This window comes from Chelonia mydas, chromosome 20 (assembly GCF_015237465.2).
Source record: "Chelonia mydas isolate rCheMyd1 chromosome 20, rCheMyd1.pri.v2, whole genome shotgun sequence".
Classification (NCBI taxonomy): domain Eukaryota; kingdom Metazoa; phylum Chordata; order Testudines; family Cheloniidae; genus Chelonia; species Chelonia mydas.
Genome location: NC_051260.2, coordinates 17,810,874 through 17,948,401, shown reverse-complemented (window position 1 = coordinate 17,948,401; position 137,528 = coordinate 17,810,874). Strand labels below are relative to the sequence as shown.

Below are 137,528 nucleotides of genomic sequence, written 5' to 3'. Positions count from 1 at the left end.
TCGGCGCTCCAGGCCCTGCTTGCAGCCTGGAGGAGGGTCTCGGGGATTGGGGGATGTCCCCGGGGCAGCCTGGGGCTGAGCTCACGATTCCTCCTCTGCCTCTGTTCCAGCAACAAGATGCCAGAGAACATCATGAAGGCAGCAGCCAGCCTGAAAACCATCACCCTGGTGCCAGCCCTAGGTGAATGCTGGGGGGGGCGGGGGGGCGGCCCCTCAAGGTCAACACGCTGGCCTCCCAGAGTGGCCCAGGCTGGGGGTGTTCACGAGAGCCCTGGCCTGCGGGACGCGGTGCCTTCCCTCCCTGCTGCATACTGCCCTGTAAGGGGAGTTCGTACTCCTGGCCCTCACCTCGTCCCCCGCCTGCAGCACCGCAAGCACCAGCCCTCCATGACTCTCATCCCAGCGTGGGTGGGGGGAGAATCCCCTCACCCACTGAGATGCAGCTGGCTCTGGGCTGGGGCGTGGAGGCTGTTTATAGAGGGATCCCTGGCTTGGTGTTGAGATGCAGCTGGCTCTGGGGTGGGGAGTGGGGACCGTATGTCAGCACACAACAGTGTGCACAGCCAGAGAGGGGAGGAAGTCCGCAGGGGTCAGGAACCATCGCAGGAGCTGCCATGTGGGCAGGGGGTGCTGGGCTACGCTGCACCGCACAGAGTCTGGCTGGGCTGGGCACGCCTTGACCCCGCCCTGGGTCTCTCGCAGGTCTCAATGTGCACAGTATGCTCAAGCACGAGACGCTGGTGCTCACGCTGGACACGCTCGCCTTCCTGGAGGAGAAGCTGCTGTGGCATGACGCCCGCTACACCGCCCTGTACCCCTTCCGGCTGCCCTACAGCGACTTCCCCTAGCCCCGAGGGACGGCGCCCGCCGCAGGGAGGCCTCTTGGGCGGCTAGCTCGTTGAGTGAGTTGGCCCCACTGAGCGCATGCGGAAAGGGGACTGGCACCGAGGCAGCTTCCCGCTGCCCTCCCACAATGCACCTGGGGGCCGCAAAGTGGCTTGGAAGTGACTATTCTCTGCCCGGTGGACAGGAGAGAGGCTGGGCCGTGCCCTTGGGGGGCCGGCGGGGGCTGCCTTCTCCTGCTTGCCGGGAGCATGACTGTTAAACAGCCCATCTGCCGATGCACGGCCATTAAAGAGCTGCCGCTCTTGCACTGCCTGGTGCTGGCTCGTCCTGCCTTCTGTGGGGCTGGGGCGCCAGGGCGCCCGAGCTCAGCGTTCCGGGCAGGGGCTGCCGGGCCGGGGGGTGTTTCCCTTTTGCCCGAAGGGTTTACCCTAAACTGGGGGAGGGGAGGAAGCAAGCAGGAGCGCAGTCCCCGGGGGGGCCTCGCCCTGCATGTGGCACGTGGCCACGCAACCCGTGTGCTGTGCTGGGGCTGCAGGCCAGGAGCAGCCAGCGCGGGAGCGAGGACTGGTCTGGCCCTTGGGGCTGCCGCGGATGGAGCTGGGTTTGTCCAGGTGTGACGGTGTCCCCGGGGTGCAGCCTGGACTGTGGGAGTGTTGAGCCCAGAGAGACTCTGCTGTGTGACTGCTGATTGAGCAGCCTGGGGTCTCCCCTCTTACCCTGTGATGCTGCTGTCAAGTTACCAGCCTCCGACAGGCACTGCATTTACACAGCCATCCACAAGCAGGGACACGCCCAGCTGCGGTACACGAACGATCTCCCAGTCACTTGAACCAACAACAGCGAGGCTCCAGCCAATTCCTCCCCAGCCGTGCACCCCAGAGCTGTTCTGTCTTGCCCTGGTCAGAAGCCTGGCCAGCGTAAGTTCATTACCCAGTCCACCCCTCCCTCGATGTGGCGAGGACGCGCACCAGCCTTTGTAAACTGAGCTGAGATTTCCCAAGCTCTTCAACCAAAACACCCTGTTGTAGGTAAAATATAAAGCAGATTTATTAACTGCACAGAGAGAGATTCAAGTGATTACAAGTACCAAGCGTAGAGATCAGAGTGGGTTACTTAAGAAACAAAAATAAATTTGCAGTCCAAGTTCTGCAAGCTAAGCAGGAGATGACTCAAGCCATGTCTCACCCTGACCGATGGTACAAACAGGTCACAGATCCTCAATACACAGGCTGGGACCATCCTCCCCCAGTTCGGTCTTTGCCTCCTGCCATGTTTCCAGGTGTTGGGTTGTGAGGGGAGTGAGGCCAAGTGATGGCATCACTTCCCTCCAGCATGCTGGGAAGGTCTATGCAGTGAGGTGGGGGTCGGTCAGTCCCCATTGGTCTCTAGGACGGTGGATTCCTTCCTTGATGGGTGTTGATGAGCCATTAACTGCTGTCTGGCTGCTCCCTGGTACCTGAAAGGCTGGCTGTGGGTGTTCCCAGCCTCACAGGGGATTTCAGTAACACACACAGCAGTGCGTCAGACCCTCGCGTGCAGTGACAACACGTACAATCCAACAGGTTATTCATGTTCAATGACACCTCACCAGGCGTGCTTAGTACACCACAGATCCTCATTACAAGACTGGGGGATATGTGGGGTCCAGGACGCTACTCTGAGGTGCCGTGTCACACCAGGTACTGGGGGTGCTGGGAAAGGCCATGTCTGTCACGGGTGGGGGGGCTCAGGCCAGGGCAGCTTGAACCCCAGGCATAAGGGCTGGCCCCCCCGGGCATGCGAAGGGTGAGTGCTGAGTCTCAGGACCCACCCCCCCCGCATCACTGCTGGCTGAGCCTGGTCTGTCTGCACAGATCCCTGCCCCACATGTCCCCCAGCCCCTAGGCTTCCCTCCTCTGTGGTGCTACCCACGCCAGGCAGGCGGGAGCCCTGCCCACCAGGCCCCCCAGGCGAAGCGCACAGCAGGGGTGGGGTTAATGATCCCCTGCACCGTGAGGCCAAAGGGCAGACCTGTTTCAGGCGCAGGAGGCATGGTGTGTGGGAGACAGACGGAGCATCACATGTGCAACCAGGGTGGGCTGGGCAAGCTTTCCACGCAGGGCAGGAGGGCAGCGCCTGCCCGGGGCAGGGTGCAGGCTGGGCTGAGTCATGCCACCTAGAGCTGCAGCCACAGTCACTCCCAAGGGCTAGTTCCTCTTGAGTGGGCCTGGTTCCTCATCCGCGGGAGTTGAAGTTTCTAAGAATTCATGCTCTGGAACCCTTCTGTAAAATACTAATAATGAACAGCAGCAGGTCAGTGCTTAGGAGACCCTGCAATAACCAACTGGTGGGTGAGGAGACCCTACAATCACAAACCCGCCTGTGTAGCATTCACAAGAGGCCCTACAATAACACCCTGCTGCCTGCAGCCTATCCTCTCTGAGACCCTACAATAATAAACCAGCATGCCGCCTCCAGACCTGCTCGTGTAACACGCTGGCACATCATCCCCCACAAGTGAGATGAGATCTCTCAGGGGTCCAGGCCTGCAGTCACGCCCTGCTGCCAGCTGGGACTGGTCACGGGGCCTGCTCCCACTTCTCACACATGCTCTGGCAGTGAAGGAGGCCAGGGCTGCTGGTTTCTGTTCCTGGTTGTGCTGTGTCATGCTGACTACTGCTGGAGCCTGGGCAGGCTTGTGGGTACATCCACGCTCCCTCCAACCCCACCGCCCCTTGCTCAGCTCCAGGGCATCGCCCGCCTCTTCCCCCCCCAGCAGCCGCTCCTGGAGCTTCAGGGAGACCAGTGCGCTGAGCGGAAAGTGCTGGGTCCTTCCTCTGCTGTGTGTCTGCTGACTGCAGCTTCCTGCCTGGGTCTGAGCACACGGCTCATGGGAGGCCTTTGGTGCCAGAGTCTGCTTGTGCTTCCCTCGTCTGTGCAGTTACCCCGGATCCTGCCTGGGGCAAGGGGGCAGGAACAGGCCCTGGGTCTGTTTTCTTTGGCCCAGAACCGCAATTTCCTGGTGGCTTCTGTGCAGTTTTAAAAAACGTCACGTTCGATGCCATCGTCCTGTCCCCTTCCAGCCTCTGCGTACCAGGGAGGAAACCCGGCGTTCACCACGCAAGGCTGCCTTGTTAAATTACTGTTAGGAGTATTACGATAGCACCCCCAGCCCCTGGCCGAGATCAGGGCCCCGTCATGCTGGGCGCTGCCCCGACCCCAGCCAAGATCAGGGCCCCGTGGTGCCAGGCGCTGCCCCAACTGAGATCAGGGCCCCATCATGCCGGGCGCTGCACAGACCAAGATCGGGGCCCCGTTGTGCCGGGCACTGCCCAGACCAGCTTCTCAACTGATTTACCATTGTGGGCTGCATCCACACAATATCCTGCCTGTATGGCCCTGAGGATGTCACGTCGGCTGCAGCTGTGTGCTGATTGGGCCACCAGCGGCCCATGGGTTGAGAAGCAGGGGCCCGGAGAGACCGTCCCAGCCCCGGAGAGCTCATGGCAGGACAAGGCAGGGCCATTCTCCCCATGTTACAGATGGGGAACTAGAGCCCAGAGAGATTGAAAGGGCTGGCTTTTCCCATGGGCTGAGCCCCCACGCCTCCCCATTGCCCATTGACAATCCGGCTCCAGGGGTTGTGGCAGGACAAGGCACCGGGTTCCTGGAGTTGCAGCCCATCTCCCTGAGCACAAGGCCAGAACATTTTAACCTCGGGCAGGATGATCTTCCAGCACCTTCCTTCTGGAAGTCTCAGGCCCCAGGCAGCTGGGCTGGGAACTCCAGAAAGCCAGGTTGGTCGCAGCAGGTCTGGAGTGTCCACGCAGGGCCCAGGCCCTCCCTTCTGCTGCTTTCGGTGCCTGTTTGAAGACTGGTTTTTTCCCCAGAGGAAAGGCAGCCACAGAGAGCAACAGGCCCAGATAACCACAGCCAGTGCCGTGCACACGACACAGGGCCATGCCGCGGTGGGGGTGCAGAACACAGAGGGGCAGGTCAGAGTTAAACAGCTGGATGTCACTCCGTCTCTCCCCAGAACTGCCTGTCTCCATACAAGAAAAGGAGGACTTGTGGCACCTTAGAAACTAACAAATTTATTTGAGCATAAGCTTTCGTGAACTACAGCTCACTTCATCGGATGCTGTAGCTCACGAAAGCTTCTGCTCAAATAAATTGATTAGTCTCTAAGGTGCCACAAGTCCTCCTTTTCTTTTTGCAAATACCGACTAACAGGGCTGCTACTCTGAAACCTATCTCCATACAGACTATACAATCCCCCCCCCCCCGCCCCCTATACAGACACCTCTGATTCATCATCCGGGCACCTGGCTTCTTACACTGGTGCCCATCACCATTGCAGCTGGGTTTCCGAGGCCGTGTGTAGGGCTGTGTGAACAGACTGCAGGCAACAAGTGACCTGGCCAAGGCCAGACTGGAACCCCTCCCCTTGCTCTCAAGGGTGCAACTGGCCTCCTTTGACAGACCCTTGTGTCTACCTAACGGTGTTAGCCAAGATTTTCACACATCTGGGCCATGTGATGCTATCAACATGTTTGTTCTTGCAGAAGCTGCTGTGGCAGTGTGTGATAAGAAGCAGCTTCTGCAACCACCTTTATTGGTGGTTTTAGAAAAAGAACTCAAAGCTCCGCAAACTCAGGGGAGGGGCTGACCGGGTCCTTTCCCTCACCGGGGAAATGCAGCCACCTCTGGGGTGGAGCACGACAGCTGCACAACAAGACTGCCCCACGGTTTGGGACAGGAAGTGAAGTAGAAGCCTGTATGCAGCTGAAGCCACAGAGAGGGAGCTGAGTTAGAGCCAGGACATCTGCCCAGGTGGAAAGGTCTCGGATACTTCACTGCCTTTAAGGCGTCAGGACATGGATCAGCCACCCCTGTCTACCCTCCTACTGCTTCTCACCCCACGGGGAAGGGGGCAGCATCTGGCTCCCCCAGGGATGCGCCACAGGGGTGGGGAGGTCGCGTCCCCTTGAGAGGCCGGAGGCATCGGCACCATGGGGATTGAGTTGCAGTTTGGGGAGACTGGGGCTGATGCTGCTTGGGCAGCATAAAAGGGGTGGAAATGCCCCCTACGAGTCACCTCCCAGCCCAGTGTGGAGTGGACATACAGGCCTGCACCCAGCTCCTGGTGCAGGAGGCAGAGCGGGTGCACGGCCAGCACGCACGGTGCCCAGTCTCTGCTCCCCCGGGGCCCGGTGGGAAGCAGAGGGTCAGAGCAGCATTGAGTCTGCGGGGTGGGGAGTGCCAAGGTGGCTTGAACCCATCTTGTGCCAGCCCCAAGGAGCAGCATCACTGGGACCAGCCTGCCCGTGGGCCTCGAGGGATTGCCCCTAGCAGCTGGGCTGGTCGCTCGCAGAGAGCAGGGAGAGCACGCCAGGACGTGGGGCCCACCGCGGAGCAGGAAGGGGTGGGGCCTGCCCTGCGGGTGGACTCTGCGCACAGGCCTGCTCCGCTCCAGACGCACGGTTCTCCTGGGGCACAATGACAGGTCACTGCCTCTGTCTTGGCCTGACACCACTGGCTCTGCTTTGCTGCCTGCCGCTGGGTAAGCTGCGTGTTCTCCGGGTCCGGGGGCAGGGGGCTGGCCGGGAGCTCAGGCCGCAAGGCTGGTGAATTTGAAGATGAGCGGTCGAGAGTGGGTTCAACCTTCTCTTCCCAACTTGCCCGCCGTGTCGCGGTGCCACACGCCAGAGCCGCTGACCCTGCCTGGCAGGTGCCACCTTGTGCCTTGAGCTCGGGAGCCGGGACGGGGTAATTTGGAGAGGGGCACCGGGACCTGGGCTGGAACTGCAATGTTGTCCCAGCTCGCACTGTGCACAGGCGGGGTGAGGCGAGCCCTGACGGGTGCCTCCCACAGAGCAGGGGCTCCGAAGGGCTGGACCGAGCGCCCCACGGGCTGCGGCTGATGCTGCAGGGGAGGGAGCGTCAGGGCCGGCCGGCTTTGAAACACAAACCTGAGAGTAGCAGAGATGCTCCCAGGCTGGCAAAAGCGTTGGGCAGAATGGCTCTGTGCTGGCTGCGGGCCCCTCCCAAGCACTAGTGATGGCTGGAGATTGTGATTCTCTGCACTGGGGAGACTGATGGAGCATATTCCGGTAGCACCCACCAGCCCTGGCTGGAATCGGGGCCCTGTGGTGCCGGGCACAGCGCAGAAGCCCTGTGAGAACCAGTCCAACTGCAACAAGCTCCCAGAGACTGAAGGAGGAAAACAACCCCATAGAGGGGAAATTACTTCTCCTAGGTCAGGCTTAAGGCAGGAAACAGAACCTCCTGCTCAGCACTCTGCCAGCTGGCATGCTGCCCCATGGGCTTCCAGCCCCCGTTCCTAACCCGGGCCCGGGGGAGGCTAACGAGTTAATATTTTCAGACCCGTGGGTAAGACCCAGATCTGACTGGTGGGTTACAGCCGAGCCACAGCCCTTAGCTTTGACTCGTTATTTGTAATGATTTTATTCTTGGTTTCTTTGTAACGTCACCACCAACCCCCAATTTACAAAGAAAGGCTGAGCCGTCCCTGGGATGCGACTGGCAATTTTCTGCTGGGTCTTGCGTCACGCTGAGTGAATCAAGTTTAAACAGCTTGGGGGAGGGTCCATTGGCGTGGAAATGCCAAGTCTGCATATTGGTGTGGGATGTCTGTAGCATCTCTCGCTGGGCGACAGGGGCAGTGTAGACCTCAGAAGTGAGCTGAGCATCAAAGGACAATTTTAAACTATGTGCCAGACAAAAAGGGACTTTGAGGATAAGAAAAATTCAGTGGGTTTCCCACAAAACACCTGGGGATGGGTGGGAAGCAAATTCCCACCTGCAGACCCAACTTTCAGAGGCTACGTTCTGAGCAAAGAACCACTGTCCGGCTGATTAGCTGTTCCCAGACTCTGAAGACCAAAGACCCGAGCGGTGTACAGGGGAGATTGACCTGTCACGCGGGTGCTTGTTGTTCTGAGTGCGGGGTGGGACTTGCAGGACTGCATGGGGTGGTCTCCGGGACGCTTGTGCCGGTCCTTTCGTTTCTCTGTGTCTTCTCTGTAGCGCTTTCACCTGCAGAATAGCAGCACTAGGAAGGGCCGGGGGAGTAGCTTGTATTTGGGGCCAAGACGCCTGTGACAGGTTCCCCCTGGGGTGCTACCTGGAACTGGGGTACCACTGAGCCCCCCTGACCCACCAGCCTGGCCTCCCTTTACACTGTACTGCTGTGACTAGCCTGCCAAGCCCTCTCCCAGGCTCCAGCCTGCACTTTACCAGCACACATACAAGTAGGGACACACCCAGCTGCAGTTACCCCAGAGTGTAAACCCAAAATTATATTGTCTTGCACTGCACAGAGAAATGTACAGTGCAAGCTCATGAAATTTGCCCCCTCCCTCAATGTGGAGAGGAAATACACAACAGCTTTCTGCCCTGAGTTATTACACCCACACACTGGTTTTAGACAAAACAAAAATAAGTTTATTCAATACAAAAGATAGATTTTAAGTGATTGTAAGTGAAAGCAAACAGAGCAAAACAAATTATCTAGTAAATAAATAAAACTGCAAACTGAACTTAACACACTCGATAGGATATTAATGAGCAAATTCTCACCCTGAGTGATAAACAGGCTGGTGGATTCTTAAGGCACAAGCTGCCTTGGCTTTCTCAGGTTTTCACACACAGGCTAGAAATCCCTTTAACCTGGGACCATCATTCCCCCCCGTTCAGTCTTTATTCATCAGGTGTTTCCAGGTGTGGTGTTGTAGGGAGAGTGAGGTCTCCCCATGATGTCATTTCCCCCTGTCACAGAGTCCCCAGGTGATGCTCTGGAACTGCTCCCTACGAAGCCAGGCATGACTCTGGGGAAGTCTCCTCTCTAGGAGCAGCCTGTCTGCGGGACACACAGCTCACCCGGCTTCCACCTTCCTGGGTCTGACCTCGGAGTATTCAGCCTCCTCTGCCCCTCTGTGCACTTCCCACATGGAGTCTGCCCAGGCGGGGTCCTGGGGAAGCCAGGGGGTCCTGCCCCCCAACTCCACAGTCAGACGGGACTCTCAGACAGCCAATAACACAGAGGTTTATTAGGCCACGGGAACATGGTCTAAAACAAAGCTTGTAGGTACAGAGAACAGGACCCCTCAGCTGGGTTAATTTGGGGGGGGGGCAGTGAGCCAGACAACCACGTCTGCCCTTCACTCCATGTCCCCAGCCAGCCCCCAACTGACTCCCCATCCAGCCCCCCCTCCTCTGGGCTTTGTCCCTTTCCCGGGCCAGGAGGTCACCTGGTTCCTTTGTTCTCCAACCCTTTAGCTCTCATCTTGCAGGGGGGAAGGGCCCAGGCCATCAGTGGCCAGGAAACAGGGTGTCGGCCATTCTCTGTGTCCAGACCCCTGCACACACCTGCCCTCTAGGGCTCTGCAGCGATCATACACCCTTATCCCACCCCCTAGATACTTAAGAACTGCATAGGGGAAACTGAGGCACCCCCACACTATTCAGATCTGATGCCCGAGGAGCCGGGACCCGAGTGCAGTGCCCTTGCTGGATCACGGGGGGGGGGCAAACACGGGTGAAGTTGCCCTGAACTGTGACCAACACTTTGCCAGGCATGTTGCCCCCTTGTGCATCTCTGAGGCGGGCTCCTGGGGATAAAACAGCCCAGGGCCCAGCTAATTAACGGCTGTATCACAAGGCGGGAGGATGGGGGTGAAGGCTGCCAAGGCCCCCCTAGATCTGGTGTTTCCTCATGCTCTGGGACTACATGCAGCTGTCACCCCACCCCCAAGCCCCAACCAGCCCTGCAGCTGGAGCCGCAGGCCGATACCCCAGAGGGAGGCCTGGGCTGTGGGGCCAGCTGCTGAGCCTGGGAGGTCCATGGGGGGAGCCTGGTCCGGCCCATGTGGTGCCCCCAGAGGGCTGCTGTGGCCACGTGGGCTGGGGGGAGCCTGCCTGATTCTTGCCCTGCTCCCCAGTGCACCTGGACCCATGCGGCCTGAGCATCGTGCCCAAGGAGCCGGCGGTGGCGTTCCGGAGCCACGTGGTTCTGAACTGCAGCAGCACCTGTTCCAGTCTCGCCCACCTGGGCTGGGAGACGTCGGTGCCGAAGGTGACAAACGAGGGACCCGGCTGGGCGTCTCTGCACATCTCCAGCCTCGCGGTGTGGGACCTGGAGCCCCAGTGCTACGTCACCTCCACGAACATCATCGAAAAAGCCAGGCTCCACGTGTACCGTACGCTGAGGGTTAACCGCGCGCTCACTCGCCCCCCCAGCGCCGCCCCTCCCCGGTGGGGTGTGCCCAGTGCTGCGGACGGGATACGGGGCATGGGGAGGGGAAGGACTTTTCCAAGGACTAGAAGTCAGTGCAAAGAGTAAAACCTAGGAGTCTGGATTCCCAGCACTCTGCTCCCAGCACCCTGCTCCCAGCACCGGCTCCTCCCACAGCTGGGAATGGAACCCAGGAGTCCTGCCTCCCAGCTCCCTCTGCTCTAACCACCAACCCCCACAGTCCCCTCCCACCCCTGGCAATGGAACCCAGGAGTCCTGCCTCCCAGCTCCCTCTGCTCTAACCACCAGCCCCCACGGTCCCCTCCCACCCCTGGGAATGGAACCCAGGAGTCCTGCCTCCCAGCTCCCTCTGCTCTAACCACCAGCCCCCACAGTCCCCTCCCACCCCTGGCAATGGAACCCAGGAGTCCTGCCTCCCAGCTCCCTCTGCTCTAACCACCAGCCCCCACAGTCCCCTCCCACCCCTAGGAATGGAACCCAGGAGTCCTGCCTCCCAGCTCTCTTTGCTCTAACCACCAGCCTGCACTGTCCCCTCCCAGCCTGGGAATGGAACCCAGGAGTCCTGGCTCCCCGGACACCGAGCACAGTCTTTGCGAGAAGGCAGAGCCCTGGCCTGTTATATGCAGGGAGAAGCTTCAGGAAGGTCAATTCCCCTCTGTTTCCCCCTCCCCCCTGCACAGGATTCTCACCCCCCGAGATCCACCTGGGAGCTGAGATGGTGGCTGGTCGCCAGGAGCGAATCACCTGCAACGTCTCCAGCCTTGTGTCCGGCTCCAGCCCCTCCGACATCAACGTCACCCTGAGCAGCGGGGGCAGCACCCTCAGCGAGAGCCGCGGCAGCCCGGCCGTGGGGTACAGCTTCGTGGCACAGCCCACGCAGCACGGGCAGGAAATCGTGTGCCAGGCCTGGCTCCGCGTGGGCCTCCAGGTGCTGAATGACAGCGCCAGGGCCACCCTGCAGGTCTGGGGTGAGGAGCTGTTTGGTTACTGCAAGTGGGGATCAGTGCGCTAAGTTCTTAGCCTGCAGCAGCTTCCTGACCATAAGAACTTCAGAGCGGCCAGACTGGGTCAGAGCCAAGGTCCCTCCAGCCCAGTGTCCTGTCTGCCGGCAGCGGCCAGTGCCACAGGCCCCAGAGGGCATGACGAGAACAGGGAATCGCCCAGTGATCCATCCCCTGTCGCCCATTCCCAGCTTCTGGCAAACAGAGGCTCGGGACACCGTCCCTGCCCATCCTGGCTAATAGCCTTTGATGGACCTAGCCTCCAGGAACTTATCTCATTCTTTTTTGAACCCTGTGATAGTCTTGGCCTTCACATCCTCCTCTGGCAAGGAGTTCCACAGGTTGACTGTGCGTTGTGTGAAGAAATACTTCCTTTTGTTTGTTTTAAACCTGCTGCCTATTCATTTCATTGGGTGACCCCTAGTTCTTGTGTTATGAAGAGTAAATAACACTCCCTTGTTTACTTTCTCCACACCAGGCATGAGTTTGTAGACCTCTGTCATATTCCTCCTTAGTCGTCTCTTTTCCAAGCTGAAAATTCCCAGTCTTATTAATCTCTCCTCATACAGAAGCCGTTCCATCCCCCGCATCATTTCTTTGTCCTTTTCTGAACCTTTTCCAATTCCACTAGCTCTCTTTTGCGATGGCGTGACCACGTCCGCACGCAGGATTCAAGGATGAATACTGGATTTGTACCATGGATTTCTATAGAGGCAATGTGACATTTTCTGTCTTATGATCTCTCCCTTTCTGAATGATTCCCCACATTCTGTTCGCTTTTTTGACAGCCGCTGCACATTGAGCGGATGTTTTCAGAGAACTCTCCACTGTCTCCCAGATCCCTCTCTTGAGTGGTAACAGCTAATTTAGACCCCATCATTTTAGAGGTATCGTTGGGATGATGTTTTCCAATGTGCATTACTGTGCACTTATCAACACTGAATTTTGTTGCCCAGTCACCCAGTTTTGCGAAATCCTTTTGTAGCTCTTCACTGTCTGCCTGGGACTTAACTCTCTTGAGTAGTTTTGTATCATCTGCAAATTTTGCCACCTGACTGTTTGCCCCTTTTTCCAGATCATTTGTTATTATGTTGAATAGAGCTGGGCCCAGTACAGACGCCTGGGGGACACCGCTATTTACCTCTCTCCATTCGGAAAACTGACCATTGATTCCTACCCGTTGTTTCCTGTCTTTTAACCAGTTACCGATCCATGAGAGAACCTTCCCTCTTATCCCATGACAGCTCACTTTGCTCATGAGCCTTTGTTGTGGGACCTTGTCAAAGGCTTTCTGAAAATCTAAGTACACTGTATCCACTGGATCCCCCCGTCCACATGCTTGTTGACCCCCTCGAAGAATTCTAGTAGATTGGTGAGGCGTGATTTCCCTTCACAAAAACCATGTTGACTCTTCCCCAACAAATTATGTTCATCTCTGTGTCTGACAATATTGTTCTTTATTATCATTTTAATCAGTTTGCCCGGTACTGAAGTCAGGCTTACCGGCCTGTAATTGCCAGGGTCTCCTCTGGAGCCCTTTTTAAAAATTGGCGTCACATTAGCTCCCCTCCAGTCATTCGGTACAAAAGCTGATTTAAATGATCGGTTACAGATCACAGTTAGTAGTTCTGCAATTTCATATTTGAGTTCCCTCAGAACTCTTGGGTGAATCCCATCTGGTCCTGGTGACTTTTTACTGTTTAATTTATCAGTTTGTTCCAAAACCTCCTCTAATGACACCTCAATCTGGGACAGTTCCTCAGATTTGTCACCTAAAAAGAATGGCTCAGGTTTGGGAATCTCTCTCACATCCTCGGCCGTGAAGACCGATGCAAAGAATTCATTTAGTTTCTTTGCAAGGACCTTATTGTCCTTGAGTGCTCCTTTAGCATCTCGATCATCCAGCGGACCCACTGGTTGTTTAGCAGCCTTCCTGCTTCTGATCTACTTAAAATATTTTTTGCTATTTCTTTTTGAGTCTTTCTGAGACCATGGAAATAAGAAACAAAATTACTTCCGACAGCCAGGGATAGAACCCAGGAATCCTGGCTCCCAAGATCTGCCTATAACTGCTAGACCCCCCTCCCTTTGCAGCAGCCCCAGCAGGGTTCCCTTTTCTGATCCCACCCCGAGCTGGGACTCTGACCCTGGAGCCCCGACTCCCAGCACTGCTCGCACAGTTGCGCCGGGACAGTGATACCCGTCGCCCCCTTGGCAGGGTGGCCAGGAGAAAACCGGGGCAAGCCTGATGGTGTGGGGCACATGGGTGAGAGGTGGGGATCAGCTCCTCCCCCCGGCCTACTCCCAACCGGCCCATCCTTGCTGACCCCTGCCCTCCCCTGCCCTTGCAGCCCTGCCCCACAGCGTGAAGGTCTCCGTGGAGCAGCTGGAGTTCGGCGTCGGTGCTAACTTCACGGTGCGGTGCAGCGCCGAGGGGAACCCCCTGCCCGAGCTGCTCTGGGAGCTGCCCTCCAACGCCAGCGTGGAGCTGTCTGACCGCGGCCGGACGGTGACGGTGCACTCGGCCCAGCTCGCCCACAGCGGGACCTACCAGTGCCTGGCACAGAACAGATACGGGACCAGCTCAGGGCACGTGAACATCAGCATAGGTGCGGGCAGTGGTGTCCTGTTGGCTTTCCCTGGCCATTCCTCCTTCCCGGCCGCGTGAAGGGCTGAGCAGGGGGTGCGGAATCTGCACCAGACCCCTGGGGGCCAGGGCGCCTTCCTTCCCCTCTGCGGACGGGCTCCATGCCAGCCCCCAGAGCCGGGCCCAAGGCTGGGAGCACTGTCCCAGCTTGGGACCCGGAGCCACGGGCTCCAGGCCTGCCTCGGTCACTGGCTCCCTCGTGATGTGTCTGTGGGTCCTGGCGGTGGCTATTCCTTGGGCCGGGGGGTGGTCTCTGTCTGGGGCAGGGTCCCCAGCCCTGCCGGCTTGGTCTGATCCCCTTCTTGTCAGGGCAGACAACAAGGACTGGCTGGGGGCCACCGAGACAGGGCTACCGTGTCCCGCAGTGCCCCAGGAGGGGCGGCTGAGGATGGCAGACAGGGAGGCTCCCAGGCCCTGTGTGTGCTGGGGGGCAGCTCAGGGGCACCCAGGCCCTGTGCGGGGGGAGGCAGCTCAGGGACACCTGTGCCCTGGGCGGGGGGCGGGGACAAAGGGGCACCCAGGCTCTGTGGGGCTGGGATAAGGGACACCCGGGCTCTGTGGGGGAGGGAGGGGGAGAGGGAGGCAAGCTGGGGCTCCCCCCTGACTCCTGTTTCTCCTGCCTACAGTTCAGCAAAGGCACGGGATCGTGACAGTCATAGCGGTGCTGGGGGTGATTTCGGTTCTCGCCGGCGCAGGCCTGATAGGGTGGCTTGTGAGAAGACGCTTCATGAAGTCGTAGCTGCGGCCCAGGGCAGCCGCGGTCCAGGGCTGCCCTCGCCAGCCCACGGTGGGGAGGGTGACTCAGGGCAGGGGGAAGCGCTGGGCAGTGATGGGCCTGAAGCTTTGGGTGAGGAGAAGGAGGAGCCCAGAGGTGTGTGAGCCTGTGACGAAGCGGGACTGTTCTTAATGTTTCCTCTGAATAGTGTGGGAGTGCCTCAGTTTCCCCTAGGCAGTTCTTAAGTATCTAGGGGGTTGGGATAAGGGTGTATGATCCTTGCAGAGCCCTAGAGGGCAGGTGTGTGCAGGGGTCTGGACACAGACAATGGCCGACACCCTGTTTCCTGGCCACTGATGGCCTGGGCCCTTCCCCCCTGCAAGGTGAGAGCTAAAGGGTTGGAGAACAAAGGAATCTGGTGCCCTCCTGGCCCGGGAAAGGGACAAAGCCCAGAGGAGGAGGGGCTGGAGGGAGTTTCAGTTTGGGGCTGGCTGGGACATGGAGTGAAGGGCAGATGGGGTTGTCTGGCTCACTGCCCCCCAAAATGGACCCGGCAGAGGGGGTCCTGTTCTCTGCGCCTACAAGCTCTGTGTTAGACCATGTTCCTGTCGTCTAATAAACCTTCTGTTTTCCTGGCTGGCTGAGAGTCCCGTCTGACTGCGGAGTTGGGGGGCAGGACCCTCTGGCTTCCCCAGGACCCCGCCTGGGCGGACTGGCTGTGGGAAGCGCACGGCGGGGCAGAGGAGGCTGAATACTCCGAGGTCAGACCCAGGAAGGTGGAGCCGGGGGAGCTGTGTGTCCTGCAGACAGGCTGCTCCCAGAGAGGAGACTTCCCCAGAGTCCTGACTGGCTTCATGGGAAGCAGTTCCAGAGCATCGCCCGGGGACGCCGTGACAGAGCCCGAAGCCCTCACCGCGGGGGACTGGTTCTGGGGGCCGGTGGGGTCACGGCCCTTTCCCTGATGTGCCCCGGCTGGTGGGCTGGGACCGAGCAGAGGAGCCAAGCCGGGCCGCAGCTCTCCAGGGTGTCTCGCTCCGGTGCCCGTGTGCGTGTGTGCACGCGTGCGTGTCTGGCACAACAGGGCGTGTGCGAATTTCAAAATTTCACCCATTCCAAAAATCTGATTTTTTTAATTTGAAATTGTTCCATTTCGAGCCCTGCTGAAGAAACACTTGGAAATTTCAGTTCTTTTCAGCTTTCCCCAGTTCCAGCATTTTTCCTGGGCCCTGGGGCCGTTACATTTACAGCGGGGCCAGTCCAGACGCCCAGGTCACACCATGCGCCCCCGTGGCTCACGTTGGTTCTTGGTTTTGTTGGGGTCAAATAAACCGGCTCTCTGGGCACCTTCTGTTCTGTGTGCGGCTCATGACCCCCGACCCTGGAGCAGTCCCCACGGGCGCCCATGGAGGCGTTAGCCCTTGGCAGGGTAAAGCACCAAGCCTGTCTCAGCTCCGGGCATTAGTCATTATTAATGACGCTTAGTATTGCTTACGGGCGTTCGAGGGGCCCTGCGGTGGGACATGGGCCCTTTCCCTTGTCGGTTGCTGGTTTGCAGCCAGCCCCAGCTCATTAGGGAGCTAACACGTCTGTGTCCCCTGCATGGAACGAGCCGGGGGGGTTGGGGTGGGCGCAGCTCAATTCTTAGCAGGGCAGGAACCTCCCAATGTTGGTGACCCTGAATCATTCAAAGTCTAGATTAAAACCAAACCCAGGCACCACGAGCCAAATCCAGCCTCAGGCCCCTGCACCTCTGTGACGAAGTGGGACTGTTCTTAATGTTTCCTCTGAATAGTGTGGGGGTGACTCAGTTCCCCTATGAAGTTCTTAAGTATCTAGGTGGTGGGAGAAGGGTGTATGATCATTGCAGAGCCCTAGAGGGCAGGTGTGTGCAGGGGTCTGGACACAGAGAATGGCCGACACCCTGTTTCCTGGCAACTGATGGCCTGAGCTCTTCCGCCCTGCAAGGTGAGAGCTAAAGGGTTGGAGAACAAAGGAATCTGGTGACCTCCTGGCCCGGGAAAGGAACAAAGCCCAGAGGAGGAGGGGCTGGAGGGACTTTCAGTTTGGGGCTGGCTGGGACATGGAGTGAAGGGCAGACGTGGTTGTCTGGCTCACTGCCCCCCAAAATGGACCCAGCTGAGGGGTCCTGTTCTCTGCACCTGCAAGCTCTGTTTTAGACCATGTTCCTGTCATCTAATAAACCTCTGTTTTACTGGCTGGCTGAGAGTCAAGTCTGACTGCAAAGTTGGGGTGCAGGACCCTCTGGCTTCCCCAGGAGCCCCGCCTGGGTGGACTCGCTGTGGGAAGCACACGGAGGGGCAGAGGATGCTGAATGCTCCGAGGTCAGACCCAGGAAGGTGGAAGCTGTGTGAGCTGTGTGTCCTGCAGACAGGCTGCTCACAGAAAGGCGACTGCCCCAGAGTCCTGACTGGCTTCATGGGGAGCAGTTCCAGAGCATCGCCCAGGGACTCCGTGACAACTGGTGGCAGTGGTGGGATGTACTGCACCCCGTGGATGGCACTTCCTGCAGTAAGTGACTGGGGAGCAGTAAAACGAAGGGGGATTGACGGGGACCAGGCGTGCTGAAGATTCAGAGAGAGACGGTTTCAGGGGGTGGTTAACTCCTGGAAGTGTGTGACCAGAGAGGAGGACTTTTGCAGTAACAGGGTCCCCCGGGGGATTGCAGCGAGCGGTCCCAGGGGCGGAGGAGTCTGCAGCTCGACCCTGGCAAAGAGGTGGTGACCTTGAGAAGGGCTGGCACACTAGGGGTTCTCCCTGGAAACCGTGGGGAGCTGAGAGCACACAGGCCTGTGAGTCCACAACAACTTGGGAAGAGCAGAGTGATGGCCTGTCACCGTCTCCTAAAGAAGGACATTGTCACCCTGTGCAGAAAGAGAGGGTTGAGCATTGGAAAGTTCACCAAAGCAGAGTTAATCGTGCAGCTGGAGGAGGATGACCGCTCTAAGGGACAGATTCCTGACCCAAATGGGGCTATAGCAGGATCTGGGAGCAGCTGGAGTGGGAGCCAGGCATCGCCAAGACTCCTGTCCCTGACTAGACGAGGGTCTTCACGATCGGGTTCCCCATCCGGGGATCGGAGACGGACGGGATTGGAGCTGAGTCCGAGAGAGCCAGAGGACTGTGAGAGACAGCGAGAGCCCGAGAAAGAGCTGCAGAAGCAGCAGCAGCATGAACTGGCGGTGGGGGAGCGGAGAGGCCTAGGGGACCTCCCAGGTGTGAGTGGGGATAGACCCCGGGGGGCCAGCTCCGCAGGGAACCTCGAGACTAAATTGCTGCCCCTGGTTAAGGAGGGGGGGGATGTGGATGCCCACCTCACTGCCTTTGAGCAGGCTAGAGATTTGAACCAGGGGGATCCTGCGGAAAAGCCCCGGTGTCTAGCTCCCTTGCTGGGTCCCAAGGCCGTAGACTCCGTCAGCCAGATGGGTGGGGAGGTGGACAGGCTCCCACTCCCGACCCCAACCTATATGTCTGTGTGGAGTTTCCTGGGGCCAGGCCCCTCGGACCCCCAGTGGGAGCGGAAGGTGATGGCCAGCTTGTCGGGGAGAAGACCCAATCCCAGTTTGACCCCCTGGGGTTTTGGGGTGGCCAAAGGGCACGGGTCGCAGAAACCTTCCCACATGCGGCCTGCGAGTGCTATCGACCACCCCCGACCTAAGGGAGGGCGTGAAACTGGAAGGGCCTGGTGTAACTCCTACCAAGGAATGGGAGAGATGCTGGGGCATCCATGGGAACGTTGGTGGCTTCGAACTTCCCCAGGTCACTGGCTAAAGTGACCCCGCTCAGTTCGATCTCGAAGGGGGGAGAGATGTGACGAAGTGGGACTGTTCTTAATGTTTCCTCTGAATAGTGTGGGGGTGACTCAGTTCCCCTATGAAGTTCTTAAGTATCTAGGTGGTGGGAGAAGGGTGTATGATCATTGCAGAGCCCTAGAGGGCAGGTGTGTGCAGGGGTCTGGACACAGAGAATGGCCGACACCCTGTTTCCTGGCAACTGATGGCCTGAGCTCTTCCGCCCTGCAAGGTGAGAGCTAAAGGGTTGGAGAACAAAAGAATCAGGTGACCTCCTGGCCCGGGAAAGGAACAAAGCCCAGAGGAGGAGGGGCTGGAGGGACTTTCAGTTTGGGGCTGGCTGGGACATGGAGTGAAGGGCAGACGTGGTTGTCTGGCTCACTGCCCCCCAAAATGGACCCAGCTGAGGGGTCCTGTTCTCTGCACCTGCAAGCTCTGTTTTAGACCATGTTCCTGTCGTCTAATAAACCTCTGTTTTACTGGCTGGCTGAGAGTCAAGTCTGACTGCGAAGTTGGGGTGCAGGACCCTCTGGCTTCCCCAGGAGCCCTGCCTGAGCGGACTCGCTGGGGGAAGCGCACGGAGGGGCAGAGGATGCTGAATGCTCCGAGGTCAGACCCAGGAAGGTGGAAGCTGGGTGAGCTGTGTGTCCTGAAGACAGGCTGCTCACAGAAAGGCGACTGCCCCAGAGTCCTGACTGGCTTCATGGGGAGCAGTTCCAGAGCATCGCCCGGGGACTCCGTGACAACCTCTGAGTAGCCGCTGCTGATTCTTCTGCTTTGGGCAGGGGTGGCACCGATTGGCACCGGTCTACGTGGCATACCCAGAAAGGACCTGCCCCTCTGACACCCGTGCACCTGGAGAGGGCAAAACCCTTCCCAGAACAGAACAGCGATGGGCTGGGAATCACGGGAAGGGACCTCGGGAAGTCCTCGAGCCCACGTTGGAGAGGGGGCAGGGCAGGGATCCCGTTCGGCATGGCAAGGGGGCTACAAGGCTTGCGCTGGAGGTGCAGATGAGTCAGTGTGACAGAGGGAGGGAGGGGAACAAGGTGTGAGCAGAAGGTCTCAGGCGGCTGTGCTGTATCCCTGCCCCACACGCCCAACCGAAGGGGACTTGCTCAGGGCTCGGAGTCGGGTGAAAATGACCCCGTCTGGGCCTGAGCCGGCCCTGCTGCTGGCCGCCGGCTGGTGAGTCTGACCGTTCCAGCCAGGCTGGGCGCAGGAGCCGTTTGCTTCTTTGCAGAACTCCAGAGTAGATCCAAGTCTCTTCCTAGCTGGCAGGATGAACCCAGGGAGGTGGGTAATGTACCGAATAACGCAGACTCACTAATAATAATTCCCTGACAGCAGCGGTGTCTGAGGATCTCAAAGCGCTGGGCAAACTATTGTACCATGAAAGTGATCATGAAATGGTGGCGTTCACGATTCTAAGGAATGGTAGGAGGGAGAACAGCACAATACAGACAATGGGTTTCAAGGAGTTGGACTTTACCAAACTCAGGGAGTTGGTGGGTCAGACCCCATGGGAAGCAAGTCTAAGGGGGAAAATACTGGAAGCCATTTGGCAGTTTTTCAAAGAGACATTATTAAGGGCACAAGAGGAAACTATCCCACTACATAGGAAAGACAGAAAGTCTGGCAAGAGACCACCCTGGCTTACCCAGGAGATCTTCAATGATCTGAAACTCAACAAGGAGTCCTACAAATAAGTGGAAACTTGGTCAAATGACAAAGGATGAATATAAACAAATAACACAAGTACGTAGGGACAAAATTAGAAAGGCCAAGGCACAAAACGAGATCAAACTAGGTAGGGACATAAAAGGAAACAAGAAAACATTCTACAACTACATTAGAAGCAAGAGGAAGACCAAGGACAGAGCAGGCCCGTTACTCAGTGAGAGGGGAAAGACAATAACAGAAAATGTGGAAATGGCAGAGGTGCTTCATGACTTCTTTGGTTTCAGTTTTCACCAAGAAGATTGGTGGCAACTGGACGTCTAACATAGTGAACGCCAGTGAAACTGAGGTAGGACCAGAGTCTAAAATAGGGAAAGAACAAGTCCATACTTACTTAGACAAGTTAGATGTCTTCAGATCACCAGGGCCTGATGAAATGCATCCTAGGTTGTTACAAGGAAGAGGGAGAAAAATTGTTCTTCTTAACCTCTGAGGATAGGATAAGAAGCAATGGGCTTAAATTGCAGCCAGGGAGGTTTAGGTTGGCCATTAGGAAAAACTTCCTGACTGTCAGGGTGGTGAAGCACTGGAATAAATTGCCCAGGGAGGTTGTGGAATCTCCATCATTGGGGGTTTCTAAGAGCAGGTTGGACAAACCCCTGTCAGGGCTGGTCTAGATAATCCTTAGTCCTGCCTTGAGTGCAGGGGACGGGACTGGATGCCTCTTGAGATCCCTTCCAGTTCTGTGATTCTATAGTAAACAGGTTTGCTTGGTCCGGCCTCAGCACAGAGGGCTGGACTCAACGGTCCTGCCAGCCCCCCGCCCCACCCCCTGTTTTGGGTTCTGGGATTAGTGACAAGCCCTGGCAGACTGGGTCCATCTTGTCCCAGGCACACACGTAGCTCCTCGTATTTCCATAGCACTGAACAGATCGTAGCTACACACATTTCTGTACAAGGCAGATCCATCGAGTGGCAGGAAGCCGTCGCGGGTGCAGAGGATACAGCCTTGGTCCAAGTTTCCACTCCCTGTAGTTCGTATGAACAGCAGAAAGCCAACCCAAAGGTTTGAAGCCGTAAACACAGTGGGGCAAAGCGTCTGCGAAGGCAGGATCTGCTCGGCACGCGCTGGCGAGCGTGCCAACAGGAGGGAGTTTGCATGGCAAGAGGGCACAGGAAGCAGGTTAGAGCAGGTGCTTCAAACTGTTCAGCATCTTGCGGATTTTCCTCCGGTTTGGGGAATCTCTCGGGTCGGGTCCAGGGAGGTTTCACTGAGGGTGAAAGGTTTTGTTTATAACTTCACACCGTGCTCCTCTCCCGCTGGCATGTACCAAGCCGGCAGGGCAGTTACACCCACATCCGGGAGGGGAAGCCTTGAAGTCGGCTGGCACAGAGCAGCAGGGTTCTGTGTCCAGCAGCATTTCCTGGAAAGAGCGGCCGCTCCCCCCATTAGCAGATATGCCCCAGCTTGGTTCTCTTCTCTTCTACACCAACATTCCACACAAAGATGGACTACAAGCCGTCAAGAACACTATCCCCGATAATGTCACGGCTAACCTGGTGGCTGAACTTTGTGACTTTGTCCTTACCCATAACTATTTTACATTTGGGGACAATGTATACCTTCAGATCAGCGGCACTGCTATGGGTACCCCCATGGCCCCACAGTATGCCAACATTTTTATGGCTGATTTAGAACAACGCTTCCTCAGCTCTCGTCCCCTAACGCCCCTACTTTACTTGCGCTATATTGATGACATCTTCATCATCTGGACCCATGGAAAAGAAGCCCTTGAGGAATTCCACCATGATTTCAACAATTTCCATCCCACCATCAACCTCAGCCTGGTCCAGTCCACACAAGAGATCCACTTCCTGGACACTACAGTACTAATAAACGATGGTCACATCAACACCACCCTATACCGGAAACCTACTGACCGCTATTCCTACCTACATGCCTCCAGCTTTCACCCTGACCACACCACACGATCCATCGTCTACAGCCAAGCTCTGTGATACAACCGCATTTGCTCCAACCCCTCAGACAGAGACAAACACCTACAAGATCTCTATCAAGCATTCTTACAACTACAATACCCACCTGCGGAAGTGAAGAAACAGATTGATAGAGCCAGAAGAGTTCCCAGAAGTCACCTACTACAGGACAGGCCTAACAAAGAAAATAACAGAACGCCACTAGCCGTCACCTTCAGCCCCCAACTAAAACCCCTCCAACGCATTATTAAGGATCTACAACCTACCCTGAAGGATGACCCAACACTCTCACAAATCTTGGGAGAAAGGCCAGTCCTTGCCTACAGACAGCCCCCCAACCTGAAGCGAATACTCACCAACAACCACATACCACACAACAGAACCACTAACCCAGGAACCTATCCTTGCAACAAAGCCCGTTGCCAACTGTGCCCACATATCTATTCAGGGGACACCATCACAGGGCCTAACAACATCAGCCACACTATCAGAGGCTTGTTCACCTGCACATCCACCAATGTGATATATGCCATCATGTGCCAGCAATGCCCCTCTGCCATGTACATTGGTCAAACTGGACAGTCTCTACGTAAAAGAATAAATGGACACAAATCAGATGTCAAGAATTATAACATTCATAAACCAGTCGGAGAACACTTCAATCTCTCTGGTCACGCAATCACAGACATGAGGGTCGCTATCTTAAAGCAAAAAAACTTCAAATCCAGACTCCAGCGAGAAACTGCTGAATTGGAATTCGTTTGCAAATTGAACACTATTAATTTGGGCTTGAATAGAGACTGGGAGTGGCTAAGTCATTATGCAAGGTAGCTTATCTCCCCTTGTTTTTTTCCTACAACCCCCCCCCAAGACGTTCTGGTTAAACTTGGATTATTGCTGTGCACATTGTAAGATGAGCTATTGCCAGCAGGAGAGTGAGTTTGTGTGTGTGGTTTTTGGAGGGGGGTGTGGGGGGGGGGGATGAGAAAACCTGGATTAGTGCTGGAAATGACCCACCTTGATTATCATGCGCATTATAAAGAAAGGTTTCAAAGAGGGATGGGCTATTACTAGCAGGAGAGTGAGTTTGTATGTGTGTGGGGGGGGGGAAGGGTGAGAAAACCTGGATTTGTGCTGGAAATGGCTCTACTTGAGGATCACTTTAGATAAGCTGTTGCCAGCGGGGGAGTGAGGTGGGAGGAAGTTTTGTTTCATGGTCTCTGTGTGTATATAATGTCTTCTGCAGTTTCCACGATATGCTATGCATCCGATGAAGTGAGCTGTAGCTCACGAAAGCTCATGCTCAAATAAACTGGTTAGTCTCTAAGGTGCCACAAGTACTCCTTTTCTTTTTACGAATACAGACTAACACAGCTGTTACTCTGAAACCTTCTAAAGGAAATAACCCCCAGTCCGAGCACCCCGCAGTGCCCCAGCAAGGTTCATTCCCACTGTGCAGAGCCAGGTTAATCCTCTGAGCCTCCCCTGGGTGAAGCAGATAAGGGATAAACAAGGATTGCTGCACCTGCCACTGGAATGCAGCTGCCTCTGGGGTGGGGGATGGCAGCAGTTTAACAGCCACAGGGCAGTGCTGCTCAGGGAATGCCCGCACGGTGTGGCGAGGCGTGCACTTCTGGGGTGGGACACAGGAGGTGTTTAACAGCCATGCAGCCGTGCTGCACAGGGCTCACTTGCCCAAAGCTGAAATGCACCCATTTCTGGGGTGGGACATGGCAGCTAGATAACAGGTGCACAGCAATGCTGCCCAGGAGCGCTCTCTCAGCGCTGAGATTGCAAATTGAACACTATTAATTTGGGCTTGAATAGAGACTGGGAGTGGCTAAGTCATTATGCAAGGTAGCTTATCTCCCCTTGTTTTTTTCCTACAACCCCCCCCCAAGACGTTCTGGTTAAACTTGGATTATTGCTGTGCACATTGTAAGATGAGCTATTGCCAGCAGGAGAGTGAGTTTGTGTGTGTGTTTCACGGCTGCCCAGTGTTTTGGGACAGGAAGGGATTTCGCTGCAGGGATGGGGCTTGCGGGGCCTGTCCAGGGTCCCGCCCGGCGGGGATCTCAGTGACATTACTCTCAATGGAGGGACTCCTGCAGCAGAGGGCAGAGGCAAGGGGCTGGTGCAGGCGGTGGAAAGCCCACTGAAGCCAGCAGAAGGGTCAGTTCACTGCAGCTCGGGCTCTGGCCCATGGGTATTTAGGTGCATCACAGCCCGGGGCCCACAGTAACTTCTCACACGATCCCGCCCCACGGGCTGCTCTTGCAGGGCCTTTAGGGGTTTCGGGGAGACTGTGCCTGGAGCATCCCCGAGAGCCCTGCTGGTGTCCTAGCGAATCCCCTTCTCCGCCCTTCTGTCTCTCGCGTCCGGCCGCCCCTGTCCAGTGCACCCTGTGGCATGAGGATCGTCCCCCAAGGCCCCGCCGTGACGCGCCTCGTTTCTGAGCTGCACCAGCTCGCACACCCGTCACACCCGCCTGGGCCGGGGGACATCGGTGCCGAAGGTGCCGGCTGGGGGGCCCTGACTATCCACAAAGTTGCGAAATGGACCCTGGTGCCCCTCTGCTTCGCCAGCTACGGGGAGCACGTGAACATCGCCTCGGCAGGGATCCACATGGATCGTAAGCGGCCGCGGCTGGGGCTAGAGCTGGGTTAGCTGATCGACACCACGTGCCCTCCCAGGCTACGCTCCCCTCCCCCACACACCCTGCAGGGACAGCATGCTCCAACCCCCATCCCCGCCGGGCAGGTAGGGTCCAGATATTACTGACAGGGAAACTGAGTCACAGAAGGGCAGGCATGTTTCCAACATCTCACAGCAAGCCAGTGTTTTAGCAATGGGAAACCAGGCGTTCTAGAGCCCATTTTCCGCTCTAACCACTAGTCCCCACTCCCCTCCTAGAGCTGGGAAAGAACCCAGGCGTCCTGGCTCCCACCCTCCTGCTCTAACTCCCTAGACTCCCCATGCCCTCCCAGCCCCACAGCCTCTTCCCACTGACCCCCACACTCCCCCCACCTCCCTGCCCCACAGCCTCTTCCCACTGACCCCCACACTCCCCCCGCCTCCCAGCCCCACAGCCTCTTCCCACTGACCCCCACACTCCCCCCGCCTCCCTGCCCCACAGTCTCTTCCCACTGACCCCCACACTCCCCCTGCCCTCCCAGCCCTGCCCTACAGCCTCTCCCCACTGACCCCGGCTGCTGTTTAAAATACATGCGCAGATCTGCACTTCTTGCTTCTGAGGCCTATTGAAAATGATAAAGAGTGAACCTTGGCAGGTCACGGGGTGCGATTGAAATTCCCACTGTGAACGTGCTTCTGACTAATGCTTTTATTGGAAATCATGGACACGTCACATCTGATAGGGGCAAAGGCTGTGAATCAGCAGAGAAACGCCAGGCAGGAATGCTCAGCATATCGCTACTGGGCTTGGGATCCCCCGTCTGACCTGCTGGGTAACCCAGCGATTCCTGCACGGAGCCCAGCAGCGTGTGGTTGAACCTGAGCAGGGTCTTCGCCTTCTTTGTATTTTAGTAGTGCCTGGGAGCCCCAGCTGTGGCCCAGGCCCCCATTGTGCTGGGCACTGTAATGTTTACTAGGTGTATTACGGTAGCACCTAAGAGCCTCAGCCGTGGCTCCGAGCCCCCGTCATGCTGGGTGCTTAGGTTATTTATTAGGAGTATTACAGTAGCACCTAGAGCCTGTCACAGAATCGTAGACTAGCAGGGTTGGAAGGGACCTCAGGAGGTCATCTAGTCCAACCTCCTGCTCAAAGCAGGACCAACCCCCAATTTTCGCCCCAGATCCCTAAATGGCCCCCTCAAGGATTGAACTCACAACCCTGGGTTTAGCAGGCCAATGCTCAGACCACAGAGCTATCCCTCCCCGCCATAGAGCAGCCCCCCATTGTGCGAGGCGCTGTACATTGTTTATTAGGTGTATTACGGTAGCACCTCGGCCCGCCTGTCATGGGCCAGACACAGAGCAAAAGGCAGGTCCCTGCTCCCACGCGCTGGCGCCCGAAGTCAATGGAGGATTTGCCACAGCCCCCGGGGAGCCGTTCCAGCGGTGTAGGACCCCGTTCAGGGACAGCCTGCGTCGCCAAGAAGGCCCTGCCTTGCGTGGGCTGGGCGATTTAAAGAGGGACAGGCAGCTGGGCAGGTGCAGGCTGCAGCTGCCTTGGAAAGGGCTGGGAAAGCTGGAGAGGGCAGGGCAGGGCAGGGCAGGGCAAGGCAAGGCAAGGCAAGGCAAGGCAGGGCAGGGCAGGGCAGGGCAAGGCAAGGCAAGGCAGGGCAAGGCAAGGCAAGGCAGGGCAGGGCAAGGCAAGGCAAGGCAAGGCAAGGCAGGGCAAGGCAAGGCAAGGCAGGGCAGGGCAAGGCAAGGCAAGGCAAGGCAAGGCAGGGCAGGGCAAGGCAAGGCAAGGCAAGGCAGGGCACCCAAATTGCTAACGGTGGTGCTCTCTCTCCCCACCTCCAGAGGACTGTCCCGACCAGTTTGTTTTGTGGGCTTGAAGTTAGGGAGCTTGGAGCCTGGGCCCTGCGGGGAAGCCCTTATGGACCATGCGTTGTGATGAGACCTCGTGAAGGGAGACACGCTGTTTTGTTAGTTTGCTTTGGCTCCCCCGGGCCCAGATCTGCTGGTGACGCCCCGTGGGGAAGGGCGCTCGGGCACACCTGCAGTGCCGCCGTGGGACCGCCCACGGATCACAACCGTGTTCGTTTCCCTTATCGGGGGCACAAGCCAACTAGTGCCCGGGGCTAGCAAATCCGTTCCCCGAAGGACAGATTGTTCCGTCCTGGCCCACCAGGGGGTGCTGCTGCACCCTGGCCAGGGTACAGGATGAGCTGGCGGGGTCTGGCCTAGTCGCGTGCAACGCGCTGACTCGAAAGCAGGGGCGTGCAGGGCTAAGAGCGCGTCTCCGGCGCCTCTCACAGGAAGGCTGAGTCCTTCCCGGGCCAGGAGGGACCCCTGTGATCACGTGGTCTGAGCTCGGGTACAGCGCAGGCCTCGGACCTGCCCCCGCAAGAATTCCTCTTTGAACTAGAGCCGAGCTTTGAGAAAAACATCCCATCTTGGTCTCCAAATTGTCCGTGAGGGGGAATCCCCCACTCCCCTGGGAACCTTGTTCCAGGGGTTCATTTCCCCCCTTGTGAAACATTTATTACCATTTCAGAGGAGCAGCCGTGTTAGTCGGTATTTGCAAAAAGAACAGGAGGACTTGTGGCACCTTAGAGACTAACCGATTTATCTGAGCATGAGGTTTCGTGAGCTCCAGCTCACTTCATCGGATTACCATTATCCTCGTTGTACAGGTGGGGAAACTGAGGCACGGAGCGGCAACTCACCCAAGGTCAGACCTGTGGCAGAGCTGGGACTAGGACACGTATCTCCTGCGTGCCAGGCCAGTGCACTACCCATTAGCCTGCACTGCCTCTCTGCAACACAGTACAGGTGCCAGGCGTGTATAGAACTGTCCGGCTCATATCTCTGCTCTGATGGGCTCTCGCCCCAGCTCTTCATCCCGGACTAGGGGAATGTGGGACGTAAGCTACGGCTCAGGAAGGGGCGGCCATCGGGGCTGCAGCTGCCTCCACCTGACTCTGAGCAACCCGGGACGCCCTGCGGCGAGAAGCCAGAGCGGTTACTCACCCGCCCGCAGCCTGCCTGCAAGGAGCAGCTGGCTCCCACTGGATTCCCCGCCACCCTCCCGGCCAGCTGCTGTCGCAAGCCAATGAGCTCACGGGCCACCTGGGGTGCACTGGGATGTGAGAGGGCTCGGGCTGTGCAATCCGCAGCCCGGCTGCTGGAGGCTTTGATGGGGCCTGAGGCCTGACCCTTGCCAGCCTCCGGGAGATGGCATTTGACGGGCCTTTCTCACCGCTAGTGCCAGGCGTCCTGTCGCCACATGGGGCAGCAGGCAGCTGGAGAACAGTCAAGCCAAGCAGCAAGCTCCTGTCCGTGCGGAGGGGACCCCGAGCCACAACGGGGGCCCCTCAAGCCGAGGTTCTGAGGGGAGGGCACCAGCTGCCCACATCGATCTGACCTGAATTCCCACCTTTCATTACTTCACACAGGCCTCCGAACACGAGCAATCTGCTAACCTGGGCCCCACGTCCCAGTCCCCGTGGCCCTGAGCCACAGTCCCCTGCCCTCGGGCAGATTAGAGCCCAGGCCCCCGACGGGGGAGAGGCCCTTGCGTCCCATTCCTGGCCCCCAGAACCCACCTTCAAGCTACCCGTAACCCCCCACCTGATAGTGACACCCCCCCCTTGTGCAGTGAGTGCAGGTTACGTCTCGCTGAGGGCAGTGGGGGCTGCTGGGGTGGGTGTAGGGCAGGTCAAGGGGCAGCGCAGAGCCGCTGGCAACGCAGAGCAAATGCTGTGACTCTTCTCGGGGGCGGGGGGATTTCCCAAGATTGTCCCAAAGCCGGTGTCTGTTTGCTGGCTCTATATTTAGCCCGGGAGCCCTTGGAAGACATCCCCTGGCCACCGGGAATTCCAAGAGGGGTAGGCTGTGTCCTGTATGACTTCCTTTCTGTTCGCTGGAAGAAGGTGAAATGACTCACGGGGCGGGGGTCAGCGTGGGAAGTTCTGTGGAGTAGCCTGAAAACGAACATTCTCTACATGTGAATCAAACAGGCAGGAACAGGTCTCGCTCCGGCTGATGGAAGGGTTTGCTTTCGATTTGGAGTGATGGTAACCCTTTTCTTTGAAAGGAAAGGGAATTTCGAGCTGAAAAACTGAAACTGTTCCACTTTCTCAGACTTTGGTTTCTTTTATTTTTTGGTTTTTCCAAAACGAACCGTGCGGCGAGACTGGCCCGAAGTCGCAGAATGCCTCTGGGTCACCCAATCCGCAGCTTTCGCCGGGAGAAGGATTTGGTTGAAAAATTTTGCCCAGTTCTATTGGCCCCTTATTTGTGGTGAAAAACTTTCACACACACCTCTCCCCTGCGCCACCGCACAGTTACTGGAAGAGTAAAAAATGTGCCCAGAACGAATAATGGGACAGCTGCTCCGCTCACATGCGGGGAAGGCATTAGCTGCCGAAGTCACTCGGAGGCTCGCTGTTGGCCCCAGGATATCACCGAGTGATCTGACCTCTTCTTTCCTTCGCTTTAGAATTGTAACAACATTCAACCCCCTCGCGCTGCCCCCGGGGGTCATGGCCAACTGGGGGAGAAAGTCTGGTCTGGATTTGTTAAGACTATTGGTCTGAGCAGGGGCCTGGGTGCCAGGACTCCTGGGTTCTATTTCCAGCACTGGGAGGGAAATGTTGTCTAGTAGTTAGAGTGTGGGGGCCTGGGAGTGAGGACACCTGGGTTCTACTTTCAGCAGAGGGCAGGGGAATGGGCTCTTGTGGTTAGAGCAGGGAGGGCTAGCCTAGGTGCCAGGACTCCTGGGTTCAGTTTCCAGCTCTGGGAGGGAAATGGGGTCCGGTGGTTAGAGCAGGGGCCAGGAGACAGGACTCCTGGGTTCTATTTCTCGCACCAGAAAGGGGATTATGGTCTAGTATGCTAGAGCAGGGAGGCCTGGGTGCCAGGACTCCTGGGTTCTATTCCCAACTCCGCTACTGACTTACCATGTGGCTTTGGGCCTCATCTGACTTCCCCCTATGTCAACCAGAGACAAGAAGCCCGGTCTGTCTCCCCGAGGTGCCCTGAGACTCGACTTGCGGATGTGCGTGAAAGATCTGGGGTCCTGGCAGGTGCAGCCCTAGGAGGGGTGACGTGTTCCTAGGACGTCCCCCGGGAGATCCAGCTCTCGCTCCGTTCTCTGGGCTGAAGGCTGGATCGGCCCCGGCTGGGCACTCTTGTAGGCTGAGGCAGCCAGGAGGTGAGTCGCTCATTCCACACCCTTCAAGGGTCAGTTTCTAAAGCCGGCCAGCTGCTGTAATCAGCCGCCTGTCCCTCTGCAAGGGGGACCCCCGACGCATTGTCCTCCCTTAACAAGGCTGACACGGCCACGATGCTCAGGGCCTCCCCAATCGCCAGGGCTGTGCCAACCTAACCCTCTGGAGCAGCCATGGCCTGGTCGACAGGTGAATGCTTCCTCCGGCCTAGCTGCTGTCGCTGGGGGAGGTAGAGCCCCGCTCTGGCTGGGTGTGTCCCCGCGCTGGCGCCCTCATGACACCCTGTGTGGACAAGCCCCAAGTCTAGAGCCGTTGGAGGATGGAGGCTGCCCCAGAGGCGGGAAAGCAAACCGGCCGCTGCTCAGGCTGCATTTGACCAGCCAGTCCCAGAGCTGGGAGAAGAACCCAGGAGTCCTGGCTCCCTGTGCTAATGGCTGGACCCGCCCAGAGCTGGGACTCGAACCCAGGACACCCAGCCCCTGCTCTAACCACTAGGCCCCTCTCCCTCCCCTCCCAGAGCTGGGGAGAGAACCCAGGAGTCCTGCCACTCTTTCCCCCCCTCTCCAAGCTGTATGTGTGGTGGTAACGCGCCCCCTCCGCCCACCTGCAGACACAGATGGAGTTAACCCCCTGCCTGCTGGACAGAATCCCTTGTGTCTTACACAGTTTCTGCTATGGGGGCGGGGAAGGTCCATGACCACTGGCACCACCTCGCCTTTTGTCACGGGGTCCCCGGGCGATGCTCTGGAACGGCTCCCCATGAAACCAGTCAGGACTCTGGGGCAGTCTCCTCTCTGGGAGCAGCCTGTCTGCAGGACACACAGCTCACCCCGCTTCCACCTTCCTGGGTCTGACCTCGGAGCATTCAGCCTCCTCTGCTCCTCCGTGCGCTTCCCACAGTGAGTCCACCCAGGCAGGCTCCTGGGGAACCAGAGGGTCCTGCCCTCCAACTCCACAGTCAGACGTGACTCTCAGCCAGCCAGGAAAACAGAAGGTTTATTAGACAACAGGAACATGGTCTAACACAGAGCTTGTAGGTGCAGAGAACAGGACCCCTCAGCTGGGTCCATTTTGGGGGGCAGTGAACCAGACAACCATGTCTGCCCTTCACTCCTCGTCCCCAGCCAGCCCCAAACTCCTCCAGCCCCTCCTCCTCTGGGCTTTGTTCCTTTCCCGGGCCAGGAGGTCACTGGATTCCTTTGTTCTCCAACCCTTTAGCTCTCACCTTGCAGGGGGGAAGGGCCCAGGCCATCAGTGGCCAGGAAACAGGGTGTCGGCCATTCTCTGTGTCCAGACCCCTGCACACACCTGTCCTCTAGGGCTCTGCAACGATCGTACACCCTTATCCCACCACCTAGATACTTAAGAATTGCCTAGGGGAAACTGAGGCACCCCTACAGTATTCAGAGGAAACATTAAGAACAGTCCCACTTTGTCACACCTTCCTCCCCCATCGCTGTGTTTATTTATATGCCGGGTCCGGCTGCCCACACGGAAACCCGGCCTCTCCTGGGCCACAGCGTTGGGTGCACAAAAGCCCAGGAAATGCCAATGGCTCCGCAGTTCCCTGGCACCGGCCTTTGTGCCCCCTCAGATCCTATGGCAGCTCCACGGACTGACCCGACCTCTGCAGACTGACACGGGGGGCCCGGAGCTGAGCCAGATGCTCCAGGGATGGACACTGCCAAATCGCCGACATCGAGGGCTTACAAACCAATCATTGGGCCCCCCAAAAATCCCCAGGGTGACTTAAAAACCATGAGATCATTAAACCAGTCACCGCTCTGGGGACTTTAAAGAGCCACCCGGTGCTGGGGCCACGCAGGGCTTGGGTGTCCTAGCAGCCGCGATGCTGGCGAGTGACTGGTTTTCCCCGAATGAAACCTGGACCTGTCCTGTCTGCACGTGACTCGGGGAGGGGTGGGGGGGTCAGTCGGAGAAGCGCGGTAAGAGTTTGCAGCGCTGCGGTTCTCTCTTTGGGCTCCATGGTAACGCCTCGTTCATCCTGGCCCACAGAGCGGGACCTGGCGCGCCCAGCGGGGGGGTCCGTGGGTGCTCTGAGAGGGCTGTGGGCGCACACGGCTAACCAGGCATGCGGGCCTGAGCGGAAACAACCTGGCACGTCCCAGCTTTGCACTGGCAATCCCAGCTAGGAGGCAACCACAGGCTGGGATGGGGACGGGGGGGGTGATAGCTGGGGGAGGGAGCAGGGCGGGAATGGGGGTGTAGTGGGGTGGCTGCCCCACTCCTGGGGAACAGGGATTAAAAGCAGCCAAGCTAGGGTGATTGGGGAAGCAGCCACAGCTGGGGCCAAGCTCAGTCGGGGCCCAGCTGCCCCTGATAAAAGAGCTGTGAGCTCAGGGAACCTTGGGCAGGGGCAGCTCCAGCTCGGGCTCGGTAACGGTAACGGTAACCCCCCAGGCTGAGGCCTTGACAAACACCTATGCGGGTCCTGGGGCTGCAGAGGGGCAGCCCAGGGATAGGCAGCGGCAGCTGGTCTGACCCCTTGCCAGTGATGAGTGGCCATTACAGACTGCGTCTGCCCCAGTGAGCGGGGGCTAGATGACAACTGGCAGCAGCCATTGAGGCAAGGTGAGTTTAGAGGGTTGGGGGTTCCCCTGGGAGGGGAACCCAGAGTGTGGGGGTGCTGCTGGGGCAGATCCCCGAGGTAAAGGGCACTGGGGTCCAGGAGGGACACGGGACCAGCGGCAGGCATGCTGTATGCTGGAAAAGAGCTAATTCCCAGACGACCAGCAGGAGGCGCTGCACGGGTGAGTTAGCGATCTGCTATGGGGGGATGATAGCTGCGGGGGCCAGTGTGACGAAGTGGGACTGTTCTTAACGTTTCCTCTGAATAGTGTGGGGGTCCCTCAGTTTCCCCTATGCAGTTCGTAAGTATCTAGGGGGTGGGGTAAGGGTGTATGATCGTTGCAGAGCCCTAGAGGGCAGGTGTGTGCAGGGGTCTGGACACAGAGAATGGCCGACACCCTGTTTCCTGGCCACTGATGGCCTGAGCTCTTCCCCCCTGCAAGGTGAGAGCTAAAGGGTTGGAGAACAAAGGACTCAGGTGACCTCCTGGCCCGGGAAAGGGACAAAGCCCAGAGGAGGAGGGGCTGGACAGAGTTTCAGTTTGGGGCTGGCTGGGACATGGAGTGAAGGGCAGACGTGGTTGTCTGGCTCACGGCCCCCCAAAATGGACCCGGCTGAGGGGTCCTGTTCTCTGCACCTGCAAGCTCTGTTTTAGACCATGTTCCTGTCATCTAATAAACCTTCTGTGTTACTGGCTGGCTGAGAGTCCCGTTTGACTGCGGAGTTGGGGGGCAGGACCCTCTGGCCCCCTCAGGACCCTGCCTGGGCGGACTCGCTGGGGGAAGCGCACGGAGGGGCAGAGGATGCTGAATGCTCTGAGGTCAGACCCAGGAAGGTGGAAGCCGGGTGAGCTGTGTGTCCTGCAGACAGGCTGCTCATAGGAAGGCGACTGCCCCAGAGTCCTGCCTGGCTTCATGGGGAGCAGTTCCAGAGCATCGCCCGGGGACTCCATGACAACTGGTGGTAGCGGTGGGATGTACTGCACCAGATGGATGGCGCTTCCTGCAGTAAGTGACGTGGGAGCAGTAAAACGAAGGGGGATTGACGAGGACCAGGCGTGCTGAAGGCTCAGAGAGGAGCGGTTTCGGGGGGCGGTTAACCCCTGGGAGTGTGTGACCAGCGAGAAGGACTGTGCAGTAATGGGGTCCCCCTGGGGACTGCGGTGAGCAGTCTCAGGGGCGGAGGAGCCTGCGGCTTGGCCCTGGGAGAGAGAAGGACTTTTGCAGTAACAGGGTCCCCCGGGGAATTGCAGCGAGCGGTCCCAGGGGCGGAGGAGTCTGCAGCTCGACCCTGGCAAAGAGGTGGTGACCTCGAGAAGGGCTGGCACACTAGGGGTTCTCCCTGGAAACCGTGGGGAGCTGAGAGCACACAGGCCTGTGAGTCCACCACAACTTGGGAAGAGCGGAGTGACGGCCTGTCACCGTCTCCTTAAGAAGGACATTGTAACCCTGTGCAGAAAGAGAGGGTTGAGCATTGGAAAGTTCACCAAAGCACAGTTCATCATGCAGCTGGAGGAGGATGACGGCTCTAAGGAACAGATTCCTGACCCCAAATGGGGCGATAGCAGGATCTGGGAGCAGCTGGAGTGGTAGCCAGGCATCCCCAAGACTCCTGTCCCCGACCAGACGAGGGTCTTCACGATCGGGTTCCCCATCGGGGGATCGGAGACGGACGGGATTGGAGCTGAGTCCGAGAGAGCAAGAGGACTGTGAGAGACAGCGAGAGCCCGGGAAAGAGCTGCAGAAGCAGCAGCAGCATGAACTGGCGGTGGGGGAGCGGAGAGGCACAGGGGACCTCCCCGGGGTGAGTGGGGATAGACCCCGGGGGGCCAGCTCCGCAGGGAACCTCGAGACTAAATTGCTGCCCCTGGTTAAGGAGGGGGGGATGTGGATGCCACCTGACTGCCTTTGAGCAGGCTGGAGATTTGAACCAGGGGGACCCTGCGGAAAAGCCCCCGTGTCTAGCTCCCTTGCTGGGTCCCAAGGCCATAGACTCCATCAGCCAGATGGGTGGGGAGGTGGACAGGCTCCCACTCCTGACCCCGACCTATATGTCTGTGAGGAGTTTCCTGGGGCCAGGCCCCTCGGACCCCCAGTGGGAGCAGAAGGTGATGGTCAATGGGGAGACATTCCTGGGGTGGCGAGATCCTGGGACAGAGAGAACCGTTGTCAGGCCCTGGGTGGTGCAGCCTCAGAGGCTGAGGGGCTGTGTGAGCTGGGTGAGGGTCCCAGGGATGAAGCCCCTTGCCCTGCCTATGGCCCAGATCCCTGTGCAGACCCAGGAGGGGTGGGGCTGGCTGGCCGTTGGGGTTCTCCGGGATATCGGCTGTGAGACCCTGTTGTGGGATGACTGTGTCTCTTTGGGACAGGATCCAGGCCCTGCTCCGGTAACTACCAAGGGTTTGAATTTGAATCCAGGAAACCAATCGGTGGAGAGGGAAATGGTCAGTGAAAATGCAGATGACCTGGCTGGCAGCAGGGAGGAGCGGCTAGGCTCAGGCTACCTGCCTGCCTGTAACCAGACCCCTGGGGCTGGGTGGGACAGAGAGATGCTCCCTGCCCCCTTGCACACCGGAGAAGGGGCTCAGGCTGGCTCTGATGCAGTGAGGAAAGCAGGGAGCAAGGGCAGCGCTGAGCACAGTGGGAGCTGAGACCCCAGCTGAGTGGGGGCAGACACAGGCAGGGCAGGGGATCTGTGGGGAGTGGCAAGGTGCTTGGTAAGGAAAGTCTGGATGAGCCTAGGCAGCCTTGTGAGCTGATGGCTGTGTCCAGTCAGCAGGGCGGGAAGGCGAGGAGAGTGGAAGATGAGTGTCCCTGGACCTTACCTGTTACCTGGGGGGAGAATTGGGACAGTGAAGGAAACGTGTCTGTGTCTGTCAGGGATATTGACTTGCCTATGGAGGGAGCTACCCTGGTCTCCACGCAGTTGTCTGTGACCAGCCTTGTGTGCTGGGACAAGGGGAATGAGATCCCAAGCTGGGTGTCTGGTAAAGGAGAAAGTGTGTCCGGCTCTTCTTTGTCTGTGGAGCAGACAGAAGGGGCCTTTCAGCCTGTGACGGTTGAGGGTCGTGCAGTTGTCTCAGAGCTGGTTCTGGATTCAGCTAAAGCCCAGGAAGGGAAGGGCCCTAAGTTTGTGTCTGCTCGGGAGAATGACCCTGTAACTAGGTCGCACCCAGTTAGTGTCTATGTAAAATCCCAGAGACCAGACAATTCTGGTGCTTGTATTTTGCCTGTTGCTAGTGTGTTGTTGGGAAAGGGTGGAGCAACTCTGACTAATCAGGGTGAGATCCTAGCCAGGGCACAAGGAGAGCAGGAAGGTGATGTGATTGTGTTACCTACTGAGGGTGTGGAAACCTGTCGCAAGAAGGAAAAGATTCCTGAACTTGTGGGTGGCGAAGGGAAGGAGAATGCTTCTGACCTTTTATCTAGGAAGTCTGTCAGTTTGCCCGAAAGGGGATTGTGTAGGAATCCGCTGGATGGGCCAGAGGTAATTCTGGGTGTAAGGGAGACCCAGAAAGAGTCTGTTGTTGCTCAGGAAAGTGTTCCTCTAGAGCAAGCCCTAGGTGAAGAGGGTAAAGGCAGAATTTCTGTGAGGGGTGAATTGTTGCATAGAAAAGCCCTAGGGAAAGGAATCCTCATGGAGTCTTTGCAGTTTACTGCAACTGAAGGGTGTGAAAGTGATTTAATCAAGAAAGTTTCAGGTCCTAACAGCCAGAAATTTTCTGCTGTGAATGGATCCACTGACTGTCCTGTTGAAAGACCCAGTGTGAAGAGCTTTGAGAAGGTCTCAGATGGAGTGAAAGCTGTTAAGAAAGTTAACCAGTCCTCTAACCAAGTGGCTGTGTTTGGCCAGCTTGTTGGGGAGAAGACCCAATCTCAGTTTGACCCCCTGGGGTTTTGGGGTGGCCAAAGGGCACGGGCCGCAGAAACCTTCCCCCATGCGGCCTGCGAGTGCTATCGACCACCCCCGACCTAAGGGAGGGTGTGAAACTGGAAGGGCCTGGTGTAACTTCTACCAAGGAATGGGAGAGATGCTGGGGCATCCATGGGAACGTTGGTGGCTTCGAACTTCCCCAGGTCACCGGCTAAAGTGACCCCGCTCAGTTCGATCTCGAAGGGGGGACAGATGTGATGAAGCGGGACTGTTCTTAATTTTTCCTCTGAATAGTGTGGGGGTGCCTCAGTTTCCCCTAGGCAGTTCTTAAGTATCTAGGGGGTGAGGTAAGGGTGTATGATCATTGCAGAGCCCTAGAGGGCAGGTGTGTGCAGGGGTCTGGACACAGAGAATGGCCGACACCCTGTTTCCTGGCCACTGATGGCCTGGCCCTTCCCCCCTGCAAGGTGAGAGCTAAAGGGTTGGAGAACAAAGGAATCCGGTGCCCTCCTGGCCCGGGAAAGGGACAAAGCCCAGAGGAGGAGGGGCTGGAGGGAGTTTCAGTTTGGGGCTGACTAGGACATGGAGTGAAGGGCAGACGGGGTTGTCTGGCTCACTGCCCCCCAAAATGGACCCAGCTGAGGGGTCCTGTTCTCTGCACCTACAAGCTCTGTGTTAGACCATGTTCCTGTTGTCTAATAAACCTTCTGTTTTACTGGCTGGCTGAGAGTCCCGTCTGCCTGCGGAGTTGGGGGGCAGGACGCTCTGGCCCCCCCAGGACCCTGCCTGGGCGGACTCGCTGTGGGAAGCGCACGGAGGGGCAGAGGAGGCCGAATGCTCCGAGGTCAGACCCAGGAAGGTGGAGCCGGGTGAGCTGCGTGTCCTGCAGACAGGCTGCTCCCAGAGAGGAGACTTCCCCAGAGTCCTGCCTGGCTTCGTGGGGAGCAGTTCCAGAGCATCGCCCCGGGACTCCGTGACAGCCAGCAGGCCAGGGCTCGGGGGAGACCCGGGCCATGGCAAGTGGGCCTGGTTCGGGAGCGGGGCTGCCAACAGTCCTGTATTACAGGGAAGTCCCTTATTTCTCCATCTCGGCGCTGGAGGCCCGGGCAGGCGTTGCCGAGCCCTGCGAAAAGCAGCCACGTTCCCCCGGCCGGGGTGGGCGGGCTGAATGCGGAGGAGGGGGTGCTGGGGCTGCCTGCAGGGGAGCCTGGCGCTGGGCTGGAGTGGCAGGACCAGGCCTGAATCTTACGGAGATGGGGTCAGAGGCCTGGACTCGGGGGGCTCAGGGTGGGACCCCAGGATTTGGCCCCAGGCTCTGTATGGGCTGAGGGCAGGGTCTGGCTGCCTCATCCAGTGTGACAAACAAGCTATAATGGAACCTGCCCCCCCAGCCCCGTATCCTGCCTGGCATGGCCATGTTCCTGTTTTCTCCATTTGAAACTCTCCCTGGGCCAGGTGTCCGGGAAGGTCCCTGTGTGGGCCTGGGGTTGGGGCACGCCGGCCATTTCCTGGAACGCTTGTGACCGAGGCTTATCAGCCTGGCCCGCGGCAACGGAGAAAGTGTCAGCAGCAGGCCGGGGCCGGGGGAGAGGAGCTGGGAGCCGTGGGCTTGGCAGACCTGACTCACTTCCCCAGAACCTGGTGGCAGAGCGTGAGTCACTCCGTGCAATCGGGTGCAATGACCCGGCCGCGCTTATCTGGTAAACCACAAGTGGCTAGAAACCCCATCGCTGGGGACCCAAGTTTGGTTGGACGGATTCCTGGAGGTTTCGTCTCACGGCATAATCTTGAATGAAAGATTAAATCTATCTTCAATTCCTGGAGACTTCTGGAGCCTCTGATCTCTGTCTCCATACCCAGCCAGCTATCAACCTGTCTATCCATCCCCCTGCACTCCCGCTATCTGTCTAGCTCTCTCCGTACACACCTTTCCCACCCACTGTGGAGGGGTGGTGTACGTGGCATCAGGAAGTGCCTGGCGGATCGGACCCTGTACGTCAGGCATGCTAAGGCAGGCTCCCGGCAGGCGCCGAGCCGGGCCTGGTAGGGACCATGCGGTATTTAGAGCCTGCTCTGTTCCCACGCCCATTCATGGGGCTGCGTCTCCGCACCTCGCGGGGTGAAATCAGGAGCAGTGGGCTGGAGACACCCGGGCGCGCGGGAGGCTCAGTGAGGGACGGGGACGGGGGGGATGCTTCACCCTGGCCTGGCCTGGCTGGGGTGACCCGCAGGGGCTCCCTAGTTCTGAACTCGACTGTCTCCCAGCGCCACTGGGGAGTGATACACAACAGGGGACCAGCCCCCAACTCTGCCCACGTCCCTGCTGCAAATGTCGCAGCATGCGGCGCTGCCCTGCGTCATACGGGGACACGCCTTCGAGCTGGGGGCGGGCGAGAAACACAGCACGGAGCCAGGGCTTTGCGGGGGCAGGACGGGGTTAAATAGCAGCGGTGGCTCCATGGAGGTCTGGAGGAAGGGCCTTAGGAAGGGGGAAGCCCAGCTGGCTGGGGCAGCGCTCGCGGGCGCTGGAAGGGGCAGATCCTCCTGGAGCCCCTGCCCCCGCCCATCCCTGCTGGTGGATCCTCGGCTGGTGGGTCTGTCCCACGTCCTGGACCCGGCCAGTGCTTGGTGCCAAGAGAAGCCATCGCCGTGGGTTGGGCTGCTGGACCCGGACGGTGAGCTGCACGGGGCAGGGCACAGAGGTGTGGGTGCTGGCTGGCCAGGGTGCCCTCCCTCCCCGGCAGGCAATGGCCCCTTGATCCCCACCCCTGTCCTCCCCTGCAGAGAAATGTAGCTGAGGACCGAGGCTGCTCAGACAACCAGCCTGCGAGTGGCAGGTGGGCCGGGCCCCGGCCATCTGCGCTTGGACTCCAGCGAGAGCTGGGCTGCGGGCACTGGACTGTTACAGGCAGTGGGCAGCCCGCGGCCAGCTCCGGTTCCTGTCCTTGGGGGATGTACGGCAGCCCTGGACCGGGTGCACTCCCATAGACTCGGCCGAGGGCTGAGCCTCCCGCACCCCGCACCCAGATGGGTGCAGATGACTGCCTGGCCCGGTCCTGGACCTGGGCAGTCCCGGGCCTGTCTCAGCCCCGGGGGTGCCAGGAGAGAGCAAGCCTGTGACAGCGTAGATCGGTGTTATCATTCCTGCTTTGTAGGTAGAGAAACTAAGGCACAGAGGGTCAGTGAAATAGAGCCCAGGAGTCCTGACCGCCAGCCCCCTGCACTAACCACTAGCCCCTGCATCCCGCCACTGGTTCCATGGGCAGACGGGATTTAAGTGCCGGCGGCACTGGGACGTAGCTGCGTGCTGGCCCTGCGTTCCCGGTGTGCCTGTCAGCCTAGCGTGGTCCCAGCAGCACGAGCCAGGCCAGATGGAGTTCAGTGCTCGGCTCCTGGGGCAGGCCAGGGATTTTGCATGGTGCCTGGAACCTTCTGAGCCCAGCCAAGCATTGCCCTCAACCACGGGAACACGACCTTCCTGCTTCCTGGCAGAGGGAGAGCTGCACGGCGTGGGGCAGGAACCCGGCTCTCAAGAGTCCTTCAAGCTTTTCATCCAGATTCCAGCCCCCAAATAAATCCCTTCCTGTGCCAAACTACAGGAGCCGATTGCAGCTTTAGAAAGACCCCCCCTCGCCTCCAGCTGGGGCCCTTTGCCAGCCACAGGGAGGGCAGCCATGGGCCTGACACCATCAGCAGCCGGCAGCACCCATGGAGATAGCCCCCCGTCCGCTGCTTCTCGGGCGATCCCTGGGGAGGGCTGCACTCCACGGCCCAGGGGAGGGGATGCTTTGCCGGCTGGCTCTGCAGCAAGCTGAACACCTCCAGACAGGCTGGGTCCTTCCATCGGCGCACCGGGCAATGGCCCATGCTGAGTTCATTCATAGATTCCCTGGGCTGGAGCCCCCTGGCCCAGCCCCTCGTGCAGCCATTCGCACTGGTGCAAAGTCTGTGCCAAGCACAAGGAAAACTTTGTGCTGCTGGGAATGACCGGGTAGGGAGCAGGGTGCCCAGGAATTGGGCAGACGGGAGCTTTGTGATCATCTGGTCTGACCTCCAGCAGAAGCTGCAATTCTCACCTAGTCACGGGCCTCCCATCTCTGAAGTGGGGAGGTGTCACGGAGTCCCCGGGCGATGCTCTGGAACTGCTCCCCATGAAGCCAGGCAGGACTCTGGGGCAGTCGCCTTTCTGTGAGCAGCCTGTCTGCAGGACACACAGCTCACCCGGCTTCCACCTTCCTGGGTCTGACCTCGGAGCATTCAGCCTCCTCTGCCCCTCCCTGCGCTTCCCACAGCCAGTCCGCCCAGGCAGGGTCCTGGGGAAGCCAGAGGGTCCTGCCCCCCAACTCCGCAGTCAGACGTGACTCTCAGCCAGCCAGTAAAACAGAAGGTTTATTAGACGACAGGAACATGGTCTAACACAGAGCTTGTAGGTGCAGAGAACAGGACCCCCTCTGCCGGGTCCATTTTGGGGGGCAGTGAGCCAGACAACCACGTCTCCCTTCACTCCATGTCTCCAGCTAGCCCCCAAACTGAAACATTCCCCAGCCCCTCCTCCTCTGGGCTTTGTCCCTTTCCCGGGCCAGGAGGTCACCGGATTCCTTTGTTCTCCAACCCTTTAGCTCTCACCTTGCAGGGGGGAAGGGCCCAGGCCATCAGTGGCCAGGAAACAGGGTGTTGGCCATTCTCTGTGTCCAGACCCCTGCACACACCTGCCCTCTAGGGCTCTGCAACGATCATACACCCTTACCCCACCCCCTAGATACTTAAGAACTGCACAGGGGAAACTGAGGCACCCCCACAATATTCAGAGGAAACATTAAGAACAGTCCCGCTTCGTCACAGGAGGGAGCAGCAAAGAGATGGCTAAACTGAGGACTGGAGGAAATGCCGTATATTGGAGACTTTAGTATCAGGGGGAGCCGTGTTCGTCTGTATCCACAAAACCAATGAGGAGTCCAGTGGCACCTTAAAGACTAACCGATTTATTTGGGCATAAGCTTTTGTGAGTAAAAATCGCAGTGGTTTTTTACGCACGAAAGCTAATGCCCAAATAAATCGGTTAGCCTTTAAGGTGCCATCGGACTCCTCATTGTTTTAGTGGACACTTAAAGCACTCGGTCGGTGTCTCGGCTCAGAAAGCCGCTCGAGAGGTGAGCCGGTCACGGCAGGTGAGCTACCGTCATGGGAGGCCCTAAGGGCTCTCCAAGTTGTGGACCAAAGCAGAGCAAGAGCCAATGGCTAACGTTAACACCAGACAAAGGCCAGTTAGAAATACGGCCCCCATTTTCCCCAGTAAGGGTGATTCCCCACTGGACCAAACTCCCAAGGGGCATAAGAACGGCCATCCTAGGTCAGACCAAGGGTCCATCTAGCCCAGTATCCTATCTTCTGACAGTGGCCAGTGTCAGGTGCCCCAGAGGGAATGAAGAGAACAGGGAATCATCCAGTGATCCATCCCCTGTCGCCCATTCCCAGCCTCTGGCAAACAGAGGCTGGAGACATTCAGAGCATGGTGTTGCATCCCTGGCCATCTTGGCTAATAGCCCCTGATGGACCTACCCTCCAGGAACCTATCTAGTTCTTTATTGAACCCCGTTATAGTTTTTGCCTTCACAACATCCCCTGGCAAGGAGTTCCACAGGTTGACTGTGCGTTGTGTGAAGAAATACGTCCTTTTGTTTGTTTTAAACCTGCTGCCTGTTAACTTCATTGGGTGACCCCTGGTTCGTGTGTTATGAGAAGGAGTAAATACCATGTCCTGGTTCACTTTCTCTATCCCAGGCATGATTTTATACAATTCTCTGTCTATTGATGGCTTCGCATCCTGCCGGAGCCTTTCTGGAAGATCTGCTCTAGCCAAACACCAGTGACTGGGCTCCGTGCAGGGGAGGCCGGGGAAATTCTCTGGCCCGGGGCCATGCAGGAGGTCAGACTAGATCCATTCTAGCCAGCTCCTACATTCGCCTACCAAATCTGCCAGGCTGGGAGTTTCACATGAACCTAAGGGAATAAGGTGCCTAATTCACTTGGCCCCCCTTGGGGACCACAAGTCACCCCGCAGGCAGGGCAGCAGCCGAAGGAGATGCAGGGAGTGCAGACGCTGGTGATACCTGGGCATGGGCTGGGAGCTGAGTCGGCACAAGCAGCCAGCAATAGAAGCGGGTTGCCAGCTTGCGAAGGGATCACAGAGCTGGAGGTCATGAGCTCTGCAGCAACCACACACACATGCGTGGGGGGCAGAGGGCCGGGCAGGGCCGCTCCCCGCTGCTGGCTCAGCCCCTCTGCGGGGACGCCTGGTGCTGCAGCTGCAAACAGCCCCTTGGGCAAGGACTGGAGACGCCTCCAAAGCGGGGTGACGCTTCCCTTCCCCTGCCAGCTTCCCCATCGCCCTGCTCTTCACCTCAGGGTGCCTCAGGGTGCCTGTGTCAGAACCATGGGGGGAGCCTAAATTCCTCCTGACCTGTAAGGGGTTAAGAAGCTCAAGTAACCTGGTTGGCACCTGACCAAAGGAACCAATGGGGACAAAAGATACCTTCGAATGGCACGGAGAGGCTTTGTTTTGGGCTCTTTGTTTCTGTGTTCCTTCGCTGGAGGGATTGGACATCAATCCATGTTCTCCAAATCTTTCTGAACACGTCTCTCGTACTTCAAACTTGTAAGTAACAGCCAGGCAAGGTGGATTAGTTTACCTTTGTTTTCTCAACTTGTGAATTTTCCCTTTGCTAGAGGGAGGTTTATCCCTGTTTTGTTGTAACTTTGAAACTAAGGCTAGAGGGGGTTCCTCTGGGCTCTTTGAATTTTCTGCTACTCTGTAAGGTTAACTACCAGCCCAAGTTTACAGAGGTGATTCTTTTACCTTTTTCTCTTTAAATAAAATCCTTCTTTTTAAGAACCTGACTGATTTTTCCATTGTTCCAAGATCCAGGGGTTTGGGTCTTTGATCATTTTGTAACCAATTGGTTAGGATATTATTCTCAAGCCTCCCCAGGAAAGGGGATGTAAGGGCCTTGGGGAATATTTGGGGGGAATAGGACTCCAAGTGGTCTTTTCCCTGGTTGTTTGTTAAATCACTTGGTGGTACCAGCAATCCCAAGTCAAGAAAGAAATCTGTGCCTTGGGGAAGTTTTAACCTAAGCTGGTAAGAATAAGCTTAGGGAGTCTTTCATGCTGGTCCCCACATCTGTACCCCAGAGTTCAGAGTGGGGAAGGAACCTTGACAGCCGGCGTCCTCGAGCCTTCCTCCTCAATGGGTTTTAACAGATGGGGACCTAAGGACCAGAAAGGTTAAGTGATTTACCAAAGGTCACACAGGAAGTTGGTGGCAGAGCAAATAATTGAAGCCGGTCGCCCACCCAAGTCTAGGCCATCCTTTCCCAGCCCCCGGCCGTCTCCTCCCCACACACCCCTTGGGCACTCCCCACTGTCTCACAAGGCACGTCCCCCCATTGCTGGGATGCCCGGGGTCTGGTGGGAGGTGTGGAGAAGACTGTAACGGATGGGGCATGGGTGTGGGTGTGTTTGGTGAGGGTCTGAGAGAGGGCAGGTGCAAACAGCTCTTGCTAGTCTCTCTTCAGGACCAGGCTGGGCCTGGAGCCGAGCAAAAATCCCCGCGTTTTCAGCTCTGTTGCTAAATCAGCATTTTGTAAACACACGGGGGGGGGGGGAGGTAGGAATTGTGCTGATTCGGGCAAAAGCTGTTAGCAGCTTGGCAAGTCCCCAGTGTCAGTGCCCTGCGGGGGGTGCAGCTCGGGAAGGGTCACGGACAGCACGCTCCTAACCCTGTGAGCTGGGAGGAAAGGGAAGCTGTAAGGGCAGCAGCCAAGCTCATCTCATCCCCGAACGTCCCTCTGGGGCGCAGAGCCAGCTCTCCGAGCTCCGCGAGCGTACAAGGGCTGAGGTGGGGGAGGAAGGCCTGGCTTGGGCGGGTGCGTGTTATAAACTGTGTCCAGACACCACGTCCTTTCTAGCAGGCTGGCCCCGTTCGGCCCCAGCGTCTCAGCAGCCACGGGGCCTTCCCAGGGTTGTTACCGCTCGGAGGAGAAACTGACACTGCAAGCCGGGTCTATTCCTGGGGAAGCGCTATTCCTGGTGCAAGTAGAAATCATTTCTTGCTGGTACTGCACTCATGAGAGGGACACAAGGGGGAGCACGTGACCTCCCCCCGTGACCCTCCATGTGATTCCTCCCCAATCCCAGCCTGGGGCCCCCACGCTCTCCCCATCCCCTCCGACTCCCCCCCCTTTGTATATACAACATCAACATGCTTAATGACTCACTTACCCCGCCCACATGTAGTATTCAGTCTGTTTAAATGGAATAGAGGAGTTGGCTGAGGAGCCATTTCAGCATATGTAGGACTTATTAAAAGAAAGATTTTAAGTGGAACTGCATCTTAAACTGCTTTATGGTATTGTACCCAAACATTGCATTTCAACGGGGGATTCAACTTCCTTTGTACGAACAGAACAGACTCCTGAAACTCTTATCAGCCCACAAAAGTGGGCCATACTCATGCCAATAGCCCCATTCTCTTCAATGGGATGGATCAAATGATGGAGGGTTTACAGGACTAGGTTCCAAGGTTGTAAATTGTTCTGGATGAAGCTGACGAGGACGGAGCTGTCAGATCAGAAGGAGCTTCATTCAAACAGAGGTGGGCAGACGTGGGATACGTCTTAGCTCCGTTGCTAAGATGAGGAACATACTTTCAGCAAAGTTCTTGGCAGATTCCTGAGGCGGCTGGCTTACGGCCGTCAGTGTCCAGCATTATCATCTTCACTCATAGTTCTCTCACCCACAAAGCTGGAAAAGGAGGCATTTGTTTTCTTTGTGTAGCTGCTCCAGTTCCAGTTAACAAAATGCATGCTGGACTAGTTTGGCTGCAAAGAAGAGTTCTAGGTACACTGGGGACAACACCTGATTCCCATCAGGCTGCAGAACTGGGCTGACATGAGAATCCAAACATCGTCTGGTCAGGGCAAGCCGAGGCATTGCTCTAATGATTTGGACTTGATGTGATGCACTATGGATGTCATGGATAATTCAGACCAATGGGGAGAAACAGAATAAAAAACACTGTTTAAACACCTTCCGTCCCCCCTGTGATGTTGCACCCCATAATGCTTTATAGAAATATGCTTATGAGTGTAAATATGACATAACTGGAATGTGTTTTGTGCTGGAAATGCCATGTAACCTATCTCTGCAAAGGCTATGATCTACTGGATATGTTCATCCTATTTGTATGCATGTGTCATTTTTGTGTTCGAAGTTATGAATATTGGCTGTTTACTTGTTTGATTTTAAGTCGCCTCAGTGATGCAGTTGGTCAGCTGCTTGAGAAAAGACTATTCTCAGTAAATGCCCAGTCAAGAAACACTTCACTGACAACGGACCTTGAGAGACACCAATCCACATCTGGGCTTTCCTGGGAACATTCAAACTAACTTGTAAAAAATGGCATCAGCCTGCAAACTGAGTCATGCACGGACATGTGACTTGCCCATGTGAGTCCAAAACTCCATCTTGTAGCTGTGATTCTGCATAGGAAAACACAAGGGGTTTCGACCCACAAAAGAGACTATATAGGGCCCTGGGAAACCCCTCCATTTGGTCTTCAGCTGGCTCCAAAGATAGCCTCTCCACCCCAAAGAGATGCCTGAAAGAAACTGGAACAAAGGACAGTAACTACAGGGGTGTGAGTGATTGCTGGACCCAGACTAGGAGGAAGTCTAGTCTGTAAAAGAAGCTTATTGGAACCTCTCTGAGGATGAGTTTTACCTGCATTTAGTTTCTAACTGTATTAGGCTTAGACTTGCGTGTTTTATTTTATTTCGCTTGGTAATTTACTTCATTCTGTCTGTCATTTCTTGGAACAACTTAAAACCTACTTTTTATATTTAATAAAATCACTTTTTCCTTATTAATTAACCCAGAGCAAGCAATTAATTCCTGGGGGAGCAAACAGCTGTGCTCTATCAGTGTTATAGAGGGCAAACAATTTGAGTTTACCCTGTATAAGCTTCATACAGAGTAAAATGGATTTATTTGGGGTTTGGATCCCATTGGGAGCTGGGTATCTGGGTGTTGGGGACAGGAGCACTTCTTAAGCTGTTTTCAGTTAAGCCTGCAGCTTGTGGGGGACGTGGTTCAGACCTGGGTCTGCGTTTGTAGCAGGCGAGTGTCTCTGGCACAACCAGGCAAGGCACTGAAGTCCCAAGCTGCCAGGGAAAACGAGCTCAGAGGTAGTCCCAGGACATCAGGTGACAGTTCCCAACCCAACACCCCCCCCACTCCACCCCTCCCCTCTTGAGGACTCCTGACCAAACAGCACAATACATATGCTAACAAACTTAAACCAAGCCTTTGTTTAAGTTTGTTAGTATATGTATTGTGCAGTTAAAGCCATTTAAAGAATGAATGCTCTCCCTAGCCGCGTTCTGCTCCTTCAAGGAGCAGAGTGCAGCCCCACCGCCACCTCCACGTCTTTCCGGTACCCCGTATCCACTAACAATCTCTTCCCGGTACTGCGTATGGGAGGCGTAGTGGGGAGGCTGCCCCACTCCAGTAGGCAGGGGTTAAAAGCAGCCCTGGAGAGGGCTGCGGCTAGGAAAAGCGGTGAGAGTCTCACTCCAGCCATGGAGAAAGAAGGACCTGGCTGCCTGGGAGCTCAGGGGGCCGGGAGCAGAGCAGGGCTGGGGAAAGGCCAGAGGAGCTGGGGAGCTCCAGCCTGGTAAACCCCCAGGCTGAGGCCTTGCTAAAGGCCTAAGCAGGGACTGGGGCTGAGAGGGGCAGCCTGGGGATAGGCAGAGGCAGCTGACCCCTTGCCAGTGATGAGTGGCCATTACAGACTGCGTCTGCCCCAGTGACCAGGGGCTAGATGACGACTGGCTGTAGCCACTGAGGCAAGGTGGGTTAGAGGGTTGGGGGTTCCCCTGGTAGGGGAAACCCAGCATGTGGGGGTGCTGCTGGGGCAGAACCCTGAGGTAAAGGGGCTCCGGGGTCCGGGAGGGACAGAGGGGCTTGAGGCAGGACAGCCACTGGCCAGCAGAGGGCGCTCCAAGGCTGGAATCGAGCTAATTCCCAGGACGACCAGCAGGAGGTGCCGCACCGGTGAGCCGCCGATCTGCCCTACTTGCGCTCCTGCTGGTGATGGAGAAGGCGCACCCTGTGGGAACGAGCCGCAGCAGGCCGTGCCCTGGCCCAACGTCCCCACCCCTGCCCCTCCAGAGAGCTCTGTGCCCCAGCTTTCTCTCACAGCTCCTGCCTCCAACACACACCAATCGATCGCCTAGCCCCAGGGCAGCCTGCCAGCCCACGCAGCTCCGCTCAGAGCTGCTCGCAGCCTAGGGCCTTGGGCGGTAGCTCCCCAGCTGATTTTACTACATAGCCAGGCTTGATTGCTCATTCTGGAGGTGGGGGCCGGGTACCCACTGGCTTTGTAGAGGTCTGGGATGATGCCATCAGCCCCTCTCCTGTTCTTCGGCCTGTGTTCTCCAGGAGGCCTAGGCTGTGTCTACACCAGACACGCTACATTGGCACAGATGCAGCAATTCTCCTCGGGCTGGGGTGAATCCACCTCTCCGAGGCAGCAGCTAGGACGATGGATGACTTCTCCCCTCAGCCTGGCCCTGTCCATGCTGGGCCTTAGGTCGGCGTAACGCGGTTTCACGGGGCATGAGTGATGCAGTGAAGCTGACCTGACTTCGTGGTGTAGACCAGCCCTAGTCCTGGGTCTCTCCTGGCCTTAACAGCTGTGGCTGAGGCTAGTTCTGAGGGCAGCAGCCGCTCAGCTCCTCCTTGCTTGGCTCGAGCCTATCTCGGTCTGCGTGTGCCAGGACGGGCCCGGTCAATTCCAGGTGCCCGGCTCCGGGCTGATAATCTCCGTGGAGATGTGGAGGTTTGCTTTGGCGCTCCAGCCGATGTTTGTGGTGGAGGAAGTAAAGTCCTCGAGAGCTTCCTCTTCTGCCGACCCGATCCCGTCCCCGCCCCGGAAAGAGTGGCAGGAACCTTGGCTTTTCACTGGTGCCAAGAGGGTGTTATCATGGCTCACAAGCAGCAAAAGAAAAGGAGAGGGAGCAGGACTCCTGGGTTCTCTTCCCAGCTTTGGGGAGGGGGAGGCTAGTGGTTAGAGCAGGGGGCTGGGAGCCAGGACTCCTGGGTTCTCTCCCTGCTCTGGGAGGGGAGTGGTGTCTAGTGGTTAAAGGAGTGGGGCTGGGAGTCAGGACTTCTGGGTTTTAGTCTCAGCTTTGAGGAGGAGGAGTCTAGTGGTTAGAGCAGTGTCTTTCAGGAGGTTATTTTGCATTTTAAAACCTGGGGTGGGGGGAGGTTCTTACAGCTTCAGCTGGGTGGTGGAAGCCCAGGGTTGTCTTTCTGTGCTGGTAACAGGAATTGTCCGGGCTGCTCCGAGTCCAGCGGGGTGGGGGGTGCCCAAAGGCAACATGCAGTCAGCTGGGGGGGAGAGGGGGGGCCCAGCCCCAGCCCCAGCCCCAGCCCCAGCCCCAGCTTCTTCGATCACGGGAGCGACTCGTTTCCCTGACTCCCTGAGCCCTTCCATCCCAGCGGGGGCGAGAGCTGGCAGCATGTCACGCCCCCGCCCCGCTGCGCTACAGGCCCTCGCTTGCACTGCTGAAATTAGCTTGGGATTAGGAAAGGAGGCCCAAGGTCTTCACAAGAATGCAGGCTCACGACTTGCCTGTCAGGATCGTTGCTCCTTCCCACAGGAGACAGCTGCAGTGACTCATATGACAGAGGCAGAGCCAGGGAGAGAACCCAGGAGTCCTGGCTCCCAGCCCCCCTTCCCTAACCACTAGACTCTGTTCCCCTCCCCGAGCTGGGGAGAGAACCCAGGAGTCCTGGCTCCCAGCCCGCCCCCGCTCAGACCCACCAGACCCCACCCCCCTCTCAGAGCCAGGGAGAGAACTCAGGAGTCCTGGCTCCATTGCTCTGACCCCAAAGCCCCTGTAACAAAGTGGACATTTTCTGTAATATTTTTGTGCCTGAGCGGCCAGGCCCCGGGACCGCGACCCGTGAGAAAAGGAGGCTTAAGCAGCTGCTCCGGGGGCTGAGCAGGAGACCGGGGGGGTCATGTAACGGGCGGGCAGCACGTGGGACCTGGGCCGGGCTCCGCAGGGCCGGGACGATGGCCTGGGAGGTGTCAGGAGGCCGGGGGTGAGGACGGGCCCGCAGAGGGGCTCAGCAGCTCTCACCAGGACTGACAGAGCCGGAGATCCAGCCCAGACGGACCCCACGGTGGCTTGGCCGGGCGGAGCTCTGGCTCGGCCGCACGGACCATGTGTCTGATCCTTCGCTGCTCTGCGCCAACCTGGGGCCTTCCCAGGCCGGGGGCTAACGAGCCCGTTGCTGCTTGTGGGCCGCGGCCGGGGGTCGCTGCCAGTCCTGGCTGAGCCGTGCTGGTCCCGGCAGAGGGGCCAGGTCTGTGCCCAAGCGTCTGGCTCAGCCGGACCCCCCAGGCAGAGCTCACGGGGGGCAGCAGGAGGGCTGGGGCCCAGAGACTCAGCCTTGGAGGCCGTGGGGCCACGTGGTCAGGCCTGCAGGGAGAGTGGGTCCCCTGGGGGCTCTAGCACACCGAGGGGCTCCTGCCTGGGACGGCTGGAAGACGGCGCGTAGCTCTGAGCCAGGGATCCATGTATGCGTAGCCAGAGCCACTCTCCGGCAGCCTCGGCTGGGGGCCGGCACCTTCCCCCTGCAGCTTGGGCTTTCTCCCCGCCCTGCTTTCCCTCCCCCATGCGGCGCCCGCCACCAGAAACCCCCAGAGCTGCTGACTTCCTCTCTGGCGGCGTGGGGAGCTGTGTGGGGAGCTGTGCGCAGCGGCCTCCGGACTTTCCCAGCACCAGCCCACCCGGAGAAAGTGATGCGGCCATTGGCGAGGCCTCCCCCCCCCCGAGCGCTGGGAGGAGCTGGGCGCTCCGCGGTGGCCAGCGGCCCAGGCTGGGGCTCGGAGGAAATTGACCTTGCAGGAGTCCAAGCAGCGGCTCTATCCGCTGCATTCCTGGCGGGCCCGCGGGAAGCCGGCTTTGTGTGGGCGAGCGCGAGGACTAGGGCATGTGGAAGCCGCAGGGAGAGGCGGAGCGAAGCGAGTCCAGAGAAATGCCAGCTCCGGCCAGCACCTCGACCAAAGGCAGCTGTGAGCAAAGCTCCCCGGCCCCTGCCTTGTTTCTCCCCCGCCCCGGCACAGAGGGAGCCGTGGAATAATCCCCCATGCCCGGCAGGATCCCTGTCCCCATTCCGGAGCTTCCTGAGGAAGCAACAGCTGGGAAAATCTGCAGCGGGGAGCCGAGCCTCGAGCCAGCGAAAGGGCGAAGGGCTTGTGCTGAGGGCCTGGAAGGAACAAACTCCCAGGCCCCCGTGCACAGGCTCTTGTGCAGAGCAACAAAGATGCCGCGTGTTGCAGCCATCCAGAGCTGCTGGCTTCACGCGCCGGGAATGTTGGTGTCTGTTTCTGCACGGCCGAGCCAGCTGGAGTTGCAAAAGCAAACAGCCCTCTGCACCGCACATCTGCTCATATATGCTTACAAATGTGCACACCTCCACCCAAACACACGTATGGCACCAATACTCACGTTCGCACAAACACACGCACCCACACAGCTGCTTTCACGCTTACCGGGGGCACCATTTCAGATTTTGGTGGGGAGGGGCAACTTTGCCCGTAGGCACTTGAAGAAACTAGTGTTTTGGCAGAGAACTTAGCTGACAGGAGCCCTGGATCTAATTCCTATAGAAAAGAAAGAAAATTCAACAAATATTAGACATACCCAGCTTTAATACTAGCATGTTCTGACATCTTGTGGCAAGTTACCTAAGGGACACTGGTTAGATTTAAAAATTTAATGTATATTCTTACTTTGTTACTAACTCTGCAGAGAGAGAGGCTCTATCAGGACTCCTGGGTTCTATCTCAGCTCTGGGAGGGGAGTGGGGTCAAGTGGGTTACAGTGGGGGGCAGATACATCTGGGTTCTATACCAGAACGGCCAGACTGGGTCAGAGCAATGGTCCATCTAGCCCAGTGTCCTGTCTTCCGACAGCGGCCAGTGCCAGGGGCCCCTGAGGGAATGAACAGAACAGGGAATCATCCAGTGATCCATCCCCCGTCGCCCATTCCCAGCTCCTGGCAAACAGAGGCTAGGGACACCATCCCTGTCCATCTTGGTTAATAACTATTGATGGACCTATCCTCCATGAACTTATCTAGTGCTTTTTTGAACCTAGTTATGGTCTTGGCCTTCACAACATCCTCTGGCAAGGAGTTCCACAGGTTGACTCTGAGTTGTGTGAAGCAATACTTCCTTTTGTTTGTTTTAAACCTGCTGCCTGTTCATTTCATTGGGTGACCCCTAGTGATTGCGTTATGAGGAGTAAATAACACTTCCTTATTCACTTTCTCCACACCAGGCATGAGATTATAGACCTCTGTCATATCCCCCCTTAGTCCTCTCTTTTCCAAGCTGAAAAGCCCCCATTTTATTAATCTCTCCTCACACGGCAGCCGTTCCACAATCCCAAATCACTTTTGTTGCCTTTCTTGGTACCTTTTCCAGATCCCATATACAGTATCTTTTTTGAGATGGGACGACGCATCTGGGCGCAGTACTCAAGGTGCGGGCGTACGATGGATTTATAGAGAGGCAACAGGATATTTTCCGTTTATTATCGATGCCTGTCCTAATGATCCCCAGGGTTCTGTTTGCTTTTTGGCTGCCGCTGCCCAGAGTGGCTGTTTTCAGAGGACTCTCCCCAAGATCTTTCTCGAGTGGTAACAGCTAATTTTAGGCCCCATCCTTTTATACGTAGAGCTGGGATGATGTTTTCCAATGTGCATGGCTTGGCATTTATCCGGTGTTCATGAAGCCCAGGGTTCTCCCCCCACCATTGCAGAGGTGCGGCTGTGAAGCCTTTGCCGGCCCTAGACGAGGCTGCATTGCAAGCTGGTCTCCTAGCTGAGAGGGAGCCAAGCGAATCCTGCGGCTGGACATAGCTAGAGGGGTGTGCGTGGGACCGAGAGAGTGGGATGGCGGGGTAGAGTGACAGAATGTGGGGGAGTGGGGGGATGGATAGAGGGGGATGGGGATGTAAGGATGGGGGGATGGATGGATGGACATAGGCTTGGAAACTAGGGGTGTGGGGGGTGCTGCAGCACCCCCAGGTTTTGTGGGGGGTCCCAGCTGCTGGCCCCATGCCCAACGGCTCCGCACCTGCCCCCCGCTGTGGCCCCAGCCTCGGCCCCCTTACCCTGTCTGTGCCCCCCCCTCCTGGAGCCTCAGTCCTGCTCCTGGCCCCAGCTCTAGAGGACGGTGAAGGGTGTGGACAGGGGTAAGGGGGGGTGCAGCTCAGCACCCCCACTCTAAAAACTGTTCCAGCACCACTGCGGATGGATGGATGGAGGGGGGATGGGGATAGATGGAGATGGATGGATGGATAGGGGGTGGTGGATGGATAGAGGAGGGATAAGGATGGATGGATGGAGGGGGATGGATGGAGAGATATGGAGGGGAGGGAGGGTTGCAGGGGGAGGTCTGGCTGTCTGGGATGAGGAGGGATAGGGATGGATGGATGGAGGGACGGAGGGGAATGGATGGAGGGCTGGCTGGGATGAGGAGGGATAGGGAGAGATGGAGGGGGAGGGAGGGATGGAGGGGGAGGGCTGGCGGGGATGAGGAGGGATAGGGAGAGATGGAGGGGGACGGACGGAGGGAGGGACGGAGGGGGATGGATGGAGGGGGACGGACGGAGGGAGGGACGGAGGGGGATGGATGGAGGGGGACGGACGGAGGGAGGGACGGATGGATGGAGGGGGAGGGCTGGCGGGGATGAGGAGGGATAGGGAGAGATGGAGGGGGAGGGAGGGATGGAGGGGGAGGGCTGGCGGGGATGAGGGGAGGTGTAAGACTATCTGCACAGTTACTCTCAGCCTGCCCAGGTTTCTCTCTCCAGAGCCAAAGGGGGTCTCCTCGCTGCGTGACGCCCTTCTGCACCTGGAGCTCTTTTCCTGGCAAATTCCCACCCGAGCTCCCCCGAAAGGGGGCTGAGAGTCTGGAGATTCAGGGAAAGGACGAGGCCCCACGGGACTGTGCAGCAAAGGGAAAGGGGAAGTGTTATTTCACAGGCTTTCATGTGTCTCTCAGTGTTTCCGGCACTGCACACTCAGGGCCAAAGCAGAAGCCCCCGGCTTTCCCCTCCCACCCGGACTTTCCTGCCTCTCGGCTCATACGGCTCCCCTGCCCTGGCCATTGATAAACCCTCGCACACCCTTCCCCTGTGCCATGGCGGGGGCAGGCGGAGCAGAGCGCAGCTCCATGTGAGGCTGACATCAGAGACAGTTAAACCACAAACCAGCCCCAAAATAACCCTGAGCACATGAGAATTTCCCCAGAACACCAGGCCTTCCTCTCGCGCTGGCCTGCCTCGGAGCCCGGGCTGACAGTGCGCCGGAAGGGCCCGGGGTGCCATGGATCACCCAGCCGCAGCCTGGCCTCCGTCAAAGGCAGGAGCACAAAGCTGCGGGCTCCAGCGGGTCTGAGGCTGGCGCGGTGGGGCGGGCGCAGGAGTGAGACTCAGGAGAGCTGGGTGCTATTCCCAGCTCTGCCACTGCCCTGGGGCAAGTTCTTTCCCCTCGCTGTGCCCCTGTTTAGACTCAAAACTTTTGCGTGCAGGGATTGTCTCTTACTGTGTGTCTGGGCAGCGCCTGGCACGACGGGGCCCTGGTCTTGGTCGGGTCTGTGCAGCGCCTGGCGCGACGGGGCCCTGGTCTCGGTCGGGGTCTGTGCAGCGCCTGGCGCGACGGGGCCCTGGTCTCGGTCGGGGTCTGGGCAGCGCCTGGCGCGACGGGGCCCTGGTCTCGGTCGGGGTCTGGGCAGCGCCTGGCGCGACGGGGCCCTGGTCTCGGTCGGGGTCTGGGCAGCGCCCAGTGCGACGGGACCCTGGTCTTGGTCGGGGTCTGGGCAGCGCCCGGCACGACGGGGTCCTGATTTCGCTACTATAATACCAATAATAATGACCCTAATGACCTGCTTTGCCTAGTTAGTTGTCATCTTCGTGGCAAGCTGGTGTCAGTTTGGGAGCGTTGGGCGGCTGGGGCAAGCATCTCTCAGGCCCAGGCCGCTAGGCAGCAATGCATAGCGGCCATTCGGGCCCCGTAACCACGCAGGCTCCTCCGCCCGAGATGGGAGGGCTCGCTGCGGGGGCAGGCTGCAGGATGACGTAAAGGGGGGAGGTGTGTGGGGGGGTGAGGGGTGTGTATGTAAAGGGAGGGAGGGGGAGAGAGAGGGGTGTGGATGGGGATGGGAGGGGAGGGGTGGGGGGGCGGGAGGGGTGAATAGCTGATCCCATACACTAGGAGCTAAGGGAGGGGCACCCAGAGGGGCGGAAGGCTACACCAGGTCTGGAAGAGCGCTGTTTACTTTGGCAGAGCAAAGGGGCGTTACTGTGACGGGGAACAGGCCCCCGGGGGATCCCCTGTGCGGGGGGCCCCCTGCTCAGCCTGGAGCTCCCAGCCCCTGGTTTAGGGCACAGCTCGGGGCTGTGGCGGGACACCCTGCACCACGGCTGTTCCCCGCTTTCTAGGGCTTGTGGGGAGCAGACTGTGAGTTTGAGCAGCCCTGAGGCTGCTCTGTGGACACCAGGAACCGAGTGGGGCCCAGAATACAGGGCATGCAAATGAGGTTTAAATCCACTTCTCACGCTCCAGCCCCTGCCCCAAACACAAGAACGGGAAAGCCAAGAATCTGGCTCTTGGATTCTGACCGTGAATCCACGGAAACACTCACAGCGGGGGAGGGGGGAAGCTAATCTGGGGGATTCTGTGGGGAGCGCTGGGTCCAAGCAGCCCCCCTCCCGCCCCACCAAGGCCCAGCCGCAGCCTTGAAGCGCCAGGACGTTACAGAACAGGTCACAGTTGTGGCCATGCCCCCCCGCCCCCCTGCATTGGCTCCAGAGGACTCAGAATCTGGCATGTCCCAGGCACTGGCCGCAGCGCCAAGGTCCGGGAGCTCCTGCCAAGGCACAGCCGCGGGCGCTGGGGAAAGGCTGGGGGAGGGGAAGCCGCCAGGAAGGGGCGGGTGATGGATGGAATTTCAGGGCAGATGTGTGGGGACCCCGCGCTGCCTCTGCCCCCCTGGAAGTAGGGTCTGAGCTGCCCAGGATTCCCACAGCAGATTCCCAAAGGCTTAGCCGCACCCCCAGACGGGGCCAAACTTTCCAAAACTCTGTTGCCATTTCGCTGCCTAAATAAGCAGCCAGATTTTCAGACTCGGCCGCCTCGGTCCGACCCTAGTGACCAAGCCAGGGAGCTCTTCTGAGCAGCCTTCTTGGCATGTGCCTAACTGGGCACTGGGCAGTCTGAAAAGTCCGCGCCAAACGGAAATGCAGCCAGCTCTAGGGTGGAATGCAGCCAGCTCCAGCCCTGCTGCCCTGAAGTGGCAGGAGGGGAGTTTAGCTATTTAACAGAACCAGGTTAAGAGCTCGTTATGGGGGGCGGGGGTTGTGATCACCATGGGCGGGAGCTTGGTTTAAAGCGTGATCCTGAGCCCTGGTTTTTAGATGCAGCGTTTTGGAGAAGCCCCTGGGGAACGTGGGCTTGTTCCGTCTGTGCAGGAATGACTCTGATGAGCTCAGCCTGGAAAAAGGAAGCGAAACCCCCTGGTGCTAACACCCAGGCCAGGCATCCCCAGGCAAAGGCTCCGACACTTCTCCATAAATGGAAGAAATGCCTGGCAAATGCACAGGTCCAAAGATCTGAGGCGTGTCCCCGCCCTGCCCGGGCCCCCCTCTCCTGTGCAGTGCGGATCAGCTCAACTAGGACCCAGGTGTGGGACGGGCACTCTGGGGGAGAAGCGGGACTTTCAAATGAGGGGGAGGGGCCCCTGAGACTGGCCTGGGCTGGGGGGGGGGCCCTGGCACATAGGCCCTGCGCCTGCCTTGCTCCCAGCCCCTGGTGTAGGCAGGTTGGGCTGACAGCACATGGTGCTGGGGAGCAGGGCGGGTCAGGCTCTGTGCTGGGACTCTGGAGGCCTGGGTTTGATTCCCAGCTCTGCCACAGACGCCCTGTGTGACCTTGGGCAAACCACTGCATCCCGCCAGGCTGAGCTCCCCACCTGTGACTGGGGATAATGATCCTTCCCTTGTCTCCGAGCGTGAGCTCTTGGGGCAGGGGCTCTCTCTGGCTGGGCAGTGCCCGGCCTGCTGGGGCCCTGATCTGGGTTGGGCTCTGGGCAGCGCCCGGCCTGCTGGCGCCCTGATCTGGGTCAGGTACCTTAATACAAACAATGAGCGAATGGATTCCACAATGTTTCCTTTCTTTGAAGGCTCTGCTGTCCCCAGCGATGCTCAGCGTCCCAGAGGCGGAACAGGCTGCCTGTGTATCCCACAGCACCACTTCCTTGCTCCCGGGTGTCCAACGGGAGGGTGTCACGTGCACTCGGAGAGTCACGCCGCCCGGCCCTCTGGCCTCCCAGCATCGCAAAGGAAAACAGCAGACGCAGACAGCCCCATTTCTGACTGCAGAGCTGTTTTAAGCCAGCGACGGAGCTGTCAAGCCCTGGTAAGGACCCCCGACACGTGCGCACCATTCTGACGGGACAGCAGAACCAGAGTCAGGAATGGGAGCCAGGTGTCCTGAGCCCCGGCACAGTGCTCTGTCCACTAGGCAACACGGACTTGCTTGTTGTATTACCCTGTTTTCCAGATGGGGAAACTGAGGCACGGAGCGACTCAGGGACGTGCCCAAGCTCACGTGGGGAGTCAGTGGTGGAGCTGCAAATTGAAACCAGCTCCCCCAAGTCCCAGCCCAGCACCCTGACCACAAGGCCAAATGGTTCCCCCCCACTTGGCTGCAGAGAGTTTTGCTATATTTATATGCTATAAATACTCGCTTGTCCCTTGCTCAACCCCTAAACCACAAGGATGAAACGAGACGCGGCAGAGCGCCGCCGACAACTGTCACAGGGCGTACTCACCCTGCAGCCAGCCCAGGCAGCCGGCGGGGGGTGCGGCAGCCGCGGGAGCGCGCACGGCGGGGGAAAGGTGACCCTCGGGGCGGGGGCTAGATGCGCGTCTGGCGTTTTACACGCGCATGCGTGGCAGGGTTACATTTTATTTTTGTTCATGCAGCATCTGGAATGGGCCCTAGTTCTGACCGGGCCCCTGACTGCAAAAACAACAGCAGCCACAGCCCCTTGCCCTCCGTAGCGTCCGTCTGTCTGTCCCTCTAGATTATTATCATAATTATTTATTTGTGTGTTTGTATCTAATTTATTTATTTGTATTACTATCAATCCATCCACCCCCTCTATCTATCTATCTATCTACCTATCTATCTATCTATCCATCTCTCCCCAGACACCCCCTCTATCTATCAATCTATCTATCTATCTGTCACGGAGTCCCCGGGCGATGCTCTGGAACTGCTCCCCATGAAGCCAGGCAGGACTCTGGGGCAGTCTCCTCTCTGGGAGCAGCCTGTCTGCGGGACACACAGCTCACCCGGCCTCCCCCTTCCTGGCTCTGACCTCGGAGCATTCAGCCTCCTCTGCCCCTCCGTGCGCTTCCCCCAGCGAGTCCGCCCAGGCGGGCTCCTGTGGGGGCCAGAGCGTCCTGCCCCCCAACTCCACAGTCAGACGTGACTCTCAGCCAGGCAGTAAAACAGAAGGTTTATTAGACGACAGGGACATGGTCTAACACAGAGCTTGTAGGTGCAGAGAACAGGACCCCTCAGCTGGGTCCATTTTGGGGGGCAGTGAGCCAGACAACCACGTCTGCCCTTCACTCCATGTCCCAGCCAGCCCCAAACTGAAACTCTCTCCAGCCCCTCCTCCTCTGGACTTTGTTCCTTTCCCCGGCCAGGAGGTCACCTGATCCGTTTGTTCTCCAACCCTTTAGCTCTCACCTTGCAGGGGGGAAGGCCCAGGCCATCAGTGGCCAGGAAACAGGGTGTCGGCCATTCTCTGTGTCCAGACCCCTGCACACACCTGCCCTCTAGGGCTCTGCAATGATCATACACCCTTACCCCACCCCCTAGATACTTAAAAACTGCATGGGGGAAACTGAGGCACTCCCACACTATTCAGAGGAAACGTTAAGAACAGTCCCACTTCGTCACACTATCTATCTATCCCCAGACACCCCCTCTATCTATCTATCTATCTATCTATCTATCTATCTACACCCTATCTCTCTCTCTCTCTCTCTCTCAGCCATGTGCAGGCAGATAATTTGCAAAAGCAGCTGTTGATTTTGGGTGCCCAGCCAGTGCCGAGCACTGGGTCGCTGTCAGTCAGACCCCTTTACGCCGTCTCAAGCTGGGCTCCCTAGATCGTGAGGAGGCTCCGGGCACCTGCTGTGGGGTTTGATTCCCTCTGGAGTGAGAGCAGGGGTTCATCCGACCGTTCGGGGGTGAGGAGAGTTGTGTCAGCATCTAGACCAGTATCTGTGATGGGGGGAGGGGGAAGTGGAGCATATAGACCTATGAAAAGTCAGGGATGGGGAGAGACCCAAGGTCTGGTGGGGGGGTACCCCCTGGTTCCATAGCAAATGAGGCCCCTGGTGCAGCGTGTGTGCGGGGCTTGGGGGGCACGACTGGACTGGGAATCCTGGCAGTGTGGGACGGGTAAGCCACTATATTGTCCCTGTTGCTACATAATCAATTGTCAGGGCTCTGTCCCAACCAAGCCAGCCCCCCGGAGGGCACCGGGGCTGGGGAGCTGGGGGACGGGGGCTGTGTGCCTTTCCCTGGGAAACCACGCCTTGGAAAGCCTTAGAAAATCAAAAGTCCCTCAGACAAAGCAAGGCTGGAAATCCCCTCCTCCAGCACAGCCGAGAAAGGCTGGGGCTTCCGGGAACTGCACTGAACTCTTGTCTAAACATATAAAGCGGCTCTCAGGCAGCTCATTCAGCGCCTGCCGTCCCCACAGGACCAGCCCAGCTGCTCCGCAGGGAGGGTCCATCCCCGGAGCCCCCAGGAAGGGTTTGCCGGCAGTACCATGGCTCAACCTGTCCCTGTCCTGCTCTGGGCCTGGTGCGCACTGACAGCTCTGGCAGGTAAGCGGCCTGACCGATCACCTCTCCTGCAGCCCCCTGGCCTGGCGGGCGCTGCCCGCCGCACCCTGGCACCACAGGGTTTGGCTGGGTGGATCATGGAGCAGAAGAGGGTGCGTGTGTGTGTGTGTGTGTGTGAGACAGAGAGAGAGACTCCCCAGTGTTATACTCTGGGTGTGTGCACGCATCTCCCAAAGTGATACTTGTGCCGAGAAGCAAAGTGTGTCCCCAGTGTTCTATCCACACAGTGTGTGTGTGAGTCCCCAGTGATTACACAGTGTGTGTGTGTGTGTGTGTATGTTGGGGGGGTCTATGTCCCTAGTGCATATACTATGTGTGTGTGTGTGTGTGTGTGTGTGTGTGTGTGTGTGTGTGTGTGTAAAAGTTTCCAGACCCACAAGACAGATTCCACTCTTGTGCATCCTGCTGTGACTATCGCCCCTCCCCTTACTCCGGAGTGACTCTGGATCGATGCTGGCAAGCTGAGATTGGAATCTGCCCCTGTGCGTGGGGCTGATGAAGGGGGCCTGACTCCCAAGTGCGAGGGGAGCGCTGCCCCCATTGGATCTAGGAGTGTTTCATGCTCGCTTTGCACGGGGGTCAAATGCATGGCGAGCCAGGCCGGGAGGTGGGGGTGGGGAAATCAGCCCCTAAATCTTTGGGGGAAATCTAGGGGCCGGATTCGACATGGACCTGGCAGGCTGGAGCGGTCGCACTCTGCAGGGAGAGAAAGTGCTTTTCCTCCTCCTGGCACACCCGCTGCTCGCCATTGTTCAGCTGGCGGGGGGCCTGGGCCGGAGCAGGACTCAGAGGGTTGGAACGCGACACGAATAGTTTAGGGTGGTTAATTAAGAGGCCAAAACTCCGGTCCCTCTTGGAGCAAAACTCCCACAGGAATCAACAGCATGTTTTCGCTAGATGAAGGACACAGAGTTCAGCCTCTTGAGTATTAAACCCAGCCCCTGCGCAGGGCCAAGTTCTGCAGGGGGGTTACAACAGGGACACGCTTGGCCCATTCTGTTTATTCTGTGTCCTTGCCAATTTCATATGATGGGCTTGGTGCCCGGCGGGTGTAAGTCAGCGTCGCGCCCCTGAAGCCGAGGGAGCTGGGTTGATTCCCACTGGCTGAGGATCCGACCCGGAATTCTTTGGGGCGGGTGGCTGGGGGAGCCGGTGAAAGGGGAGACCGGGCTCCTGCCCCGGGGTTAGTGGTTGCTAGTGCAAGCGAGGGCAGAGTCCGCCCTGGACGCTCTTTGGAATTCCTGTGCCCAGCGGGCGCGGCTGGGCGGGACGAGGCCAGGAATTCCCCACTCCCATGACCCGGGAAAGCAAACCACTCAGGCCCAGGGCTCGGCAGATTGGTGCAAAGCCGCAGGCCTCGCTCGAACCCCACTGCAGCCGAGGGGCAGAGTGCAGAGGTGAGGGGGCGCCTGGCGGGTGTCTGCATTCAGCCAGGTTCCCGGTAATCTCGAGAGAGCGGCGAAGGGCTGCTGGCACGCTCTGAGCGCTGGGAAGGAGGGTGGGGATATTCTCCTGGGTCCCCTGCACAACGCTCGCCGGCCGAGCTCCTCCTGCCCGGGGAAAGGCACGGGCAGGAGCGGGGCCTCGTTAGCACCACGTGGTTCTCTGGAAAGGGGCTGCAGAGCCCAAGTGCTTCCCCATCACTCCGGCCCTCGACTGTGCCTCAGGCTGGGAGCTAACCGAACCCGGGCCCCTTTCCAAAGCGAAGGGGACGCTGGGGCCTTCGCTCAGCCAGCACCTGGCCAAGAGCAGCGGCTAGGTACGGCCCCCCTCGGGCCGCAGCGCAGAGCCCCAGCCATGTCCAGCCAAACCAGCCTGCACCTCGGCGAGGATTGGGCCCTGCCAGGGAAAAGGGGCTGGGCTCACCCACTTGTGCTGTGTGTCTCACCCGCTGCTTTGCCGTGTGCGTCGCCAGAGGCGCAGCGTGACGGATCCGTTTGCCGTTCCAGGGGCCGTGCGGGGCTCGTTCGACGTGAGCGTTTTGCCAGAAGCTCCCATGGTGGCATATGGGGGGGCCGTCTGGATAAACTGCAGCACCACGTGCCTGGATCCTGATGCCAGGGGCAGCCTGGAGACCTCGCTCACCAAAACCGACGAAAAAACTGGACCCGGGTGGGTGGCCTTTCTCCTCAAAAATATCACGGAGTGGGTGTCGGCCCCCCAGTGCTACTTCACCTGCCGTGGACGTGTGAAGGTGGTGTTTGCAAACATCTCCGCTTACCGTAAGTGCCGCTGGCTCCCCGCTGCAGGGGTCTGGGGCGGCTTTTGTGCCACGGAGACTTTCTGGGTGCAGGGTCGTGCCAGAGGAAGGGGAAACTCGCTGGCAGAAAATAGGGTACAAAGCTGTGATCTGGCCCTAGGGCAGGGGACTGGCTGGCTCGGGGGGCAGAGAATGGGACACGGGCCTTTCCCCTCTGGGGCCACTGGCTCCGCTCCATTAAGCCAGGCAGCACCGGCGAGTAGTTACCCTCTGGCAGCCGTTGGGTGGAACGAGTTGGTGGGTCTTGGTCCGGCTCCTGGCAGGGCAGGAATCCACATCCCAGCCCCCTACCCCACTTAGATCTCCGGCTGGCCGGTCAGTGAGATGGCTTGGCTCTCGCCGCCAGCAGGGTCCCCTCTGGGGCAGGGCCCTGCTTGTGGGGGAGCTGCCCTGCAGCTCAGCCGGCCTGGGGTGCAGGAATGCACCTTCCAGGCTCTTCCCCCAGGAGGTGGCTTTCAGCAGCACCCGGGTCTACGGGAGCCAATTAACCAACCTTCGGGTCCTTCCCCCTCTGGCTCCAGGGGCTCCGGAGCGGGTGGTGCTGGAGCGGATCCCGGAGCTGGAGCTGGGCCGGGCCTATAACCTGACGTGCCGGGTTCTGAACGTGGCGCCCGTCAGGCACCTCACCGTGACCCTCCGCCAGGGGGGACGGATCCTGCACACGGAGACCTTCCAGAACCACACCAGGGCCGGACCCGACAATGTCACGGTGACCAAGAAGATCACCCCTCAGCAACGGGACCACGGGCAGGAGGTCACCTGCCACGCAGCTCTGGACCTGACACCGCACGAGCCGCACTTCGAAAACAGCTCCTCTGCGGTGGAGCTCAAGGTTTATGGTGAGTTCCTGCATGCCCCATGTGCCGTACACACCACTCCGTGCACCGGAGACCCTGCTCTATCCTCCGTGCACCGGAGACACGCTTTGTGAGCCAGACACACCGCTCCAGGTGCTGGCAGTTCAGGGGACACATGGGCTTTGTCTGGCTGCCCAGCTCCCTGCACCCCCTGCCGACATTCACACCTCCACAAAGGGGCATCAAATGCTCCCTGGCCAGGATGGAGTCTGTGCTGCCCTGGGCCCGTCGATGCCGGTCCCAGGTTGGGGGCTGAGATCTGTTCTCCCAGGTGGCCGAGATTTCCGGGGCTACCCCTTTGGGAGCTCCCCTAACGCCGACTGATGCGGCTCCTGCTCTTTGCACAACCAGAGCGTGAGGTCCCACATCACCCTGCTTGCGAGTTCCACCCGCCCCGCCAGGCCCAGCTCCCCGCATCCTGCGCTGGGGCTGGCTTCTGACACGCCGAACACAGGGAGCACCCGTGGAGGGTTCACAGCTATTTAAAGGGACGCCACCCCTCTCCCATGCCCCACATCGAGGGGGGACGTGTTGTCACATTGCCAAAGTGCTGGGGGTGGAGGCTCAGGGCCGAGGGTACTGTCCGAACCCAGGGTGGGGCACCCCGCCCACCCACCAGAGGGAGGGTCCCTAGGGGGTGGGTTGTCTCACCCCCGCAGCACGGAGCTCCCCGCAACACCCAGTCGCTCGGGCGGCATCAGGCTCCTGCTTCCCCTTTGGGGTGATGGTTTCTTCCCCTTTTTCAACCTTCCCCTCCACGTGCCTCGTCCCCTTCGGGGCCTGGCCTGGCTGGAGCAGAGGATGGCAGAGCGCGCTCGGGGCTGCTACGGGGCTTTGGTGACAGCAGGGTGTGGAACGGGCCAGGAAGTTCAGAGATGGGTCCATTAGATGGGCGGGGGTACAGGGATGGCAAGAGAAGTGTGTGTGCACAGTTTGGGGGTGGATAGGAAGATAGAGGGGTGCAGTCTGGGCAGGGGATGGACAGACAGCTGTAGGGGACAGTGGGGGGATAGAGAGAGATGAGATGGGGCTAGAGGACTAGGAGGGGGACAGCACAGGGCTAGATAAACAGGTTGGTAGTTAGATCCGGAGCAAACTGCATCTCAGCCCCCGATCTCACTGCGTCTCTGGATTTCTTCGCTGGGTCCCAAGTGGCTCCTTTGCTGATGTTTCCCTGATGCCCCGCGATGGTTTTTCTCACCTGCTGCAGCTCTCCCAGAGGAGCCCCAGCTCCAAATCTTCCACCATATAGAGGTGGGCACCAAGGCGACCGCCCGCTGTGAAGTGACCAAGGTCTTCCCTGCCGCTGGAGAGGCCCAGTTCAACCTGTCCTTTGGGGGTCAGAGCCTGAACTTCACCGTCACCACATCGAATGACAGGGCCACAGCCCAGGGCGAGGTTCAGTCCCTCTCCGCAGGCGAGCGCCAGCTGACCTGCACCGTGTCCGTGGGGCCCGTGTCCAGATCCGCAGGGCAGAGCGTTCTCGTTTACAGTGAGTGTCTGGGGGTCTCCCGGCCACGCCCAGAGCGGGGCCTGCCCAGATTTCGGGGGCTTGGCAGGTGACGTCTGCACTGTGGGCCAGGCTGGCGCAGAGGCTGGGCAGATCTCTGTGGGTTCACCTCCCACGGAGGCTGGTTTCACTTCATGTCGGTTCCTCCCCCTGGACTTTCCACTGGAAACTCAGCCCCCCGGCCCAATTTCCCACGGGCCCCCCAGCCCCAGATCCCCTCCCTGCTCCCGCCCCAAGTCCTAGCCTGGCTTGGGACTCGTCCCCCGACAGACCCTCGGTGGGGCTCTGACCTGGCTCCCCTTCCACACGGGTGCTCCACTGAGCCGGGGATGCTCCCATCAAACCATTCAGGTCATCGCGTCCGAGCACCTGTGTATCCCAGGCCAGGGAATTCCTCCCAGCGACTCCAGAGAGCCAGACTCAGAGCCGCGCTGGGCTGGAAGGGGAGTGGGCAAGGCCACCGAGCCCCCCGCCATGTGGAGACTGGGGTCAGTCTGCCCCTGGCCTGGCCTGCCCCGCTAGGGAGTGGCAGGTTCGTACCCTGACGCATGGCATGAGGAGCGGGCGCTTCCAGAGAACGGAGCCCTCACCGGCCAGAGCTGGAGGGGAGAGGTGGGGGGAGCCATGGGGATTTAGGTACCAGTCCATGTGTGGAGCAACTTTCAGGAGGAATTTGGGCCCACGTCCTCAAAGGTACTTAGGTGCCTAACTCCCATGGGATCTGGGCCTAACTCCATTCGGGATCTGGGTGGTAACTTGAATGGGCCAGGTGTGTCCAGTGCCCCAGCTGGCTTCGACCCTCTCACCCGTCCAATCTCGAGGGAAGCGTCCTGCCGGGGGGGCCGGTGGGCAGCCCCTCGGAGGGGGGATCAGCAGCCGAGGCCAAACTGCAGCTCTGTCCTGGTTCCTTGCAGGTCTCCCTGAGCCCATCCTGGAGATAACTGAGCCCCAGACCCACGTTAACAGCAGCGTGACCGTTACGTGCCGTTCTCCTAAAGCCCACCCCCCGGACGTCCTGCTCCAGCTCAGAGACGCCAAGCGAGTCCTGGTCCCCAGCGCCCGCGACCAGCCCCTTGTGCATTTCCCACTGACGGCTGGCGAGGAAGACAACGGGAGGGAGTTCACGTGTGAAGCAAGGCTTGCCTCAGACAACCAAACCATGAAACGCACGTCTGCCAGGCTCACTGTCCTCTGTGAGTACAGGGGCTGTCTTAGGTGCTGCTCCGGCCCCTCACCACGGCCCACGCTCTGCGCTCACCCCCCTGCAGTCAGGAAGCAAGGCCCCCTTTTCAGAGATGGCAGCTGAGCCCCCCAGCGCCTCAGTGCCTCAGCCAAGGACTCGACCCCAGGGCTCCTGGCCCATCCTCCCGCTCGCTCCCACAAGCTTTTCTTCAGAGGCACTCGGCTGCTCTCCTTGTGCCTGCGACCTGGGGCGGCCATTCCTATGCAGCAGCCGCCAGAGAAATGCTCTGGGTCCAGTCAGTTCTTAGCATTAGGGTATCAGGGCCCCGTCGCGCTGGGCGCTGCCCAGACCCCAGCAGAGACCAGGGCCTCGTCGCGCTGGGCGCTGCCCAGACCCCAGCTGAGACCAGGGCCCCGTCGCGCCGGGCGCCGCCCAGACCCCAGCTGAGACCAGGGCCCCGTCGCGCTGGGCGCTGCCCAGACCCCAACTGAGACCAGGGCCCCGTCGCGCCGGGCGCCGCCCAGACCCCAGCTGAGACCAGGGCCCCGTCGCGCCGGGCGCCGCCCAGACCCCAGCAGAGACCAGGGCCTCGTCGCGCTGGGCGCTGCCCAGACCCCAACTGAGACCAGGGCCCCGTCGCGCCGGGCGCCGCCCAGACCCCAGCTGAGACCAGGGCCCCGTCGCGCTGGGCGCTGCCCAGACCCCAACCGAGACCAGGGCCCCGTCGCACCGGGCGCCGCCCAGACCCCAGCCCAGACCAGGGCCCCGTCGCGCCGGGCGCCGCCCAGACCCCAGCCCAGACCAGGGCCCCGTCGCGCCGGGCACCGCCCAGACACAGTCCCTGCCTCAGGGAATGTTCCCAAGCTAATGAGACAAGCCAGCCGCAGGAAGAATCCCTCGCCCCATTTTACAGATGGGGAACCTGAGGCCTTCTCGTGACTATTGGGCTTTGCCCAGGCCCAGGGTCACACCGGGCGACCATGGCAGAGGCAGGGCTTGACCCCTGAGCTCCCAAGTCCAGGCTGGTGCCTTGCATGCAGGGCCCCCTTGCTGCCCCAGAGCAAGGCCTGCTGGAGCCAGGCGGGGCAGCGGGGAGAGCCCAGCGAGGAGGCACATGTGGCAGGGGAGAGACGCCATCCTTGGCAGCAGCCCCGGGGGCAGGCAGGAGATGGGGCTACACGGCACTGGGCAGCGTAACCAACTGCCCCCTCTCGCTTCCAGACGGGCCCAGGATGGACGACTCCGGCTGCCCCAGGGAGTGGACCTGGAAGGAGGGGACGGAGCAAACCTTCTCCTGCCAGGCACAGGGGAACCCAGCGCCAGCCGTGGTGTGCAAGAAGGACGGGGTGCCTTTCAGCATCGGGGTGCAGCAGCAGGTCAGGAGAGAGGACGCCGGGACCTACCACTGTGAAGCATTCAACATGCACGGCAACGCCAGCCGGGATGTGACCGTCCACGTGGAGTGTAAGTAGCCTTTGGTGGATCCTCCAGCAGGCGACCTGGAGGGTAGGCTTGCAACAGCCCCAAAGAGATTTAGGAACACAAGTGAATGGGTCTCTTAGGTAAAATCCCATTGGCTTTCCATGGGATTTAGGAGCCCAAACGCCCCCCAAAGCCACGGGGGCTCAGTATGGGGTTCCGGGCTGCCATTCTCCAGCCTGGCGTCCTGCTGGAGGTCAGACTGGCCGGCCCAGTGATCCCGTCTGGCCGTTCCATCGGTGTGGCTTGTACTCTGCAGGCTCGTCCAGGGCACAGCCCCCCACCCCCAGGCTCAGGGGGTGCGTCCTAGCATCACTCCCACCCCGAAGCAAGCGGGGATGGGTCCAGCATCCTGCAGCCTGGCGGTTTTCAGGTTCATCTCTGTCCCAACTCATCCTCCTACTAATTATGTGTAATATGACAGAACACTGACCGAGACCAGGGCCGCATTGCACCAGGCACTGCCCAGACCCCAGCTGAGATCAGGGCCCGTCGCACCGGGCGCTGCCCAGACCCCGGCCGAGATCAGGGCCCCGTCGTGCCGGGCGCCGCCCAGACCCCAGCTGAGATCAGGGCCCCGTCGTGCCGGGCGCTGCCAGACCCCGGCCGAGATCAGGGCCCCGTCGTGCCGGGCGCTGCCCAGACCCCAGCTGAGATCAGGGCCCCGTCGTGCCGGGCGCTGCCCAGACCCCGGCCGAGATCAGGGCCCCGTCGTGCCGGGCGCCGCCCAGACCCCAGCTGAGATCAGGGCCCCGTCGTGCCGAGTGCTGCCCAGACACAGCGTGAGAGACAGTCCCTGCCCCAGAGAGCTCACCATGTAAACGGGCAAAGAGTGGAAGGGGAAACGGAGGCACTGAGCGCATGGGTGACTTGCCCAAGGCCAGTGGCTGAGGCGAGTAGAACCCAGGTGTCCTGAGTCGCAGCCCACTGCCCGCTGCCCTGCCCACTAGGCTGAACCAGCTCTTACTCCTCCTCGGCCTCGCTCCTTCTGTAACAGATCTCAACGTCCTGCTGTTGGTCCTGGTGCTGCTCGCCGTGACCGCTGCGGTGACTGGACTCGGCGTGGGGATCTACCTGTACTACCGCTCCACGAGAATCCGCAAGTACCGGCTCAAGCAGAAGCAGGCCCGGCAGGCCGAGCAGGGCAAGCCGGCCGAGCAGGTGAGCCTGAACGGGGCCGCGCAGAACACACCTGAAGTGGAGCACAGAGTCTAGGCCCGGACTGCAGGACTCGGAGCCCTGGGGCTCCTCACGGCTGCTTTCCCCCTTGGCCCATGGGGAGGCCCCCGTTAGCCCTTGGGATGCTGGGCAATGCCAAGGGACTGGGGGTTCATGGCCTCTGCTCTGGCAGCACGGGGCCTCCCTTGCACACACCCGCTGCTCTCCGGAGAGCAATGATCAGAGGGAGGGAGGCGTCCGGAGCAGGACAGACACCCCCAGGACGTCTAGGCCTGGAATCTCCCATGTCCTTGGCTGGAGGGACGTCTGGCTGCAGCTGAGATCTGCCCCGCTGGGGAAGCAGGTGGCTGGGAGACCCCGGTCCCAGCAGGAAACGCCTGTAACAATAAAGTCGGAACAGTTGTGCGGGGAGGGGAACAGCGCTAACGGCCGCCACAAACCGCTTCTCCCAGCAATGGGGAAGGCGCCTCCGAGCCGCACACAAGCTCTGCCCCAGCTGGGGAGGCGGCCGCCCCGGTCACGATGCGGAGAGACCCACGGGATCACTGTGAAAACGGTTCAACACTAACGAGACGGGCTTTGGGATCGCCGGGTCTGTGCAACTGAGACGGGCCATGGGGTCCGTTACTCGGATCAGCTGAATGGCAAGACCCTCTGTCCCCGCGTATCCCCGGCCATGGAGTGGACTCAGGGACACCAGGCTCCCTCTCCTGTGGGGGCTGAGCCGGGCGCGGCGTGGCAGGGACCCCGGTACAGGGCGGGGAGGTCACTGACGTTAATAACTGTGGAAGCGAAAGCCCCAGTCAGTGTGAAGAGAGCGTAAGGGAGACTCTGGCAGGGGGCGAAGGGACCTGTTCGTATGACCCAGGCAACCGCTGGTGCATTCCCCTGCGGGACTTTTCCCACCACGCGGCTTGTTTGCTGTTGTCAAGGGGCTGGGGAGCAGCTGGCCCTGGAGCCAGCAGAGTCAAAGGGTCAGTGGCAATTGCAGAGTGTCTCGGGGCCGGGATTGCCAACAGAGCCCGGCGCGTTTGGGCGGCATGAAGGAGCTCTCGGGCCAACCCGGCTGTTCTCGGGGCGCCTCTCTGGGGGCTGGCTCTGGGGCGCCCGCCCGGAGGCTGGGTGCTGAGCCCTGGGACAGTCCAGCCTTTCAGCACGTCACCCCTGTGCTGAGCCCAGCAGGCCAGGCCCGGGGCAGAGAACAGAAGCGACAGCCCTGGAGGCTCTGCCGTGCAGGGAATTGATCAGGGGCCCTGTGCTGGAGTGGTCCGAGGACCGGGGGGTCCAGGCCCCACGCTGCAGAGGGGAAAATTCCCGCTCTAGCCCCACTCTGACAGCCCTGAGCTGTGAGTCAGACACCCGCCCAGCAGCTGGAGGAAGGAGCCGCTCAGAGCACTGGCCCAGCCCCGCCGGCGTCCTGCCAGGTAACGCCATTCTGCACTGGGGTAAGTAACAGCACAAGGTGCAAGGCAGAGACCCGGCCCCGCGACGCCCTGGAGCAGGCCCCGGGCACCTGGCAGCTGCCACACTACAAATGAGAAGCAGCCCAGAGGCCTGGGGCGACGGGAGCTTTGTCGACAGGGAAGATTGTCCACCCGGGTTGAGCCAGGAGCTAAAATCACGGAGACCCAAGCGCGGGCCGGCTAACGAGAACGAGACTGTAAAGCACCAACGGGGCTGGTCCTGCTGGTGCAAATAAAGGATGTAAATATTGTCAGTGTGACCCGCCAGCTCTCCGTGCCGTTACTGGGGCGGGTGGCCGGAGCTGATCAGAACAGTACTCCTGGCAACCGTGCAAGAGTGATCCTTAATTGTTCACGTTACACAGAGCCCTCAGCCAAGGGCCCCGTCGCGCCGGGCGCCACCCAGACCCCGCCCGAGACCAGGGCCCCGTCGCGCCGGGCGCCACCCAGACCCCGGCCGAGACCAGGGCCCCGTCACGCCGGGCGCCGCCCAGACCCCAGCCGAGATCAGGGCCCCGTCGCGCCGGGCGCCGCCCAGACCCCAGCCGAGATCAGGGCCCCGTCGCGCCGGGCGCCGCCCAGACCCCAGCCGAAACCAGGGCCCCGTCGCGCCGGGCGCCGCCCAGACCCCAGCCGAGATCAGGGCCCCGTCGCGCCGGGCGCCGCCCAGACCCCAGCCGAAACCAGGGCCCCGTCGCGCCGGGCGCCGCCCAGACCCCAGCCGAAACTAGGGCCCTGTCTCGCCGGGCGCCGCCCAGACCCCGGCCGAGACCAGGGCCCCGTCACGCCGGGCGCCGCCCAGACCCCAGCCGAGACCAGGGCCCCGTCGCGCCGGGCGCTGCCCAGACCCCGGCCGAGACCAGGGCCCTGTCGCGCCGGGCGCTGCCCAGACCCCAACCGAGACCAGGGCCCCGTCACGCCGGGCGCCGCCCAGACCCCAGCCGAGACCAGGGCCCCATCGCGCCGGGCGCCACCCAGACCCCGGCCGAGACCAGGGCCCTGTCGCGCCGGGCGCTGCCCAGACCCCAACCGAGACCAGGGCCCCGTCGCGCCGGGCGCCACCCAGACCCCAGCCGAGACCAGGGCCCTGTCGCGCCGGGCGCTGCCCAGACCCCAACCGAGACCAGGGCCCCATCGCGCCGGGCGCCACCCAGACCCCGGCCGAGACCAGGGCCCCGTCGCGCCGGGCGCCGCCCAGACCCCAGCCGAGACCAGGGCCCCGTCGCGCCGGGCGCTGCCCAGACCCCGGCCGAGACCAGGGCCCTGTCGCGCCGGGCGCCGCCCAGACCCCAGCCAAGACCAGGGCCCTGTCGCGCCGGGCGCTGCGCAGACCCTGGCTTATATTGAGGGTCGATCGTGCCCAGTTCCTCACTGACCCCAACCAGGACCAGGGTCATATTGTGCTGGGCGCTGCAGAGACACACAGCGCGGGACAGTCCCTGCTTCACGGGACTCACAAGCTAACTGAGGAAGGGGCAGGAGGGGAAACTGAGGCACGGAGAGGCCCCCCCCCCCGAGGTCACCGGCAGAGCGCGGAATAGACCCCCGCTCCTGGCTCACTCGGCTTTCCACCACCAGACCGCATTGTCCGCACCCGCAGCCCCCCCTAGTGGTGGCCTGGGGAGCTGCACCCCATGTCTGAGAGATTGCGAAACTCAATCGCCCCCTTGTTTCAGAGCCGCCGCCGTGTGAGTCTGTGTCCGCAGAAAGAACAGGAGGCCTTGTGGCACCTTGGAGACGAACACATTTCGTAGAGCATAAGCTTTCGTGGGCTACAGCCCCCTGCATCGGGTGCCCCTTGTGTGGCTCCTGCCCTGCCCGGAGCCCGTTAGACTGAACGCACGGTGCCCATGGCTCACGGTACGGCTGCCCACAGCCCCACTCCATCCCTCCCGCGCTACCCGCGCTGCCCCTTCCTCCAGGCGGGTCTGGCACCTGCCCTGGGAGTCTGGCGAGACCCCAGCACGACTAGTGCAGAAAGTGGTCGCTGCCCAGCAGGGGACAAGAGGGCTCACGACAGGCAGAGGGCTGCATCTGGCCACTGCAGCAGGAGTGGATTCATGCCAGCATGTTTCACCCCCTTCCCTGCACCACTGGGCAGCGTCACCATGCTGCTTGCAAACAGCTGCCACGTTCCAGCTCAGAGGTGGATGCATCTCAGTGGTGGGTGAAGTCACTCCACCCAGGAAGGGTTGTCTAGGGGAATGACCTAGTGGTTAGAGCACTAGCCTGGGCCTCAGGACAGGTTCAGGTCCTGTCTCTGCCATAGCTTCCTGGGTGGTCTGGGCCAAGTCTCTGTGTGCTTCAGTCTCCGCATGGGCAGTAGTGGGATAACAGCCCTGCCCTGGCTCCTGGGGGTGCTCTGCAGAGAGGGAGGGGGAGCTGCCTGGATCCCCGGGCAATGGGGGCCAGAGCAGGGCCGGAGCGACGAGCCCAAACGGAGCATCCAGGGGCATTGCCATGAAGGTGCTAAACGTCAAGGCATCCAGCGGCTCGGGTGAGATCCAGAGCCACACAGAGGGTTCACCAGCACACTCCCTCCCGGGCTAGCAGGGAGCTGGTCCCAGCACACACGTGTCTGCGCACACACACACGTGCACACACACGCAGCCGTTGTGGGGAGGAAGCAGCAGCTAGGGAAGAAATGAAAGTGAAAGGCGTGTTGCCTGCCTGCTCCGCCAGCCGGAGCCCTGGGGGGGGCCGAGCCAGGAAAGTGGGGGGGGGGGTCTGGGCCATGAGACACACGCTTGCCAGCACAGCCAGCCCTGAGCCTAGCAGAGCTAGGACATGCCTAGGACATCCGAGGCCTGGGGGGGGGGGGGGGGCCAACGGGAGGGGGATGGGCTCTGGGCAGGGACAATTAGGAGCCAGGCCCCCCAGGGGGGAGCAGAAGGTTTAACCCCCGCAGCCGAGCAGTTAAACCAGCCATCGTCGCGCCAGGAAAACATCGGGCGAGGGGTTTGCAGGAAGGCGTGCGGCGCGCTGAGCTTGGGGGCCTGGCGCCCGTGCAGCCAGGCCGTGGGGATGGGTTTACGCCCTGGCGTGTGCAGAAAACTGGGCTCGGCTCCGGCCGCTCCCCCTCGCAGCCGGGCGCTGAGCAGTTACGTGGGGAGAGGCCCCTCCCAAGCCAGGCGGCCAGCGGCCAGGAGAAGGCAAGGCTGGCCCAGGCAGAGGGAGGGTGTGACGCGTTGGACCCCCCCTTGTGGGATGTCACCTCGCGTACTGGGGTTTCACTGAGCCCCTCCTGCTCCACCAGCCTCGGGTCCCTCTCCCTGCTTTGGGAATTAGGCTCTCTGGCCCCTTGTAGCACACACTGGTAGGGCCACAGCCCGCTGCAGACACAGACTGAAGTCCGCTCGGGGTGAGAGGACTCCCCCAGCACTCACGTTGTCAAGGCTGAATCCCCGCTCTGTCACTCTGAGTGCAGGAAGTGGGGGCCCGCAAGCTTCCAGCTTCTCTCTGACCTTGGCTTGGTAAACGCTGCCACCACCCAAATGCAAAAAAACCCCTTTGAGCCCAGGAAGGCGCACTTGGGAATTCCTCCCTGGGGGGCACCCTCAAGCCCTTTCACCCCCCTCCGGGGAAGAGCTGAGAACGAAAACAAAGGAAATCAGCTGTGGCCACCAGCTAATCAAACAACCTGCACACGCCTCGCAGGACACCAAGAGCCCCGGTCCTGGTCTTAAAACAGTTAAATTTTATTAAAAACAAAAAGAAAGAAAATCCATCTGGAACTGAGGCTTTTGCTAGATTTTAAAGAGCAATTCCAAAAATCAAGCACCCAAAGTAGCTTTCTTGGGGGTTCAGCTTAAAGGTTACAAGCAAACAGAAGCATCTGGGCTTAGCACAGAGGAGTCCACAAGCCAAAATAAGAAATAAACCTGATAGCGTCTAACTAAACATTCCCTGTCCCAATTTTTTTCTTTTAGGTATGGAAAATACTTGTTCATACCTGGTTCAACCCTTACATGGCATTTCTGCTTATAGCACCGCTGCTCCGTGTCCCTGCAGCCCAGAGAACAACAGACAAAGGGAAGTTTCTTTCCCAATGTAAAAAGTTCTACCTTCCCATTGGCTCTTTTGGTCAGGGGCCCACTCCCTTTTCTTTTACCTGGGGCCTTGCTAACCCTTGGCTGCTAAAGCAAGCAGAGAACAGACCGAGTGGGATTTTCCAGCTAACTGGCTGGCTAGTATCCATAAGGGAGCTCACCCACCCTTCATTTATCACACACATGCACACGCCTTTTGGGAGACAAACCCAAAATAATACTGTCTTGTGCTGTATAGAAAAATTGGCACAGCGCAAGTGTAACACGCACAGACCCCAGCCGGGGAGTTGAACCTGGGACCTCTGGAGCTTAGTGCAGGAGCCTCTACTGCATGAGCTAAAAGCCAGCTGCCCATTAAGGAAATTCATTCATCTCGCTCGCTACGCGGTCTTGGCGCCACGAGCTGGGCCAGAACCCCACCCCCAGGAGGTGTGTGGGTTACACCAGCTCATGAAAATCCAGCCTCTTCCTCAAGGTGACGAGAGATGCGCACGCCTTCTTGCCCCCCCCAGGTAGAAATTACATCAACTGGGTTTAATAATAAACAAAACCAATGTATTAACTACAAGAGGCAGATTTTAAGTGGTTCAAGGGATAGCAAACAGAACACCGCAAATCACCGAGCAAGTGAAACAAAACACGCAAGCTGAGCTTAACGCACTCGATAGGTAGGGCACAAATTAGCAAATTCTCACCCTGAGTGATAAACAGGCTGGCAGAGTCTTAAGGCACAAGCTGCCTTGGCTTTCCCAGGTTTTCATACGCAGGCTAAAGATCTTAGCCTGGGGCCAGCACTTCCCACAGTTCAGTCCTTGTTCCTCAGGTGTTTTCAGGTGTGTTGTTGTCAGGAGAGTGAGGCCCTCACATGTTGTCACTGTCCCTCTTTTATATCTTCCCCCCACTTGCTGGAAAGCTCTTTTGCCATGACCTGGGTTAAACAGTCCCCCCAGTCTAGAGCTGTCTCGGCGAGGTCTCTATTGCACACAGGTCCTGGGGTGACCCTTGTGCTTGGTGCATTTCCTCAATCAGCCACCAACATCGTTTGACCTCATCCGGCGTAGCACATTGGAAATACAGAGACATGGTCAATACTCCCAGCTCCACCTACGAAAATGCTCCATGCGCACCCTTTGGATAAACACAGTCAGTAAATCGTAACCTTTCCCATGACATCTCACCAGACCCATCCTGCATAAAGTATCTCTCTGTTATGCCTTATTCATCTCATAACCATATTTCGATGAAGAATACGGGGTGTAACATCACAGACGGCCCCAACTCTGCAGAGCCAGGAGCCAGCGTGCTCTGAGAACCAGCCTTTCACAAAGCCAATTGGAGCAAAAGCTGGTGGGGCCAGAACCCGGGGGCCCAGCTGGCCGTGAAGGCCGGAGCCCCCCACAGCAGGGGGCAGGCTGGGAGCTGCTCCAAGGCCATGGGTAACTTGTCTTAGAAAAGGGCTTTTATCCACGCTAGAGGGGTACAGCCCATGGGGTGGCAGGAGGGTTAGTCTCTGTCACTGGCCTGTGTGGCTCCCCCTCGCTGGTTTGGCTCTGGCTCTGGCTATGGCTCGGCTAGTAACTAAAGTTTGAGTTGGTTTTACCCCGCGCAGGGCTCTGGGGCACCCATTGGGGGAGCCGGGGTGAGCTGGTAACAGGGGGCTGGTTTCACGCATTGGGGGGACGACCCAGAGGGCGACGGTCTGAGTGTCTGGTTGGTCAGAACTCGGGGGGCGGGGAATGGAGTTGGGGAGGCTCGGTCTGGGGAGCTCCATGCTGTCGCACGGCCGCATAGTGCCAACCACTGGTGCGTCCCCCCTGCCCCCAGGCGTTTGCCCTGGCTGGGGCCGCAGCGCAGCCGGTTGGTGGGAGCCCCCAGGGCACTCCCAAGGGCACTGCCCCGTGATGTCTGCGGCAGCCAGAGGTGCAGTGCGGTGTGGGCACACGTCCCCGTGCGGGCTTTCCCCGAGCCGGTGGCAGGGCGGCTGGGGCGGCCGCAAGGGACGGCGAGGGAGCACCGCGCCCAGGGCGGTCCGCTGGCTGAGGGCTCCCTGAGATGTCCCTTATCTCACCCAGCAGACGGCTACGCACACGCTCCCCCCGCGGTGGCTGCAGCCTCAGCCCTCCATTCCAGCCAGCACCACCATCGCTGGGGGTAAGGCTCCCGGGTTCTCGCCCCGGCTCTGGGAGGGGAGTGGGGTCTAGTGGTTAGAGCTGGGGGGTGGGGGCTGGGCTGCTCTCTAACGAGCGGGGATCAGGAGGGGCCTGTCCCCACAGGGTTCCCATCACGGCCTCCTGCGGCCGGTCTCGCAGCTGGGGCTGGAGCTGCTGAGGCTGGGCTCTGCTGCAGACCAGACACTGGGCTAGATGGGCCCTGGGCTGAGCTGGCCTGGCAGTGCTTGTGCACCGTCTCCGCATTTCCAGCTACAGCGGCTCAGTCCCCACCACCCCGCCCCTCCTCGGAGCCCAGGGCGCCCCGGCAAGACTCCCGTTGGCTTCAGTGGGTTGGCCCAGGCCCCACGGTGCCGACGGAAAACCCAAGCCCAGCTCCCCCAGCTCCTGCTCTCTCTGTCCCTCTCTCCTCAGCTATGAGACCCCAGTGGCTCCAGCATCCCTCTGCCGGGGGCTCCCTGACGTGGCTGCTGCTTCTCCTGGTGCTGCCAGGTAAGTGCCCCCCCTGCACCCCCCGGCTCAGGCTGTGTGTCCCCAGGGAAATGCTAGTGGGAATGGTCTGGGCTGGGAGCACCCCACTGGCAGAGGTGCTGACATCGATTTGTTGTACTCATTGTAAATGAAGGTGCCTTCTTATAGGATCACTAGGCGAGGAGTGGGGTCTAGTGGTTAGAGCAGACAGAGGGGCTAGGAGCCAGGACTCCTGGGTTCTCTCCCCAGCTTTGGGAGGGGAATGGAGTCCATTGGGTAGAGCAGAGGGGCTAGGAGCTAGGACTCCTGGGTTCTCTCCCTGGCTCTGGGAAGGGAGTGCAGTTTGATGTTCTGCTTTCTCAGTTCCACTGGGCTGTGTCCCCCAGAGGCGTAGCCACAGCGTGACAGACCCGCTTACCATTTCAGGGGCCGCACAGGACTCGTTCGAGGTGAGTGTTTCCCCGGCAGCTCCCGTGGTGGCGTACGGGGGGGCTGTCTGGATAAACTGCAGCACCACGTGCCCGGATCCTGATGCCAGGGGCAGCCTGAAGACCTCGCTCACCAAAACCGATGAAAAAACTGGACCCGGGTGGGTGGCCTTTCTCCTCAAAAATATCACGGAGTGGGTGTCGGCCCCCCAGTGCCAGTTCACCTGCCGTGGACATACGAAGATGGCGTTTGCAAACATCTCCGCTTACCGTAAGTGCCGCTGGCTCCCCGCTGCAGGGGTCTGGGGCGGCTTTTGTGCCACGGAGACTTTCTGGGTGCAGGGTCGTGCCAGAGAAAGGGGAAACTCGCTGGCAGAAAATAGGGTACAAAGCTGTGATCTGGCCCTAGGGCAGGGGACTGGCTGGCTCGGGGGGCAGAGAATGGGACACGGGCCTTTCCCCTCTGGGGCCACTGGCTCCGCTCCATTAAGCCAGGCAGCAGCGGCGAGTAGTTACCCTCTGGCAGCCGTTGGGTGGAACGAGTTGGTGGGTCTTGGTCCGGCTCCTGGCAGGGCAGGAATCCACATCCCAGCCCTCTGCCCCACTTAGAGCTCCGGCTGGCCGGTCAGTGAGATGGCTTGGCTCTCGCCGCCAGCAGGGTCCCCTCTGGGGCAGGGCCCTGCTTGTGGGGGAGCTGCCCTGCGGCTCAGCCGGCCTGGGGTGCAGGAATGCACCTTCCAGGCTCTTCCCCCAGGAGGTGGCTTTCAGCAGCACCCGGGTCTACGGGAGCCAATTAACCAACCTTCGGGTCCTTCCCCCTCTGACTCCAGGGGCTCCGGAGCGGGTGGTGCTGGAGCGGATCCCGGAGCTGGAGCTGGGCCGGGCCTATAACCTGACGTGCCGGGTTCTGAACGTGGCGCCCGTCAGGCACCTCACCGTGACCCTCCACCAGGGGGGACGGATCCTGCACACGGAGACCTTCCAGAACCACACCAGGGCCGGACCCGACAATGTCACGGTGACCAAGGAGATCACCCCTCAGCAACGGGACCACGGGCAGGAGGTCACCTGCCACGCAGCTCTGGACCTGACACCGCACGAGCCGCACTTCGAAAACAGCTCCTCTGCGGTGGAGCTCAAGGTTTATGGTGAGTTCCTGCATGCCCCATGTGCCGTACACACCACTCCGTGCACCGGAGACCCTGCTCTATCCTCCGTGCACCGGAGACACACTTTGTGAGCCAGACACACCGCTCCAGGTGCTGGCAGTTCAGGGGACACATGGGCTTTGTCTGACTGCCCAGCTCCCTGCACCCCCTGCCGACATTCACACCTCCACAAAGGGGCTGTCACGGAGTCCCCGGGCGATGCTCTGGAACTGCTCCCCATGAAGCCAGTCAGGACTCTGGGGCAGTCGCCTTCCGGTGAGCAGCCTGTCTTCAGGGCACACAGCTCACACAGCTTCCACCTTCCTGGGTCTGACCTCGGAGCATTCAGCATCCTCTGCCCCTCCGTGTGCTTCCCACAGCGAGTCCGCTCAGGCAGGGCTCCTGGGGAAGCCAGAGGTTCCTGCACCCCAACTTCGCAGTCAGACTTGACTCTCAGTCGGCCAGTAAAACAGAGGTTTATTAGATGACAGGAACATGGTCTAAAACAGAGCTTGCAGGTGCAGAGAACAGGACCCCTCAGCTGGGTCCATTTTGGGGGGCAGTGAGCCAGACAACCACGTCTGCCCTTCACTCCATGTCCCAGCCAGCCCCAAACTGAAACGTCCCTCCAGCCCCTCCTCCTCTGGGCTTTGTTCCTTTCCCGGGCCAGGAGGTCACCTGATTCCTTTGTTCTCCAACCCTTTAGCTCTCACCTTGCAGGGCGGAAGAGCTCAGGCCATCGGTTGCCAGGAAACAGGGTGTCGGCCATTCTGTGTGTCCAGACTCCTGCACACACCTGCGCTCTAGGGCTCTGCAATGATCATACACCCTTACCCCACCCCCTAGATACTTAAGAACTTCATAGGGGAACTGAGTCACCCCCACACTATTCAGAGGAAACATTAAGAACAGTCCCACTTCGTCACATCTCTCCCCCCTTCGAGATCGAACTGAGCGGGGTCACTTTAGCCGGTGACCTGGGGAAGTTCGAAGCCACCAACGTTCCCATGGATGCCCCAGCATCTCTCCCATTCCTTGGTAGGAGTTACACCAGGCCCTTCCAGTTTCACGCCCTCCCTTAGGTCGGGGGTGGTCGATAGCACTCACAGGCCGCATGTGGGAAGGTTTATGCGGCCCGTGCCCTTTGGCCACCCCAAAACCCCAGGGGGTCAAACTGGGATTGGGTCTTCTCCCCATCAAGCTGGCCAAACACAGCCACTTGGTTATAGGACGGTTTAACTTTCTTAACAGCTTTCACTTCATCTGAGACCTTCTCAAGGCTCTCCACACTGGATCTTTCAACAGGACAGTCAGTGGATCCATTCACAACAGAAAATTTCTGGCTGTTAGGAACTGAAACTTTCTTGATTAAATCACTTTCACACCCTTCAGTGGCAGTAAACTGCTTGCAAAGACTCCATGAGGATTCCTTTCCCTAGGGCTTTTCTATGCAACAATTCACCCCTCACAGAAATTCTGCCCTTACCCTCTTTACCTAGGGCTTGCTCGAGAGGAACACTTTCCTGAGCAACAACAGACCCTTTCTGGGTCTCCCTTACATCCAGAATTACCTCTGGCCCATCCGGCGGATTCCTACACAATCCCCTTTCAGGCAAACTGACAGACTTCCTAGAGAAAAGGTCAGAAGCATTCTCCTTCCCTTTGCCACACACAAGTTCAGGAATTTTTCCTTCTTGCTACAGGTTTCCACACCCTCAGTAGGTAACACAATCACACACCTTCATGCTCTCCTTGTGCCCTGGCTAGGATCTCACCCTGACTAGACAGAGTTGCGACACCCTTTCCCAACAAAACACTAGCAACAGGCAAAATACAAGCACCAGAATTGTCTGGGCTCTGGGATTTTACATAGACACTAACTGGATGCGACCTAGTTACAGGGCCATTCTCCCGAGCAGACACAAACTTAGGACCCTTCCCTTCCTGGGCTTTAGCTGAATCCAGAACCAACTCTGAGACAACTGCACTACCCTCAACCATCACAGGCTGAAAGGCCCCTTCTGTCTGCTCCACAGACAAAGAAGAGCCGGACACACGTTCTCCCTTCCCAGACACACAGCTTCGGATCTCATTCCCGTTGTCCCAGCACACAAGGCTGGTCACAGACAACTGCTTGGAGATCAGGGTAGCTCCCTCCATAGGCAAGTCAATCCCCTGACAGACACAGGCACATTTCCTTCCCTGTCCCAGTTCTCCACCCAGCTAACAGGTAAGGGCCAGGGACACTCATCTTCCACTCTCCTCGCCTTCCCACCCTGCTGACTAGACACAGCCATCGGCTCACAAGGCTGCCTAGGCTCATCCAGACTTTCCTTACCAACACCTTGCCACTCCCCACAGATCCCCTGCCCTGCCTGTGTCTCCCCCCACTCAGCTGGGGTCTTATCTTCCCCCTTGCTCAGCGCTGCCCTTGCTGTCCCAGTGGGGGTAGGCAGCGAGCTCGCTGCTTTCCTCACAGCATCAGAGCCAGCGTGAGCCCCTTCTCCAGTGTGCAAGGGCGCAGGGAGCATCTCTCTGTCCCACCCAGACCCAGGGGTCTGGTTACAGGCAGGCAGGTAGCCTGAGCCCAGCAGCTCCTCCCTGCTGCCAGCCAGGTCATCTGCATTTTCACTGACCATTTCCCTCTCCACCAATTGGTTCCCTGGATTCAAATTCAAACCCTTGGCAGTTACCAGAGCAGGGCCTGGATCCTGTCCCAAAGAGACACAGTCACCCCACAACAGGGCTTCGCAGCTGGTATCCTGGAGAACCCCAACGACCAGCCAGCCCCACCCCTCCTGGGTCTGCACAGGGATCTGGGCCATAGGCAGGGCGAGGGGCTTCATCCCTGGGACCCTCACAGACATATAGGTTGGGGTCAGGAGTGGGAGCCTGTCCACCTCCCCACCCATCTGGCTGACGGAGTCTATGGCCTTGGGACCCAGCAAGGGAGCTAGACACCGGGGCTTTTCCGCAGGGTCCCCCTGGTTCAAATCTCCAGCCTGCTCAAAGCAGTGAGGTGGGCATCCACATTCCCCCCCCCTTAACCAGGGGCAGCAATTTAGTCTCGAGGTTCCCTGCGGAGCTGGCCCCCCGGGGTCTATCCCCACTCACCCCTGGGGGGTCCCCTAGGCCTCTCCGCTCCCCCACCTCCAGCTCATGCTGCCGCTGCTTCTGCAGCTCTTTCTCGGGCTCTCGCTGTCTCTCACAGTCCTCTTGCTCTCTCGGACTCAGCTCCAATCCCGTCCGTCTCCGATCCCCGGATGGGGAACCCGATCGTGAAGACCCTCGTCTGATCGGGGACAGGAGTCTTGGCGATGCCTGGCTACTACTCCAGCTGCTCCCAGATCCTGCGATAGCCCCATTTGGGTCAGGAATCTGTTCCTAGAGCGGTCATCCTCCTCCAGCTGCACGATTAACTGTGCCTTGGTGAACTTTCCAATGCTCAACCCTCGCTTTCTGCACAGGGTTACAATGTCCTTCTTAAGGAAACAGTGACAGGCCGTCACTCCGCTCTTCCCACGTTGTTGTGGACTCACAAGCCTGTGTGCTCTCAGCTCCCCACGGTTTCCAGGAAGAACCCCAAGTATGCCAGCTTTTTCGAGGTCACCACCTCTTTGCCAGGGTCGAGCCGCAGACTCCTCCGCCCCTTGGACTGCTCGCTGCAATCCCCAGGGGAACCCTGTTACTGCAAAAGTCCTTCTCTCTCCCAGGGCCAAGCCGCAGGCTCCTCCACCCCTGAGCCTGCTCACCGCAGTCCCCAGGGGGACCCCATTACTGCACAGTCCTTCTCGCTGGTCACACACTCCCAGGGGTTTACCGCCCCCTGAAACCGCTCCTCTCTGAGCCTTCAGCACGCCTGGTCCTCGTCAATCCCCCTTCGTTTTACTGCTCCCACGTCACTTGCTGCAGGAAGCGCCATCCACGGGGTGCAGTGCATCCCACCTCTGCCACCAGTTGTCACGGAGTCCCTGGGCGATGCTCTGGAACTGCTCCCCATGAAGCCAGGCAGGACTCTGGGGAAGTCTCCTCTCTGGGAGCAGCCTGTCTGCAGGACACACAGCTCACCCGGCTTCCACCTTCCAGGGTCTGACCTCGGAGCATTCAGCCTCCTCTGCCCCTCCGTGTGCTTCCCACAGCCAGTCCGCCCAGGCGGGGTCCTGGGGAAGCCAGAGGTTCCTGCACCCCAACTTCGCAGTCAGACTTGACTCTCAGTCGGCCAGTAAAACAGAGGTTTATTAGATGACAGGAACATGGTCTAAAACAGAGCTTGCAGGTGCAGAGAACAGGACCCCTCAGCTGGGTCCATTTTGGGGGGCAGTGAGCCAGACAACCACGTCTGCCCTTCACTCCATGTCCCAGCCAGCCCCAAACTGAAACGTCCCTCCAGCCCCTCCTCCTCTGGGCTTTGTTCCTTTCCCGGGCCAGGAGGTCACCTGAGTCCTTTGTTCTCCGACCCTTTAGCTCTCACCTGGCAGGGGGGAAGGGCCAGGCCATCAGTGGCCAGGAAACAGGGTGTCGGCCATTCTCTGTGTCCAGACCCCTGCCCACACCTGCCCTCTAGGGCTCTGCAATGATCATACACCCTTACCCCACCCCCTAGATACTTAAGAACTTCATAGGGGAACTGAGTCACCCCCACACTATTCAGAGGAAACATTAAGAACAGTCCCACTTCGTCACAGGGGCATCAAATGCTCCCTGGCCAGGATGGAGTCTGTGCTGTCCTGGGCCCGTCGATGCCGGTCCCAGGTTGGGGGCTGAGATCTGTTCTCCCAGGTGGCCGAGATTTCCGGGGCTACCCCTTTGGGAGTCCCCTAACGCCGACTGATGCGGCTCCTGCTCTTTGCACAACCAGAGCGTGAGGTCCCACATCACCCTGCTTGCGAGTTCCACCCGCCCCGGCAGGCCCAGCTCCCCGCATCCTGCGCTGGGGCTGGCTTCTGACACGCCGAACACAGGGAGCACCCGTGGAGGGTTCACAGCTATTTAAAGGGACGCCACCCCTCTCCCATGCCCCACATCGAGGGGGGACGTATCGTCACATTGCCAAAGCGCTGGGGATGGGGGCTCAGGGCCGAGGGTACTGTCCGAGCCCAGGGTGGGGCACCCCGCCCACCCATCAGAGGGAGGGTCCCTAGGGGGTGGGTTGTCTCACCCCCGCAGCACGGAGCTCCCCGCAACACCCAGTCGCTCGGGCGGCATCAGGCTCCTGCTTCCCCTTTGGGGTGATGGTTTCTTCCCCTTTTTCAACCTTCCCCTCCACGTGCCTCGTCCCCTTCGGGGCCTGGCCTGGCCGGAGCAGAGGATGGCAGAGCGCGCTCGGGGCTGCTACAGGGCTTTGGTGACAGCAGGGTGTGGAACGGGCCAGGAAGTTCAGAGATGGGTCCATTAGATGGGCGGGGGTACAGGGATGGCAAGAGAAGTGTGTGTGCACAGTTTGGGGGTGGATAGGAAGATAGAGGGGTGCAGTCTGGGCAGGGGATGGACAGACAGCTGTAGGGGACAGTGGGGGGATAGAGAGAGATGAGATGGGGCTAGAGGACTAGGAGGGGGACAGCACAGGGCTAGATAAACAGGTTGGTAGTTAGATCCGGAGCAAACTGCATCTCAGCCCCCGATCTCACTGTGTCTCTGGATTTCTTCGCTGGGTCCCAAGTGGCTCCTTTGCTGATGTTTCCCTGATGCCCCACGATGGTTTTTCTCACCTGCTGCAGCTCTCCCAGAGGAGCCCCAGCTCCAAATCTTCCACCATATAGAGGTGGGCACCAAGGCGACCGCCCGCTGTGAAGTGACCAAGGTCTTCCCTGCCGCTGGAGAGGCCCAGTTCAACCTGTCCTTTGGGGGTCAGAGCCTGAACTTCACCGTCACCACATCGAATGACAGGGCCACAGCCCAGGGCGAGGTTCGGTCCCTGTCCGCAGGCGAGCGCCAGCTGACCTGCACCGTGTCCGTGGGGCCCGTGTCCAGATCCGCAGGGCAGAGCGTTCTCGTTTACAGTGAGTGTCTGGGGGTCTCCCGGCCACGCCCAGAGCGGGGCCTGCCCAGATTTCGGGGGCTTGGCAGGTGACGTCTGCACTGTGGGCCAGGCTGGCGCAGAGGCTGGGCAGATCTCTGTGGGTTCACCTCCCACGGAGGCTGGTTTCACTTCATGTCGGTTCCTCCCCCTGGACTTTCCACTGGAAACTCAGCCCCCCGGCCCAATTTCCCACGGGCCCCCCAGCCCCAGATCCCCTCCCTGCTCCCGCCCCAAGTCCTAGCCTGGCTTGGGACTCGTCCCCCGACAGACCCTCGGTGGGGCTCTGACCTGGCTCCCCTTCCACACGGGTGCTCCACTGAGCCGGGGATGCTCCCATCAAACCATTCAGGTCATCGCGTCCGAGCACCTGTGTATCCCAGGCCAGGGAATTCCTCCCAGCGACTCCAGAGAGTCAGAGCCGCGCTGGGCTGGAAGGGGAGTGGGCAAGGCCACCGAGCCCCCCGCCATGTGGAGACTGGGGTCAGTCCGCCCCTGGCCTGGCCTGCCCCGCTAGGGAGTGGCAGGTTTGTACCCTGACGCATGGCATGAGGAGCGGGCGCTTCCAGAGAACGGAGCCCTCACCGGCCGGAGCTGGAGGGGAGAGGTGGGGGGAGCCATGGGGATTTAGGTACCAGTCCATGTGTGGAGCAACTTTCAGGAGGAATTTGGGCCCACGTCCTCAAAGGTACTTAGGTGCCTAACTCCCATGGGATCTGGGCCTAACTCCATTCGGGATCTGGGTGGTAACTTGAATGGGCCAGGTGTGTCCAGTGCCCCAGCTGGCTTTGACCCTCTCACCCGTCCAATCTCGAGGGAAGCGTCCTGCCGGGGGGGCCGGTGGGCAGCCCCTCGGAGGGGGGATCAGCAGCCGAGGCCAAACTGCAGCTCTGTCCTGGTTCCTTGCAGGTCTCCCTGAGCCCATCCTGGAGATAACTGAGCCCCAGACCCACGTTAACAGCAGCGTGACCGTTACGTGCCGTTCTCCTAAAGCCCACCCCCCGGACGTCCTGCTCCAGCTCAGAGACGCCAAGCGAGTCCTGGTCCCCAGCGCCCGCGACCAGCCCCTTGTGCATTTCCCACTGACGGCTGGCGAGGAAGACAACGGGAGGGAGTTCACGTGTGAAGCAAGGCTTGCCTCAGACAACCAAACCATGAAACGCACGTCTGCCAGGCTCACTGTCCTCTGTGAGTACAGGGGCTGTCTTAGGTGCTGCTCCGGCCCCTCACCACGGCCCACGCTCTGCGCTCACCCCCCTGCAGTCAGGAAGCAAGGCCCCCTTTTCAGAGATGGCAGCTGAGCCCCTCAGCGCCTCAGTGCCTCAGCCAAGGACTCGAACCCAGGGCTCCTGGCCCATCCTCCCGCTCGCTCCCACAAGCTTTTCTTCAGAGGCACTCGGCTGCTCTCCTTGTGCCTGCGACCTGGGGCGGCCATTCCTATGCAGCAGCCGCCAGAGAAATGCTCTGGGTCCAGTCAGTTCTTAGCATTAGGGTATCAGGGCCCCGTCGCACTGGACGCTGCCCAGACCCCAGCAGAGACCAGGGCCTCGTCGCGCTGGGCGCTGCCCAGACCCCAACCGAGACCAGGGCCCCGTCGCACCGGGCGCTGCCCAGACCCCAGCTGAGACCAGGGCCCCGTCGCGCCTGGCGCCGCCCAGACCCCAGCCGAGACCAAGGCCCCGTCGCGCCGGGCGCTGCCCAGACCCCAGCCCAGACCAGGGCCCCGTCGCGCTGGGCGCCGCCCAGACACAGTCCCTGCCTCAGGGAATGTTCCCAAGCTAATGAGACAAGCCAGCCGCAGGAAGAATCCCTCGCCCCATTTTACAGATGGGGAACCTGAGGCCTTCTCGTGACTATTGGGCTTTGCCCAGGCCCAGGGTCACACCGGGCGACCATGGCAGAGACAGGGCTTGACCCCTGAGCTCCCAAGTCCAGGCTGGTGCCTTGCATGCAGGGCCCCCTTGCTGCCCCAGAGCAAGGCCTGCTGGAGCCAGGCGGGGCAGCGGGGAGAGCCCAGCGAGGAGGCACATGTGGCAGGGGAGAGACGCCATCCTTGGCAGCAGCCCCGGGGGCAGGCAGGAGATGGGGCTACACGGCACTGGGCAGCGTAACCAACTGCCCCCTCTCGCTTCCAGACGGGCCCAGGATGGACGACTCCGGCTGCCCCAGGGAGTGGACCTGGAAGGAGGGGACGGAGCAAACCTTCTCCTGCCAGGCACAGGGGAACCCAGCGCCAGCCGTGGTGTGCAAGAAGGACGGGGTGCCTTTCAGCATCGGGGTGCAGCAGCAGGTCAGGAGAGAGGACGCCGGGACCTACCACTGTGAAGCATCCAACATGCACGGCTACGCCAGCCGGGATGTGACCGTCCACGTGGAGTGTAAGTAGCCTTTGGTGGATCCTCCAGCAGGCGACCTGGAGGGTAGGCTTGCAACAGCCCCAAAGAGGTTTAGGAACACAAGTGAATGGGTCTCTTAGGTAAAATCCCATTGGCTTTCCATGGGATTTAGGAGCCCAAACGCCCTCCAAAGCCACGGGGGCTCAGTATGGGGTTCCGGGCTGCCATTCTCCAGCCTGGCGTCCTGCTGGAGGTCAGACTGGCCGGCCCAGTGATCCCCTCTGGCCGTTCCATCGGTGTGGCTTGTACTCTGCAGGCTCGTCCAGGGCACAGCCCCCCACCCCCAGGCTCAGGGGGTGCGTCCTAGCATCACTCCCACCCCGAAGCAAGCGGGGATGGGTCCAGCATCCTGCAGCCTGGCGGTTTTCAGGTTCATCTCTGTCCCAACTCATCCTCCTACTAATTATGTGTAATATGACAGAACACTGACCGAGACCAGGGCCCCATTGCACCAGGCACTGCCCAGACCCCAGCTGAGATCAGGGCCCGTCGCACCGGGCGCTGCCCAGACCCCGGCCGAGATCAGGGCCCCGTCGTGCCGGGCGCTGCCCAGACCCCGGCCGAGATCAGGGCCCCGTCGTGCCGGGCGCTGCCCAGACCCCGGCCGAGATCAGGGCCCCGTCATGCCGGGCGCTGCCCAGACCCCAGCTGAGATCAGGGCCCCGTCGTGCCGGGTGCTGCCCAGACACAGCATGAGAGACAGTCCCTGCCCCAGAGAGCTCACCATGTAAATGGGCAAAGAGCGGAAGGGGAAACGGAGGCACTGAGCGCATGGGTGACTTGCCCAAGGCCAGTGGCTGAGGCGAGTAGAACCCAGGTGTCCTGAGTCGCAGCCCACTGCCCGCTGCCCTGCCCACTAGGCTGAACCAGCTCTTACTCCTCCTCGGCCTCGCTCCTTCTGTAACAGATCTCAACGTCCTGCTGTTGGTCCTGGTGCTGCTCGCCGTGACCGCTGCGGTGACTGGACTCGGCGTGGGGATCTACCTGTACTACCGCTCCACGAGAATCCGCAAGTACCGGCTCAAGCAGAAGCAGGCCCGGCAGGCCGAGCAGGGCAAGCCGGCCGAGCAGGTGAGCCTGAACGGGGCCGCGCAGAACACACCTGAAGTGGAGCACAGAGTCTAGGCCCGGACTGCAGGACTCGGAGCCCTGGGGCTCCTCACGGCTGCTTTCCCCCTTGGCCCATGGGGAGGCCCCCGTTAGCCCTTGGGATGCTGGGCAATGCCAAGGGACTGGGGGTTCATGGCCTCTGCTCTGGCAGCACGGGGCCTCCCTTGCACACACCTGCTGCTCTCCGGAGAGCAATGATCAGAGGGAGGGAGGCGTCCGGAGCAGGACAGACACCCCCAGGACGTCTAGGCCTGGAATCTCCCATGTCCTTGGCTGGAGGGACGTCTGGCTGCAGCTGAGATCTGCCCCGCTGGGGAAGCAGGTGGCTGGGAGACCCCGGTCCCAGCAGGAAACGCCTGTAACAATAAAGTCGGAACAGTTGTGCGGGGAGGGAACAGCGCTAACGGCCGCCACAAACCGCTTCTCCCAGCAATGGGGAAGGCGCCTCCGAGCCGCACACAAGCTCTGCCCCAGCTGGGGAGGCGGCCGCCCCGGTCACGATGCGGAGAGACCCACGGGATCACTGTGAAAACGGTTCAACACTAACGAGACGGGCTTTGGGATCGCCGGGTCTGTGCAACTGAGACGGGCCATGGGGTCCGTTACTCGGATCAGCTGAATGGCAAGACCCTCTGTCCCCGCGTATCCCCGGCCATGGAGTGGACTCAGGGACACCAGGCTCCCTCTCCTGTGGGGGCTGAGCCGGGCGCGGCGTGGCAGGGACCCCGGTACAGGGGCGGGGAGGTCAATGACGTTAATAACTGTGGAAGCGAAAGCCCCAGTCAGTGTGAAGAGAGCGTAAGGGAGAGACTGGCAGGGGGCGAAGGGACCTGTTCGTATGACCCAGGCAACCGCTGGTGCATTCCCCTGCGGGACTTTTCCCACCACGCGGCTTGTTTGCTGTTGTCAAGGGGCTGGGGAGCAGCTGGCCCTGGAGCCAGCAGAGTCAAAGGGTCAGTGGCAATTGCAGAGTGTCTCGGGGCCGGGATTGCCAACAGAGCCCGGCGCGTTTGGGCGGCATGAAGGAGCTCTCGGGCCAACCCGGCTGTTCTCGGGGCGCCTCTCTGGGGGCTGGCTCTGGGGCGCCCGCCCGGAGGCTGGGTGCTGAGCCCCTGGGACAGTCCAGCCTTTCAGCACATCACCCCTGTGCTGAGCCCAGCAGGCCAGGCCCGGGGCAGAGAACAGAAGCGACAGCCCTGGAGGCTCTGCCGTGCAGGGAATTGATCAGGGGCCCTGTGCTGGAGTGGTCCGAGGACCGGGGGGTCCAGGCCCCACGCTGCAGAGGGGAAGATTCCCGCTCTAGCCCCACTCTGACAGCCCTGAGCTGTGAGTCAGACGCCCGCCCAGCAGCTGGAGGAAGGAGCCGCTCAGAGCACTGGCCCAGCCCCGCCGGCGTCCTGCCAGGTAACGCCATTCTGCACTGGGGTAAGTAACAGCACAAGGTGCAAGGCAGAGACCCGGCCCCGCGACGCCCTGGAGCAGGCCCCGGGCACCTGGCAGCTGCCACACTACAAATGAGAAGCAGCCCAGAGGCCTGGGGCGACGGGAGCTTTGTCGACAGGGAAGATTGTCCACCCGGGTTGAGCCAGGAGCTAAAATCACGGAGACCCAAGCGCGGGCCGGCTAACGAGAACGAGACTGTAAAGCACCAACGGGGCTGGTCCTGCTGGTGCAAATAAAGGATGTAAATATTGTCAGTGTGACCCGCCAGCTCTCCGTGCCGTTACTGGGGCGGGTGGCCGGAGCTGATCAGAACAGTACTCCTGGCAACCGTGCAAGAGTGATCCTTAATTGGTCACGTTACACAGAGCCCTCAGCCAAGGGCCCCGTCGCGCCGGGCGCCACCCAGACCCCGGCCGAGACCAGGGCCCCGTCGCGCCGGGCGCCACCCAGACCCCGGCCGAGACCAGGGCCCCGTCGCGCCGGGCGCCACCCAGACCCCGGCCGAGACCAGGGCCCCGTCGCGCCGGGCGCTGCTCAGACCGCGGCCGAGACCAGGGCCCCGTCGCGCCGGGCGCTGCTCAGACCCCAACCGAGATCAGGGCCCCGTCGCGCCGGGCGCTGCTCAGACCGCGGCCGAGACCAGGGCCCCGTCGCGCCGGGCGCTGCTCAGACCCCAACCGAGATCAGGGCCCCGTCGCGCCGGGCGCTGCTCAGACCGCGGCCGAGACCAGGGCCCCGTCGCGCCGGGCGCCACCCAGACCCCGGCCGAGACCAGGGCCCCGTCGCGCCGGGCGCCACCCAGACCCCGGCCGAGACCAGGGCCCCGTCGCGCCGGGCGCTGCTCAGACCGCGGCCGAGACCAGGGCCCCGTCGCGCCGGGCGCTGCTCAGACCCCAACCGAGATCAGGGCCCCGTCGCGCCGGGCGCCACCCAGACCCCGCCCGAGACCAGGGCCCCGTCGCGCCGGGCGCCACCCAGACCCCGGCCGAGACCAGGGCCCCGTCGCGCCGGGCGCCGCCCAGACCCCAACCGAGATCAGGGCCCCGTCGTGCCGGGCGCTGCCCAGACCCCAGCCGAGATCAGGGCCCCGTCGCGCCGGGCACTGCCCAGACCCCAACCGAGATCAGGGCCCCGTCGTGCCGGGCGCTGCCCAGACCCCAGCCGAGATCAGGGCCCTGTCGCGCCGGGCGCTGCCCAGACCCCAGCCGAGATCAGGGCCCTGTCGCGCCGGGCGCTGTGCAGACCCTGGCTTATATTGAGGGTCGATCGTGCCCAGTTCCTCACTGACCCCAACCAGGACCAGGGTCATATTGTGCTGGGCGCTGCAGAGACACACAGCGCGGGACAGTCCCTGCTTCACGGGACTCACAAGCTAACTGAGGAAGGGGCAGGAGGGGAAACTGAGGCACGGAGAGGCCCCCCCCCCCGAGGTCACCGGCAGAGCGCGGAATAGACCCCCGCTCCTGGCTCACTCGGCTTTCCACCACCAGACCGCATTGTCCGCACCCGCAGCCCCCCCTAGTGGTGGCATGGGGAGCTGCACCCCATGTCTGAGAGATTGCGAAACTCAATCGCCCCCTTGTTTCAGAGCCGCCGCCGTGTGAGTCTGTGTCCGCAGAAAGAACAGGAGGCCTTGTGGCACCTTGGAGACGAACACATTTCGTAGAGCATAAGCTTTCGTGGGCTACAGCCCCCTGCATCGGGTGCCCCTTGTGTGGCTCCTGCCCTGCCCGGAGCCCGTTAGACTGAACGCACGGTGCCCATGGCTCACGGTACGGCTGCCCACAGCCCCACTCCATCCCTCCCGCGCTACCCGCGCTGCCCCTTCCTCCAGGGGGGTCTGGCACCTGCCTTGGGAGTCTGGCGAGACCCCAGCACGACTAGTGCAGAAAGCGGTCGCTGCCCAGCAGGGGACAAGAGGGCTCACGACAGGCAGAGGGCTGCATCTGGCCACTGCAGCAGGAGTGGATTCATGCCAGCATGTTTCACCCCCTTCCCTGCACCACTGGGCAGCGTCACCATGCTGCTTGCAAACAGCTGCCACGTTCCAGCTCAGAGGTGGATGCATCTCAGTGGTGGGTGAAGTCACTCCACCCAGGAAGGGTTGTCTAGGGGAATGACCTAGTGGTTAGAGCACTAGCCTGGGCCTCAGGACAGGTTCAGGTCCTGTCTCTGCCATAGCTTCCTGGGTGGTCTGGGCCAAGTCTCTGTGTGCTTCAGTCTCCGCATGGGCAGTAGTGGGATAACAGCCCTGCCCTGGCTCCTGGGGGTGCTCTGCAGAGAGGGAGGGGGAGCTGCCTGGATCCCCGGGCAATGGGGGCCAGAGCAGGGCCGGAGCTCCGAGCCCAAACGGAGCATCCAGGGGCATTGCCATGAAGGTGCTAAACGTCAAGGCATCCAGCGGCTCGGGTGAGATCCAGAGCCACACAGAGGGTTCAGCAGCACACTCCCTCCCGGGCTAGCAGGGAGCTGGTCCCAGCACACACGTGTCTGCGCACACACACACGTGCACACACACGCAGCCGTTGTGGGGAGGAAGCAGCAGCTAGGGAAGAAATGAAAGTGAAAGGCGTGTTGCCTGCCTGCTCCGCCAGCCGGAGCCCTGGGGGGGGCCGAGCCAGGAAAGTGGGGGGGGGGTCTGGGCCATGAGACACACGCTTGCCAGCACAGCCAGCCCTGAGCCTAGCAGAGCTAGGACATGCCTAGGACATCCGAGCCCTGGGGGGGGGCAAAGGGGAGGGGAATGGGCTCTGGGCAGGGACAATTAGGAGCCAGGCCCCCCAGGGGGGAGCAGAAGGTTTAACCCCCGCAGCCGAGCAGTTAAACCAGCCATCGTCGCGCCAGGAAAACATCGGGCGAGGGGTTTGCAGGAAGGCGTGTGGCGCGCTGAGCTTGGGGGCCTGGCGCCCGTGCAGCCAGGCCGTGGGGATGGGTTTACGCCCTGGCGTGTGCAGAAAACTGGGCTCAGCTCCGGCCGCTCCCCCTCGCAGCCGGGCGCTGAGCAGTTACGTGGGGAGAGGCCCCTCCCAAGCCAGGCGGCCAGCGGCCAGGAGAAGGCAAGGCTGGCCCAGGCAGAGGGAGGGTGTGACGCGTTGGACCCCCCCTTGTGGGATGTCACCTCGCGTACTGGGGTTTCACTGAGCCCCTCCTGCTCCACCAGCCTCGGGTCCCTCTCCCTGCTTTGGGAATTAGGCTCTCTGGCCCCTTGTAGCACACACTGGTAGGGCCACAGCCCGCTGCAGACACAGACTGAAGTCCGCTCGGGGTGAGAGGACTCCCCCAGCACTCACGTTGTCAAGGCTGAATCCCCGCTCTGTCACTCTGAGTGCAGGAAGTGGGGGCCCGCAAGCTTCCAGCTTCTCGCTGACCTTGGCTTGGTAAACGCTGCCACCACCCAAATGCAAAAAAACCCCTTTGAGCCCAGGAAGGCGCACTTGGGAATTCCTCCCTGGGGGGCACCCTCAAGCCCTTTCACCCCCCTCCGGGGAAGAGCTGAGAACGAAAACAAAGGAAATCAGCTGTGGCCACCAGCTAATCAAACAACCTGCACACGCCTCGCAGGACACCAAGAGCCCCGGTCCTGGTCTTAAAACAGTTAAATTTTATTAAAAACAAAAAGAAAGAAAATCCATCTGGAACTGAGGCTTTTGCTAGATTTTAAAGAGCAATTCCAAAAATCAAGCACCCAAAGTAGCTTTCTTGGGGGTTCAGCTTAAAGGTTACAAGCAAAAAGAAGCATCTGGGCTTAGCACAGAGGAGTCCACAAGCCAAAATAAGAAATAAACCTGATAGCGTCTAACTAAACATTCCCTGTCCCAATTTTTTTCTTTTAGGTATGGAAAATACTTGTTCATACCTGGTTCAACCCTTACATGGCATTTCTGCTTATAGCACCGCTGCTCCGTGTCCCTGCAGCCCAGAGAACAACAGACAAAGGGAAGTTTCTTTCCCAATGTAAAAAGTTCTACCTCCCCATTGGCTCTTTTGGTCAGGGGCCCACTCCCTTTTCTTTTACCTGGGGCCTTGCTAACCCTTGGCTGCTAAAGCAAGCAGAGAACAGACCGAGTGGGATTTTCCAGCTAACTGGCTGGCTAGTATCCATAAGGGAGCTCACCCACCCTTCATTTATCACACACATGCACACGCCTTTTGGGAGACAAACCCAAAATAATACTGTCTTGTGCTGTATAGAAAAATTGGCACAGCGCAAGTGTAACACGCACAGACCCCAGCCGGGGAGTTGAACCTGGGACCTCTGGAGCTTAGTGCAGGAGCCTCTACTGCATGAGCTAAAAGCCAGCTGCCCATTAAGGAAATTCATTCATCTCGCTCGCTACGCGGTCTTGGCGCCACGAGCTGGGCCAGAACCCCACCCCCAGGAGGTGTGTGGGTTACACCAGCTCATGAAAATCCAGCCTCTTCCTCAAGGTGACGAGAGATGCGCACGCCTTCTTGCCCCCCCCAGCTAGAAATTACATCAACTGGGTTTAATAATAAACAAAACCAATGTATTAACTACAAGAGGCAGATTTTAAGTGGTTCAAGGGATAGCAAACAGAACACCGCAAATCACCGAGCAAGTGAAACAAAACACGCAAGCTGAGCTTAACGCACTCGATAGGTAGGGCACAAATTAGCAAATTCTCACCCTGAGTGATAAACAGGCTGGCAGAGTCTTAAGGCACAAGCTGCCTTGGCTTTCCCAGGTTTTCATACGCAGGCTAAAGATCTTAGCCTGGGGCCAGCACTTCCCACAGTTCAGTCCTTGTTCCTCAGGTGTTTTCAGGTGTGCTGTTGTCAGGAGAGTGAGGCCCTCACATGTTGTCACTGTCCCTCTTTTATATCTTCCCCCCACTTGCTGGAAAGCTCTTTTGCCATGACCTGGGTTAAACAGTCCCCCCAGTCTAGAGCTGTCTCGGCGAGGTCTCTATTGCACACAGGTCCTGGGGTGACCCTTGTGCTTGGTGCATTTCCTCAATCAGCCACCAACATCGTTTGACCTCATCCAGCGTAGCACATTGGAAATACAGAGACATGGTCAATACTCCCAGCTCCACCTACGAAAATGCTCCATGCGCACCCTTTGGATAAACACAGTCAGTAAATCGTAACCTTTCCCATGACATCTCACCAGACCCATCCTGCATAAAGTATCTCTCTGTTATGCCTTATTCATCTCATAACCATATTTCGATGAAGAATACGGGGTGTAACATCACAGACGGCCCCAACTCTGCAGAGCCAGGAGCCAGCGTGCTCTGAGAACCAGCCTTTCACAAAGCCAATTGGAGCAAAAGCTGGTGGGGCCAGAACCCGGGGGCCCAGCTGGCCGTGAAGGCCGGAGCCCCCCACAGCAGGGGGCAGGCTGGGAGCTGCTCCAAGGCCATGGGTAACTTGTCTTAGAAAAGGGCTTTTATCCACGCTAGAGGGGTACAGCCCACGGGGTGGCAGGAGGGTTAGTCTCTGTCACTGGCCTGTGTGGCTCCCCCTCGCTGGTTTGGCTCTGGCTCTGGCTATGGCTCGGCTAGTAACTAAAGTTTGAGTTGGTTTTACCCCGCGCAGGGCTCTGGGGCACCCATTGGGGGAGCCGGGGTGAGCTGGTAACAGGGGGCTGGTTTCACGCATTGGGGGGACGACCCAGAGGGCGACGGTCTGAGTGCCTGGTTGGTCAGAACTCGGGGGGCGGGGAATGGAGTTGGGGAGACTCGATCTGGGGAGCTCCATGCTGTCGCACGGCCGCATAGTGCCAACCACTGGTGCGTCCCCCCTGCCCCCAGGCGTTTGCCCTGGCTGGGGCCGCAGCGCAGCCGGTTGGTGGGAGCCCCCAGGGCACTCCCAAGGGCACTGCCCCGTGATGTCTGCGGCAGCCAGAGGTGCAGTGCGGTGTGGGCACACGTCCCCGTGCGGGCTTTCCCCGAGCCGGTGGCAGGGCGGCTGGGGCGGCCGCAAGGGACGGCGAGGGAGCACCGCGCCCAGGGCGGTCCGCTGGCTGAGGGCTCCCTGAGATGTCCCTTATCTCACCCAGCAGACGGCTACGCACACGCTCCCCCCGCGGTGGCTGCAGCCTCAGCCCTCCATTCCAGCCAGCACCACCATCGCTGGGGGTAAGGCTCCCGGGTTCTCGCCCCGGCTCTGGGAGGGGAGTGGGGTCTAGTGGTTAGAGCTGGGGGGGTGGGGGCTGGGCTGCTCTCTAACGAGCGGGGATCAGGAGGGGCCTGTCCCCACAGGGTTCCCATCACGGCCTCCTGCGGCCGGTCTCGCAGCTGGGGCTGGAGCTGCTGAGGCTGGGCTCTGCTGCAGACCAGACACTGGGCTAGATGGGCCCTGGGCTGAGCTGGCCTGGCAGTGCTTGTGCACCGTCTCCGCATTTCCAGCTACAGCGGCTCAGTCCCCACCGCCCCGCCCCTCCTCGGAGCCCAGGGCGCCCCGGCAAGACTCCCGTTGGCTTCAGTGGGTTGGCCCAGGCCCCACGGTGCCGACGGAAAACCCAAGCCCAGCTCCCCCAGCTCCTGCTCTCTCTGTCCCTCTCTCCTCAGCTATGAGACCCCAGTGGCTCCAGCATCCCTCTGCCGGGGGCTCCCTGACGTGGCTGCTGCTTCTCCTGGTGCTGCCAGGTAAGTGCCCCCCCTGCACCCCCCGGCTCAGGCTGTGTGTCCCCAGGGAAATGCTAGTGGGACCGGGCTGGGCTGGGAGCGCCCCACTGGCAGAGGTGCTGACATCGATTTGTTGTACTCATTGTAAATGAAGGTGCCTTCTTATAGGATCACTAGGCGAGGAGTGGGGTCTAGTGGTTAGAGCAGACAGAGGGGCTAGGAGCCAGGACTCCTGGGTTCTCTCCCCAGCTTTGGGAGGGGAATGGAGTCCATTGGGTAGAGCAGAGGGGCTAGGAGCTAGGACTCCTGGGTTCTCTCCCTGGCTCTGGGAAGGGAGTGCGGTTTGATGTTCTGCTTTCTCAGTTCCACTGGGCTGTGTCCCCCAGAGGCGTAGCCACAGCGTGACAGACCCGCTTACCATTTCAGGGGCCGCACAGGACTCGTTCGAGGTGAGTGTTTCCCCGGCAGCTCCCGTGGTGGCGTACGGGGGGGCTGTCTGGATAAACTGCAGCACCACGTGCCCGGATCCTGATGCCAGGGGCAGCCTGGAGAACACCTCGCTCACCAAAACCGATGAAAAAACTGGACCCGGGTGGGTGGCCTTTCTCCTCAAAAATATCACGGAGTGGGTGTCGGCCCCCCAGTGCCAGTTCACCTGCCGTGGACATACGAAGATGGCGTTTGCAAACATCTCCACTTACCGTAAGTGCCGCTGGCTCCCAGCTGCAGGGGTCTGGGGCGGCTTTTGTGCCACGGAGACTTTCTGGGTGCAGGGTCGTGCCAGAGAAAGGGGAAACTCGCTGGCAGAAAATAGGGTACAAAGCTGTGATCTGGCCCTAGGGCAGGGGACTGGCTGGCTCGGGGGGCAGAGAATGGGACACGGGCCTTTCCCCTCTGGGGCCACTGGCTCCGCTCCATTAAGCCAGGCAGCAGCGGCGAGTAGTTACCCTCTGGCAGCCGTTGGGTGGAACGAGTTGGTGGGTCTTGGTCCAGCTCCTGGCAGGGCAGGAATCCACATCCCAGCCCCCTACCCCACTTAGAGCTCCGGCTGGCCGGTCAGTGAGATGGCTTGGCTCTCGCCGCCAGCAGGGTCCCCTCTGGGGCAGGGCCCTGCTTGTGGGGGAGCTGCCCTGCAGCTCAGCCGGCCTGGTGTGCAGGAATGCACCTTCCAGGCTCTTCCCCCAGGAGGTGGCTTTCAGCAGCACCCGGGTCTACGGGAGCCAATTAACCAACCTTCGGGTCCTTCCCCCTCTGGCTCCAGGGGCTCCGGAGCGGGTGGTGCTGGAGCGGATCCCGGAGCTGGAGCTGGGCCGGGCCTATAACCTGACGTGCAGGGTTCTGAACGTGGCGCCCGTCAGGCACCTCACCGTGACCCTCCGCCAGGGGGGACGGATCCTGCACACGGAGACCTTCCAGAACCACACCAGGGCCGGACCCGACAATGTCACGGTGACCAAGGAGATCACCCCTCAGCAACGGGACCACGGGCAGGAGGTCACCTGCCACGCAGCCCTGGACCTGACACCGCACGAGCCGCACTTCGAAAACAGCTCCTCTGCAGTGGAGCTCAAGGTTTATGGTGAGTTCTTGCATGCCCCATGTGCCGTACACACCACTCCGTGCACCGGAGACCCTGCTCTATCCTCCGTGCACCGGAGACACGCTTTGTGAGCCAGACACACCGCTCCAGGTGCTGGCAGTTCAGGGGACACATGGGCTTTGTCTGACTGCCCAGCTCCCTGCACCCCCTGCCGACATTCACACCTCCACAAAGGGGCATCAAATGCTCCCTGGCCAGGATGGAGTCTGTGCTGCCCTGGGCCCGTCGATGCCGGTCCCAGGTTGGGGGCTGAGATCTGTTCTCCCAGGTGGCCGAGATTTCCGGGGCTACCCCTTTGGGAGCTCCCCTAACGCCGACTGATGCGGCTCCTGCTCTTTGCACAACCAGAGCGTGAGGTCCCACATCACCCTGCTTGCGAGTTCCACCCGCCCCGGCAGGCCCAGCTCCCCGCATCCTGCGCTGGGGCTGGCTTCTGACACGCCGAACACAGGGAGCACCCGTGGAGGGTTCACAGCTATTTAAAGGGACGCCACCCCTCTCCCATGCCCCACATCGAGGGGGGACGTGTTGTCACATTGCCAAAGCGCTGGGGGTGGAGGCTCAGGGCCGAGGGTACTGTCTGAACCCAGGGTGGGGCACCCCGCCCACCCACCAGAGGGAGGGTCCCTAGGGGGTGGGTTGTCTCACCCCCGCAGCACGGAGCTCCCTGCAACACCCAGTCGCTCGGGCGGCATCAGGCTCCTGCTTCCCCTTTGGGGTGACGGTTTCTTCCCCTTTTTCAACCTTCCCCTCCACGTGCCTCGTCCCCTTCGGGGCCTGGCCTGGCCGGAGCAGAGGATGGCAGAGCGCGCTCGGGGCTGCTACGGGGCTTTGGTGACAGCAGGGTGTGGAACGGGCCAGGAAGTTCAGAGATGGGTCCATTAGATGGGTGGGGGTACAGGGATGGCAAGAGAAGTGTGTGTGCAAAGTTGGGGGTGGATAGGAAGATAGAGGGGTGCAGTCTGGGCAGGGGATGGACAGACAGCTGTAGGGGACAGTGGGGGGATAGAGAGAGATGAGATGGGGCTAGAGGACTAGGAGGGGGACAGCACAGGGCTAGATAAACAGGTTGGTAGTTAGATCCGGAGCAAACTGCATCTCAGCCCCCGATCTCACTGCGTCTCTGGATTTCTTCGCTGGGTCCCAAGTGGCTCCTTTGCTGATGTTTCCCTGATGCCCCGCGATGGTTTTTCTCACCTGCTGCAGCTCTCCCAGAGGAGCCCCAGCTCCAAATCTTCCACCATATAGAGGTGGGCACCAAGGCGACCGCCCGCTGTGAAGTGACCAAGGTCTTCCCTGCCGCTGGAGAGGCCCAGTTCAACCTGTCCTTTGGGGGTCAGAGCCTGAACTTCACCGTCACCACATCGAATGACAGGGCCACAGCCCAGGGCGAGGTTCGGTCCCTCTCCGCAGGCGAGCGCCAGCTGACCTGCACCGTGTCCGTGGGGCCCGTGTCCAGATCCGCAGGGCAGAGCGTTCTCGTTTACAGTGAGTGTCTGGGGGTCTCCCGGCCACGCCCAGAGCGGGGCCTGCCCAGATTTCGGGGGCTTGGCAGGTGACGTCTGCACTGTGGGCCAGGCTGGCGCAGAGGCTGGGCAGATCTCTGTGGGTTCACCTCCCACGGAGGCTGGTTTCACTTCATGTCGGTTCCTCCCCCTGGACTTTCCACTGGAAACTCAGCCCCCCGGACCAATTTCCCACGGGCCCCCCAGCCCCAGATCCCCTCCCTGCTCCCGCCCCAAGTCCTAGCCTGGCTTGGGACTCGTCCCCCGACAGACCCTCGGTGGGGCTCTGACCTGGCTCCCCTTCCACACGGGTGCTCCACTGAGCCGGGGATGCTCCCATCAAACCATTCAGGTCATCGCGTCCGAGCACCTGTGTAGCCCAGGCCAGGGAATTCCTCCCAGCGACTCCAGAGAGTCAGAGCCACGCTGGGCTGGAAGGGGAGTGGGCAAGGCCACCGAGCCCCCCGCCATGTGGAGACTGGGGTCAGTCTGCCCCTGGCCCGGCCTGCCCCGCTAGGGAGTGGCAGGTTCGTACCCTGACGCATGGCATGAGGAGCGGGCGCTTCCAGAGAACGGAGCCCTCACCGGCCGGAGCTGGAGGGGAGAGGTGGGGGGAGCCATGGAGATTTAGGTACCAGTCCATGCGTGGAGCAACTTTCAGGAGGAATTTGGGCCCACATCCTCAAAGGTACTTAGGTGCCTAACTCCCATGGGATCTGGGCCTAACTCCATTCGGGATCTGGGTGGTAACTTGAATGGGCCAGGTGTGTCCAGTGCCCCAGCTGGCTTTGACCCTCTCACCCGTCTGATCTCGAGGGAAGCGTCCTGCCGGGGGGGCCGGTGGGCAGCCCCTCGGAGGGGGGATCAGCAGCCGAGGCCAAACTGCAGCTCTATCCTGGTTCCTTGCAGGTCTCCCTGAGCCCATCCTGGAGATAACTGAGCCCCAGACCCACGTTAACAGCAGCGTGACCGTTACGTGCCGTTCTCCTAAAGCCCACCCCCCGGACGTCCTGCTCCAGCTCAGAGACGCCAAGCGAGTCCTGGTCCCCAGCGCCCGCGACCAGCCCCTTGTGCATTTCCCGCTGACGGCTGGCGAGGAAGACAACGGGAGGGAGTTCACGTGTGAAGCAAGGCTTGCCTCAGACAACCAAACCATGAAACGCACGTCTGCCAGGCTCACTGTCCTCTGTGAGTACAGGGGCTGTCTTAGGTGCTGCTCCGGCCCCTCACCACGGCCCACGCTCTGCGCTCACCCCCCTGCAGTCAGGAAGCAAGGCCCCCTTTTCAGAGATGGCAGCTGAGCCCCCCAGCGCCTCAGTGCCTCAGCCAAGGACTCGAACCCAGGGCTCCTGGCCCATCCTCCCGCTCGCTCCCACAAGCTTTTCTTCAGAGGCACTCGGCTGCTCTCCTTGTGCCTGCGACCTGGGGCGGCCATTCCTATGCAGCAGCCGCCAGAGAAATGCTCTGGGTCCAGTCAGTTCTTAGCATTAGGGTATCAGGGCCCCGTCGCGCTGGGCGCTGCCCAGACCCCAGCAGAGACCAGGGCCCCGTCGCACCGGGCGCCGCCCAGACCCCAGCCGAGACCAGGGCCCCGTCGCGCCGGGCGCCGCCCAGACCCCAGCCGAGACCAGGGCCCCGTCGCGCCGGGCGCCGCCCAGACCCCAGCCGAGACCAGGGCCCCGTCGCGCCGGGCGCCGCCCAGACACAGTCCCTGCCTCAGGGAACGTTCCCAAGCTAATGAGACAAGCCAGCCGCAGGAAGAATCCCTCGCCCCATTTTACAGATGGGGAACCTGAGGCCTTCTCGTGACTATTGGGCTTTGCCCAGGCCCAGGGTCACACCGGGCGACCATGGCAGAGGCAGGGTTTGACCCCTGAGCTCCCAAGTCCAGGCTGGTGCCTTGCACGCAGGGCCCCCTTGCTGCCCCAGAGCAAGGCCTGCTGGAGCCAGGCAGGGCAGTGGGGAGAGCCCAGCGAGGAGGCACATGTGGCAGGGGAGAGACGCCATCCTTGGCAGCAGCCCCGGGGGCAGGCAGGAGATGGGGCTACACGGCACTGGGCAGCGTAACCAACTGCCCCCTCTCGCTTCCAGACGGGCCCAGGATGGACGACTCCGGCTGCCCCAGGGAGTGGACCTGGAAGGAGGGGACGGAGCAAACCTTCTCCTGCCAGGCACAGGGGAACCCAGCGCCAGCCGTGGTGTGCAAGAAGGACGGGGTGCCCTTCAGCATCGGGGTGCAGCAGCAGGTCAGGAGAGAGGACGCCGGGACCTACCACTGTGAAGCATCCAACGTGCACGGCAACGCCAGCCGGGATGTGACCGTCCACGTGGAGTGTAAGTAGCCTTTGGTGGATCCTCCAGCAGGCGACCTGGAGGGTAGGCTTGCAACAGCCCCAAAGAGGTTTAGGAACACAAGTGAATGGGTCTCTTAGGTAAAATCCCATTGGCTTTCCATGGGATTTAGGAGCCCAAACGCCCCCCAAAGCCACGGGGGCTCAGTATGGGGTTCCGGGCTGCCATTCTCCAGCCTGGCGTCCTGCTGGAGGTCAGACTGGCCGGCCCAGTGATCCCCTCTGGCCGTTCCATCGGTGTGGCTTGTACTCTGCAGGCTCGTCCAGGGCACAGCCCCCCACCCCCAGGCTCAGGGGGTGGGTCCTAGCATCACTTCCACCCCGAAGCAAGCGGGGATGGATCCAGCATCCTGCAGCCCGGCGGTTTTCAGGTTCATCTCTGTCCCAACTCATCCTCCTACTAATTATGTGTAATATGACAGAACACTGACCGAGACCAGGGCCCCATCGCCAGGACTCCTGGGTTCTCTCCCCAGCTTTGGGAGGGGAATGGAGTCCATTGGGTAGAGCAGAGGGGCTAGGAGCTAGGACTCCTGGGTTCTCTCCCTGGCTCTGGGAAGGGAGTGCGGTTTAATGTTCTGCTTTCTCAGTTCCACTGGGCTGTGTCCCCCAGAGGCGTAGCCACAGCGTGACAGACCCGCTTACCATTTCAGGGGCCGTGCGGGGCTCGTTCGAGGTGAGTGTTTCCCCGGCAGCTCCCGTGGTGGCATACGGGGGGGCCGTCTGGATAAACTGCAGCACCACGTGCCCGGATCCTGATGCCAGGGGCAGCCTGGAGACCTCGCTCACCAAAACCGACGAAAAAACTGGACCCGGGTGGGTGGCCTTTCTCCTCAAAAATATCACGGAGTGGGTGTCGGCCCCCCAGTGCCAGTTCACCTGCCGTGGACGTGTGAAGGTGGCGTTTGCAAACATCTCCGCTTTCCGTAAGTGCCGCTGGCTCCCAGCTGCAGGGGTCTGGGGCGGCTTTTGTGCCACGGAGACTTTTTGGGTGCAGGGTCGTGCCAGAGGAAGGGGAAACTCGCTGGCAGAAAATAGGGTACAAAGCTGTGATCTGGCCCTAGGGCAGGGGACTGGCTGGCTCGGGGGGCAGAGAATGGGACACGGGCCTTTCCCCTCTGGGGCCACTGGCTCCGCTCCATTAAGCCAGGCAGCACCGGCGAGTAGTTACCCTCTGGCGGCCGTTGGGTGGAACGAGTTGGTGGGTCTTAGTCCGGCTCCTGGCAGGGCAGGAATCCACATCCCAGCCCCCTGCCCCACTTAGATCTCCGGCTGGCCGGTCAGCGAGACTGGGCTTGGTTTTCACCTCGTCAATATCCAGGAGTGGGCGTGGGCCCCTCTATATGCTACTTCCCCTGCAAAGGGCAGCCATGAAGGTGTCGGTTTATCATAAGTGACTCACAGAACGGGGCTCCTGGCCGGGGTTTGGGGGAAGCTTTCACGGGGTGCATCCCGTGCTCTGTAGGGAGTCCTGGGGTCTCTTATGGGAGAGGCCACCTCTGACCCCCAGAGGTAGGTGAATCGCCCCTGCCAGGCCCTCCCCAGCTCTGGTCCAATGTGGCGACTGGTGCCCAGGGAAAGGTGCCGGTGACACAGGGCTCCGGCCACCCCCCGAAAGAGGCAGGCGACCCCCAGAGGGGTGTGGTGGGAGTGATCAGCCCCGGTGGGCGGGAGGTTCTGCCAAGGCCTAGGGAACAAGCGGACCCAGGGACAAGCAGCGTTTGGCAGACGGCTTTCAGCTGCCTCCTCCCTCGCAGCAGGGCAGGCAGGGGCTGCACCCTCCGGGCCTGGGCTGCACCTCGCCATGCGACGGTCCCGGCTGCGTGTCTCCGGGCGGTCCTGCTGTAGCGCCTCGAAGGGGGCCCAGCGGATGGCAGCCCCGCAGGGGAGCTGGGCGGCTCCTGTCTGGAGGAGGGAGATAAGAGCTGCCTGAAGGGGAGAGCCCGAGGGCAGTTTGAAACGCAGCGCAGCCGGGAGCAGCTACCGAAATCGGGAGGAGCCACAGCCCGAAGCCAGGGGCCGAGGGGGCTGGGAGCTGGGCTCTTGTCCCCCTGGGGATAGGGCAGGGACGGTCCCCATGTTGGATTCCTGCCCTCAGGCTGCCCGTGACTCCACGTCTGTCGTTCCAGGGGCGCCGGAGCGGGTGGTGCTGGAGCGGCTCCCGGAGCTGGAGCTGGGCCGGGTCTATAGCCTGACGTGCCGGGTTCTGAGCGTGGCGCCCATCAGGCACCTCAACGTGACCCTCCGCCAGGGGGGTCGGACCCTGCACACGGAGACCTTCCAGAACCGCACCAGGGTCGGACCCGATGACGTCACGGTGACCCAGGAGATCACCCCTCGGCGATGGGACCACGGGCAGGAGGCCACCTGCCACGCAGCCCTGGACCTGAGACCACGTGGGCCACTCTTGCAAAGCAGCTCCTCCGCGGTGGAGCTCCAGGAGGCTGGTGAGTTCAGGCTCACGCTGGGCCGTGGGAACCAACCCAGTGCTGGCAGCTCAAGTCGCACATTTAACGGGATGTGGGTCAATTGCTCCTCTCCCCCAACCTCAGAACACTGAACTGAGGGAAGGAGCCAGGCAGGGAATCCCGCTCTAAAGCCAGGGCCAGGCTGGTCTCATCTGGCACGGCCCCGGGTGGCCCCCGGGAGAAGGCTACGTAACCCACGCTAGTGCCCTGCGGCGGTGTCCCCATCCAGGGGGTGCAGCATATACAGAAGTTTACAGGTCTGCTGCAGCTGGTTGCACAAAGCCAGGTGTTTGTCACAGGAAATGTGGGAAAAATTCAGGGTTAGTTTGGTTTTATTTTCATCGAAATGTACGTTTAAAAACAACGCAAACGGAAAAAGTTCCGTCTCCGAGAGCGGGTTTTGGCCGAACGTGCCCGCGGCCCCGCCGCCTCTCTGCACGGTCTCACAGCTGGCTTGTGGGAACGCCGAACAGCCCCGGCCGAGTTCGGGGCCCCCCTCGTGCCGGGCGAAACCCCCTGCATGACAGGAGGAAGGGTCAGGTTTTCAAAAGCATTTGGGCACCTAAAGATCCAGACAGGTGCCTAGTGGGATTTTGAAAATTCCAGAACAGGGAGGCTCCTAACTCCCATTGGCTCTCTGGGAAGGTTGGGCATTGTGCACCTACTAGGTGCCTATCTGCATCTGTAGGTACGGAAATATCTTTACAACCCAGCCCTAAATCCATTGGAGCGAGGCAGGCTGGGTGCTCAGAGCTGGACTGGCTGCTAGATGGGGACAAGCTCCACGTTGCCTCCGCATGGCCCAGGATCTTCCCTGGCAGCCCGGTGGCAGCCAGACTCCTCCTGAATCCCTGGGCTTGGTCTCGGGCCCGACTCGGGGGCCGCAGTGAAAACACCGGGGCCCTATTTTCATTTTGTTTCTTTTACCAACATCGTTTACCGACCCCGCGAGGGACATTCAGGAGTGTTTTGCGGAGAAGGAATTTAACCCTTTTCTGTCTCCTTTTCCAGAGAGCCCCAAGGCTAAAATCATCGCAAGCACTGCCATCGCCACCGTCCTGGCCATGCCGCTGGGAATTGTGGCCTGGTGCCTGGCTCGGCGGGGCAGGACCCGGAGAGAGGCAGGGCCGGAGCCCGGGGAAGCAGCGCCAAGCCGGACGGATTTCGAGATGGCCCAGGCCAGCGCAGAAGATGCCCCAGCCGAGGGAGGCAGCTTGAATTCTGCTGAGGACGCTTCCCCATAGAGCAGACGGCGGAGCTCAGCCAGGCAGTGGGCGCTGTGCGGTGCCAAGCGACGTCGCTCACACGGGAGAGCACAGAGACGGTGGGACGGGGCCACGTGCTGCTCAGGGCAGGTCGCGTGTTTCTAGTTCATGTTGCCAGGTGCTCCCCGGTTTCCCATGTGCCTACCTTTGCCAGACTTCAACCTTTCAGGCTGAAATGTGCCGGGCCGGGTCTGCTCCGGGCTGGGCTTTGTGTTAAAAGTCTCTGTAGAAATGTTTGAAAGGGAGACTAGGCTGAAATACATCGCTTGGGCTGTGCTAAAAAACCTTCTTGCAGCTATTCAGTGGAGAAGCGCTCGCCCTCGGGACGGACCTTGTGCTGTGGCTGTGAAAAACCACCCACGTCTGGCCTGGTTCGGAGCTGCCGCGCACACGCTCAGCAGGGCGCTGGGGGCTCATACGGCTCCTGTCACAGCCTCAACGGGCAGGCCATGGGCTTTGGGGATCTAACGCCTGGTGAGGAGCTGCAGGGGACCCAGTGGCTCTGGGCAGTGGTGTTGGTTCAGGTGAATTTCCCAAGACCAGGGAGCGGCTCTGGCTGGCCGAGCATGGGCGGCTGCTCTGGCAGAGGATGGCACCTGGCATGGCGCATGGTGAGGAATGTCCCAGGGCACCGAGTCAGCATGTCATCCATTGTGGGGGAGAAAGGCTGGTGGACGCCTGGAAGGGGCATTGGGGAGAGCTGGCATCACGGCGGCCCTGGAGCACCTGCCCTTCTGCCAGGACAGCTGTGGGTAGAGGGCGGCGTCCACCGGGGGACACTGGAGGGAACTCAGCTCGTTCCATGCCAGGGCCATAGCCAGGGCTCACACAGGAGGCAGCTTGGCCTAGTCGGTGCGGAGCTGGGCTGGGACTCGAGAGCCATGGCATAGTCCTGGCTTGGTCCCAGGCCTGCTGGGGGACCTCAGGCAAGGCACGTCCCTGCCCACCCATGGGCTGTTTAGCCTGGGAGCTCTTTGGGGCAGGGGCTGTCTCGTCTCGCTCTGTGTCTGTAGAGGACCCTGGCACGGAGCAGGGCTGGCAGCGTATACTCCCGCGCCAGTTGCTTTCCCGTGCCCCTTGGCTGTCTTCCCAGCTGATCCGTTCAGTGAACTTCCTCCCTTGCCCCTCATTGTCCATAAGTCTGGGAAGGAACAGCCCAGCGCAGGCAGCCAAAGCAGAGCCCAGCCCTTCCCTTGGCTGATTAGAGGTTCCGGGCTGAAGCCAGCTACTCAGGGAGGGGGCGCATCGTGGCTGAGCCTCTGGGGGGGACAAGCGATGCAGCCATGTTGTCTGCAAACATCAGGAAGATGGAAACTCCAGGAACCTTCGCCAGGCTCGCCCGAGGGACAGCGCTCCTGGCCTCAGCCAGACGGGATCTGGGGACCAAGGCACACGCCCAGTGGTGCCATGGACACTTCCCAGCTTAGGCCGCTCAGGGCCCGACTCCCAAGGGCCGGCACTGGGGCTGGCCAGAAACAAGAATTCCATTTCACGAAAACTGTCACAGTTTCCAAATTGTGCTTCCGTCTGCACTGGCACGGCAAGGGGCCCGCGCGAAAGCTGCATGAACCAACGCGAGAGAGAATCAGACAGAGAAGTGTGTAGGGGGTGGATGGACAGACAGAGGGGCGCATAGGGGGATAGGCAGACAGACAGGTGTGTAGGGGGAAGGACGGACAGACAGGAGTGTAGGTAGATGGATGGTGTCACGGCGTCCCCGGGCGATGCTCTGGAACTGCTCCCCATGAAGCCAGGCAGGACTCTGGGGGAGTCTCCTTTCTGGGAGCAGCCTGTCTGCAGGACACACAGCTCACCCGGCTTCCCCCTTCCTGGGTCTGACCTCGGAGCATTCAGCCTCCTCTGCCCCTCCGTGCGCTTCCCGCAGCGAGTCCGCCCAGGCGGGGTCCTGGGGAAGCCAGAGGGTCCTGCCCCCCAACTCCGCAGTCAGACGTGACTCTCAGCCAGCCAGTAAAACAGAAGGTTTATTAGACGACAGGGACATGGTCTAACACAGAGCTTGTAGGTGCAGAGAACAGGACCCCTCAGCTGGGTCCATTCTGGGGGGCAGTGAGCCAGACAACCCCGTCAGCCCTTCACTCCATGTCCCCAGCCAGCCCCAAACTGAAACTCCCTCCAGCCCCTCCTCCTCTGGGCTTTGTCCCTTTCCCGGGCCAGGAGGTCACCGGATTCCTTTGTTCTCCAACCCTTTAGCTCTCACCTGGCAGGGGGAAGGGCCCAGGCCATCAGTGGCCAGGAAAGAGGGTGTCGGCCATTCTCTGTGTCCAGACCCCTGCACACACCTTCCCTCTAGGGCTCTGCAACGACCATACACCCTTATCCCACCCCCTAGATACTTAAGAACTGCATAGGGGAAACTGAGGCACCCCCACACTATTCAGAGGAAACATTAAGGACAGTCCCGCTTCGTCACAGATGGACAGTCATGCAGAGGGACAGACAGACAGAGAGGGGGATGGACAGACAGTCCAGTGCATAGGAGGATGGGTGGACAGAGGGGAGCGTAGGGGGATGGATAGAGAGTTCTTTGAGGGGGTCAATAAACATGTGGACAAGGGGGATCCAGTGGACATAGTGTAGTTAGATTTCCAGAAAGCCTTTGACAAGGTCCCTCACCAAAGGCTCTTAGGTAAATTAAGTTGTCATGGGATAAGAGGGAAGATCCTTTCATGGATTGAGAACTGGTTAAAAGACAGGGAACAAAGGGTAGGAATAAATGGTAAATTTTCAGAATGGAGAGGGGTAACTAGTGGTTCCCCAAGGGCCAGTCCTAGGACCAATCCTATTCAACCAATTCATAAATGATCTGGAGAAAGGGGTAAACAGTGAGGTGGCAAAGTTTGCAGATGATACTCAACTGCTCAAGATAGTTAAGACCAAAGCAGACGGTGAAGAACTTCAGAAAGATCTCACCAAACTAAAAAAAGCAGGACTTGTGGCACCTTAGAGACTAACAAATTTATTTGAGCATGAGCTTCCACTGAATGCATCCGATGAAGTGAGCTGTAGCCCACGAAAGCTTATGCTCAAATAAATCCGTTAGTCTCTAAAGTGCCACAAGTCCTCCTGTTCTTTTTGCGGATACAGACTAACACTGTGTCACGGAGTGTGGGGGAGTCCAGGCCCTGCACCCCTCTTCCTGGGATTCACTGAGACTCTCAGCCAGCCAGTAAAACAGAAGGTTTATTGGACAACAGGAACACAGTCCAAAACAGAGCTTGTGGGTACACCCAGGACCCCTCAGTCAAGTCCTTCTGGGGGAGCAGGGAGCTTAGACCCCAGCCCTGGGGTTCCCTGTGTTCCTCCACCCAGCCCCAACCTGAAACTAAACCCACCGAGCAGGTTCCCTGCTGCAGCCTCCGTCCACATTCCTGGGCAGAGGTGTTACCTCCCCCTCCCCCTCCTGGCTCAGGTGACAGGCTCTCAGGTCTCCCGTCCCCAGGGCACATTCCCAGGTCAACACTCCCCCCTCCCTGCTGCGTCACATCGTCACATCTCTCCCCCCTTCGAGACTGAACTGAGCGGGGTCACTGTGACCAGTGACCTGGGGAAGTTCGGGGCCCCCTCTCCGGGACAGCGCATCCGCTATCAGGTTGGCACTTCCCTTCACATGGACCACGTCCATGTCGTAATCCTGCAGGAGCAGGCTCCACCTCAGGAGTTTGGCGTTGGCTCCTTTCATCTGGTGCAGCCAGGTCAGGGGAGAGTGGTCGGTGTACACGGTGAAGTGTCGCCCGAAGAGATAGGGCTCTAGTTTCTTGAGGGCCCACACCATGGCCAGGCACTCCTTCTCGATGGCCGCGTAGTGTTGCTCCCGGGATAGCAACTTCTTGCTCAGATACACGATGGGGTGTCTCTCCCCCTTTTCATCCTCCTGCATTAACACCGCCCCCAGTCCCGTGTCGGAGGCGTCGGTGAACACCACAAAGGGCTTGTCAAAGTCTGGGTTTGCCAGAACTGGGCCACTGACCAGAGCCTCCTTCAGCGCCCGGAAAGCCTCCTGGCACTGCTCGGTCCAGACCACCTTGTCTGGCTTCCCCTTCTTGCATAGCTCAGTGATGGGGGTGGCTATGGCGCTAAAGTGGGGCACAAATCTTCGGTAGTATCCTGCCATCCCAATAAAGGCTTGGACCTGCTTTTTGGTGTGGGGAGCGGGCCAGTCTCTGATCACCTCCACCTTGGCCGGTTCCGGCTTTAGGCGGCCGCTCCCCACCCGATGGCCCAGGTAAGATACTTCAGCCATCCCCACCTTGCACTTCTCCGCTTTGACAGTCAGCCCAGCCCCCTGGAGTCGGTCCAGCACTTGTCTAACCTGGGATACGTGGTCCTCCCAGGTCTGGCTAAAGACACAGATGTCGTCAATATACGCCACGGCAAAACTCTCCATCCCCCTCAGGAGCTGGTCCACCAGGCGCTGGAAGGTGGCCGGCGCTCCCTTGAGGCCGAAAGGCAGGGTCAGGAACTCATAGAGCCCCAGAGGGGTGATAAAGGCCGATTTCAGCCGGGCATCTGCATCCAGCGGCACTTACCAGTAGCCCTTTGTAAGGTCCATGGTGGTAAGGTACCGAGCTCCTCCCAGCTTGTCTAGGAGCTCGTCCGGCCTGGGCATGGGGTAGGCATCCGATACAGTGATGGCATTGAGCTTCCGATAGTCCACACAGAACCGGACTGACCCATCCTTTTTGGGGACCAGCACCACCGGCGAGGCCCAAGGGCTGGCCGATGGCTGGATCACCCCCAAAGCCAGCATGTCCCGGACCTCTCTTTCCAGGTCCTGAGCAGTTTTCCCTGTGACTCGGAAGGGGGAGCATCTTATCGGCGGGTGCGACCCTGTCTGCACCCGGTGGACAGTCAGATTAGTGCGTCCAGGCTGGTTGGAAAACAGCTGTCGGTACGGATACAGCACCCCCCTGACCTCAGCTTGCTGGGCAGGGGTGAGCTGATCCGAGAGGGGAATTGTTTCCAGGGGGGAACCAGCTCTGGTCCCAGGGAACAGATCTACTAAAGGGTCATCTCCCTGCTCCTCCCACTGACCACACACAGCTAACACCACATTCCCCCTGGCATAATATGGCTTCATCATATTCACATGGTACACCCGGCGGTGGTGGGCCCGGTTCGACAGCTCCACCACATAGTTTACCTCATTGAGCTGCTTGACAACCTTGAACGGGCCCTCCCAGGCGGCCTGTAGTTTGTTCTTTCTCACGGGGATGAGAACCATCACCTGATCCCCGGTGGCGTAGGCACGGGCCCGCGCCGTGCGGTCATACCAGACCTTCTGCTTCCTCTGGGCTCTGGCCAGATTCTCCCTGGCCAGGCCCATGAGTTCAGCCAGTCTCTCTCGGAAGGTCAGGACATACTCCACCACTGACTCTCCATCGGGAGTGGCCTTCCCCTCCCACTCGTCTCTCATCAGGTCCAGGGGGCCCCTCACCCTCCTTCCATATAACAGTTCGAAAGGCGAAAATCCGGTAGACTCCTGGGGCACCTCCCTGTACGCGAACAGCAGGTGAGGTAAGTACTTGTCCCAATCCTGCGGGTGCTGGTTCATAAAGGTTTTCAGCATCATCTTTAGCGTCCCGTTAAACCTCTCCACCAGCCCATTGGACTGGGGGTGATACGCTGAGGCCCAGTCGTGCCGGACCCCACATTTCTCCCACAAGCACCGGAGCAGGGCCGACATGAAGTTGGAGCCTTGGTCTGTCAAGACTTCCCTGGGGAACCCCACTCGGCTGAAAATGGTCAGGAGCGCATCTGCCACGGTGTCTGCTTCAATGGAAGCTAAGGGCACTGCCTCGGGGTAGCGGGTGGCGAAATCTACCACCACCAGAATGTATTTCTTCCCCGACCGGGTCGTCTTGCTGAGAGGCCCCACGATGTCCATGGCCACCTTCTGGAAAGGCTCCTCTATGATGGGCAAAGGTCTCAAGGCCGCTTTCCCCTTGTCCCGGGCCTTCCCCACCCTCTGACAGGGGTCACAGGATCGGCAATACTGCCGGACGGTGGTAAAGACCCCGGGCCAGTAAAAGTTCTGTAGCAACCTCTGCCGGGTGCGCCGGATTCCCTGGTGCCCTGCGAGGGGGATGTCATGGGCCAGGGACAGGAGCTTGCGGCGGTACTTCTGGGGGACCACCAGCTGCTTCCTGATCCCACAGGACTCCCCTTCCCCTGGGGGAGCCCATTCTCGGTACAGGAACCCCTTCTCCCACAGGAACCTCTCCTGGCAGCCTCTCCTCATGGTCCGTCCCACACTGAGGTCGGCCAGGTCCCTGAGCTTCTGCAAGGAGGGGTCTTTCCTCAACTCGGCCTGGAACTCAGCGGCTGGGGAAGGGATGGGGCCCGGTTCCCCCTCCGTGGCCAGGTCTGAGGCCGCAGCCTCTCTGAGCTGTGCCCCTCGGCACTCCCTCCCCACCCGAGTAGGGTCTCGCGCCTCCAGTGTGGTACCCTCCCCAGGGTCAGGTCGCAGTGCCCCTCGCCGGCTCTGGCTACGGGTCACAACCAGGGCGGTCTGGGGGTCGCTTGGCCAGTCCTCTAGGTCTCCCCCCATCAAAACTTCAGTGGGCAAATGGTGGTGTACCCCCACATCCTTGGGGCCCTCCTTGGCCCCCCATTTCAGGTGTACCCTTGCCACGGGCACCTTAAATGGGGTCCCGCCCACCCCCGTCAGGGTCAGGTAGGTGTTGGGCACCACCCGATCTGGGGCCACCACCTCGGGCCGGGCCAGCGTCACCTCCGCGCCCGTATCCCAGTATCCATTGACCTTCCTCCCATCCACCTCCAGGGGAACAAGGCACTCTCTCCGGAGGGACAGCCCCGCGCCCACCCTGTAAACTGAGCACCCTGAGTCCAGAGCCTCCAGCCCTCTGGCGGGGCTGGCTGGGGGTACTCTTCCCTCCTGAGCAGGTGGCAAACTGGTAGCCCCCCTTTCCTGGGTCGCCTGCCCCTCGTCCAGCTGAGTCCCTACCCAGTTAACCCTGGGTAGGTTGGGTCTGCTCAGTTTGTCCCTGAGCCCGGGGCACTGGGCCCGTACGTGGCCTCTCTGGCCACAGTGATAGCAGCTCAGGTCACGTTGGACCCCTTGAGCGGGTCGGAGGGGCCCGACGCCAGGCATTCCCCTTGGGAGGGGGTTCTCCCTATTTCCCCGCTGGGAGGCCCCATGGTGACTCTCTCTCTGCATCGGGGGGGGCCTGTTCTTTTGGGACTCCTCCCGGCTACCCCCTGACCGACTGTTCACAAACTCGTCGGCCAGCTGCCCTGCGTGCTGGGGGTTCGCGAGCTTTTTGTCCACCAGCCACAGCCTCAGGTCGGAAGGGCACTGTTCATACAGGTGCTCCAGTACGAACAGGTCAAGCAGGTCCTCTTTAGTTTGGGCCCCCGCTGTCCACTTGCGGGCATATCCCTGCATCCTGTTGACCAGTTGTAGGTAGGTGACCTCAGGCGTTTTACGCTGACTCCGGAACCTTCTCCGGTACATCTCGGGGGTCAGCCCGAACTCACGGAGCAGGGCCTGTTTGAACAGTTCATAGTCCCCTGCCTCCGCCCCTGTCATTCAGCTGTACACCTCCACGGCTTTGGGGTCCAGTAAGGGGGTGAGAAACCGGAGCCTGTCATCAGGGTCAACCCTGTGCATCTCGCAGGCATTCTCAAAGGCCGTCAGGAAGCTATCCATGTCCTCCCCCTCCTTCCGCTGGGCCAGGAAGCACTTATCAAAGCTCCTTGCAGTCTTGGGTCCCCCCTCACTCACCGCAGCCGGGGCCCCACTGCTCCTCAGCCTGGCCAGCTCCAGTTCATGCTGTCTTTGTTTCTCCTTCTCCTGCTGCTCATGTTGGCGTTCCCTCTCCTTCTCCTGACGCTCCCTCTCCTTCTCCTGACGCTCCCTCTCCTTCTCCTGACGCTCCCTCTCCTTCTCCTCCTGCTCATGTTGACGTTGTTTCTCCTCATGTTGACGTTGTTTTTCATGATCCTCCAGCTCCCTCATTTTCCTCTCCCTCTCCCATTCCAGCCGCATCCGCTCCAGGGATGGGGAGCTCCGCCGGGAGGATCCCCTGCTGGCTGCTGGGGTCAGGGTGCCCTCGGTATTCGCTGGGCTTCCCCCAACCCCTCCCCCAGGCATAGGTAGGAAGGGTCTCGGGATGTCCTGGGCAGCAGTCTGACCCCTCCCAGCCTGGTCAGGCCCCAGGGCCCACGCTGCGTCCGCCGGGCGGCTTCCCTCAGGGACAGGGATCGGGTCATCCAAGCGATCCCTCTCCTCCAGCTGGGCAATCAGCTGTTCCTTGGTGGACCTCCCGATGCGCAGCCCCCTCTGCCTGCACAGCTCCACCAGGTCGCTCTTAAGGCGTTTAGCGTACATCTCCCTGCTGGCCACTCGCAGGCCGGGCAGCTTTCCACGGTTTCCAGGAAAAGCCCCTAGTGTGCCAGTCCTTCTTGAGGTCACCACCTCTTTGCCAGGGTCGAGCTGCAGACTCCTCCGCCCCTGGGACCGCTCGCTGCAATCCCCCGGGGGACCCTGTTACTGCAAAAGTTCTTCTCTCTGGTCACACACTCCCAGGGGTTAACCGCCCCCTGAAACCGTCTCTCTCTGAATCTTCAGCACACCTGGTCCCCGTCAATCCCCCTTCGTTTTACTGTTCCCCAGTCACTTACTGCAGGAAGCGCCGTTCACGGGGTGCAGTAGATCCCACCGCTGCCACCAGTTGTCACGGAGTGTGGGGGAGTCCAGGCCCTGCACCCCTCTTCCTGGGATTCACTGAGACTCTCAGCCAGCCAGTAAAACAGAAGGTTTATTGGACAACAGGAACACAGTCCAAAACAGAGCTTGTGGGTACACCCAGGACCCCTCAGTCAAGTCCTTCTGGGGGAGCAGGGAGCTTAGACCCCAGCCCTGGGGTTCCCTGTGTTCCTCCACCCAGCCCCAACCTGAAACTAAACCCACCGAGCAGGTTCCCTGCTGCAGCCTCCGTCCACATTCCTGGGCAGAGGTGTTACCTCCCCCTCCCCCTCCTGGCTCAGGTGACAGGCTCTCAGGTCTCCCGTCCCCAGGGCACATTCCCAGGTCAACACTCCCCCCTCCCTGCTGCGTCACATCGTCACACACTGCTGCTACTCTGAAACCTGTCACAAAACTAACTGATTGGGCAACAACATGGCAAATGAAATTTAATGTGGATAAATGTCAAGTAATGCAGACTGGAAAAAATAACCCCAACTATACATACAATATGATGGGGGCTAATTTAGCTACAACTAATCAGGAGAAAGATCTTGGAGTCATCGTGGATAGTTCTCTGAAGACGTCCATGCAGTGTGCAGAAGCAGTCAAAAAAGCAAACGGGATGTTAGGAATCATTAAAAAAGGGATAGAGAATAAGACAGAGAATATCTTATTGCCTTTGTATAAATCCATGGTACACCCACATCTTGAATACTGCGTACAGATGTGGTCCCCTCGTCTCAGAAAAGATAGACTGGCATTAGAAAATGTTCAGAAAAGGGCAACTAAAATGATTCGGGGGTTTGGAACGGGTCCCAAATGAGGAGAGATTAAAGAGGCTAGGACTTTTCAGCTTGGAAAAGAGGAGACTAAGGGGGGTATGATAGAGGTCTATAAAATCATGAGTGGTGTGGAGAAAGTGAATAAGGAAAAGTTATTTATTGTTCCCATAATATAAGAACTAGGGGCCACCAAATGATATTAATGGGCAGCAGGTTTAAAGTTCCTCTTCACTCAGCACACAGTCAACCTGCGGAACTCCTTGCCTGAGGAGGTTGTGAAGGCGAGGACTATAACAGGGTTTAAAAGAGAACTGGATAAATTCATGGAGGTTAAGTCCATTAACGGCTATTAGCCAGGATGGGTAAGGAAGGGTGTCCCTAGCCCCTGTTTGTCAGAGGGTGGAGATGGATGGCAGGAGAGAGATCACTGATCATTACCTGTTAGGTTCACTCCCTCTGGGGCACCTGGCATTGGCCACTGTCGGTAGACAGGATACTGGGCTGGATGGACCTTTGGTCTGACCCAGTATGGCAACTCTTATGTTCTTAGGGGAATAGGGGGACGGACGGACGGCCAGAGGGCGGGTGTAGGGGGATGGACAGATGGACAAATGGGGTGTAGGGGGACAGACAGGGCCATCAGGAGATCGAGGGGGGTGTCAGGGTGGCTAGGTTGGGCTGAACAAGGACTGACCGATTAGCTTAGCTCTCAGAGCTGCACACCCCACCCCGCCCTCTTCCACTTCCCTCCCTGCCCATTGCCCACAGAAACCTGCACGCCAGAGTGACGCCCCCTGCCAGCCGGGGACAGGAGCTTTCCCATCCCAGCGCCCCCCTGCCCATGCTGGAGGAGGCTGCCTGGTGCCAGAGCAGCCCGGAGCCTCCATCGAGCAGGGCTCTGGGAACACCCGGACCAGCTTTCCCTGAGCATCCTCATGCTGGAGTCAGAGCTGGTGCCTTGTGGAGGGGCTGGGGTTCCCGTGGGACTGGCCCGGGGAGCCCCATTTGCTGATGGGCTCCGCACTAGGGTCAGGGACCAGCACTCGGCCAGGACTGGTCCTAGGGCAGCGGTTCTCAGACTTTTGTCCTGGTGACCCTTTCACACAGGAAGCCCCTGAGTGCGACCCCCCTTGTATGTGAAAAACACTTTTTTATATTTAACACCATTATAAATGCTGGAGGCGAAGCGGGGCTTGGTGGGGAGGCTGATCGCTCGCAACCCCCCATGTAATGACCTCACGACCCCCTGAGGGGTCCCGACCCCCAGCTTGAGAATCCCCATCCTAGGAGCTCAGCCGGGGCAGGCCATGCTGAGACAGGCCCCGTTCCATCCTTTGCAAGCAGCTGTCGGCTCCCAACAACCCGAATGGGAGCTGCCTCCTTGGGCGACCCAGCTGGCCCCTGTTCCACTGACTCCGAGGAGGGTCCTGGGGTGGCCTAGCGCAGTGGGGCAGGGAGAGCCAGCGCGACGGGGCACTGGTCTCGGTCGGGGTCTGGGCGGTGCCCGGCGCGATAGGGCCCTGGTCTCGGTCCGGGTCTGGGCAGCGTCCGGCGCGACGGGGCCCTGGTCTCGGCTGGGGTCTGGGCAGCGCTTGGCTCGACGGGGCCCTGATCTCGGTCGGGGTCTGGGCAGCGCCCGGCGCGACGGGGCCCTGGTCTCGTTTGGGGTCTGCCTGGCACCCGGCTCGACTGGGCCCTGATCTCGGTCGGGGTCTGGGCAGCGCCCAGCGCGACGGGGCCCTGATCTCGGTCGGGGTCTGGGCAGCGCTTGGCTCGACGGGGCCCTGATCTCGGTTGGGGTCTGGGCAGCGTCCGGCGCGACGGGGCCCTGGTCTCGGTCGGGGTCTGGGCAGCGCTTGGCTCGACGGGGCCCTGATCTCGGGTGGGGTCTGGGCAGCGCTTGGCTCGACGGGGCCCTGATCTCGGTCGGGGTCTGGGCAGCGTCCGGCGCGACGGGGCCCTGGTCTCGGTCGGGGTCTGGGCAGCGCTTGGCTCGACGGGGCCCTGATCTCGGGTGGGGTCTGGGCAGCGCTTGGCTCGACAGGGCCCTGATCTCGGCTGGGGTCTGGGCAGCGTCCGGCGCGACGGGGCCCTGGTCTCGGTCGGGGTCTGGGCAGCGCTTGGCTCGAGGGGGCCCTGGTCTCGGCTGGGGTCTGGGCAGCGTCCGGCGCGACGGGGCCCTGGTCTCGTTTGGGGTCTGCCTGGCACCCGGCTCGACGGGGCCCTGATCTCGGTCGGGGTCTGGGCAGCGCCCGGCGCGACGGGGCCCTGATCTCGGTCGGGGTCTGGGCAGCGCTTGGCTCGACGGGGCCCTGATCTCGGTCGGGGTCTGGGCAGCGTCCGGCGCGACGGGGCCCTGGTCTCGGTCGGGGTCTGGGCAGCGCTTGGCTCGACGGGGCCCTGATCTCGGCTGGGGTCTGGGCAGCGTCCGGCGCGACGGGGCCCTGGTCTCGGTCGGGGTCTGGGCAGCGCTTGGCTCGAGGGGGCCCTGGTCTCGGCTGGGGTCTGGGCAGCGTCCGGCGCGACGGGGCCCTGGTCTCGTTTGGGGTCTGCCCGGCACCCGGCTCGACGGGGCCCTGATCTCGGTTGGGGTCTGGGCAGCGCCCGGCGCGACGGGGCCCTGATCTCGGTCGGGGTCTGGGCAGCGCTTGGCTCGACGGGGCCCTGATCTCGGTCGGGGTCTGGGCAGCGCTTGGCTCGACGGGGCCCTGATCTCGGTCGGGGTCTGGGCAGCGTCCGGCGCGACGGGGCCCTGGTCTCGGTCGGGGTCTGGGCAGCGCCCGGCGTGACGGGGCCCTGGTCTCAGCTGGGGTCTGGGCAGCGCTTGGCTCGAGGGGGCCCTGATCTCGGTCGGGGTCTGGGCAGCGCTTGGCTCGACGGGGCCCTGATCTCGGTCGGGGTCTGGGCAGCGTCCGGCGCGACGGGGCCCTGGTCTCGGTCCGGGTCTGGGCAGCGCTTGGCTCGACGGGGCCCTGATCTCGGGTGGGGTCTGGGCAGCGCCCGGCGTGACGGGGCCCTGGTCTCGGCTGGGGTCTGGGCAGCGCCCGGCGTGACGGGGCCCTGGTCTCGGTCGGGGTCTGGGCAGCGCCCGGCTCGACGGGGTCCGGTTTCACTTGGAGCCCAGGGCCCTGGCTCCAGAGGTGCCCAGCTCTTATCAGGGGCGTTCCGCCGGCTGCAGGAAGCGGAGGAAACCCGGACTCAGGCGCCGGCCAGTTCTCGGGAACTCGGGGGCGGGCGCCCGGGCTCCTGCGCTGCGCCGCGCCGCGCTCCCTCCTCCGCCCGAGACCAAGCCCCAGCGCCGCCAATCCCGAGCCCGGCGCGGCGCGTCCTCAGCCATGCGGCCCCGGCAGCTGCGGCCCCCGGCTCCCGGGCGCTGCCTGCCCCTGCTGCTGCTCCTGGCGCTCCCAGGTACGTCCCCGGATCGGGGCCCGGCGCGATGCCGGCGGGGAGGGGCTGCGAGCGCCGGGCAGCCGGGCGGGGTCGGGACCGGCCCACCTGCGGGGTCCCCGCCACGGCCTCTTCCCCCCACCCCGCCGTCCGTGCCTGGCCGGCGGGGGCCCCGAGAGGGAGCCAGTCCGGCCGCCGGGGAGGATCGGGGGGGCTGGTTCGGCGTGTGGCTTGTTAAGAAAAGGCTTCTCCCGACAGGTTGTGCGGGAGGCGGTGGGCACCAGTGGTTAGAGGGGGCGGGGTCTGGGAGCCAGGACTCCTGGGTTCTCTCCCCAGCTCGGGAAGGGAAGTGGGGTCTAGTAGTTGGGGGGGGGACCCCTGGGTTGTAGCTCCGGCTCTGGGAGGCAGGTGGGGGCTAGTGATGGGGTCACTGGGAGTCAGGACTCTGAGCTACCCTAGAACTTCAGGCAAGTCCCTTCACTTCTCCATGCCTCAGTTTCCCCGCTGGTGAAATGGGAACAATAATGTTTGCAAAGTGCTTTGGGATCTTCGGGTGGAGGGCGTTGGACACCCACGGCGCCGTCACTGTCCCGGGGCTGAGCGTGGATTCTAAACACCGGGAGACGCTGCCCTGACCCTGGTGTCCTCCGGCACCTGGGAGCTTCAGCCCCTTCCTCCGAGGCTCAGCGCGACGGGCCCGTTTGCCATTTCAGGGGCTGCAGAACGACCCTTCAACATGAGCGTTCGGCCGGAAGACTCCGTGGTGGAGCACGGCGGCTCCATCTGGTTAAACTGCAGTACCACGTGCCAGGACCCTGATGCCAGGAGCGGCCTGGAGACCTCGCTCACCAAAGCCCAAGAAAAAAGAGGTCCCCGATGGGAGGCCAGAGAGCTGGTTAATATCTGGGAGTGGGTGTCGGCCCCTCAGTGCTATTTCTTCTGCTACGGAGAAGTAACTCGGGCATCTGCCCGCATCACCACTTACCGTAAGCGACTCACAAAAGGAGGCTGCTGGGGGCTGGTAACGGGGGCTCTGTGGGGTTGACCCATTCCTGTGTGGGGAATCCCAGGTTGTTTCCTGGGGAAGCAGGAGATGAGCCATCAGAGTAGAGACCCCCCACCCCGGAGCAGACGGGATCATTGTGTACTTCTGGGGAAAGAAGCTGGATCGGCTTCTCCAGAGAGTCCGGACTCAGTTTAGCCTCATAGCAGCACAAACTTCCCCTGAGTCCACAAACACCATCCCTACCCAGGGGCTTGCCCTGCACTGATGGGACCCCCCCCCCCCCCACCAGGGTTGGTCTCAGAGGCTCGTGCTGCCCTCAGCCTCTCTGGAGAGGTTGCCGATCAGATGCCTGCATTGTGCCTGGCATGAAGATGTTGTTTTGCGACGTGGGGACGCGTTCAGTTGGGAACCCACACAGTCCCACCTTTCCCCTGCGCTGGAGTGCCCTGTGGGGCCAGCACGAAGAGCCTATCGCCGTCAGCTGGCCTGGGGCTGGGATCAGGGCGGGGATGCAGCCAGCTGCAGGTGCTGTCTCTTGCACAGTGCAGGCAATGCAGTGGGACAGGCTGCAGAATTCGGCCACGCCCTGGAGGATCCCAGCGCAGCCACCATGGTGGATTCCCTGTCCACTTGCAGCTCCCTGGTGAAAGGCTGTCTGTGTCTTTGTGTCGCTCCAGGGGTGCCGGAGCGGGTGGTGCTGGAGCGGCTCCCGGAGCTGGAGCTGGGCCAGGCCTATAACCTGACGTGCCGGGTTCTGAACGTGGCGCCCGTCAGGCACCTCACCGTGACCCTCCGCCAGGGGGGACGGACCCTGCACACGGAGACCTTCCAGAACCACACCAGGGCCGCGGCCGACAACGTCACGGTGACCCACGAGATCATCCCTCAGCGACAGGACCACGGGCAGGAGGTCACCTGCCACTCAGCGCTGGACCTGAGACCACTCGGGCAGCTCTTCCAAAACTCCTCCCCTGCGGTGGAGCTCAGGGTTTTTGGTGAGTGCCGATTCACTAGCCCCAGCCTCTCGGGCAGGCCCTTCCACGGGTGCAGAGCGGGTGCCCAGTGCCGACACTCTGATCAGGAATGAGGCCCAAACCGCAGGGAAACAAGAACCAGACCCTTGGCTCGCCTGCCTCTCGTCTGAGCCACCCTATCATGCTCTGACAGCTGCCGGGTCTGCGGGAATTATAATCCTGTTAGCGGGAGTCTATTAATAACTCTGTGCTGAATCCCCCAGCCGGCTCCCTGCCTTTGTCTCCGAGCTCTGGGCTCTGGTGGAGCTGCAGTGGCTGCTTGACTCGCCGCTTTTCTCCTGCTGCTGGGGCGAGCGATCTGTGAGCTCACCTGGGTGTTTTCAATCCGCTACAAACCCTCCTCTCGGGGGAGAGAGGAAACGCCAGTGCCAGCCCGTGGGCAGGACAAGGCGGTCACAGGAGGTGTCATTAACCATCCTCTGCCCTGCTCAGGGGTGCAGTGCTGACGAGAACGGCCACGCTGGGTCCATCCAGCCCAGGGCCCTGTCTCTGACAGGGGCCGGTGCCAAGTGCTTCAGAGGGAATGAACAGAACAGGGCAATTATCAAATGATCCCTCCCGTCATCCCGTCCCAGCTTCTGGCAGCTGGAGGTTTAGGGACACCCAGAGCATGGGGTTGCATCCCTGCCCATCCTGGCTAACAGCCACTGTTGGACCCATCCCCCAGGAATTACCTAATTTTGTTTTGAATCCTGTTATTCTTTTGGCCTTCACAACATCCCCTGGCGGTGAGTTCCACAGATTGCCTGTGCGCTGTGCCAAGTGGAACTTCCCTATGTTTGTTTTTAATCCTGCTGCCTAGTAATGTCATTGGGTGGCCCCCGGCTCGTGCGTTACGTGACAGGCTGGGAGCTCTCGAGACAGCCGGCTTTAGAGGAGGGATCAGGGTTTCTCAATGGGACGATGCTGGAACTAGAAGCTCTCAGGCCTCGGTCCTGGTCCCACTGCAGATCTAAGGGCAGATCCTCAGCTGTTCTGTGACTGTCGGGCCCCTGGGTGGCCTCCCAAAATCACTAGTGGTGTTTGAAAAGCTTGGCCTTAATGTGAAAGTGAGGCAGTGGTGGCGGGGTGGGAGGGGGGCGTCTGGGAGCCAGGACTCCTGGGTCCTATCCCTGGCTCTGTGGAGGGCAGTGGGGTTAGAGTGGGGGGAGCTGGGAGTCAGGACTCCTGGGCTCTCTCTAGGAGGTGAGTGGAGGCGAGAGGTTAAAGCAGGGCAGGAACTGGGTATCGGGACTCCTGGGTTCAGGTCCCTGCTCTGCAACTCGCTGACCGTGTGACCTGGGGTAGGTCATTTCCCCTCTCTGCACCTCCCATTTCCGCACCCACCTCCAGGGGCAGGGTCAGGGGCGAGGTGAGAATGGCAGAAGGTTTGTAAAACACGGTGAGGCCCTGTGTCATTGTGTCCGGATTCGGAACTGGAGCCTGGGAGGAAGTGAGACGCTCTCCCAACAGACATTGGCTGCGTTACGACTGGGTGTATTACGGTAGTGCCTGGAGACCCCGACCGCGATCGGGGCCCCCACGGGGGTGGGCGCGGCCCAGACCTCCACCAAGATCGGGGCCCCCACGGGGGCAGGTGCTTCCCAAACCTGGAGAGCCCTTACCCCAAGGATTTCACAGTCTAACTAGACAGAGGGTGGCAGGGGAAACAGAGGCAGAGAAAAGGGAAGGATTTGCCCGAGGCCGGTGCCCAAGCCGGGAATAGAACCCAGGTGTCCTGAGTCCCAGGCTGCTGGTCTGTCTACTCGGCTACGTGCCTCTGAACATTTCCCTGATGCCCCGCGATGGTTTTTCTCACCTGCTGCAGCTCTCCCAGAGGAGCCCCAGCTCCGAACCTCCCTCTATATAGAGGTGGGCACCAAGGCGACCGCCCGCTGTGAAGTGACCAAGGTCTTCCCTGCCGCTGGAGAGGCCCAGTTCAACCTGTCCTTTGGGGGTCAGAGCCTGAACTTCACCATCACCACATTGAATGACACGGCCACAGCCCAGGGCGAGGTTCGGTCCCTGTCCGCAGGCGAGCGCCAGCTGACCTGCACCGTGTCCGTGGGGCCCGTGTCCAGATCCGCAGGGCAGAGCGTTCTCGTTTACAGTGAGTGTCTGGATTATTCCCCCTGGGGCGTGGGCAGTGCTGGGGCTGATCCTGCAAAGAGCTGCGTGCTGGGCGGCCCTGGCCCTCCTCTGCCCCCTCTCTGCAGACGAGCCGTGACATCAGCCCCGTGTCCAGTTCCAAGGAAGGAGCAGAGCTGAGCTGCACCAAGCCAGGGCTCTGTTCTGCAGAGGGAAGCGGTCGCTCTCCCTGCCCGCCATGCGCGGGACTTTTCCCTGGGCGTGTTCCCTGGTTAATCATAATTGCATTGATTGCTAATTGATCCCGATGAATGAGCTGGGAGTAACAGGGCTCTTGTCCCAGAACCAGCGGGCTCCGTCTCTTGTAGGGACCCGCGCGATGCCCGCCACGCACACTCACACCAAGGGCAAAGCCAAGCCTTGGTGATTTTTATTAGAACCACTGATAATGCCCAGAAAGCGCCAACCCACACAACCAGCTGGGGTTCGCCCAGCCCTGGCAGTAATACTGCCCCCCTTCCTGGAGGGTCTGGTGGCAAGAGACGAAGGCCCAGCCCCGCCTCTGGCAAGCTGAATGAGTCCAATGGGCCAGGTTCCCAGCTCCCCTGCTAGACCCTACTCTCTCTCCTGGCGCTGGCGAGAGAACCCAGGAGTCCGGGTTTCCAGCCCCTGCTCACACCACACCAGCCTGGCGCTATAACCCAGGGCTCCCCAGACTAGTGGAAATGGGGTTTCTTTGCAGCGGTGACGTCAGTCACATGTTCAAAATCACCCTGATTATTTCACAGCAGCTTTGCCTCGGTCCCCTCCAGGTTTCCCTCAGCCTGTCCTGGAGATCGACCAGCCACGGGCCCTCGTGAACAGGAACGTGAGCCTCACGTGCTGTTCCCCTGCCTCCCAGCCCCCTGGCACTACGCTACAGCTCAGAGACTCCGAGCGAACCCTGGAGTCCGGGCACCAGCCCTGCCTGCAGCTCACGCTGACGGCCCGCAAGGGAGACAACGGGAGGCAGTTCACGTGCGAAGGGAACCTCGCCCTGGGCAGCCATTCCTTCGTAAAGAACACGTCTGCCCAGCTCATCGTCCTCTGTGAGTCGGGAGCAGTGCCGGTTTGCGCACAGACCCCACCTCTTCCTCACCACGGGGGCTGGAGTGCCCGTGTTCCTGCCCCTGCACGTCCTGCGGTTACTGACACCAGGGCAAAGCCTGAGCGGGTGGCATCTTACGCCCTCCCGCTGGGGCCCCTGGGATGGTAACACTGGAGCATCTCAAAACTTTCAGTGCCTTTATCTTCATGCACCCCTCTGAGGCAGGGCCGTGCCATTATCCCCATGGGGTAGGTGGGGAAACTGAGGCACAGGAAGCCTGGCAGAGGAGAGAGTTGGGTCCCTAACCATTGTGCCATCCAGCCGCCTGGTTGTCTGCCCATCTCTGCTCTGTCTGACTGGCAGCCTCAGCAGTGGAACCCACATTGCTGTCGCACCGCCCGGCCCGGGCTTCCTTACAAACCCTCGTTAACAGAAATTAATAGGGACACAGAGAGAGATGCTGCCAGACAAACCCATTTGCACTCCCCATCGGCCAGTGAGGAGGGAGAGGCTGCACAAGTGTCTGATGATACAGAATGGAGTTGAGAGCGAGCCGAAGGAGGGGAGTCTATTGGTTGGAATGTGGGGGGGAGGGGGGCTGGGAGTCAGGACTCCTGGGTTCTATGCCTAGTTCAAGGAGAGGATTGGGATCTGGTGGGTTAGAGGAAGGAGGCTGGGAGCCAGGATTCCTAGACTATGTTCCCAGCTCTGCTACAGACACACTGCGTGGCCTTGGGCATGTCTCTTCCCCTTTCTGTGCCTCAGTTTCCCTGTGTCGACTGCAATCATTGAGCAGGCTTGTGCTTGGCACCTCATGCAGAAAGCCCCTGGCTGGAGGGTGGGAGCTGTGGCACGAGGACTCGCAGCTGGGGTTATTATTGGCCACAACCCAGTAGCCTTGCGGTGTGCGAGGCCTTTGTCTCTGCGAAGCACTTAAGGGCGTGTGTAAAGCTTTAGCATGTGAGCAGGTCCCATGGCCCAGGGCAGGTGCCCAGATGGGTGGACGCTGACGTCCATCCCTGTTTGGCACGGCACTTGAGCCCGTGCTTCACTTTCTCAGCACATGCCGGCGGGACTGACGTGCTCAATGTTCGGCACGTGCTCCGGGGCTGTGCTGTGTGGGGGCTGCAGTCCGAGTCCCAGAGCTCCCACCAGGAGACCTCTCGCCCTTCCACGCACCCACTGCCCTGCCGCTGGGGCCCTCGGGGCGCAAAAAGTCCAGTGACCCAGGTCGTTGATCCTCCTGCCACCCCGGGAGAGAGCAGAGCGTGATGGGCAACGACTCGAGTTCTGTCTCTCTGCACTTTCGGATGAGCCCGAAATGGATGAGTCGGGTGCCCGAGTCCCCGGATGTGGCTCGAGGGGACGCTGCGAACCCTGATCTGCAGGGCTGGCGGGAGCCCAGCCCGAGCTGTGGTGTGCAAACGGGGGCCTTTCCCCTGCAGGAGACGCCGGCCCCGCGTCGAGAGGGGAGGGGACAGATCAGGGCGTTCAGACGGAGCGAAGGCCTCGTGTTCATCAATCCTTCCCACGCCAGCCTTACTCTTCTCTCTCTTCCAGACAAGCCTACGCTGGACGAGTCCGGCTGCCCAGGTCACCAGACGTGGCTCGAGGGGACCCAGCAGCAGCTGGCCTGTGAAGCCGACGGAAACCCGATGCCGGAGGTCTCCTGCCGCAAGGGCAGCCAGGTGTACGATACCGGCAGCGTGCAGAACGTCACGAGAGGCCACGCGGGGGTCTATCGCTGCAGTGCCACCAGTGTGCACGGGACGGCCGGCAGGAACGTGACAATCCATGTCGAATGTAAGGGCAGGGATCGCAGCCTCTGGGGGCCCCGGGGAGCTGATGGCCCCGCACAGCTGGGCTCCCCAGTGTCGGGTGCTCGCGGCTTCCAGTGCCTGGCTAGAAGTGACGCAGTCCCAGCAAACGCAAGACGGGTCAGACGAAGGGGGAGTGTGTGATTGCCAAGATTCCCCTTTGCTTGGGGGACTGGCTGGCTTGGGGGATGGAGAATGGGGGATGGGGCCTTTCCCCTCCAGGGGGTGCCGGCCCCAACCCACCCCAGGACATGGCTCAGGACAGGGAATGGGACAAGGGGCCTTTCCCCCCTAGGGGGCCCGTCTCCAATCTGGCCCTAGGTGGAGGGGGACTGAGTGGGATGTTCAGATGGAGAGGCGGAGTTCTCCTCCTCTATCGTCCCCAGACTGACAGCGACTGAAGAGTATCCCCCTCCGACAGCTTCTCCCTGGGCCCTGCATGAGATGAGTTTGCCCCCACCCCACCTCCCAGGCAGTAACCTTGTCAGAGGGGCCAAGTTCTGAATGGGCCCCTGTGACGAAGTGGGACTGTTCCTAATGTTTCCTCTGAATAGTGTGGCGGTGCCTCAGTTTCCCCTATGCAGTTCTTAAGTCTCTAGGTGCTGGGGTAAGGGTGTATGGTCGTTGCAGAGCCCTAGAGGGCAGGTGTGTGCAGGGGTCTGGACGCAGACAATGGCCGACACCCTCTTTCCTGGCCACTGATGGCCTGGGCCCTTCCCCCCTGCCAGGTGAGAGCTAAAGGGTTGGAGAACAAAGGAATCTGGTGACCTCCTGGCCCCGGAAAGGGACAAAGCCCAGAGGAGGAGGGGCTGGGGAACGTTTCAGTTTTGGGGCTGGCTGGAGACATGGAGTGAAGGGAGACGTGGTTGCCTGGCTCACTGCCCCCCAAAATGGACCTGGCTGAGGGGTCCTGTTCTCTGCACCTATGAGCTCTGTGTTAGACCATGTTCCTGTCGTCTAATAAACCTTCTGTTTTCCTGGCTGGCTGAGAGTCCCGTCTGACTGCGGAGTTGGGGGGCAGGACCCTCTGGCTTCCCCAGGACCCCGCCTGGGCGGACTGGCTGTGGGAAGCGCAGGGCGGGGCAGAGGAGGCTGAATGCTCCGAGGTCAGACCCAGGAAGGTGGAGCCGGGGGAGCTGTATGTCCTGCAGACAGGCTGCTCCCAGAGAGGAGACTCCCCCAGAGTCCTGACTGGCTTCATGGGGAGCAGCTCCAGAGCATCGCCCGGGGACGCCGTGACAGCCCCCGAGTCCCAGCCCCCCCTCCGGAGCGGGGCAGGGCCAAAGTGGGTGGCAGGGGAACCAGCCCTGCTCTCGTGCCGTAGCTTCCCCTTTACAAACGGGTCCTGGTTCCGTCTCTTCCAGATGGGCCTGAAATGGACGATGCCGGCTGTGCCAGGACCCGGACCTGGGTGGAGGAGACGGAGCAAACCTTGGCCTGCCTGGCCTCGGGGAACCCGGCCCCGGCGGTGGTGTGCGCAAAGGACGGGGCACCCTACGGCGTGGGGCTGCAGCGTCGGGTGGCGAGAGAGCACGCTGGGACTTACCACTGCACTGCCACCAACACCCATGGCTCAGCCCGCCGGGAGGTGACCGTCCGGGTGGAATGTAAGTCAGCAAAGACTGGATCCCTGCAGAGCCCGGGAGGGCCCCAGCTATGCCCGAGTTAGTCACTTGCCCTAGACCCCCCTGCCCTTGTCCTAACCCCTGGTCTCGTTCTGCCGTGGGTGGAGCAGTCGGCTGAGTTAAACCGATGCCCTGCAGCTGGTCTCACTTGGTTGGTTGGCTGGAAGCTCCGGATAAGATCAGGGGCCCCGATGTGCCGGGGGGGGGGGGACCCCGACGGAGATCTGATGGGGATCAGGAGGGAACTGTCCCTCCGGGAGGGTTAACCCTTCGCTGCCTCCTCAGGGTGTCTTGCACTTCCCTTTGAAGCAGCAGGGGCTGGGCCCCGTTGGAGACGGGACACCGGGTTAGAGGGGCCCCTGGGCTGAGCCGGTCTGGCAGCGCCTCTGTTCGGTGGAGCTGAGAACCAGGCTCCCGTCGTCCTCCAGGGCCATGCGAGGAAGGGAAAAGTACAAGCGCGCGAAACTCATTAGGAAAGAGACAGTGACCTTTGACACAGCGCCCGGCGAGCGGGACTGAGCAGCAGCCCAGCCAGGAGGACGTATAAATACAGCGTGCCCAGGGCAAACACCTCGTCAGCAGCAGAGGTTAATTAGGCAGCTAAGGAATGTCTGAAATGTGACACAGTCTGGGACTGTGCTGAAAACCCAGCTCGGCTGGAGTCAGAGAAAGGGACTGGCTAAGCTGGGGGGAGAGGTAGATACGCCGGAGGGGAGGGATGGGGTCCAGAGTGACCTAGGGAAATTAGAGGATTGGGCCAAAAGAAATCTGATGAGGTTCAACAAGGACAAGTGCAGAGTCCTGCACTTAGGACGGAAGAATCCCATGCACCGCTACAGACTAGGGACCGAATGGCTCGGCAGCAGTTCTGCAGAAAAGGGCCTAGGGGTTACAGCGGACGAGAAGCTGGATATGAGTCAGCAGTGTGCCCTTGTTGCCAAGAAGGCCAATGGCATTTTGGGCTGTATATGTAGGGGCATTGCCAGCAGATCGAGGGACGTGATCGTTCCCCTCTATTCGACACTGGTGTGGCCTCATCTGGAGTACTGTGTCCAGTTTTGGGCCCCACACTACAAGAAGGATGTGGAAAAATTGGAAGGAGTCCAGCGGAAGGCAACAAAAATGATTAGGGGACTGGAACACATGACTTATGAGAAGAGGCTGAAGGAACTGGGATTGTTTAGTCTGCAGAAGAGAAGAAAGAGGGGGGATTTGATAGCTGCTTTCAACTACCTGAAAGGGGGTTCCAAAGAGGATGGATCTAGACTGTTCTCAGTGGTAGCAGATGACAGAACGAGGAGTAATGGTCTCAAGTTGCAGTGGGGGAGGTTTAGGTTGGATATTAGGAAAAACTTTTTCACTAGGAGGGTGGTGAAACACTGGAATGCGTTACCTAGGGAGGTGGTGGAATCTCCTTCCTTAGAAGTTTTTAAGGTCAGGCTTGACAAAGCCCTGGCTGGAATGATTTAGGTGGGGATTGGTCCTGCTTTGAGCAGGGGGTTGGACTAGATACCTCCTGAGGTCCCTTCCAACCCTGATCTTCTATGATTCTATGAATAGGGACCGGCGCTGCAGATGCCCTCGGGAAGTAGGGGTCTGAGTGTGAGATGCTGTAAACGGGCAAGCACGGAAACCGGCTGGTCACGCTTGTCATAGGCTGTCAGGGTCAGTTCTTGCACACCCGGTAACATCCGTGCCTTTCTGCTGTGCACCACGCTCCTAATTAATTCATCAATCCCAGTCCAGCTTGGGGGTCGGAGGTTTCTCTCCATGACTCCAGACCCCGAACCTAACCTTCGGCCCATCTGCCGTCCAGATAAGCCATCAATGGACGAGCTCAGCTGCCCAAGTGCCTGGACCTGGGTCAAGGGGATGCCGCAGGCATTCTCCTGTGATGCTGATGGCATCCCAGCCCCAGAGGTCGTGTGCACCAAGGACGGGGTCTCGTACCGCCCGGGCCAGGGGCTGGGCCTCACGGACCCCATGGGCACCTACCAGTGCAATGCCACAAATTCTCACGGCTCGGCTACGAAGACGGTCACCATCACCCTCGAATGTGAGTTTACAGCCTGGCAGGTAGAACTGCCCTCGCGGGCCAGGCTGGTGCCTGCATCAACTCCCATCCCTGGGCCAGTCCCACCGCTGCCCCCCAACCTCCACCCAGGGCTGGGCTGGTCTCCGTTGGCACTCTCCCTGGCCGGTCTGTGGGTTACTGTACCGGGGCCTGCCCACGGGCTCCGGGGCGGTTTGCGAGGAGTTTCTCTTTGCACTTTCCCAGCACGTACACAACAGCGCAGCCCGTGCGCGCAGTGAATTCCAGCTCTGCCCCGGCCCTCCCGGCAGCCACATACAATTGTCCGCTTGCCTCATCCAGCAGGTGCTTGTGTCATGGACTCCCAGGACCGGGAGGAACCCCCTTCGGTGTGACTGCCCTTCTCGGGGGGCCACCTCTCTCGGGGTTAAGCCATAGGCCTCTCTGCCTCCTGGAGCCGCACCTCTCGGAGCCTGAGCCCGCCTGTCTCTGCCGTGGGCCCCCTCAGGGAGTCCCCTCGCTCTGGACCCCCGGGGCCTCCACTCCCAGAGGGAATAATTCCCCCACCCCCCCGTTCTCTAGACCGGAGCAACGCTCAGCCAGGGTAACACAGGAGGGTTTATTGAGCATTGAACCCAGCACAGGAAACTCTCCGGCCTCAGGCCTGGCCTCCCTCAACACAGCACATCCCAGTCTCCCCTGCACCCAGGGGGGCTCTGCCTGCCCCCTCCCTCCAGCCCCGAGCCCCCCTGCTTCCCAGCGGGGCCTCTGAGATCCCCGGCCACAAGCCCCCCCTCTATCCATAGTCCTCTCTCCAGGTGAACAGGGTCGCCTGGGCCCCCTCTCCCCTCTTCTGTCCTCTGGCCCCTCTGGCTGGGACCGGCTGGTCAGGTCACCGGGGTCCCCTCTCCGCAACCCATTGTCCCCCCACTGGCCAGACCCGGCTGGGCCTCCCGAGCTGGGCCTCCTGGTCACCTGTCAATGGGGTCTCCATTCTCCAGGCCAGTCGCTGGCCCTGTGTCCCCACAAACCCCCTCTCCCACCACCTCGTAAAACCAGTAACCCCCAGGGAAACTGAGTCCCACCCCCTTTGCCTGCAAACCATTGAAAACAACGAGAAACCCCCCCGCTCCCTCACAGCTCGTCTGAGAGCGGAGAGGCCCAGGGCCCCTCTGTTACAACAGCCGTGGTGTCGGGGAGCTCGGCTCTGAGGGCGAGGCGCTGCCCCCGCGACAGCGTCTCTTTCGGCTGCAGCGTGGCCGCTCCCCGGTTACCCTGCCCCTGCCTGGACTAGGACCCTGGCGGGCGGAAAGGTGGCCCAGGAGGAGCGCTCGGCCGGGGTTCACCTAACAGAAAACGGAGCCACGGGGTGGGGGAGCCGCGGGGCTTCTTTGTGGTACTGAATAGTGGGGCCTTGTTCTCTGCCTTCCAGACAAGCCCACCATGGACGAGTCCAGCTGCCCCAGTACCCGGGCGTGGCTGGAGGGGTCCCTGCACACCCTGGCCTGTCAGGCGGACGGGATCCCCGTCCCCCGCGTCCCGTGCGCCAAGGAGGGAGCAGCTGAGGAGTTTGGCGGCGAGCGGAGCGTGAGCCGGAATGACTCTGGCACCTACTGGTGCACGGCCACCAACCGCCACGGGTCGGCGAGGAGGGCGGTCACCGTGCGGGTGGAATGTGAGTCCCGACCGTGCGCCAGCGTGGCACGAGACTGCCCGGGCCTGGCTCGCCCTGCGCGTGACCCTCAGGCTGCACGGTCAGCATAGGGGGTGGGAACGGCTCCCTGAGAATCCCCCTCCCGGACAGGTGCCCAGCTGGCATAAAGACCCTGCTCCCAGCCCCCGGCATATGGCATTGGGGCAGGTCTCTGGCCTGTGCTCCGCAGGAGGTCAGACTAGGTGACCCGTCTGGCCTTGGAATCTGTGAATCTGGCGCGTGGCTGGAGCACACGGCCGTGCAGTATCTGCTGCTCCCCAGGGGCCACGGGGTGCAGAGTGTGAGTTAGAGCAGCCCCAAGGCTGCTCTGATTCACCCTGTGGGCTGGGCGAGAGCCCTGCATGACCCCAGAAGACGGGCAGCACAAATGGCTCCTGTTGCTATTGCCACACTATTACGGCAGAGCCTACGGGCCCCAGCCATGGAGTAGGACCCCTGAGTGCAGGGAGCTGTACGTGAATTACGGCAGTGCCCAGGGCCCCACGGCGCTAGGGGCTGCACAGACACAGAATGGAGTAACAGCCCCTGCCCCAGCGAGCTCAGTCTCAGCCAGCCCCTGCCAGAAGCGCGGGAACGGAGCAGCTGGGACTCCGGCCCAGCGCGTGTAAAGTGCAGCTGCTCTGATTTTGGGCTGGGCCAAGCACAGCAGGGGGAAGCTGACCCTGGACATTCCTAAACGAGCCCAGCCTCTGCACCCGGCCCCGTGTTACTAACTGCACCGGAAATTACTGACCGCGAAAGAAAGTTCAGAGTCTCGTGTATTTGCCGCTGCTGGCTCCATTTGCTGGCCCCCTCGTCTGCTCCCCACCTGATTCCCCTGCGCCGGGCCTGGCTCGCGAACACTAGCCGGGGGGTCCCCCGGGTGTCGGGCCCGGCTGCAAAGTGCTGAGCTCCTCGCTGCCCGGGGCAAGGCAGGAGGGCGAGCGCCACCGGGACGCTCCCAAGACGGCGCGATTGCGGCCGATTCCCCTCCCGCTCGCCCGGCGTCCGTCACACCAGCTCCGCCCGAAACGCTTCTCAAAGAGAGAGCTGAAACCCATCGCAGCCAGAGGGAGAACCCAACGGGCCGGGGAGACGCGAGCTGGGGTCTGGGGCGGAGGAGCTGGGGGGGGGCGCTGGGTTATCAGTCGCCGCGCCAGTGCTGTACAAATGGCCGCAGGGCCCCGGAGCTGGTGTCTGAAGGCTGCTCCCCACTGCAGCTCTTGGAGCTCCAGGCGGAGCCGCAGTGTCTACACGGCCGTTTCTGGGGCCGCAGCACGAGCCCGTTCCTAGCCCCGCAGACGTTCCCCGGGCCCCGGCACTGGGCGCTGCACGCGGCCAGAGGCCATTTCACCTGCCAGCCAGTGGGGCCTGTTCTGCCTCCCTCAGCGAGGTGACGGGGCCCGTCCCCGGGATTTCCGCCCGGGACGGCGCCTGGCAGCTGGGACCGGCTCCCCTCGCAGGGTTCTGTCTGAGCAGCGAAGCACGGTACGCTCCTTGCTGCCGGTCAGGCGTTTCCTCCCCCTCGAACCCGTGCGGCTCTCACCTGCGCTGGAGCCGCTCTTCCCACTTCCCTCACCAAGCCAGAACCGGCCACAGCGTTCCCGGCTCGGTCTCGCCGGGGTCAAATCGCCTCCCTGCGCCTGTTTGCACAGCCGAGGGGCCGTCAGCCCCGACCGTCACAGCATCGCACCGGGCGCTCCTGGCCAGCTGCTCAGCCAGTGTTAGCCCCATTTTATGGCTGGGGAAATTGAGGCAAATAGGGTGACGGGCCCAAGCTCACGTGGGGCATCTGTGGCAGAGCCAGGGTTTGACCCCAGGGGTCTGCCCTGCTGCTGAACACAGGGAGGCTTTACCAGAGCTCAGAGGAGAAAGCTCCTGCTCCCAGATGGAGAAATGGCAGTGAAGCGGGGGGGGCCGGGGCTGGCTGAGCAAAGGGAGCCGAGAGAGAGGTAGGATGGCGCAGTGGTTAGTGCACTAACCTTGGACTCGGGAGACCTCAGTGCCATCCTTGCACGGCCTAGGGCATCTCTCGGTGCCCCGCTGTAGAATGGGGGGGAAGGGGGTTGCTCCCCCGCGGCACGGGGTGGTATGGGGGCGAGCAGGGGCCACAGAGGGACCCAGGGCCACATGGCTGCTCAGTGTGTGACCTCTCTCTCTCCAGACAGGCCCGTCGTCTTGCTCCTGGCCGTCAGCCCTTCTGCCACTGTCCCACGCGGCGCCAACGTCAACATTAGCTGCCGTGCCGAGGGCTCCCCGGCGCCCGCCTACCGCTGGACCGTGCCCCCCGCCCCCAATGTCCACTACTCGGCCGATAACAGCACCGTGAGCGTGGCCGGCGCCGACAGGCACAACCGCGGCGTGTACGTCTGCAGGGTCTCCAACGCCCACGGGCAGCACCTGGGCCAGCTCCAAATCCAGGTGACAGGTAGGGACCGGAGGGCGAGGACGCCAGGGAAGGGCAAAGTGTGGGGGGGGGGGGACAGACCCCCTCTGGGGTTCCTCAGTGTTCTGCGGCAGCCCTGGGGGGCCACGTTCCCTGCCGCGCGGTGGGCGAGGAGGCAGGACGCGAGACCAGCCTGATTCGGTGGCACCATGCCCCTGGGGCGAGTCTCTGCTGGCTTTGTAACAGAAGCTGCCTGGCGGTGGGGGGGCTGGGGCTCTGTGCTGGGACCCAGGCAACCTGCCGTCTATTCCCAGCTCCACTACTGGCCTGCTGAGCGACCCTGGGCAAGCTGCAGCCCCACTCTGTGCCTCGGTTTCCCTTCCCCACCTCTGCCCTGCCGTGTGACCTTGGGCATGTCCCTTCCCCGCTTGATGCCTCTGTCTAGCCTGGAAGCTCTCTGGGGCAGGGACTGTCTTTCCTCCTGGAGCCTAAGCTGCGTGTCCCTCCCCCCCGCCAGATAACAGACTCATTGTTGCCGCCCTGATCGCAGGGGTGGCCGTCCTGCTGCTGGGTGGGACGGCCGGGCTCGTCTATTACCTCAAATCCACCGCCTGCAAGAAGGGCGAGTACAACGTGCAGGACGCCGAGAGCTCCTCCAAAGCCACCTGCCTCGGCCGCGACAGTGCCGTCTACGAGATACAGCTCATGCAGACCTGAGCCGGCCGGAGCCGCGAGCACAGGGGCTGCTGGAGGGGAACCCGACGGGGCGTCCCTGCAGCCGGGGCCCTGGCCGGGCCGGCTGGTTTGTTTGTTTGTTGTTGTTGCATCCGTCCTCGGGCCACTTCAGAAGCTCCTGCCAAACTGTGTTCTCTGGCCAGCCCCGGCCTGTCTCCATACAGCCACCTCTGCGGGCAGCTCCTGTCCCTGGGCTTCCTGGCTCGGATCTGCTCCTGCCTTTTCCCTTCCCCAGCCCCGCCCTGGAACTCCCGGTTTGTCTCCACTCCAGAAAGCTGGTGTCTTGCCTTAAATATCCGTTCTCCGGCTTTGGGAAATGGGTCATGAGCTGGCCCCGGCCTGGCAATGATTGTACTGAGGCATGCGGGGTCAGGGGTGTTGCCTAACCCAGCGCCTGGCTGGACGGCGTGTGCAGGGGAGAATGGGTACGTGGCCCGCTGGGATCTGAACGTCTAGGTCCCAGATTCCCAACTGGGGGGAGGCAGGAGCCACCAAACACAATCGGGCCTGCGGGGAAATGAATGTGCGGGGTCTCTGTCCCCCGGCTAGCAGGAATGGGCCAGTCTGTCCTCAGATATAAGAACATACGACCGGCCAGACTGGTCAGAGCAAGGGTCCATCCAGCCCAGTGTCCTGTCTGCCGACAGTGGCCAGTGCCAGGGGCCCCCGAGGGAATGACGAGAACAGGGAATCGCCCAGTGATCCATCCCCTGTCGCCCATTCCCAGCTTCTGGCAAACAGAGGCTAGAAACACCATCCCTGCCCATCCTGGCTGATAGCCATTGATGGACCTGTCCTCCAGGAACTTTTCTAGTTCTTTTTGGAACGGATCGAACAGCTGGGGACCGGCATGGTTCATGTGTCTTGCCAGGAACTGCTCTGAGACCCAGCAAACTCGTTTCATCGCAGGCCACTAAGTTTATGGTCTGAGCGCCCCGTTACCCCTGTCAGTCAGCGTTTGGGTGCGGCTCACCCAGGCTGCTCCTGCTCCCAGGTTACTACAGCCATGGCCTGTTAAACTTCCCTTCTTGTTGTCACGGAGTCCCCGGGCGATGCGCTGGAACTGAAGCCAGGCAGGACTCTGGGGGAGTCTCCTCTCTGGGAGCAGCCTATCTGCAGGACACACAGCTCACCCGGCTTCCCCCTTCCTGGGTCTGACCCCGGAGCATTCAGCATCCTCTGCCCCTCCGTGTGCTTCCCACAACGAGTCCGCCCAGGCAGGGTCCTGGGGAAGCCAGAGGGTCCTGCCCCCCAACTCCGCAGTCAGACGGGACTCTCAGCCAGCCAGTAAAACAGAAGGTTTATTAGATGACAGGAGCATGGTCTAACACAGAGCTTGCAGGTGCAGAGAACAGGACCCCCTCTGCCGGATCCATTCTGGGGGGCAGTGAGCCAGACAACCCCGTCTGCCCTTCACTCCATGTGCCCAGCCAGCCCCAAACTGAAACTCCCTCCAGCCCCTCTTCCTCTGGGCTTTGTTCCTTTCCCAGGCCAGGAGGTCACCGGATTCCTTTGTTCTCCAACCCTTTAGCTCTCACCTTGCAGGGGGGAAGGGCCAGGCCATCAGTGGCCAGGAAACAGGGTGTCGGCCGTTGTCTGTGTCCAGACCCCTGCACACACCTGCCCTCTAGGGCTCTGCAGTGATCATACACCCTTACCCCACCCCCTAGAGACTTAAGAACTGCCTAGGGGAAACTGAGGCACCCCCACAATATTCAGAGGGAACATTAAGAACAGTCCCGCTTCATCACACCTCTCTCAGAGACAGCCAGGAGACCCCGCCCCCCCCCTCCGACATCTGCCCCCAGCTCGCAGAGGTTAGTGAATTCTAGCACTTGGCTGGCTTGCTGTTTATGGGCCCTCGGATGGTGGAAATCAGCCATAGCTTCACTGGAGCCAACGGGGCTAGAGCCCCAGCTGGTGTAAATCAGCATCGCTCCATTGACCCAAGCTCTGACTCCAGCATGAGTCGAGTTTGCCGGGTGGCGCTGTCACTCACGCCAATGTTCTGGGCCTATCGAGCTGTCCTTTAGAGGCAAAGTAACGCCCCAGCGCGTTTTGTATGATGGTTGTGGGGCAGAATTAAAACAGCAACGCACCTCCCACCCCCCCCCGGCCACCCCCATCTCCCACTTCCAAGGGCAGGATGCCAAAGGAAACCTGCAATGGCCAGAAAAAAAGTCTGCATCTGCAGGCTTATCGCAGGATTGTACCGGAAGAGCCGCTGTGGATGTCGGTCTTGTTGTGCTTCTCTCCAGGCAGTGTTAATTACCAGCACAGACTTTGTTCTCTAGCAACTGACAAATTTAGCACATCGGCGACAGCCCCACGGCTGAGCTGCAGAGAAAAGCCGCTCCCCCTCGGCACACGCCTGGCAGGGGATACGCGAAGCAGGTGGGAAAAGCAGCTTGTAGGGTAGCGGGCTGCCGGATGCCACGCTGCCGGCCTCGGGGACTGTGGGACTTAATGTTGCCGCGTGCTCAGCAAAGCCGTGTGGTGGTCTGGCCAATCGGCCAGGTACTGCAAGCCGACGAGCGCGGGCCAGACCCGCCGCTGGCACCAGCCAGCATCACGAATGGGTTACGGTGGGATCCCCAGTCACGGCCCAAGGCCCTATTGTGCAAGGCGCTGTACGTTATTTACCAGGGGTGTTGTGATACCGTCGCTCCTGTGCCAGGACACCCTGCACTACGTGCTGCAGAGACACGGACCTGCCGCGTTAAATCCTGGCGCCACGCCACTTTGCGCCAGCGGACGATCTGGCCCGTAAACATAACCAGCCTCTCGGCCCTTCAAACGCTTGTGATTGTCTTTCACTTTCGAGGCAGGTTTTATCGGTTTTTCGAGGCCCCGGGGCTTGTTTTTCATCCTGTTACATGAGCGGAATGTCTGAGTTTATTTTTTGGACTGGCCAGAACAGCTCAGACGGGGGGGGGGGGGGGGGTCCATCCAGCCTGTCCTGGCTCAGCCCACCCAGGAGGGGCCAGCGATGGGCTATTCTGCTACTGGCAAATTCTCTCCCTGCCCACCCTGGGTTCGAGGAACCCCAGCTTCCCTGCTGAGGACGTTTCCGCTAGAGCATTCAGCGGGGCCGGCTCCCAGCCAAGCCTGGCGTTGGAGCTGCAGACAGCCAGGCTGGTCTTGTCACCAGCTGGGCTCCTGGGCTAAGGAGCGTGGTGCTGACCTGAGCCGGAGCTAACCCACCGCGTTCGCCAGGGAGCCACTTCCGGGGACATTTCCAGCAGCAGGTGGCCGGAGACGCAGCAGCAGATCTGGCTCTGGTTCAAACCCACGTTGCGCCTGCCATGCATGTGAAGCAGCGAGGAGAAGGAGAATGCAGGGAGCTCGAAGCCACTTTTGCACTCCCTGTTTTCCACCCCCCCGCCCCTTGGTGTAAGTGACGCCCTGCTTCCCATGCCTACCTGGCACGCTGAGAATCGCTGTGGGGCCCACGCTGCTATGGCCATACGCTCCGTCTGTCCCCGCCACCAGGGGCAGGCATGGGGTCGAGCCCTTCTGCCATCTCTGCACCTGCCGGGGCCCCCCTGCCCCTCAGGGGATTGCTAAAGGGCTGCTTCCACCCCCCGTAAAGCCCCTTTGTGCGGTGGCCTGCGCATCCCCGAGAATCAGGCTGTGGGTCATCTGAGCTTCCCCTCCCCCAGGTGGCACTTTGCAGAGGGTTTACACAGGCCTAAAGATCCCTGTTCAACCGCAAGCGACAACTGGAATGTAAATAATGAAGGGGTTCGTCTGGGGCGAGTTTCGGTAATGAAAATGGGCCCTTCTCTGAGCGCAGCTGACCCAGCTGCAAACTTTTCAAGGGGCTCATTGCATTGGTGGAGAAGCTGGCACTTCGCACAGCCAGCTCCGCTGGGTAAAAGGGCTATTTTCAAGTCGAGTTTTTAACTGCTTTTGTATGTTTTGTCTAGCTCCCCGACAGCACCGGCTTCAGGAGCGGGCCTGCGTCACTGCAAGCCGGCAGCCTCGCTGCACTGTAATTAGTGTTCAGTGAGGACTTCGTGTCCCCCGCCCCTGAATGTGCAATATGGAGTGGGAGGTTTCCTTCCCGCGCAGGACGACAGCCCCCCGCGCACTCCCTGCTGTGCTGGCCTCAGCTTGGGAATGGTTTTAAAACGTGCTTCCCCGAGGGATAAGAAAGGGCAAGGCTGTAAAGCTGGGTTTAAAAAAAAAGGGCAAAAAAAGCATTGATAATAGTTCCATAATGCCGCCCCCGCCCCCCCTGCTGTGCCCGAGTGCTCACAGCGCGGCAGAAATGAGTTATCCGGCGCTCCCCCACTATGGCTCAAAAGCCCCCTGAAATCCCCCGGCGGCTGTCATACCCGAGGGCTACACAGACTTTGCTACAAGGTAAATATCAATAGCCACGTGCTCAGATATTCATTCTGTTAGCTAAGGTTGCAGCGTGTTTAATTTTATGGACTAAAATGGCACATAAACGACAGGAAACCAGGAGCTCAGTGGGCGTCACAGCAGGGGGGTGAGAGCGACAGTGAGCGAGGGTCGTTTCTGCGTGAGAGGTTGGATGTGGACTTGCCCTTGTCTTCGCTAGGCGCCTCTGCACGTGTGAGCGTGGGTTCTGGGGCAGCGTTAAGAAGCCGTGGAGGCCCAGTGCTCTCCCTGGGGCGAGTTTCCGTGCCAGTTATCGAGCAGCTGGAACCCTGGCCCCTTCCCCCTGGCCCCAGCCGCCATGCTGACGTCAGGGTCTTATCACTGAGGGCATGGCCAGCAAGTCATCCTGCCTCTCCAGGATCGGCAGCTGGGTAACGGGTGACATTTTGGAGCATCAGACTTGCCTGAGGCCGTCTCTCGCCCCGAGGGCAGCTGGGCTGCTGGAG

The 137,528-nt window shown here is 60.5% G+C and overlaps 3 protein-coding genes and 1 long non-coding RNA gene across 11 annotated transcripts in view; 3 read left to right on the top strand and 1 right to left on the bottom strand.

Annotated features, from left to right (window-relative positions):
* MRPL4 (mitochondrial ribosomal protein L4) overlaps positions 1 to 1,158 on the top strand; it is a 7,774-nt gene extending 6,616 nt beyond the window's left edge. For both annotated transcript variants that reach the window (XM_037888010.2, XM_043532910.1), the window contains 2 exons: positions 111 to 181; positions 703 to 1,158. In XM_037888010.2, coding sequence (XP_037743938.1) covers positions 111 to 181; positions 703 to 848 — 217 coding nt within the window. In that variant the 3' untranslated portion in view covers positions 849 to 1,158. The remainder of the gene's footprint in view (positions 1 to 110; positions 182 to 702) is intronic.
* A 4,367-nt stretch (positions 1,159 to 5,525) lies between these two features.
* On the top strand, positions 5,526 to 14,726 carry LOC114022240 (vascular cell adhesion protein 1). 2 transcript variants are annotated; one of them, XM_043532909.1, is made up of 6 exons: positions 5,526 to 6,388; positions 7,876 to 8,099; positions 9,789 to 10,046; positions 10,783 to 11,070; positions 13,455 to 13,712; positions 14,377 to 14,726. In XM_043532909.1, coding segments are annotated over exons 2-6 (918 nt in total). In that variant the 5' UTR covers positions 5,526 to 6,388; positions 7,876 to 8,098; the 3' UTR covers positions 14,490 to 14,726. The 2 variants fall into 2 exon arrangements, with proteins under 2 accessions (XP_043388844.1, XP_027689177.2); XM_027833376.3 differs by lacking the exon at positions 7,876 to 8,099 and having other exon boundaries at positions 5,528 to 6,388.
* Positions 14,727 to 56,553: 41,827 nt separating this feature from the next.
* On the top strand, positions 56,554 to 135,469 carry LOC102947410 (hemicentin-1). 6 transcript variants are annotated; one of them, XM_043532485.1, is made up of 27 exons: positions 56,554 to 56,835; positions 59,204 to 59,330; positions 61,298 to 61,570; positions 62,130 to 62,447; positions 63,676 to 63,957; positions 64,890 to 65,168; positions 66,380 to 66,622; positions 76,394 to 76,666; positions 77,226 to 77,543; positions 83,261 to 83,542; positions 84,469 to 84,747; positions 85,695 to 85,937; positions 95,528 to 95,803; positions 96,363 to 96,680; positions 97,908 to 98,189; positions 99,116 to 99,394; positions 100,298 to 100,540; positions 101,211 to 101,483; positions 118,874 to 119,191; positions 121,038 to 121,319; positions 122,110 to 122,385; positions 123,945 to 124,187; positions 125,566 to 125,808; positions 127,643 to 127,882; positions 129,291 to 129,533; positions 131,716 to 131,979; positions 132,455 to 135,469. In XM_043532485.1, exons 1-27 carry the CDS (start codon positions 56,569 to 56,571, stop codon positions 132,652 to 132,654), a joined length of 7,164 nt encoding a protein of 2,387 aa, XP_043388420.1. In that variant the 5' UTR covers positions 56,554 to 56,568; the 3' UTR covers positions 132,655 to 135,469. The 6 variants fall into 6 exon arrangements, with proteins under 6 accessions (XP_043388420.1, XP_043388421.1, XP_043388422.1 ...); XM_043532486.1 differs by lacking the exon at positions 127,643 to 127,882; XM_043532487.1 differs by lacking the exons at positions 127,643 to 127,882; positions 129,291 to 129,533.
* Positions 87,091 to 111,641, bottom strand: LOC122463367. The gene is made up of 5 exons (XR_006286638.1): positions 111,628 to 111,641; positions 107,522 to 107,525; positions 105,071 to 105,079; positions 101,579 to 101,581; positions 87,091 to 87,465 (listed from the first exon to the last, which is right to left on the bottom strand). It is a non-coding gene; the product is annotated as an uncharacterized LOC122463367 (long non-coding RNA).
* Positions 135,470 to 137,528: the final 2,059 nt, after the last annotated feature.

Coding starts and splice junctions, on each gene's coding strand:
- LOC114022240 (XM_027833376.3), top strand. CDS start 6,325: ATGACAGGTCACTGCCTCTGTCTTGGCCTGACACCACTGGCTCTGCTT. Junction 10,047..10,782: donor AGCCAGGCTCCACGTGTACC/GTACGCTGAGGG, acceptor CCCCCTGCACAG/GATTCTCACCCCCCGAGATC. Junction 11,071..13,454: donor GGCCACCCTGCAGGTCTGGG/GTGAGGAGCTGT, acceptor CTGCCCTTGCAG/CCCTGCCCCACAGCGTGAAG.
- LOC102947410 (XM_043532485.1), top strand. CDS start 56,569: ATGGATTCCACAATGTTTCCTTTCTTTGAAGGCTCTGCTGTCCCCAGC. Junction 61,571..62,129: donor TGCAAACATCTCCGCTTACC/GTAAGTGCCGCT, acceptor CTCTGGCTCCAG/GGGCTCCGGAGCGGGTGGTG. Junction 119,192..121,037: donor GGTGGAGCTCAGGGTTTTTG/GTGAGTGCCGAT, acceptor CACCTGCTGCAG/CTCTCCCAGAGGAGCCCCAG.